The sequence below is a fragment of the Schistocerca cancellata genome, chromosome 4 (genome assembly GCF_023864275.1).
Source record: "Schistocerca cancellata isolate TAMUIC-IGC-003103 chromosome 4, iqSchCanc2.1, whole genome shotgun sequence".
NCBI lineage: Eukaryota > Metazoa > Arthropoda > Insecta > Orthoptera > Acrididae > Schistocerca > Schistocerca cancellata.
This window is the reverse complement of record NC_064629.1, coordinates 805,954,760-806,098,938: the sequence shown is the minus strand read 5'-3', so window position 1 is coordinate 806,098,938 and position 144,179 is coordinate 805,954,760. Positions and strand designations below refer to the sequence as shown.

The following is a 144,179-nucleotide window of genomic DNA, read 5'->3' as shown; positions in this document are numbered from 1 at the left end:
ACTGCTTGCTCAATATACAGATTGAATAACATCGGGGAGAGGCTACAACCCTGTCTTACTCCTTTCCCAACCACTGCTTCCCTTTCATGCCCCTCGACTCTTATAACTGCCATCTGGTTTCTGTACAAACTGTAAATAGCCTTTCGCTCCCTGTATTTTACCCCTGCCACCTTCAGAATTTGAAAGAGAGTATTCCAGTCAACACTGTCAAAAGCTTTCTCTAAGTCTACAAATGCTAGAAACGTAGGTTTGCCTTTTCTTAATCTTTCTTCTAAGATAAGTCGTAAGGTCAGTATTGCCTCACGTGTTCCAACATTTCTACGGAATCCAAACTGATCTTCCCCGAGGTCGGCTTCTACTAGTTTTTCCATTCGTCTGTAAAGAATTCGCGTTAGTATTTTGCAGCTGTGACTTATTAAACTGATAGTTCGGTAATTTTCACATCTGTCAACACCTGCTTTCTTTGGGATTGGAATTATTATATTCTTCTTGAAGTCTGAGGGTATTTCGCCTGTCTCATACATCTTGCTCACCAGATGGTAGAGTTTTGTCATGACTGGCTCTCCCGAGGCCATCAGTAGTTCAAATGGAATGTTGTCTACTCCCGGGGCCTTGTTTCGACTCAGGTCTTTCAGTGCTCTGTCAAACTCTTCACGCAGTATCTTATCTCCCATTTCGTCTTCATCTACATCCTCTTCCATTTCCATAATATTGTCCTCAAGTACATCGCCCTTGTATAAACCCTCTATATACTCCTTCCACCTTTCTGCCTTCCCTTCTTTGCTTAGAACTGGGTTGCCATCTGAGCTCTTGATATTCATACAAGTGGTTCTCTTCTCTCCAAATGTCTCTTTAATTTTCCTGTAGGCAGTATCTATCTTACCCCTAGTGAGACAAGCCTCTACATCCTTACATTTGTCCTCTAGCCATCCCTGCTTAGCCATTTTGCACTTCCTGTCGATATCATTTTTGAGACGTCTGTATTCCTTTTTGCCTGCTTCATTTACTGCATTTTTGTATTTTCTCCTTTCATCAATTAAATTCAATATTTCTTCTGTTACCCAAGGATTTCTATTAGCCCTCGTCTTTTTACCTACTTGATCCTCTGCTGCATTCACTACTTCATCCCTCAGAGCTACCCATTCTTCTTCTACTGTATTTCTTTCCCCCATTCCTGTCAATTGTTCCCTTATGCTCTCCCTGAAACTCTGTACAACCTCTGGTTCTTTCAGTTTATCCAGGTCCCATCTCCTTAAATTCCCACCTTTTTGCAGTTTCTTCAGTTTCAATCTGCAGTTCATAACCAATAGATTGTGGTCAGAATCCACATCTGCCCCAGGAAATGTCTTACAATTTAAAACCTGGTTCCTAAATCTCTGTCTTACCATTATATAATCTATCTGATACCTACTAGTATCTCCAGGATTCTTCCAGGTATACATCCTTCTTTTATGATTCTTGAACCAAGTGTTGGCTATGATTAAGTTATGCTCTGTGCAAAATTCTACAAGGCGGCTTCCTCTTTCATTCCTTCCCCCCAATCCATATTCACCTACTATGTTTCCTTCTCTCCCTTTTCCTACTGACGAATTCCAGTCACCCATGACTATTAAATTTTCGTCTCCTTTCACTACCTGAATAATTTCTTTTATCTCGTCATACATTTCATCTATTTCTTCATCATCTGCAGAGCTAGTTGGCATATAAACTTGTACTACTGTAGTAGGCATGGGCTTTGTGTCTATCTTGGCCACAATAATGCGTTCACTATGCTGTTTGTAGTAGCTAACCCGCACTCCTATTTTTTTATTCATTATTAAACCTACTCCTGCATTACCCCTATTTGATTTTGTATTTATAACCCTGTAATCACCTGACCAAAAGTCTTGTTCCTCCTGCCACCGAACTTCACTAATTCCCACTATATCTAACTTTAACCTATCCATTTCCCTTTTTAAATTTTCTAACCTACCTGCCCGATTAAGGGATCTGACATTCCACGCTCCGATCCGTAGGACGCCAGTTTTCTTTCTCCTGATAACGACGTCCTCCTGAGTAGTCCCCGCCCGGAGATCCGAATGGGGGACTATTTTACCTCCGGAATATTTTACCCAAGAGGACGCCATCATCATTTAATCATACAGTAGAGCTGCATGTCCTCGGGAAAAATTACGGCTGTAGTTTCCCCTTGCTTTCAGCCGTTCGCAGTACCAGCACAGCAAGGCCGTTTTGGTTAATGTTACAAGGCCAGATCAGTCAATCATCCAGACTGTTGCCCCTGCAACTACTGAAAAGGCTGCTGCCCCTCTTCAGGAACCACATGTTTGTCTGGCCTCTCAACAGATACCCCTCCGTTGTGGTTGCACCTACGGTACGGCCATCTGTATCGCTGAGGCACGCAAGCCTCCCCACCAGCGGCAAGGTCCATGGTTCATGGGGGGATCTTTAGTGTAACACTGTGAAATACTGTATTCCTGCGTCTCCTCCTGGGTGAAGTGTGGCATTCGGCCCTGTCCGACACACGTTATGCGACATTTTGCAGCGAGCATTAACTAATAAACGTTTCTTCGCAGATCTGAGTTAATTCCCTGTACTCTCATACCTACTAAAGGTCGCCAGACTCGCTTTGACCAGCGAGGTAGCGTTTAAACTGTTCATGATTCAGAACCAACAATTATTTTTCTTCGGATACCTAACTGTATTCAGAAATATTCCAAGATCCGACCTCTGAACTAGGAAAAGTACACCAGCAGCAGTCAATATACAGCTTCCAGCTGGTTCCTAACAAACTACGCTGATAATCTCGCCAAAGACGACGAGGGATAACAGTTCAAAGTCACAAAAAAACACCACACTAATTTCCTTGGACACAAATGTAATTTACAGCCTTCAAACAGACATCATCACGTCCGTCTCGTTCCCTAAAAACCAGCTCCTGGTAGCTAATGACTCACTGCTCCGACACGAAACCCCTTCCAAACAAAAGCGGGAACACACACTAAACCTTAAAACTTGCCTAGACAAAGGGAAAATGACTAAACAGAAATCCTGACCTACGCGTTGTAACTCGCTTTCGAATTTTTGTCAGCTTTCCGTATGGTACGAGTAACTTTACTGACTACCGAGAATCGCTGTTACGAGGGAATTTCAGAAAATAAGCCACACACTATTACGACCGTCCAAGTAACCTTTATCGAACGCTGCACTACACTTCAAAGTAACACAGACACATGACGCTATTCTTCAACATAGTTGGAAAGTCCCCGTAAACAAATGTTCTACCAATCGTTCAATTTTTCGACGATAGAAATCCTTTCCCTTGTCACGGAGCCATAAGAGAACCGATGTCTGAACGTCGTCATCGTTGGAAAATCTCTTTGCCCCTGATCAGTTTCTTGATTCTCTGGCCATTGTCGTCTGTGGTCGATGCCGATAGGCTTTCTTTCCGATCAGCATCACCGACGACTGTGCGACCTCGGTCAAACTGGTTGAAGTTTCTCATAATGTGAAATGAGGAGGAGCGATATGTATGTACTTTAAAGAAGTTTTCTATAGCCAAGATAGCATTCAAATGTGTTTTTTATTTACGTGTTCGACATGTAAGACTGTCATCTTCAGATCTTCAAAAAATTTTGGTTGTACATCATGTTCCATCGTGCGTTTATTACTCATGCCACGTTGATATTTTAGTGGACAGTATATTGAACATTCCACACAGCTGTGTCAAAAACAAAATAACAAACAGGTTTGTCACAAGTAAAAAAATACACAGCTGAAATGCTCCTTGTGGAACTTCGCATGTCTACATATGCAGCACTCCTTGATGCTTGTCAGTTGCCAAATCCACAATATACAGTAAAAGTGAACATTTATGCCATTTTTTACATTTGAGAAGCATCTAAGCTGTGCTACATATGTAGACATTCTAAGTTCCACAAGAAGGATTTATATTAATTGTGAGAAACTTGTTTGTAATTTTTTATTTTTGACAAACCTGTTTGGAAAGTGCAACATACTCTCCATTAAAATGTTAACATGACGTGAGTAATGAACGCAAATGGCACATGACGTACAACCGAGGAAGTTTTTAAAGATCTGAAGATGACAGTCTTACCCATCGAAACCAGTCAATAAAAAACAGTTTTGAAGGCGATCCTGGCTATAAAAAATTTCTTTGTGAAATTGTTGACACCATATCACTACGGCTGAACGCAACGCTTTGAAAATTTCTTTTATGGGGTGTACAATGCGTCTGTCCACAAAACAATAAATACGCATTTCCGGTGATTGGTTCCCTATCTCCATGCAATCGGTTGTGGATCTCCTATCAGCTGCTTCAGTTTGACCCAAAAGGTTTGAGGCACACTGTATGCCCACTTCCGTTTCCCGAGCGTCTCTTTCTTTCAGTTTTGTATGGCCTATGGCCTATACCCACCTGAAATATCCTAGCAAGAGTGTCTCTTAATTTGTCTACTTCTTCTACTCAGCCTACTTGATAAGTAATTGGTCGTACTAGCATCTCGTATGCGATTTCCTTACAGATTCTCTGCAATTCCCAAGAATTGCTCCCTCATATCTAAGTCATCCATTCGTTTCCCCTGTTAAAGATTTCATTTATTCATCCTATTTCATATCACTTCTCAGTATTGTCGTTAAATATTTAAACGATGTGACGTGTTCCTGACCTACACGATTAATCTTGTAATTGGATGCTATTTGGATCTTTCGCTTCTTTATGGGTATTGTCCACGTCTTTCTCCTTACGATGCTTCAACACCGATACTCTCTTGTAGACGACAGCATCCTTAGGGACTTATCAGATAATGCTGTTGCCCGTCTGACAAAAAGTTTGTGTATATTGAGAACATTAATGGTGCCGTGCCACTTCCATGGCGATTTTTACTTCAAGTAAATAATGGGGCCGGCCGGGGTGGCCGAGCAGTTCTAGGCGCTACATCCGGAACCGCGCGACCGTTACGGCCGCAGGTTCGAATCCTGCCTCGAGCATGGGTGTGTGTGATGTTCTTAGGTTAGTTAGGTTTAAGTAGTTCTAAGTTCTAGGGGACTGATTACCTTAGAAGTTAAGTCCCAAAGTGCTCAGAGCCATTTGAACCATATTAAATGATGGGGCGATTCCATAGGCAGACGACGGAGGAGTCCTTTTTCATCTTGCTCCAAATGAGCAAGTGCTCTGTCTCCAATGACCTCAGTGCTGATGGGCTTTAAACTCTAGTCCTATTATCTCTCTTAAAATTATAAAAATTTTAATATAACTACGATCTATGTGCTCTGAGCTTCAACATGTTTCAATCTGTTAACCATTACCTAACTTCTCATTAAGTTTATAAATGTAATTAACGTAACTGATCATCTAGTATACGTAGATGAAGGTGTGTTGACCCACTGAAATAAGAAGAATTTGTTGGAAGCCCTTTGTACTCTGTAGAATTTATTATTCCATCTTGACTTGTGACAGCTATGAATAGCAACTAAGAAGGTTCACCCAAACAAGGGATTGTGAGTGATCCTGTTACAGAAAATTCCACGAAAACACAGCTTCTTTTTTTTCATCAGGAACGAGAATAAAGGAAATTTCGATTGCGTTGATTAATATTGCATGGAGCAGGCAAAGAGAACCACTATGTCGTACCTAACCGGCTACAAGAGACATCAGGCGACTAAAGCTGCTGATTCTCCTGTTACTGTTTAATATAGCACATGATTTTCACAGGGACGGTACTGTGCACAAGTACATCGTCACATAAGAAAAACCTTCACTTCTTCCCGAAATACTAAATGTCTTTTTCCAAAGCTGTTTCACAGACGAAGACTGCACTGTAGTTCCTTATCTAGATTGTCGCACAGATGACAAAATGCCGGCCGAAGTGGCCGTGCGGTTAAAGGCGCTGCAGTCTGGAACCGCAAGACCGCTACGGTCGCAGGTTCGAATCCTGCCTCGGGCATGGATGTTTGTGATGTCCTTAGATTAGTTAGGTTTAACTAGTTCTAAGTTCTAGGGGACTAATGACCTCAGCAGTTGAGTCCCATAGTGCTCAGAGCCATTTGAACCATTTTTTTGACAAAATGGTAGATATCGAAATAGACGACAAAGGGATAGAGAAACAATTAAAATCGCTCGAAAGAGGAAAGACCGCTGGACCTGATGGGATACCAGTTCGATTTTACAGAGAATACGCGAAGGAACTTGCCCCCCTTCTTGCAGCGGTGTACCGTAGGTCTCTAGAAGAGCGTAGCGTTCCAAAGGATTGGAAAAGGGCACAGGTCATCCTCGTTTTCAGGAAGGGATGTCGAACAGATGTGCAGAACTATAGACCTATATCTCTAACATCGATCAGTTGTAGAGTTTTGGAACACGTATTATGTTCGAGTATAATGACTTTTCTGGAGACTAGAAAACTACTCTGTAGGAATCAGCATGGGTTTCGAAAAAGACGGTCGTGCGAAACCCAGCTCGCGCTATTCGTCCACAAGACTCAGAGGGCCATAGACACGGGCTCACAGGTAGATGCCGTGTTTCTTGACTTCCGCAAGTCGCTCGATACAGTTCCCCACAGTCGTTTAATGAACAAAGTAAGAGCGTATGGACTATCAGACCAATTGTGTGATTGGATTGAAGAGTTCCTAGATAACAGAACGCAGCATGTCATTCTCAATGGAGAGAAGTCTTCCGAAGTAAGAGTGATTTCAGGTGTGCCGCAGGGGAGTGTCATAGGACCGTTGCTATTCACAATATACATAAATGACCTTGTGGATGACCTCGGAAGTTCACTGAGGCTTTTTTCAGATGATGCTGTGGTGTATCGAGAGGTTGTAACAATGGAAAATTGTACTGAAATGCAGGAGGATCTGCAGCGAATTGACACATGGTGCAGGGAATGGCAACTGAATCTCAAAGTAGGCAAGTGTAATGTGCTGCGAATACATAGAAAGATAGATCCTTTATCATTTAGCTACAATATAGCAGGTCAGCAACTAGAAGCTGTTAATTCCATAAATTATCTGGGAGTAGGCATTAGGAGTGATTTAAAATGGAATGATCATATAAAGTTGATCGTCGGTAAAACAGATGCCAGACTGAGATTCATTGGAAGAATCCTAAGGAAATGCAATCCGAAAACAAAGGAAGTAGGTTACAGTACGCTTTTTCGCCCACTGCTTGAATACTGCTCAGCAGTGTGGGATCCATATCAGATAGGGTTGATAGAAGAGATAGAGAAGATCCAACGGAGAGCAGCGCGCTTCGTTACAGGATAATTTAGTAATCGCGAAAGCGTTACGGAGATGATAGACAAACTCCAGTGGAAGACTCTGCAGGAGAGACGCTCAGTAGCTCGGTACGGGCTTTTGTTAAAGTTTCGAGAACATACCTTCACCGCAGAGTCAAGCAGTATATTGCTCCCTCCTACGTATATCTCGCGAAGAGACCATGAGGATAAAATCAGAGAGATTAGAGCCCACACAGAAGCATACCGACAATCCTTCTTTCCACGAACAATACGAGACTGGAATAGAAGGGAGAACCGATAGAGGTACTCAGGGTACCCTCCGCCACACACCGTCAGGTGGCTTGCGGAGTATGGATGTAGATGTAGATGCAGATGTAGATGTATATATTTCCCACTGCAAAGACGTATACTTGAACTGCAAATTCACTTGTTTCAGGCTGAGAGGAACGCGAACGGAACATGGGAAATCCCAGAGACCAACAGGAGGCTATATTCAATGACTAAATTTAACGAAGCTCTCCTGGTTCATCTCCAAGAACTTTATAACTTCACGTAAGTACACGCATGTAAAATTTAGTTGACGGTAAAATTTTTATTTTATTAACTACTTATGTTAATACCATGGCCGCCCATACGATAGTTAGTAGGAGGAGCGTAGACCTAGACCTGAGTGTATGGAGGATTTTTTAATATTTTGGATGACGTTTGGTGACTTGTAGGTAGCCATAAGAAAGTTCCAGTACCGAAACGTTTAAAAATCTGCGTAATACCGACTGCGACTTCTCTGATACGTGCATTAGCCACTAACACAGCAGGTTCTTGTCACGGATCTTCCATAGGAAGTCGCTGGAGCAAAGATGTCGTACTAGTATTGGAAGGAAGATTACGATTTAACGTCCGATCGACAACGAGGTCATTAGAGATGGAGCACGTTGCAAGGATAGAGAAGGAAATCGCCCATGTCCTTTCACCATCCTAGCATTTGCCTGGACGCAGATTTGAACCGCCGTCCTCCCGAATGCGAGTCCAATATGCTAACCACTGCGCACCTCGCTCGGTCTCTAATAGTGAAGACCTCACACGTGATTTCTTTCTGGAGCAATACACTTGCATAAAATGTGCCGTGCCAAACGCATAAGTTAATTCAGAAAGATTACGTTTCCCATCCCAATATCTGACATATTGAAATTTCACAAGTACATTGGAGGTATCTATGCTCTGAACTGACATGATATTGTAATTTTTAGTCAAATTTCTGTTCATGTAACATCATCATCATCACTATCATCATCATCATCAACAACAACAACAACAACAACAACTACTACTACTACTACTACTTCTACTACTACTACTGTTTTTCTCATTTTTCTATGTCTCCTGGGTAACCAACTTTTCCAGAGTTCTCCACATGTTATGATCTTCAGTTCTACAAATTCAAGTCCGTCCTGCTGATTCCTTATGTCGGCTACCCATCTTCCATTAGGTCGTTCTCTAAATCATTTAGCATCAAGAGTAATCTAGGGGCCGGCCAGGGTGGCCGAGCGGTTCTAGGCGCTACAGTCTGACCCCGCGCGACCGCTACGGTCGCAGGTTAGAATCCTGCCTCGGGTATGGATGTGTGTGGTGTTCAAATGGTTCAAATGGCTCTGAGCACAATGAGACTTAACGTCTGTGGTCATCAGTCCCCTAGAACTTAGAACTACTTAAACCTAACTAAGCTAAGGACATCACACACATTCATGCCCGAGGCAGGATTCGAACCTGCGACTGTAGCAGTCACGCGGTTCCAGACTGAAGCGCCTAGAACCGCACGGCCACACTGGCCGGCTGTGTGTGATGTTCTTAGGTTAGTTAGGTTTAAGTAGTTCACAGTTCGAGGGGAATGATGACCTCAGAAGTTAAGTCCCATAGTGCTCAGAGCAAATTTTGAAGCAATCTAGGAAAGAATTTAATCAGTCCATCATACATCAGTCCGTGATGCCATAGACATAACTCATATCCATTTCAGTTTTGTATCAGTCACGTTGATCTATCAAATTCTGATTTTTCTTCCCTTTTCATTCATTGTCTTCCCCATTCCTAAGGCGTTTTTTATTTTCGTTGCTCTATGTGTCTTTGCCTCTGTTTTATGTTTTGTGCATTTAAGTTCCATGTCCTTTACCCGTTGCAATGTAGCGGAAATCGGAGACCATCAGTGACCGATTGACATGGCTCACAGCTTAACAGCAGTAACATTCAGTCGCACTGATAAAGGTTTACCCGATTCACATCAGCTGAACACAGGACGCTTCCAGTTAACAAAATGGATTCTATCTCTCTGTTTTCATGATTAAAAAAGTGAAGCGTCTCCAAGCCTGTATCTTAACAATAAGGATCACAACAACTTCTGTTATCAATTTTATCAAACACAGATATGGTTCGAATGGCTCTAAGCACTATGGGACTTAACATCTGAGGTCATCAGTCCCCTAGAATTAAAACTAGGTAAACCTAACTAACCTAATGACATCACACACATCCATGCCCGAGGCAGGATTCGAACCTGCAGCCGGAGCAGCAGCGCAGTTCCGGACTGAAGCGTCAGAACCACTCGGCCACAGCCACCGGCAAACACAGATATGTTACGGTTCCACAGGATAGGGAAGTGGGATGATCGCACGCATTGAATCTGCACCCGTTAAGGAGCCCCGATCTGAGAGGTACTCTGTCTCGGATGTGATCTCTCAGATTTTGCCTGCTTGAGTAATGGTGTGCTTCCGGCTGTTCTGCCCTGATGTTGTATCCATTTTATAAACAATATTTCGACGACCGACCAAGCCGTCTTCTGCAGGTGCTGCGAGGTTTGAAATTATGAGAATTCGATGCATAGAGTCCAACCAGACTATTATTTCTAAGACAGCATAGTTAAAGAGTATATCGCAATAAGGATATCAGAAAACCTAATAAACTGAGACGGCGGTTTCATTTTAATTTATTCAATTTATTAAAATCTCGTCGGCCATCACATCCACCAGAGTCCGAAAACGCTGAGAGAACTTGCGTTTCACGGAATATCAGTACGAGCTCTGAAAAACAAAGGATGTAGTGGGCGTCGGGAATCGAAATCGGGTATAAATAGCGGCGGGAGACCAACAATAGTTCCGCCTGGCTGGAGCCCAGGCAGTGAGCACATATAACAGCAAAATTGCAGCACCTGTAGAAGACGGCTGGGCCTTTCGTCGATGTACTATGCAGAAAATGGAAACAACAACTCACCAGAACACCCACAATCACACTATTAATTAGATCTTTGCTGCCTTCCACTTCTCTATTCAACAAATAGCTCAGCTGTCACCAATCATTAATGTAAGCTGAACTGGTTCAGTATCGAGGTTCATGTAACTGAAGAGAAATTTCTTTAATCATAGCTGTATGGTTGGTTGATTTACTGCATTAGATCCTAATACTTTGTTGTTTAAAGATGCTTTTGCCGCACTTAGGCAAATTATAACTCTCAGTCCAAAGAAATATTGTGTAACATTACGAGTCAAGATAGCTGTAACGGAAATTGAATAGCGTAAAGTTATCATTAAAAACGCACGCCGCGCGATTTAATTGAATAGCGTAAAGTTATCATTAAAAACGCACGCCGCGCGATTTGTGACGATTTGGTTGGTCATAATAGTAGTAACATGCTTTTGAATACAATTAAAATATAACGGCGATACCTGTTTAGTGTTATTGGAAACAATATGTAGTAAATTAATGAGTAAGGTAACCGATCCTATAAGAAGAGGTAAAATTGGGCATATTAAGGTGTTTTGCTTTATGTCGACTAAGCCGATTATACGGCGTCTTTTTTTTCCGTTTACTCTTAGAAAAAAAAAAAAGTAACGAAGTGCTAATTGTGCGTTGTGAAAAATATAGGGGCGAATTTTAAATAGCTGCAGTGTATAATCAGACTAACAAATGGACATTCAGTTACGCGAAATAGCGGACAGCGAAGTGTGGTCATTAAATTGAGTACACCTACAGGGCGGTCAATTCCGGGATAAGTCTATTCGCATCTCACGAGGGACGCGGTATTGAGACCGGTTTTTTTTTTATTATATCACGAAGAGAGGGCTTCAATTTATAAAAACGAGAAAAGATGTATCATTATCATTGACTGTTGGTGTTAAGCAACCAAAACTGTTCATCAAAGGGTTTCGGTGAATGAGTGGTGAATGCGAAATGAAACTGTGAACGAAGTTATGTTAAATAAAGCAGAAGAGACAAGACAGTTTGGTCGTATCTGTTATTATTCCATCAACCGTAACATTTCTTCTCGTTGTACGAAGCCTTTATAGACGATCGTTATGACAATTTGCTTTGAAGGGATCTCGTTACGAGTTAAGTTTTGGGGACCTGGTCAACAAGGGATAGTTCGTAGATCTTAACTACTGCAGCTATTCTGCAATCAGGTGCTACCGTGACCGTTGTGTGTTGTCAATGGCTTAAGGTCATCATATCTCATGCTCTAAGATCGACGCGCCTTTCCTCTTGGTATAACGGTGTCTCACGGTAACAACGACAACGCCGACGGCGAAGGAAGATACGGTAGAATTGGTCATACGTTAAGGCAGTCAGTAGCACAAAACATAGTGTCCAAACACTCGTGAATGACACATGAGCTGAAACTGAGCACAGCAAAGCGAAAGCAGAAATTCTGAACTCTGTTTTGAAATGTTCCTTTACAAAGTAAAATTCAAGAGCACTGCCCCAGTATAATTCTCGCACCAGTGCAAAGATGGCTGACATAGCTATGAGTGTCAGTGGCGCAGAGAAACAGCTGAAATCACTAAAATTGTGAATGTTATGGACAGAACGAAAAGGAAAAAGTCTGCATAAGTGCGAGTAGGACTCGCCCACAACGTGTCTATAGAAACGTCTATAGACAGTCCTTCTACCCAGGCAGTCTAGAATCTCGACGATTTTTTCCTGTTATCGATATCGATACTGGCAAGGTATCAAAATATGTGCATAAATAGCGGTATCTTTTGATTGTGCCAACGTAGAGTTTTACGTGATTTAAACCCCAAGGGACCGTGAACTTCAGTCTTTCTTTCTTTCTTTCTTTCACTGGTGCGCTGACGCAAGGTCGGCATTGTTAGGAACGGATTTGGCAAGGTTAGTGGAAAGGGGTGGCCGGATGCCCTTCCTGCCGCCACCTCGTACTCCCTGGGACAGAATTAGTGTACCTCTGGATGTCTGCGTCGAGTGTAATTAATGGAATAGTGCGAGCATGTTCAGATGTCTGCGAGTTGTGTACCTGAGGCGGAACGTGGGGACCAGCCCGGTATTCACCAAGTGGGATGTGGAAAACCGCCTAAAAACCACATCCAGGCTGGCCGGCACACCGAGCGACGACGGTAATCCGCCGGGTGGATTCGATTCGGTGCCGGTGCGCCTACCCGAGTCCAGGAAGCAGCGCATTAGCGCTCTGGACCGTGAACTTCAGTATGTGACATAAATTCCAACTATATACGTATACCCGTTCCTGAGAAAAAAGTGGTGTTAACAGACATACAGAGAGACAGACAGATAACAAATGACAAAACAAATATTTTTTTTCTTTTAATAAAATTAAAAATTAACCATTTTCGGATATTTTTCATGTACTTGTGCTGTAAAACCTTGCTTTCTGCCAAACTTAATTATTCTAGGCGAACAAGAAGTATGCTATAGGTTTTGATGAACGAGTCTGCGCGCATCAAATTACGTGACATAAATGGCCATATTTTTTATTGCATTGGCGAAAAAGCTTAAATTTATAACACTGCCAGCGGATAATAGATTATAGTATACTACATTAATTTCAACTTGATACGTCTGCCCAATTCTGAGAAAAAGGGTTCTTAGCAATCGGACTGACAGACAGACAGACGGGCAACAAAGTGGTCCTATGAAGGTTTCGTTTGTACCGATTGAAGTACGGAATTCTACATATGAAATAAAACTGGAGATAACGTCCTGTCGACGACAAGATCATTAGGAATGCAGCATTCTCAGACGGGAAACGGCTGGGGAAGGAAATAGGCAGTACCCTTTGAAGGGAAACCTTGGAAACGTACACTACTGGCCATTAAAATTGCTACACCACGAAGATGACGTGCTACAGACGCGAAATTTAACCGACATGAAGTAGATGCTGTGAGATGCAAATGATTAGCTTTTCAGGGCATTCACACAAGGTTGGCGCCGGTGGTGACACCTACAACGTGCTGACATGAGGAAGGTTTCCAACCGATTTCTCATACACAAACAGCAGTACACCGGCGTTGCCTGATGAAACGTTGTTGTGATGTCTCGTGTAAGGAGGAGAAATACGTACCGTCACGTTTCCGACTTTGATAAAGGTCGGATTGTAGCCTATCGCGATTGTGATTTATCGTATCGCGACATTTCTGCTCGCGTTGGTCGATATCCAATGACTGTTAGCAGAATATGGAATCGGTGGGTTCAGGAGGGTAATACGGAACGCCGTGCTGGATCCCAACGGCCTCGTATCACTAGCAGTCGAGGTGACAGGCATCTTATCCGCATGGCTATAACGGATCGTGCAGCCACGTCTCGATCCCTGAGTCAACAGATGGGGACGCTTGCAAGACAACAACCACCTGCACGAACAGTTCGATAACGTTTGCAGCAGCATGGACTATCAGCTCGGAGACCGAGGCTGCGGTTACCCTTGACGCTGCATTACAGTCAGGAGCGCCTGCGATGGTGTACTCAACAACGAACCTGGGTGCACGAATGGCAAAACGTCATTTTTTCGGATCAATCCAGATTCTGTTTACAGCATCATGATGGTCGCATCCGTGTTTGGCGACATCGCGGTGAACGCACATTGGAAGCGTGTATTCGTCATCGCCATACTGGCGTATCACCCGGCGTGATAGTATGGGGTGCCATTGGTTACACGTCTCGGTCACCTGTTGTTCACATTGACGGCACTTTGAACAGTGGACGTTACATTTCAGATGTGTTACGACCCGTGGCTCCGCCCTTCATTCGATCCTTGCGAAACCCTACATTTCAGCAGGATAATGCACGAGTGAATGTTGCAGGTCCTGTACAGGCCTTTCTTGATAAAGAAAATGTTCGACTGCTGCCCTGGCCAGCACATTCTCCAGATCTCTCACCAATTGAAAACGTCTGGTCAATGGTGGTCAAGCAACTGGCTCGTCACAATACGCCAGTCACTACTGTTGATGAAGTGTGGTATTGTGTTGAAGCTGAATGGGCAGCTGCTCCTGTACACGCCATCCAAGCTCTGTTTGACTCAATGTCCAGTCGTATCAAGGCCGTTATTACGGCCAGAAGTGGTTGTTCTGGGTACTGGGTTCTCAGGATCTAAGCACCCAAATTGCGTGAAAATGTAATCAGATGTCAGTTCTAGTATAATATATTTGTCCAATGAATACCCGTTTATCATCTGCATTTCTTCTTGCTGTAGCAATTTTAATGGCCAGTAGTGTAAATCTGGATGACCAGACGGAGACTGGAGCCTCCATGATCTCGAATACGAGTCCAGTGTCTGCAGTATCTTACTAATTATTGACACAATGAAAGCTACGGGAGGGGGTTGGACAAAAATATGAAAACACAACACGTTACCATTCCTAATACAGAGTAGGAAAATCGTTGCCATTCAAAACAGTTTACTCATCTCGGAATGAATAAATACAGATCCTGTATAGTTTACAAGGACATCTTATACCACTCTTCCTGTAAAACAGTGGCAATTTCAGCTGACGAGGTGGATAGTGATCATGCACCCTTCTCTCTAAAGTAGATCACAAAGGCTCAGTAGTACTATGAACCACGTGACTGTGGTGACCAGTGGAGATGCGAAACTCCATCCTCGTGCTCAGAGAACCACTCCTGGACGATGCGAGCTGTGTCAACAGTAGCTCTGTCGTCCCGCCAACCCGCTCGTAAATCCGTCCAACTGTGTGTGAGCAAAGGGCAACTGCTTGGTGGACCCATCTGCCTGCACTGATGGAATGTGGGCTGGTAGGCAACGGTCGAGGCTTGCAGGTAGAGGTTCGCCAGTCAGACCAACGCACCAAGGCGATGGACCTGACCACGAACCCATCGCCCACACACAGGCGAATGGGTCAGGGCAGACCCACTTGGCGGACGAGTTGGCTGGCAGATTCGCCTATGTTTGGGGGCCCTTACTCAGGACATTTCTACAAAGCTCACTGTCTGGAGAATTGGTCCCAGACCTGATTGTGGCGAGTAGTGTGGGGTCAGGTGGAAGGCTTGAACCAAACAATCAAAGATTCTGTGGTGAGCTAGGCTGTGACTCCCTAGACTTGACTCATAGGGCTGAGCACTGAAGGGTCCCCTAAATGGCTCAGGGGTGCAGTACACATCAGACACTGTTACCTAGGTGGCTGAGATTTTGGGCGTGAATCGAGATGTATATAGAAAAGACGGGCTAATGGGATATGGCGGTGGTGTATTCGTCACAGTAGACAAGACACTCATATCCACTGAGACAGGAATCGCAACACTATGCGGTATTGTTTGGGCAAGGATTAGTATTGGAAGTGGAGATGAATTTATAATTGGATCCTTTTATCGACCACCAGTCTCACTACCAGATGGATTCCAAAAGTTTAGAGAAAACTTTACCTCGTTAGTATACATGTTTCCCAATCATACTCTCCTTATTTGAGAAGACTTTAATCGCCGAAAAATCATTTAGTATAATTACGGTTTTACAAATGGAGGATGTGATTAGACATCCTCCGAACAATACCAAATGATTTTTCTGAAAATTGTTTCGAACAGATAGCTGGGAACCCCACTCATGATGGAAATATCTTAGCTCTAATCGCTACGATCAGACTTGACCTCTTAAAACGTGTACACATTAAAACTAATATGAATGACCGTGACCCAGTAGAAGCAACAATGAGTAATCACTGTACAAAGTGCTATTGAAACAAGTAGGAAGATTTATTTATTCAGTTGCTACCCCAAAGATCAACGTAAAAAAATTGGCTCTGGGCGGTATGACGTGAAGGGAAGACCTGGCCGGATACGAGCGCGTCTAAACACACCACTTCTGGGATACGACGAGGCGAGCCCATCGCGGATCGAATCCACCTCAAAGATTAATGGCGAAGCCTGATGAGCCGACCAGTCTAGATGTGAGTCTTAGGTCATTTTCCACATCCAACTAAGGGAATACTGGGTTGGTACCCAAGGCTGGCCTCAGATACATGCTATGTAAACATTTGGATAACGTTTTCACACTCTAACAAGAGACTTACTATAGATGCAGGCAGATGGAGCAATGTTGAAGTTTCGAGAACATACCTTCACCGAGGAGTCAAGCAGTATATTGCTCCCTCCTACGTATATCTCGCGAAGAGACCATGAGGATAAAATCAGAGAGATTAGAGCCCACGCAGAGGCATACCGACAATCCTTCTTTCCACGAACAATACGAGACTGGAATATAGAGGTACTCAAGGTACCCTCCGCCACACACCGTCAGGTGGCTTGCGGAGTATGGATGTAGATGTAGATGTAGATGTAGATGGGGTACACTGATTCCGTCCTCGGGTGGGGGAGTGGTGTCGTCAGCAAGGGCATCCGGCCACCCGCTACCATTAACAATGCCACAACGCACATAACAATGCCGACTCCGAAGGGAAAAGGTAAGAGAAGAAGAAGAATAAAGTCCAGGAACTATGATTCAATTTTAAAAGAATAATTGACTGAGCCCATGCTCTAGCATGTACCTAGTAGAACAGCCCGTGATGGGACTGATCCTCCCCCCACTGTACACTGTCCAATCACATTTGTGTGGCCACCTGTCAAAAGCCTGACTAACCACCTTTTACTGAGTGGCCTGCTGCAAGAACGTGCTGGAATGGAGTTAAAAAATGTGTGTGAAATCGTATGTGACTTAACTGCTACGGTCATCAGTCCCTCAACTTACACACTACTTAATCTAAATTATCCTAAGGACAAACACACAAACCCATGCCCGAGGGAGGACTCGAACCTCCGCCGGGACCAGCCGTACGGGCCATGACTGCAGCGCCTAAGACCGCTCGGCTAATACCGCGCTGCTAGAATAGAGTCAATGAGGGTTCTAGAAAGTACCCATAGTGACATGGGACCATGCTGACTCCAGTGCCATGGCCAGCTGTAATAAGTTTCTCAGTCGATCCGGGGTGCGAATAGCTTGATCGAGGCAGTCCCACTGATTCTCGACTGTGTTTAAATCCTTGGAGTTTGGTGGCAGGGAACTATGGTAGGGTGTTGTGTGCTGTCCTTAGGTTAGTTAGGTTTAAGTAGTTCTAAGTTCTAGGGGACTGATGACCATAGATGTTAAGTCCCATAGTGCTCAGAGCCATTTGAACCATTTTTTTAAACTATGGTAAACTCATTCTGGTGCCCTTTAAACCATACACGTACGCTGTGAGGTGAATGGCACATTGTATTGTCCTGCTTGTAGATGTCTTCGTGCGAAGGAAAAACAAGCTGCATGTAGGGGTGGACACTGTCAACAAGGACAGATGCATAAATGTGTTGATCCCTTACGCCAACCAGCACCCAGGGAATGCCACGAAAACATTCCCCAGTCCATAACGCTCCCTCGATTTTTACAAGGTGTTTGCTATCATACTTTTCATCCGTCCGCTGGAGCATAAAACGAGATTCATCTGAAAAGACCACCTATCACCATCCAGTGGATATCCATTTGCGGTATTCGCGTGAAAATTCGAGCCTTCGTCGCCGGAGAATAGCAGTCAGCTTCTACGTCTACATCATACTTTGGTGTATGAATCAGGGGGCTGCTGCAGAGACCCATGCGTAGCAACAGTCGCTGAACGATGGTTGAGGAGGCGCAGTTGGTAGCACTATGGTTCATGTGGGTGGGTTGTTCAACAGCTGCACGTCTATTCGCTCGCACACATCTCCACAGCCACCATTCACCCCTGTCATATATGGCCCGTTGGAGAAGAAATAAAAACTTTGAGGTTCGCCGATGACATTGTAATTCTGTCAGAGACAGCAAAGGACTTGGAAGAGCAGTTGAACGGAATGGACAGTGTCTTGAAAGGAGGATATAAGATGAACATCAACAAAAGCAAAACGAGGATAATGGAATGTAGTCAAATTCAGTCGGGTGATGCTGAGGGAATTAGATTAGGAAATGAGACACTTAAAGTAGTAAAGGAGTTTTGCTATTTAGGGAGTAAAATAACCGATGATGGTCGAAGTAGAGAGGATATAAAATGTAGACTGGCAAGGCAAGGAAAGCGTTTCTCAAGAAGAGAAATTTGTTAACATCGAATATAGATTTAGGTGTCAGGAAGTCGTTTCTGAAAGTATTTGTATGGAGTGTAGCCATGTATGGAAGTGAGACATGGACGATAACTAGTTTGGACAAGAAGAGAATAGAAGCTTTCGAAATGTGGTGCTACAGAAGAATGCTGAAGATAAGGTGGGTAGATCACGTAACTAATGAGGAGGTATTGAATAGGATTGGGGAGAAGAGGAGTTTGTGGCACAACTTGACTAGAAGAAGGGATCGGTTGGTAGGACATGTTCTGAGGCATCGAGGGATCACAAATTTAGCATTGGAGGGCAGCGTGGAGGGTAAAAATCGTAGAGGGAGACTAAGAGATGAATACACTAAGCAGATTCAGAAGGATGTAGGTTGCAGTAGGTACTGGGAGATGAAGAAGCTTGCACAGGATAGGGTAGCATGGAGAGCTGCATCAAACCAGTCTCAGGACTGAAGACCACAACAACAACAACAATGTACGACAGTTGCCTCGGCACCAGGTTTGGATAGCGCCATTTTGCCATGCACGGTACCCTTTAACCATGGTGGCAAGCGAGCAGTTTACAAAGTTAGCAGTATCGGAAATGTTTCCACCCTTGGCCCGAAAACCAGTGACTATGCCCATTTGGACGTCAGGGTAAATAGCTCCATTGTGCATTACGACAACGAATGCACTGTTTCCCGCGCCCCCTGACACCCTTTATATACCTTCCACTGCTAGTGCAGCCACCTGCCGTCCGTGAGTGGTTGTTGCTCGTCGACGTTGAACATAGGCGGTGGACACATTAATGTGACTGGACCCTGTATCCGTTCCCTGTGAAGAAACTTCTAAAGGAACAGCGATAGTTACATAATAGGAGTTAATCAAGCATAGAACTGTCCGTGTGTTGAGCTGTTCTGAGCGCCGCTTGGAAAGCCACAGGTACACAGAGAGGCGGAGATAATGCTGTCGTCTATCAGTCGACGGACACGCAACACAACACCGGCTTTCCTGGAGAGCAACCCGTCTCACTAACAACGGCCAGCCAGTCACCTCGTTATGCAGTGCTCATTCCGTTAAGTTCAAAAATGGTTCAAATGGCTCTGAGCACTATGGAACTTAACTTCTAAGGTCATCAGTCCCCTAGAACTTAGATCTACATAAACCTAACTAACCTTACGACATCACACACATCCATGCCCGAGGCAGGATTCGAACCTGCGGCCGTAGCGGTCGCGCGGTTCCAGACTGTAGCGCCTAGAACCGCTCGGCCACTTCGGCCGGCCATTCCGTTAAGTGATTAGATACAATAGTTAATAGGCCCCTCTATATGTTCAATTATTTGTATTTGTGATTTCTGCATAGCAGTAAATGTAAATTGCGTTTCACCCTTTCCTTGCTGTATTCATTCGAATTCACTATGTTTTTGGGGCTGAATCAGGAACCATTTCATTTCGTATCCATTCAACTTTACATCATTTTTTTAGCGTCCAGCATGGCATGTCATTTTTACATTTCTGTTTTATTACAGTAAAGTCTATTATAGTATACCTTCTTCTTTCCCTCTATGTTTCAAAACAGTTTCTTCATAGTGCTGACGTTACTTCTCTTCTACAACAAGATATTTCATATATTTCTGCTTTTCCAACGGTTGGTGAGCCTCCTAAGCCAACTATAGATATTGAAACCAATCTGCATTAGTAACGGTTTGAGCTCCGAAATAAAAACCTGCGAGCAATACCCCTTCGTCACCACAATACACAGCTTTGCACGTTATAGCCACTGAACACAACGGAAACACAATCACATTGAAAGAAAATCTTAGAGCATTTCTGATTATATTTGCTAAATAAGGGTTGCCTAATCATGGGAGAAGTTATAGCAAGTAGGCTTCGCAAATGGAAGGCATTACACAAGGCACTAAACTTTGTCAGATTTAAAAACCACAATAGATCTTACTTCAATGTTACTCTTAGAAAACAAAAACACAGAAAATTAACATGAAAAAACTGAAACTAATACTGTGGAAGTTTGACATTATTAGGAATACCGAAAGAAGAACAAGTCATAGTTTCACACATTAATGGTATCTGATATCCAGTGTTGAGGAGAAAGTGCAAGCAAGTCTTCAACCGTGTTATGATGGCGGTTGTAACGAATAGCTACTGGAAATGACAAAATAGCGCTTCATTTTCAAAAATAAGCGATTTGATGCATCTGAGTAGTGCACGCTGCAGCGAAAATTAACTTTAGTAAGTATAAAACCTTAGGGTGTATGGGTCATAAATCGAAGCAATGGCCTCATACCGACTAAGGTTGCGAAATGGTTTTAAATGTGTAAATACTTGCAAGTCAAGTGGCTCTTGAACCAGTCGCGAGAACGGTGCTTGCAAGTGTGTGCGTTGCTCGGTCAGCACGAACCACCTGCTGTCGGGTTTTCTGCGAAGGACGGATGGGCACTTGGGCGCAGTGGAGACGGCTCGCTAGCGTGTATGTGCTTGCGATTCTTGTGGCTCGAGGAATACTCAGGCCCGACACGATCCGTCAGTTTTTCCACCGAGTGGTTCATAAGCTGCTCCAGTACTGTTTAAAACGCACCTTTAAAGTTGTTCGTGCAGATGGCGGTTCAAATCCCAATCTCGCCATCCAGACTTAATTTTCCTGTGGTTTCCGTAAATTGCTTAAGGGGCTCCGGAGCGCCCTATACTTGCAATGTTAAAATAACGCTTATAAATTACATCTTTCCTCACAAAGTATTTGAGGTAGGAAGTTGAACTTTTTACAGATTATTTATTGGAATATGGGCTACAACTTAACACAGGGATTTTACAAAATTTTAGTTCAGTTATTAAAGATGATTTTTTTCAATTGTAATGAAAATTCACAACATTTTTTTGCAATTTTTTATTTATATATTCAAAAATATACAGTTTTTTTGGTTCAGTTATTAAAGATGATTTTTTTTTCAATTGTAATGAAAATTCACAACATTTTTTTGCAATTTTTATTTATATATTCAAAAATATACAGTTTTTTTGGAAAAAGGCTGTGTTAAATTATGCAGAAGGTACTGTGTAACATTTACTGAAAGTTTGAAACAAATATGTTTGGAAGATCCTTAGAAAACACGTAATTAGTATGAGAAAATAAAAGTTTTGGGAATCGAGCGACAAAGATTGGATTAACTTTTTAGTGCATTCCAGGTCCATGGGATGGATTATCTTCATCCTCTGCAAACTCCTCCAGCTTCCTCTTGTTCCTCCTCCTGTTTACTCTTGCTCGTATTTCTAAACTCTTTACAGCCCTGTCTGCAGCCCGAAGGCGTTCCTTGTCTAAAGCAAGCATCGCTCGTACCATGTTAGAATGTTATTATTTACAGTAATAACACATACCTTTGGCTTTCCAACATTTCTCCTTTTCTTAAAATCCTTCAGAGGATTTCTAATAACTTTACTTTTACTCATTATTATACTTCAACAAAACATGACTCAAGAAACAGAATTAATTACGAATATTTTCTAGATAACGACAGAGTAAATAAACATGAAACAATCGACAATCACACCAGCGATATATATTGAACCGTCACAGGTTAGCCACAACACATACTTAATCTCACATCACTAAAATGTACCTGATGAACACGGACGTTAATAATAACACCATTTGACAGCAGTTTAACAGCGCCACAGTGGGCCACGCCCATGTAGAACACATTTAAAAAAAAATTTAAAAATAGTTGTAGTCTTCGGAATTGAATAAATTATATATCTATTAAAAGGTAATAGTCTGCAGATTCAGAAAACGCAAAAAAGTAAAAATTGAACTTTTCATGATTTTGAGCCTTTCCGGAGCCCCTTAAAGAAAATCGCTGGATGGCTTACTATTAGAATCACACTGCTATTTTTCTCCCCTGGCCGTCCCCCAATGCGAACTTGTGCTCTATCACTAATGACCTTGTCACCGATGTGATATTAAATCTTAATCCTCCTCCTTCCTTACGACCTTCCTTCTCCTATGAAGTATCTTCCACAGATCGAGACGAAACGTCGGAATTTTTACGAGAGTTGATGTGACCTCTGTATAAAAGGGTAGGTTATTTTAATAAGTGTTAAGTCTGGATTCCAGTGTATCCGTATCTAAGGATATTTTCAATTGATGTGATGAGGAAGAGTAGACTACATTGCAGAATTTCCTACTCTAGATAGTAATCTAGATGAACATCAACAAAAGCAAAACGAGGATAATGGACTGTAGTCGAATTAAGTCGGGTGACGGTGACGGAATTAGATTAGGAAATGACACACTTAAAGTAGTAAAGGTGTTTTGCTATTTGGGGAGCAAAATAACTGATGATGTTCGAAGTAGAGAGGATATAAAATGTAGACTGGCAATGGCAAGGAAAGCGTTTCTGAAGAAGAGAAATTTGTTAACATCGAGTATAGATTTAAGTGTCAGGAAGTCGTTTCTGAAAGTATTTGTGTGGAGTGTAGCCATGTATGGAAGTGAAACGTGGACGATAAATAGTTTAGACAAGAAGAGAATAGAAGCTTTCGAAATGTGGTGCTACAGAAGAATGCTGAAGATTACATGGGTAGATCACATAACTAATGAGGAGGTATTGAATAGAATTGGGGAGAATAGGAGTTTGTGGCACAACTTGACTAGAAGAAGGGATCGGTTGGTAGGACATGTTCTGAGACATCGAGGGATCACCAATTTAGTATTGGAGGGCAGCGTGGAGGGTAAAAATCGTAGAGGGAGACCAAGAGATGAATACACTAAGCAGATTCAGAAGGATGTAGGCTGCAGTAGGTACTGGGAGATGAAGAAGCTTGCACAGGATAGAGTAGCATAGAGAGCTGCATCAAACCAGTCTCAGGACTGAAGACACAGCAACACAGATAGTAATCTCGAATGGTCAGCAGTAATAGAGCTTCGAACATCGGTGATACTAGCCAGCAACGCTAACAACTAGACCAGGAGGTGTTTGGGTCACTCAGTCGAAGAGCGACGCCTGGTATGTCGTTTGAATATGCTTTCAAGATTTACGGTAGCGGCTTTTGAATGAGGAATCCAGGGATGCGCTGCTGACTGCTATATACCAATTAACCACAACTCATATATAGTGTTATCGAAACAGTCTGAAAAGCTTGTAAGGGTGTTACAGAGCAAGTTGAGCTGAGAAATAACTATTATGAAAAAATTTGATAATCTGCGCCGTTTCCTGGTTGACTAGAATTGAAGAGATCCCTTATAATTTAGCTACAATATAGCGGTTCAGCAACTGGAAGCAGTTAATTCCATAAATTATCTGGGAGTACGCATTAGGAGTGATTTAAAATGGAGTGATCACACACAGTTTTAATCTGCCAGGAAGTTTCATATCAGCGCACACTCCGCTGCAGAGTGAAAATCTTATTCTGGAAACATCCCGCAGGCTGTGGCTAAGCCATGTCTCCGCTATATCCTTTCTTTCAGGAGTGCTTGTTCTGCAAGGTTCGCTGGTGAGCTTCTGTAAAGTTTGGAAGGTAGGAGACGAGATACTGGCAGAAGTGAAGCTGTGAGTACCGGGCGTGAGTCGTACTTCGGTAGCTCAGATGGTAGAGCACTTGCCCGCGAAAGGCAAAGGTCCCGAGTTCGAGTCTCGGTCGGGCACACAGTTTTAATCTGCCAGGAAGTTTCATATCAGCGCACACTCCGCTGCAGAGTGAAAATCTCATTCTGTAGTAAAGCTGTTTACGGGCAGGAATACTAGGGTTTAATGTCCTTTGGAGTACGAGATCATTAGAGAGTAACGACGCAAGTTCTCAATTTGTCTTGAGTAATATAGGGACACCATGGGAAACAATCTGGATGGCTATAGTCGTGAATGCGAATCCAGTGTCTAAGGCCGATATTTCACTATCAGAGTTTCTTTGACAAAGAAATTTGATCAAATTTTGTTTGACAAAGATCTCTGACGTGGCACAAAAGAGGGTATTACGCTGTTATCAACTATGTCGTCAACGTTCCCTCAGAAAGGCCCACGAAGACATTACTACGCTTTACAGTTGCGTGTACTGCAGCTGCATTGTCGATAATTTGGAAGAGCAGCAGGAAAAAGCAAATGGAAACGTACTTGGGTGAAGCCGTGAGTTTAATGTCGAGATGAAAAAGGCTTACAAAAAAACAGTAACGGGAGCTCCAATTCGAGAACGTAAAGTCGTATGAAAATTACATGTGAATGGACGAAAATACACTTCAGTATAAGCTCAGGAAAATTGTTCCTTATATTACGGAGCAGAACACTCACCTCAGAAATGCTACATCCACAAAAGGTAGACTTACCGTACAGCTACGATATCTTATAACAGGAGAAAGCAATTCTAGTTTAGCCGGCCGAAGTGGCCGTGCGGTTAAAGGCGCTGCAGTCTGGAACCGCAAGACCGCTACGGTCGCAGGTTCGAATCCTGCCTCGGGCATCGATGTTTGTGATGTCCTTAGGTTAGTTAGGTTTAACTAGTTCTAAGTTCTAGGGGACTAATGACCCCAGCAGTTGAGTCCCATAGTGCTCAGAGCCATTTGAACCAATTCTAGTTTACAGTATAGCACTCGAATACTGCAGTGTACATTGACGAAAATAGCAGAAATGTGTTAAGCTATTTATAAAGCACTGAAGAAGGAATATCTGAAGGCGAATACGTGCTTTAGTACGTACTATAGCCACGAAGAAATATTTTTATTTCTACCAAAGTTGCAGATTTTCTCCCTTATATCCTCGGTGGTACATCCTGGCCGTACTTCACGGCTAATGACCTCCTAGATATTTTTATAGCTCTCGCTTCTTCTTATTATATTTTTGTATTCAGGATGCCACAAGTTACACAGTGCTTCATCTGCCTCGTACAATTCTATAAGTTTCGTCGTAGATATGACTCACCATATAAATTTCTAAGCCATGTTGGTAAACATAAGATGTCAGACAGCTGCAGTATTATTAACACTTAAAGCTGTTCCATTTCTTCATGCAGTAAACAGAAGACGAAAGCTTTCTTTGATTATATCTAAGGCGAGGCATTACATTTTATCAAAGAAAATGTGACCAAACCTAACTTTGACAAAATTCCTTAATACACTATCAAATTTTATTTGATAAAGCAACTTTGTAGAAGGAAAGTTTATAGTGTTACCGCTCTTACCAATGCACCACCTTGCTTCGTAATGTACGGTTCAGCACAACTGCTTTACTAGCTATTCAGTGCCTTCATCCGACATGTAAATTCACTTTTTTTCCTTTATTGTTATTTTAATACCTGAACAATCAGGTAGGCTGTCAGCGGCATGCTACGCCGCTCTTCAGCCATAGTGGTGACAATAACAGAACACAGAACGGAGAATCAGAATGAACATAGTGATGGACAAAAAAATAGTGGTCACAGATACACAAAAAACATGGAGCCGTTCACACTCGACGATAACGACACTGAAAACACGTTGACACGGCGCACATAACACTGATGAATCCGACGGCACAAGTGAACGTAGAAGCGTGACGGCGGACACTAAAAACACAAAACGACGTCACACACACGAGACACTGATGGCGATGATCTCCGGCGCGCGAAAGTCCACGTAGCGTGTGCGAGTCCGGGGACCTGCAAAGAAGGAAAGAAGGGAGAGGGGGGCGGTGAAGAGGGTGGAGAGGGGAGAACAAAGATACCAACGGTTGAGGAGATGGGAGGAGGAGTAGAGGGACAGGGGAGGGGAGGACCGGAGTATGAGTAGGGAGGAGGGAGGGAGGGTGCCCAAAGGAACAGACACAGGAAGAGAGAGGGAGGACCAAAGTTGGTAGGAGGGGTATATGGAGGGGAGGAGGACATCATCAGGGAGGGGGAGCTGGCGGAAGCCACCTTGGGAGAGGGTAAGAAGGGTGGAGAGATGGAGACCGGGTGGGACGTGGGAATACAGGCGCGGCAGAGGGCGGAGGCGGGAGAGGATGGGCGAGACAAGCGGGTGAGGACGATCGAGTTTGCAGGAGGTGTACAGGATCCGTATCCTTTCAAGGAAAAGGAGGAGGTGGGGGAATGGAATGAGATCGTACAGGATCTGCGTGGGGGAGGGGAGACGGATGCGATAGGCGAGGCGGAGAGCATGGCGTTCAAGGATTTGGAGGGATTTATAAAAGGTAGGGGGGGGGGCGGAGATCCAGGGCGGATGGGCATAACAAAGGATAGGGCGGATGAGGGATTTATAGGTGTGGAGTATGGTGGAGGGGTCCAGACCCCACGTACGGCCGGAAAGGAGCTTGAAGAGACAGAGTCGGGAGTGTGCCTTGGTTTGGATTGTCCAGAGATGGGGGGGTCCATGAGAGTCGACGGTCGAGGGTGACGCCAAGGTACTTAAGGGTGGGGGTGAGGGCGATATGTAAATTCACATACCCAGCCATTTATGAGGAGACGTTCGAACTGCAGTGCAATTTGGTAACTTTCACGTTAACAAACGATTGCAAGAGTGAAAGAAGCGATAACAGACAGAAAAATTCCAAAGACCTGCTGGGGAGTGAACGCTGGGCACTTGTTTATACAGGGTGGTCCATTCATCGTGACCGGGCCAAATATCTCACGAAATAAGCGTCATACGAAAAAACTACAAAGAACGAAACTTGTCTAGCTTGAAGGGGGAAACCAGATGGCGCTGTGGTTGGCCCGCTAGATGGCGCTGCCATACGTCAAACGGATCTCAACTGCGGTTTTTTTAAAATAGGAACCCCCATTTTATTACATATTCGTGTAGTACGTAAAGAAATATGAATGTTTTAGTTGGACCACTTTTTTCGCTTTGTGATAGATGGAGCTGTATTAGTCACAAACATATGGCTCACAGTTTTAGACGAAAAGTTGGTAACAGGTAGGTTTTTTAAATTAAAATACAGAACGTAGCTACGTTTGACATATTATTTTCGTTGTTCCAAAGTGATACATGTACCTTTGTGAACGTATCATTTCTGAGAACGCATGCTGTTACAGCGTGATTACTTGTAAATACCACATTAATGCAATAAATGCTGAAAATGATGTTCGTCAACCTCAGTGCATTTGGCAATACGTGTAACGACATTCCTCTCAACAGCGAGTAGTTCGCCTTCCGTAATGTTCCCACATGCATTGACAATGCGCTGACGCATGTTGTCAGGCGTTGTCGGTGGATCACGATAGCAAATATCCTTCAAATCCGGGGACGTCAGATCCGGTGAACGTGCGGGCCATGGTATGGTGCTTCGACGACCAATCCACCTGTCATGAAATATGCTATTCAACACCGTTTCAACCGCACGCAAGCTATGTGCCATGTTGGAAGTACATCGCCATTATGTCATGCGATGAAACATCTTGTAGTAACATTGGTAGATCGTTACGTAGGAAATCAGCATACATTGCACCATTTACATTGCCATCTATGAAATGGGGGCCATTTATCCTTCCTCCCATAATGCCGCACCATCATTAACCCGCCAAGGTTGCTGATGTTCCACTTGTCGCAGTCATCGTGGATTTTCCGTTGCCCAATAGTGCATATTATGCCGGTTTACGTTACAGCTCTTGGTGAATGACGCTTCGTAGCTAAATAGAACGCGTGCAAAAAATCTGTCATCGTCCCGTAATTTCTCTTGTGCCCAGTGGCAGAACTGCACACGACGTTCAAAGCCGTCGCCATGCAATTCCTGGTGCATAGATATATGGTACGGGTGCAATCGATGTTGATGTAGCATTCTCAACACCGACGTTTTTGTGATTCCCAATTCTCGAACAATTTGTCTGCTACTGATGTGCGGATTAGCCGCGACAGCAGCTAAAACACCTACTTGGCCATCATCATTTGTTGCAGGTCGTGGTTGACGTTTCACATGTGGCTGAACACTTCCTGTTTCCTTAAATAACGTAACTATCCGGCGAACGGTCCTGACACTTGGATGATGTCGTCCAGGATACCGAGCAGCATACATAGCACACGCCCGTTGGGCATTTTGATCACAATAGCCATCATCAACACGATATCGACCTTTTCCACAATTGGTAAACGATCCATTTTAACACGGGTAATGTATCACGAAGCAAATACCGTCCGCACTGGCGGAATGTTACGTGATACCACGTACTTATACGTTTGTGACTATTACAGCGCCATCTATCACAAAGCGAAAAAAGTTGTGCAACTAAAACATTCATATTTCTTTACGTACTACACTGTAATGGTACTTGAATTACGTAACCATTACGGCACCTCATCTCAACCTCTCGATACCAGGGATATTCTACTGTGTTTCTGTAAAATAGTTAACATATTTCTGTGACAACATTCAGATTTGATTTCATTAATGTAGAGGTACTTCGATACATCGATATGTATATATTGCAATGATGTTATTCTTATGTGTATTCTTTCTTTTCTCACTATGATTTTTGACGTACTTGTAGCTCTGATTTTTGGGCGCGTAAGCGGTTATTAGAAAGTCAAGCTATGGTCGTCATGTTAAAAAGACGCAAATTGTAGTCAGTTTTTGTAATGTGAACTTTAACAGTGAGGAAGATATTTTCAAGTATATTTTATATTGTGAAGTGATGTTTTGGAACGAGTCACGTGATATTGCAACAAAAGTAATAAAAAAGAAGTGTAACTTAAATTCGGAGTGATGATTACTTTTTTACATCACCATTGTCCTAACTTGCAAAAGTTTAATCTTCAAGAATGGTTTATGAAACACATCTATAAAACTTTAGAATATCGCAGAATAACACCTAGGCCTCTTTACATCCGAGCTTGGAATCATCACTACCTAGATTTTCCACGATTGAGCCATGAGTTTACAACGAGACCAGCGTGGGAAACACAAAAAGATGAGTGCCTAGTTTACCCATTATTTCAAGAAATGACTTTATTAACTGTGCTCTAATCACACCTGCCACATAATATAACTTCGTTGTTGCCCGAAAATGCAATATTTAGCAGCGTGAGGAACTCTACAATCATAATTAATTTTTGACCTTTGTTGTGGTAGGGTTGTTAGAACACGAATATGTAATAAAAAATGGGGGTTCATATTTAAAAAACGCAGTTGATATCCGTTTGACCTATGGCAGCGCCATCTAACGGGCCAACCATTGCGCCATCTGGTTTACCCGTTCAAGCTAGACGAGTTTCGTTCTTTGTAGTTTTTTTGTTTGACGTTTATTTCGTGAGATATTTGGTCCGGTCACTATCAATGGACCACCCTGTACAGGGTGTTACAAAAAGGTACGGCCAAACTTTCAGGAAACATTCCTCACACACAAATAAAGAAAAGATGTTAGGTGGACATGTGTCCGGAAACGCTTAATTTCCATGTTAGAGCTCATTTTAGTTTCGTCAGTATGTACTGTACTTCCTCGATTTACCGCCAGTTGGCCCAATTGAAGGAAGGTAATGTTGACTTCGGTGCTTGTGTTGACATGCGACTCATTGCTCTACAGTACTAGGATCAAGCACATCAGTACGTAGCATCAACAGGTTAGTGTTCATCACGAACGTGGTTTTGCAGTCAGTGCAATGTTTACAAATGCGGAGTTGGCAGATGCCCATTTGATGTATGCATTAGCACGGGGCAATAGCCGTGGCGCGGTACGTTTGTATCGAGACAGATTTCCAGAACGAAGGTGTCCCGACAGGAAGACGTTCGAAGCAATTGATCGGCGTCTTAAGGAGCACGGAACATTCCAGCCTATGACTCGCGACTGGGGAAGACCTAGAATGACGAGGACACCTGCAATGCACGAGGCAATCCTTCGTGCAGTTGACGATAACCCTAATGTCAGCGTCACAGAAGTTGCTGCTGTAGAAGGTAACGTTGACCACGTCACTGTATGGGGAGTGCTACGGGAGAACCAGTTGTTTCCGTACCGTGTACAGCGTGTGCAGGCACTATCAGCAGCTGATTGGCCTCCACGGGTACACTTCTGCGAATGGTTCATCCGACAATGTGTCAATCCTCATTTCAGTGCAAATGTTCTCATTACGGATGGGGCTTCATTCCAACGTGACCAAATTGTAAATTTTCACAATCAACATGTGTGGCCCGACGAGAATCCGCACGCAATTGTGGAATCACGTCATCAACACAGATTTTCTGTGAACATTTGGGCAGGCATTGATGGTGATGTCTCGATTGGGCCCCATGTTCTTCCACCTACGCTCAATGGAGCACGTTATCACGATTTCATACGGGATGCTCTACCTGTGCTGCTAGAACATGTGCCTTTAAAAGTACGACACAACATGTGGTTCATGCACGATGGAGCTCCTGCACATTTCAGTCCAAGTGTTCGTACGCTTCTTAACAACAGAATCGGTGACCGATGGATTGGTAGAGGCGGACCAATTCCATGGCCTCCACGCTCTCCTGACCTCAACCCTCTTGACTTTCATTTAGGCCGGGGCCACACGAGCGGATTCTTTCCGCAACGGTCGACGGCCTGCGGCTAGACGCAGAGTCCTGCAGCCATGCGGCTAGCTGCGGAATGTTCGTGCGGAGAGCCAAATATCTAGTCATCTATTTTGTCTCGAAAAAAATTGTTTCATGTAAGCGAAGGAAAGCTACATCCGTCCATGAAGTTAGTTTCTCATTACAACTTATACTTTTCGTGTAAAAAATTAAAAACCACTGTTTTGGAATTCGTCTGTGTTCGGCGCTACGCAATCTCTCTCACTCGATTGTGAGGAAACTATTCGACGAAAAAAATTTATTTTTACGCATGTTATAGCCTGATATCACAGCTTGATAATGAACTGGTTTTCTTTTCGCTGCTGCCCCTGGTTATCGTGATACTTCATAATTAAGTAAAATTTAGCGCATATTTTGAAAAGTTTGCAGTAAAAAATGTCGTCGCTGGCTACTTTGCGTTTGGTGCATTTGAGGTCGTATAATGCTGCGTACGAATTGTAGCTAAGATGTCGAAATTGTTTTCAACACTGGAAGGAGAGCCATATCTCTTTCCAGTCTCGAGTAATCGAGTGACATATATTAGCGCTTGGGCGCAGCTGCCTACGGCGCGCCACGGTCGAGGCTATTCTCGCTCACAATGCAGAGTTGTGTCATGTTTATTTTACGCATGTCGTCCATGAAGGCATTTACAGTCACACTTTATGTTAACGTTGCATCTTTAAGAGATTCATCATTTTAAAAGTAAAAAAAGACATTTGCAGATTCAGGTGCAGAGTTAGCTATTTGCTGTATGTGTCATTTTTTCTTGTCTACACTGTTTCATTCACGAAACATTAAATAACTATTATCAACACAATTTTTAAGAAAGTAAGTAAAGTCGACCTGGTAACTGTTTACCTTGCGATTAAATGACAATAGAGACGAGAAAAAAATACACTTTTCGTTCTAGTACAGCGCGAAATGTTCTTAGAATGAAGATAGTTCGCTTCGTAGCCGCGAGGAGGCCAATCAAATAGACTGAATTGTTCTCTCCTCTTTTTTTTAGCTGGTAGTCGCGATGTATACTCGACACTGTGCAGTAGTGGCATACGTAGGGTTAAAAATACTGAAAAAGAGAAAAATACACCGAAAGTACTGGGTGCATCCAGTAGTTAGTAGTCGGTAGTTGCTAGGAGCGTTTTACGTTGTATTTAACGAGCTACGAGAGGATGAAACGAAATTTTTCAACTATTTCCGAATGTCTTTCTCAAGCTTCGATGAATTACATCACACGCTTAGAAACGCTTTACAGAAGCAAGACACGAACATGAGACTCGCTATACCTTCAATGGAAATGCTGGCTATAACTTTAAGGTAAGTGAATTCTAATGTGTAAGTATCCTGTCTCAGCCAAAAATTATCTCAGCTAAAATTAAAGAAACCCAGTAATGTCTATCACTAGTTTTAACAACTCTTTCATTTCAATTAAAAAAAAAAGATAATGATTAGGTCAATAAACAAACAAGTTTAATTCTCTTTTCTTTATTGATATTGAATGAAATGTTACATGTAAATCTGTCTTTTGAGGATAAGAAACATCAATTAACAGTAAATGAAATTAACAGAATGAACATGCAAAAAGGGAAAGTAAGTCCTTTTAATTCACTTTTCTGCGAAAACCCTCTACTCAAGAGTCAGAATCAATATAAACTCTGGTGAAATAGAAGGCGGTTGTTCTCTAGACGTCAGAATTCTTTCAGCTCGATACTGTTGAGACTGCATCTGCACTAATTGCGGAGCTGCACGCTGGTTGTACATATTTCCTTGTGTATGTAATGTTTGGAAATGTCCTGGGCTTACTGCATGCGTTGGTGCATGTTGCATAGGTTGCTGACACGCTGCATAACAGCCATGAAATGGTCGCGATTTTGCGTTTCGGATGCTCTGAAGTAGGCGTAAAACTTCCATACGGAATTCTAGTTTATGATCTAAATAAAACTTACGCAGCGTGGGCAACAAGGAATCAAAAAAGATTTGTCTTCGTCCTCAGCGGACGGAGAATGAATTGGAGGACTATCCATAAATTTGGATAATTTAGCTTCAAGATCTGTTTTCACGCTTCTCACTTTCGTTTTCTTTTGTGGAACTGATGAGCCTATTGAAATCTGCTCAGGTGTTGAGGCGTCAACTGATGTTACTGGATTACCGGTGTCGTCTTCTGCCAGGGAAAATTCCAAAGGATGTTCCAAATGCTGAATTTCGTCTTCCTGTAGACTTGAAACTGAATCTCTTGTTTCTAAAACAGGTGCCTAGAACCCCAGCTGGTAAGCGTACACGTATTTTAATGTTCTTACTGCTTCTGAGCCAGATTTGTTCACCTTCCTTACATATTTCCGATAATAGTCCCTAATGTTACGCCACTTTTGTTGTGCCTTCTGGCCTACAAAGGAGAAAAAAGAAGCGTAAATTTAACGTAACTTTAAAATCTTTAACATCATTAAATAATGACTAAATATTGAACGTAATTTTTATACATTTATATCTTTGGTTTTAGGTATTTGGCTACTGGTTGTCACTTAGTTGATCTGCACTATACATACAGAATAGGCAAGTCAACAGCCAGTGACATAGTGAGGAAAGTGTGCTGTACGATTTGGGGCTGCCTGCGTGATAAGTGTCTGCCTCAGCCGACAGAGGAGGAGTGGAAGAATATTGCCAATGGATTCCAAATCCGTGCAAATTTCCCAAATTGCATAGGGGCAATCGATGGTAAACACATTCGATTGGTCAAACCAAAGACGAGCGGTTCACTGTTTTATAATTATAAGGACTTCTTTTCCATTCTTCTTTTAGCAGTGGCAGACTCAGATTATAAATTAGTTTTTCTTGACATTGGCTCGTTTGGAAAAGATTCAGACAGCACAATTTTTGAAAAATCTACCGTGTGGAAACGTCTGAACCGAAATACATTGTGTATACCAGAGCCCTCTGGCTTACCAAATGCCACTGGGATAGTTACACCGTATGTGTTTGTTGGTGACGAAGCATTTGGACTCTCAGAACACGTACTACGACCGTATAGTGGTAAAATGTTGACGCGCGAGAAGAGAATTTTCAACTACCGTTTGTCACGGGCTCATAGGTACGTTGAATGTTCCTTCAGCATATTGTCGAACAAATGGCGCGTGTTCCAGCGAGCCATGAATGTGAAATTGGATTTGGCTGTTGACATAACAAAAGCATGTTGTGTTCTGTATAATTATGTGCGCGAGAGAGATGGGCACCAAATTGAAGACACATTTATTGTGAATGGATTTGAGACTGCAACAAACTTGGATGAAAGAAGAAGAAGTGTGTCAGCAATAAGAAACAGAGATGTTATGGCAAATTATTTTGTAAGTGAGGCTGGTAAAGGGCCTTGGCAGGGCAGCAAAATCTGAGGTGTTACATAGAGCAGAAAATGAACTTTTTTATGCATTTTCCTTAATAATTACAGTTTTATTAATTTTATTGTTCTAGCTTGTTATTATCGGTAATTACACCTGTAAATTCACCTGAGACTTAATAAAACTAACTAATTAGCTATTGTTGACTCTTTCATATACTATCCAGAAACTCGTTTGAGAACAGTGCTTACTGAACCTGGTTTGTTTAGTGTTCTATTTTTAGTGATTTATCACTCTATCCAACATTGTAATTGCCCAAGGCGATCATGTGGCTTAATTCATGCGATGCAAAAGAATCGATACCGTTATTGCCAATTCTTACATATTATTGTCCAAATATGCTGTTCTTTTCTATTGTTATATTTGTGCATTGTTGTTACATGATCAATGTGTAACATGTCAACAATAATAGAAATGCAGGACTTTCTCAACACTTAATCATTGTTCAGCAATCTCTAAACAAAAATACTTAACGAATTCGCTAACTATGTTGCAATTCAGAATGATCTTTTAACCAATTCTATTATTCTAATAGTGGACGAAAAACTTACGAACGGATTTTTTCTCTGTGCCTGAATGATCTGCGAAATCATCGAATAATGCACAGCAGATTTCATGCCACGCTGCAACCTTCTTATCTCTGTCCTTGTATTCCTCGGTCCTTACATCCCAAATACAAGGCCTTATTTCCACTTCCATTATCAGAATCTCCATATCTATTTTCTCAATGTCTAGTGGGCACATCGTGGAAGTCACTTGGTAGCCACACGGAACGGAGCACGCAACTACCTGCTGCAAATGGCCACTTACTCCGCTCCCAGCACTGACTGCTGTCAGCTGGCCCTTCTCCGCACACCTGTCGCACCGCCCGTGTGAAATGCCCAATTGATTCTCATGACCCATAGCGCTGCGTGTGCCGCAGCGGGTTTTCCGCCTCGCTATGGGCGATGCGGCTGGCAAGCGGCAAAATTCCGCAGCCGCAGACGTTCCGCCCCGTGTGGACTGCTGCATCTGCCCCATGCGCCATAGCGGTGCGGTCATTTACCGCGCGTCTGACGTTCCGCAGCTATTCCGCTCGTGTGGCCCCGGCCTTATGGGGGCATTTGAAAGCTCTTGTCTACGCAAGCCCGGTACCAAATGTAGAGACTCTTCGTGCTCGCATTGTGGACGGCTGTGATACAATACGCCATTCTCCAGGGCTGCATCAGCGCATCAGGGATTCCATGCGACGGAGGGTGGATGCATGTATCCTCGCTAACGGAGGACATTTTGAACGTTTCCTGTAACAGAATGTTTGAAGTCACGCTGGTACGTTCTGTTGCTGTGTGTTTCCATTCCATGATTAATGTGATTTGAAGAGAAGTAATAAAATGAGCTCTAACATGGAAAGTTAGCGTTTCCGGACACATGTCTTTCTTTCTTTGTGTGCGAGGAATGTTTCCTGAAAGTTTGGCCGTACCCTGTATATTCTACCACTTACTCGTAATTTCGATGCTGAAATAGACATTAGTAAGTACGCTCCTTGTGTTGCTCGCAGAATGCGCATGGTGCCCGTGGACAAATGGGGCAAACGAGATGCGCAGGGCCGCTACGACGGTCTGTTGGGCATGCTGCAGCGAGGAGAGGTGCACCTGGCCGTTTCCTCGCTCGTGCCTCAGCCACAACACTTGGACGCCGCCACCTTCATCGGCCCTGCCTGGAGTGTCAGGTACCACACCCGCTGTACAGGTAACGCCAGTGGCGTAGCGTGAGGGGAGGCTTTGAGGCTTAGTCTCCCCTGTATTCGTGCTTAAGAAAGATGCAATATTAATTCATAACATAAATATAAACAACGTTCTAATAGGAGCTCTAAATGTGCGAAGACATCGTTTTGTAGCCCGCGCCGCATCCTGAGTATTAGAGTTGTGGCGATTCGTGAATGAGTCGTTCATTTGAACGACTCTAAATAAAGAATCGTAAGAATCGAATCGTGATACTGACGAATCGTCGTTCAAAAGAATCGTAAGAACGATTGTGTGTTTCCGAGTCGTGACGATTCCAAGTTCCAACGATTCATCGATTCTTGGTACGCTATACTTCGAAGGCAACTTCCGAATCATGCCGAGTCGTGCCGAATGATTACGGCCGCCAGATGGCAGTCAAGTGGAGGACGCGTGTCAACAAAGGAAGCTCGAAACGAACAAACGAAGTTCGTGGGCCGTAATATTACGCGTGAAAACCAAGCTGACACTTAGCAGTGTCGTCTTCTCATGTAAATAGTTGTGCCAGTGGCAAGTTCTCAGACAAATTAAAAGCAAAATACCTATGCTTCGTATTTAGAGGAAATGAAAGTTAAGCTAAATTTGCCTTGTGGAAGGGCTGTCAGCTGCGTTATGAATTGCAAGAGTGATGTGGACTTGGAAAGACATCTTAGCACAGAAAAACGTAGGATGATATGAGCCAAATCACGTCTGCCTCACTGCTAGATTTTGTTACTATAAAACAGACGTCCGTAGTTAGATACGTTCAAGCCATACAACCAAACTGGCATACCACGTAATTTTGCACCACCTTTCGCACAAATCGACTCCTCTTTCCTGGCATACTTAAATAAAACAATAGATGAAATCAAATCAAACGTGACATATAAATCTAGAATCACACTTGTAACGTCATTTGCATGTTTACTCATAAATAAACTATTTATGGCATATATTATCATGACACAGTTCGATTCTAACCCCATTGACAATTTCAGACATGCCCTGCCATCTGTGAGTAAGATGTAGAACTTTTTGCATTCTGTAAGAATCGTGCCATCGTAGACTAGAATGAATCGTGAACGAATCGTAGGAATCGATTCGCAACGTGAGATTGAATCGTAGGAATCGAATTGGGAAAACGAATCGTGTTGCCCAACTCTACTGAGTATTGGTGTATTTACCTGCTTGAGACGCGACTGCTCTCAGTCTCTGCCTCCCTTCCCTTAGCTGGCTGTGTGCGCCTGCGCTTTAGTGGCATTCTTGGCTCCCCTCCTCTTCCTCCCTTCTACGAAGGCTTGTTCGCTGCATTTGCTAGCAGGTATCGAGGCTAGTCTCTGCAACTCCTATGCTGGCTTTCAACACGGAAGTGAACCGTTGCGCAAATTGTGCTCATAATCGTTCTTTGTGTGATTTTAGTGCATATTTTCGTTGTGTCGCCAATATCAGTTAGTCAGCAACTGAACACCTTATACAATTTTTATTAAAAACGCCTAATTATACATTAACGTACGGGAAAAGAGTGCGAATTCAAGGAAAAACGACCTGCTCCTATACTCAGTGTAGCTTTAAGTGAAGTCAAACAAAAACGCACTTTTCAGACAACCTGGCTGACTTCGAATGCAGTTAATAACGGATTATATTGTTATATATTTCCTCTGTTGGTGGTGAAAAGCAATGGTGCAAAGAGGACATTTGTACAATAAACAACTTTGACAGGAAAGCACAAAAGCATCAGATATCAAAACGTCAGCTGCAAAACAAAGAATCATTTCTGTTATTGGGCAAAAGTTGAATGGAGCACGCCCTTTCTGAAGCCGCTCGTTTGACCACAAGAATACACAACGAATAAGTTGCATCCAACAGGAGAGTATTGGCGCGTCTTATTCAGGCAATTGTATTTCTTTGTAAACAAGAACTAGCCTTTCGCGGCCATCGAGAAGACGAATCCTCCAGCAACAAAGGTAACTATCTGGAATTGTTGGATTTACTAGCTCAAGGAGAGCAGTTAATCAGAGACCATCTGTCATCTTCTTCAACCTTTAAAGGAACTTCTCCAGATATACGGAATGATGTAATAGAAATGATAACCCTGGCAGTTAATGAGAAAATAAAAGCTGAAATTCAGAAGCGTAATTTCATTTCGATTCAGGCCGATGAAACATTAGACGTGTCATGCAAGAATCAAATGAGTATAATATTCTGATGCTGTGTTGCAGACAAAATTGAGGAAAGATTCGTTGGATTTTACGATGTTTCTGGAGATAAAACTGCTGCAGGTTTGTCAAACACTATTCATGCAGTATTAAAAGAATGGAATGTGGAAGGAAAAGTGGTTAGCCAAACATAACAGTGTCGTCGTAACTGCCGTCTGCTTCACATCTCCTATGCAGCAAGCTACGTAAATTTAAGTATTAACTGTGTTTTTCTTACTTGTCACTTCTTTTTCCGTGTGTTTTTGCTTTCAGGAAGCTTTAATTTTCGAGTACTAGTAATAGGGTTCCATAGATTTCGTGTTTGTTTTGAATACATTACCATCAATGGTAATTTAACTGGTCCCTGATACCTCGAAGAGTTCCTAAAAACGATTGTAAGGCTCGACAGACATCAGGTCGGTGATAACTTCATCCTAGTCGGCGACAATGCATGATTGCCCCTAACTCTAGCAGTGTCTCGGGATCTTCAAAGATGCAACATCAATCGAATGCATTGGCCAGCACGGCCTCAGACGTGGATGCAATTAGGCATACATGGTGCCTGTTAAAGGTGGCCATTGCACAGCGTGCAAATTCGCCTGACTACTTTCAGGACCTCACTGAAGTTGCCATTGAAGAGTGGGGCCTCATAACCCAAGACAAATTTCATCGTCTCATCCAGAGCATGCCTGCAGAGTGGAAGAATTTATTTGTGTGCGAGGAAGACATATACACTACTAAAAACTGATAACCATCATCATGAGATAAAAATTTTCACTGTTTTTGTTTTTCAAGTTGTACACTTAAGAGACAGCCAACTTTGTTTGGTAATGATTTTTGTAACTAACCAAAATAATTATGGTTTTCAGATAGAATTATATTTATTTTGTTAATAATGTACTGTACGAACCTCAATTGCTGCGCTATAACAAGTCACTGTAGTCACCTTTGGTGAGGTGTGTACTAACATTCAGTTGCAACATCCCAGCAGTTTGAAACTATAGAAATAATAGCTACATCATCTGCATGAGAGGTTCCTCGAAATTCTGAATCTGCTGCGTGCTCTTCTGTAACCTCTTCTCAGCAGTTCACTACAAGACAAGCCAGAACTTCATCTACCTGGAGCTATGCCGCCTCCATGAAGTCATTCCCTTACATCTACACTGAGGAGCCAAAGAAACTGGTACACTTGCCTAATATCGTGTAGGACCCTCGCGAGGACGCAGATGTGCCGCAACAAGACTTAGTATGGACTCGACTAATGTCTGAAGTAGTGCTGGAGGGAGTTGACACCATGAATCCAGCAGGGCTGCCCATGAATCCGAAAGAGTATGAGCGGATGGAGATCGCTTTTGAAAAGCACGTTGTGAGGCATCCGAAATAAGCTCAATAATGTTCATGTCTGGGAAGTTTGGTGGTCAGTGGAAGTGTTTAAACACTCTGGAGCAATTTTGGGCTTGTGGACTGTCGCATTGTCCTTCTAGAATTGCCCAAGTCCCTCGGAATGCACACTGGATATGAATGGATGAAGGTGATCAGACAGGATGCTTACGTGCGTGTCACCTGTCAGAGTAGTATCTAGAGTATCAAGAGTCTCAAATCACTCCAACAACACACTCCCCACACCATTTCAGAGCCTCCACCAGCTTGAAGTGTCCCCTCCTGACATGCAGGTCCATGGATCGGTGAGGTTGTCTCCATACTCCTCCACGTCAAATCGCTCTATAGAATCTGAAACGAGACTCGTCCGACCAGGCAACATGTTTCCAGTCATCAACAGTCCAATGTCGCTGTTGGCGGGCTCAGGCGAGGCGTAAAGCTTGGTGTCATGCAGTCGTCAAGGATACACGAGTGGGCCTTCGGCTCCGAAAGCCCACATCGATGATGTTTCGTCGAATAGTTCGCACGCTGATATTTATTGATGGCCCAGCATTGAAATCTGCAGCAATTTGCGGAAGGGTTGTATTTCTGTCACGCTGAACGTTTCTCTTTAGTCGTCGTTGGCCTAGTTCTTGCAGGATCTCTTTCCGGCCGCAGTGATATCGCAGAAGTTTTACCAGATTCCTGATTTTCACGGTACACTTGCGAAATGGTCGTACTGGAAAATTCCGACTTCATCGCTGCCTCGGAGATGCTGTGTCCCGTCGCTCGTGCGCCGACTATAACACCATGTTCAAACTCACTTAAATCTTGATAACCTAAGATTGTAGCAGCAGCAACCGATCTAACAACTGAGCCAGATACTTGTTGTCTTATATAGGCATTGGCTACCGCAGCACCGTGCTCTGCCTGTTTACATATCTCTGTATTTGAATACCCATGTTTATACCAGTGTCTTTGGCGCTTCAGTGTAAAAGAAATACGTATGTCAGTATGATCGCTCTACCTATAAAAACAATCAAAAAATGAGTAAAAAATACGCATATTACATTCGGGGTCAAGTAGCCTCTGCAATGCGCCACTCGCACCAACTAGTTTCCCCAGCCGCACAATTTTGGTGTTGTGGGTGGTCATCCGTCGAACACTTGTGGAAATACGTTGCCCAGATTGCCTTCTTCATCTGTTCCACCGAATTAGAATGCTGTCGGATTGTTCAAATGGTTCAAATGGCTCTGAGCACTATGGGACTTAACTTCTGAGGTCATCAGTCCCCTAGAACTTAGAACTACTTAAACCTAACTAACCTAAGGACATCACACACATCCATGGCCGAGGCAGGATTCGAACCTGCGACCGTAGCGGTCGCACGGTTCCAGACTGTAACTGTCGGATTGCCAACCCGTAGTACGTCGTAAGCTCCTTGATCACCTGGTCACTTGATCCTTGGGAAAGCACATAGAATAATTTTTCGCGGCTACAAAGTCGAAATTCCCGGAAAAAAATGGTGTGTGAAAAAGGCCGATTTCAGGCATGTGCCCTTTTTTGTTCAACCGCGAATAACAAACATTTCCGTTCCGTATTCGGAAAATCCGTTTGAGGGGTGGATTCTAAACACTTTTATGGATTCAAAAATGCAATTAAAAAAATCGATTTTTAACCAAAAGATAGTAAACCTCCCCATAACATTATCATGAACTTTGGACTGAGTGCCTTGTGCACTTGCAACAACAGAAGTACAAGGAGACTCAAAATCAACTTCAGTTGTGCCCGCGATAGTCTGAGATTCCACAACAAACAGAACTGTTTGCTGATAGGGCTCTGTCAATTTGAGAATAGTGGCATACATATGCGCGTCTGACATGTTTTGCATGATTGCATCACGTAACATGACATCACTATAACTGAGTCCACAAGAACACTTGAAGTTGCAATGTCTTGTAAGCCCTCTAAGTTCGACAATCCACTAATTTAAAGTTTCTGTAGCTGGTTCTTGAGGTGGAAAAATTTTAACCTTGCTGCAGCGGCATAGTGTTCATTGAGCAGACAAAGAAGTTGGTCGCAATTAACGGTTTCTGGACGACAATCGGGCCACTGTTTTAAACACAGACGGTACACTTCAGATTCAACCGTGGAAAGAAAAAGGCATTGCGCGCCATACCAATGTTGTATGCGGCGAAATAGGCCTCCATATACGCCTGACGCCCGCCACTCGCTGTCTAGTGGCTGGCGCTGCTGCCTCTGGACCAGGGTGTCCCGGGTTCGATTTACGGCCGGGTTGGGCATTTTCTCTGCCCGGGGCGGGATATTTGTGTTGTCCTCATCTTCACCATCGTCGTCATTCGTGACGGTGGCTAGGTTGGACTGCGTAAAAGATTGGAGTGTGAAAAAATTGGGACTTTGTACGGGCGCCGATGACCGCGCAGTTGAGCGCCCCACAAACCAAACTTCATTATCATCATCTACGCGTGATATTCTGACCAATCCTCTTCGTTACAACTGAACGATCGAAACTTGGGGACCGAGCGAGGTGGCGCAGTGGTTAAACACTGGACTCGCATTCGGGAGGACGACGGTTCAATCCCGCGTCCGGCCATTCTGCTTTTGGTTTTCCGTGATTTCCCTAAATCGCTTCAGGCAAATGCCGGGATGGTTCCTTTCGAAGGGCACGGCCGACTTCCTTCCCCGTCCTTCCCTAATCCGATGAGACCGATGACCTCGCTGTCTGGTCTCCTTCCCCAACACAACCCCCGAAACTTGGGTGCAGCTACCGGCGACGGTGTTACTTGCTGCGTTAGTAACTGCCTCGTTCAATCTGCTGCCCCTGAAACTGAACAACATCGTTTAGAGACATTTCCTGTGGTTGCTGGAACATGGATAAACACTTAATGTGACACACAGAAAAATCGAAAGACACAAGGCAAACCCAGGGTGGACACTGCACGGGACCAATCATGCGGACACATCATGCCCGACTTTTTACTGAGGCGAGTAAAGTCTATATAACGATGATACTCGTCGTTATTTGAGTTCTTGGCTTTACTCCTGGAGGGCCAAGATAAAACTAAAATATAAAAAATATCAGATAACTTTAGTACAACTTGAACAAGATGAAATACTTAGCTTTGGAACAATTCAGGTCCACAGAAATATCATCAGTATGAATGTCCACAGGAATATCATGAGAATGTATTACTGTAATTGAACAATAGTGTATCACAAGATACTTGTGTCTTCTCATAGAGTACAATTAACAGCCCGCATCTCGTGGTCGTGCGGTAGCGTTCTCGCTTCCCACGCCCGGGTTCCCGGGTTCGATTCCCAGCGGGGTCAGGGATTTTCTCTGCCTCGTGATGCCTGGGTGTTGTGTGCTGTCCTTAGGTTAGTTAGGTTTAAATAGTTCTAGGGGACTGATGACCATAGATGTTAAGTCCCATAGTGCTCAGAGCCATTTGAACCATTTTTTACAATTGAGAAAAAATGGTTCAAATGGCTTTGAGCACTATGGGACTTAACTGCTGAGGTCATCAGTCCCCTAGAACTTAGAAATACTTAAAACTAACTAACCTAAGGACATCACATACAGCCATGCCCGAGGTAGGATTCGAACCTGCGACTGTAGCGGTCGCGCGGTTCCAGACTGTAGCGCCGAGAACCGCTAGGCCACATCGGCCGGCAGTACAATTGACAATAAACATTTATGCAGAGTTCTATCTAACACAGTTATGACATTGCTGGCGAGATACAGATGAACAACCTTGCCTTGGCATCTCGTTCTTTGAATGACACCACGTGTATCTGATGGCTTTGTTACTCAGGAGACACCCAGTCACTAAAACCACGATTGAAGACTGAGTTCAGCCGACTGGACTGACCTAATCTACTGCTACTGGTTCTCTACTGACAACTGATCCGCTCCTCCACAGCTGAGTGGTCATCGTGACAGAATGCCATGTGAGTTGTCTTCATCATTGTTTCGTCCATGTCGACACTCTAGTCGCTGAAGTGGCGTCAACTGAAAAGACTTGCAACAGCCGACCGGTCTACCTGATGGGAGGTCCTAGCCAAACGCACATTTCGTTTCGTACTGCTAAGTCAGTATACATGTGGTGTCTGTTCTTTCGGAGATGTCGACAAGAACAGACGCAGCCACTATGAATCAAGACACAATGGAATTAAATACATTACCTGCACTTAGGCATCGATTTAGATCAATGGGGAAAGATAAAGATTTGTGCCAGACTGGTATTCAAACCAGAGTCTGCTGCTTACTAGGCAGATGCACTAACCACTGTGCCACCTGGACATGGTGGTCATCGCAACTGCATGGACTCCTCTAGCATGTCTCCCGCCAGACCCAATTTCTCAATTTATCCACAAACTAATCATGTAGAGCTTGTTGCACATTACCTTCATCACTCGCGGCATTTCGCCGATTCCGTAAGAGTTCGACTTCGGTGTCCTTATGCAGTGAAGGGATCATTGGCTACCCTTGCCTGATATGTATACACTGAAGAGCCAAAGAGACTGGTACACCTTCCTAATATCGTGTAGAACCCCCGCGAGCACGCAAAAGTGCCGAAACACGACGTGACATGGACTCGACTTATGTCTGAAGTAGTGCTGGAGGGAACTGACACCATGAATCCTGCATGGCTGTCCATAAATCCGAAAGAGAATGAGGGGTGTAGATCTCTTCTGAACAGCACGTTGCAAGGCATCCCAGATATGCTCAATAATGTTCATGTCTGAGGAGTTTGGTAGCCAACGAAAGTGTTTCAACTCAGGGGAATGTTCCTGGAGCCAGTCTGTAGCAATTCTGGACGTGCGAGGTCTCGAATTTTCCTGCTGGAATTGCCCAAGTCCGTCGGAATGCACAGTGGACATGGAGGGATGAAGTTGATCAGACAATATGCATACATACATGTCACCTGTCAGAGTCGTATCTAGACATATCACGAGTCCCATATCACTCCAACTGCACATGCCCCACACCATCACAGAGCCTCCACCAGCTTGAACAGTCCCCTGTTGACATGCAGGATCCGTCCCATTCCCGTCACGTCCATCCGCTCGATACAATTTGAAACGAGACTTGTCCGACCAGACAACATGTTTCCAGTCATCAACAGTCCAACGTCGGTGTTGATGAGACCAGCCGAGGCGTAAAGCTTTGTGTCATGTAGTCATCAACCGTACACAAGTGGGCCTTCGGCTCCCAAAGTCAATATCGATGATGTTCCGTTGGATGGTTCGCACGATGACACTTGTTGATGGCCCAGCATTGAAATCTGCAGCAGTTTGGGGAAAGGTTGCACTTTTCTCATGCTGAACGTTTCTCTTCAGTCGTCGTTGGTCTTGTTCTTGCAGGATCTTTTTCCAGCCGCAGAGATTTCGGAGATTAGATGTTTTACGGGATTCCTGACATTCACGGTAGACTCGTGAAATGGTCGTATGGGAAAATCCCCACTTCATCGCTGCCTCGTAGATGCTGTGACTTATCGTTCTTGCGCCGGCTCTAACACCAAGTTCAAACTGACTTTACTAATGATAACCTGCCATTGTAGCAGCAGTAAAATATGTAACAACTGCGTCAGACACTTGTTATCTTATATAGGCATTGTCGACCGTACCGCCGTATTTGTAAACGCATGGCTGTACGAGTTTCGATGGCGCTTCAGTGTATACAAGGTGGTCCGTAGATAGTGACCGAGCCAAATATCTCACGAAATAAGCATCACACGAAAAAACTACAAAGAACGAAACTCGTCTAGCTTGAAGGGGGAAACCAGATGGCGCTCTAGTTGGCCCGCTAGATGGCGCTGCCATAGGTCAAACGGATATCAACTGCGTTTTTTAAAAAAAAGGAACCCCCATTTTTTATTTCATATTCGTGTAGTATGTAAAGAAATATGAATGTTTTAATTGGACCACTTTTTTCTCTTTGCGATAGATGGCGCTGTAATAGTCACGAACGTATAAGTACGTGGTATCACGTAACTTTCCGCCAGTGCGGACGGTATTTGCTTCGTGATACATTACCCGTGTTAAAATGGACCATTTACCAATGGCGGAAAAGGTCGATATTGTGTTGATGTATGGCTATTGTGATCAAAATGCCCAACGGGCGTGTGATATGTATGCTGCTCGGTATTCTGGACGACACCATCCAAGTGTCCGGACCGTTCGCCGGATAGTTACTTTATTTAAAGAAACAGGAAGTGTTCAGCCACATGTGAAACGTCATCCACGACCTGCAACAAATAATGATGTCGAAGTAGGTGTTTTAGCTGCTGTCGCGGCTAATCCGCACATCAGTAGCAGACAAATTGCACGAGAATCGGGAATCTCAAAAACGTCGGTGTTCAGAATGCTACATCAACATCGATTGCACCCGTACCATATTTATGTGCACCAGGAATTTCATGGCGACGACTTTGAACGTCGTGTACAGTTCTGCCACTGGGTACAAGAGAAATTACGGGACGATGACAGATTTTTTGCACCCGTTCTATTTAGCGACGAAGCGTCATTCACCAACAACGGTAACGTAAACCGGCATAATATGCACTATTGGGCAACGGAAAATCCACGATGGCAGCGACAAGTGGAACATCAGCGACCTTGGCGGGTTAATGTATGATGCGGCATTATGGGAGGAAGGATAACTGGCCACCATTTTATCGATGGCAATCTAAATGGTGCAATGTATGCTGATTTCCTAAGTAATGTTCCACCGATGTTACTACAAGATGTTGCACTGAATGACATAATGGCGATGTACTTCCAACATGATGTATGTCCGGCACATAGCTCGCGTGCGGTTGAAGCGGTATAGAACAGCATATTTCATGACAGGTGGCTTGGTCGTCGAAGCACCATACCATGGCCCGCACGTTCAGCGGATCTGACGTCCCCGGATTTCTTTCTGTGGGGAAAGTTGAAGGATATTTGCTATCGTGATCCACCCACAACGTCTGACAACATGCGTCACCGCATTGTCAATGCATGTGCGAACATTACGGAAGGCGAACTACTCGCTGTTGAGAGGAGTGTCGTTACACGCATTGCCAAATGGATTGAGGTTGACGGACATCATTTTGAGCATTTATTGCATTAATGTGGTGTTTACAGGTAATCACGCTGTAACAGCATGCGTTCTCAGAAATGATAAGTTCACAAAGGTACATGTATCACATTGGAACAACCGAAATAAAATGTTCAAACGTAGCTACGTTCTGTATTTTAATTTTAAAAACCTACCTGTTACCAACTGTTCGTCTAAAATTGTGAGCCATATGTTTGTGACTATTACAGCTTCATCTATCACAAAGCGAAAAAAGTAGTCCAACTATAGCATTCATATTTCTTTACGTACTACACGAATATGTAATAAAAATGGGGTTTACTATTAAATAAACGCAGTTGATATTCGTTTGATCTATGGCGATCCGCGCGGGATTAGCCGAGCGGTCTGAGGCGCTGCAGTCGTCGATGCGGCTGGTCCCGGCGGAGGTTCGAGTCCTCCCTCGGGCATGGGTGTGTGTGTTTGTCCTTAAGATAATTTAGGTTAAGTAGTGTGTAAGCTTAGGGAGTGATGACCTTAGCAGTTAAGTCCCATAAGATTTCACACACATTTGTAGCGGGCCAACCATAGCGCCATCTGGTTTCCTCCTTCAAGCTAGAGAAGTTCCCTTCTTTGCAGTTTTTTTTTCGTTTGACGCTTATTTCGTGAGATATTTGGCCCGGTGACGAACAATGGACCACCCTGTATATGTGTGGATAAGCTGAGAAATTGGGTCTGACAGAAGGCGTGCTAGGGTAGTTAGTGCAGTTGTAATGCCCACAGTGAGATCCGTGTTGGAACCGCAGTACGATACAAATTCTCAACTTTCCACACTGATGTAAACCAATGCCTAGTGGCAGATGATGTCTTTAATTCCTTTGTTCCTTTGTGTCTTCAGAACTCATTGCTTTCCACCTCATTTTATACTGGCGACTCCTCCTCTTGTGGCATCTAGTGGTAAATTTCCCATTATGTAGGGGCCAAAAAATGATTGAAATGGGTCTAAGCACTATAGGACTTAACACCTGAGGTCATCAGTCCCCTAGACTTAGAACTACTTAAACCTAACTAACCTAAGGACAACACACACATCCATGCCCGAGGTAGGATTCGAACCTGCGACCGAAGTAGCAGCCCGGTTCCGGACCGAAGCGCCTAGAACCGCTCGGCCACAGCTGCCAGCCATTGTGTAGGGGTGTCCGTCTGCTTAGCTGAGTGGTAACGAGTCTGCCGGCGGCCGCTGTGGCCGAGCGGCTATAGGCACTTCAGTCCGGAACCACGCTGCTGCTACGGTTGCTGGTTCAAGTCCTGCCTCGGGCATGGATGTTTGCTATGTCCCTAGGTTAGTTAGGATTAAGTAGTTGTAAGTCTAGAGGACTGATGACCTCAGATGTCAAGTGCCATAGCGCCCATAGTGCTTAGAGCCATTTGAACCATTTGAAAGAGTCAGCCTATGATGCAGCAGGACTGGTTGAGTTGGAGATTTTCTCCCCTCATGGATTGGGTGATGAGTTGTTCCCATCACATTTCATCATCACCAGCACACAAGTTTTCCAATGTGGAGTCACCCGAAATAAGATTTGCAACCCAGCTTCCGATCATTCCCGAAGGGGGCCTCCTGGCCATCAATGCCAGACGTTCATTTTTTTACATAGGAGTGTCCGGATACTTTTGATCAGATAGTGCAGGGGTGGTTCCTGTGCTATGTGTGAGTCGGCGATATATGGCAAGTCTCTCCTCTACTATCGTTTCGAGGGTCTTCAATAGGCTGAATATTGCTTTGGAAAGTCCGCCTCCGTAGCGTAGCGGTAGCGTTACCGCTTACGACGCAGGGGGCCCGGATTCGATTCCCGGCAGGGTACTGGGTGTTGCGTGTCCATCATCATCAATGACTCTCAAGTCGCCGATGTGGCGTCACCTAAAAAGGACTTGCAATGCGGCGGCCGAACTCCCCCGAATGGGGCCTCCCGGACAACAGCGCACGGCCTATCAGAACGGCTTTAGAAAGCATCGCTCCTGCGAAACGCAACTCGTCCTTTTTTCACATGATATCTTGCGAACCATGGATGAAGGGTATCAGACGGATGCCATATTCCTTGACTTCCGGAAAGCGATTGACTCGGTGCTCCACTGCAGACTCCTAACTAAGGTACGAGCATGTGGGATTGGTTCCCGAATATGTGAGTGGCTCGAAGACTTCTTAAGAAATAGAACCCAGTACGTTGTCCTCGATGGTGAGTGTTCATCGGAAGTGAGGGTATCATCTGGAGTGCCCCAGGGAAGTGTGGTAGGTCCGCTGTTGTTTTCTATCTACATAAATGATCTTTTGGATAGGGTGGGTAGCAATGTGCGGCTGTTTGCTGATAGAGCTGTGGTGTACGGGAAGGTTGTCGTCGTTGAGTGACTGTAGGAGGATAGAAGATGACTTGGGCAGGATTTGTGACTGGTGTAAAGAATGGCAGCTAACTCTAAATATAGATAAATGTAAATTATTGCAGATGAATAGGAAAAAGAATCCCGTAATGTTTGAATACTCCATTAGTAGTGTAGCGCTTGACACAGTCACGTCGATTAAATATTTGAGCGTAACATTTCAGAGGGATATGATGTGGGACAAGCATGTAATGGCAGTTGTGGGGAAGGCGGATAGTCGTCTTCCGTTCATTGGTAGAATTTTGGGAAGATCTGGTTCATCTGTAAAGGAGACCGCTTATAAAACACTAATACGACCTATTCTTGAGTACTGCTCGATCGTTTGGGATCCCAAAGGTCGGACTGAGGGAGGACATAGAAGCAATTCAGAGGTGGGCCGCTAGATTTGTTACTGGTAGGTTTGATCATCACGCGAGTGTTACGGAAATGCTTCAGGAACTCGGGTGGGAGTCTGTGGAGGAAAGGAGGCGCTCTTTTCGTGAATCACTACTGAGGAAATTTAGAGAACCAGCATTTGAGGCTGACTGCAGTACAATTTTACTGCCGCCAACTTATATTTCGCGGAAAGACCACAAAGATAAGATAAGAGAGTTCGTACAGAGGCATATAGGCAGTCATTTTTTCCCTCGTTCTGTTTTGGAGTGGAACAGGGAGAGAAGATGCTAGTTGTGGTACGAGGTACCCTCCGCCACGCACCGAAGTTGGATTGCGGAGTATGTATGTAGATGTAGATCATTTCCATTCTGCTTTGGAAAAAAAGCGAAGCTAAGGGTGAGGTGTGGGGCAGGACGCTGGCGATGGTGCGGCAGCCGTCGCGCGCGGGCGACGTGGACGCGCTGGTGCAGCCGCTGACGTCGCCGGCGTGGCTGTGCTGCGGGCTGCTGCTGGCGGCGCTCGTGGCCGGGCTGCGCGCCACCACCTGGGCGCACCGCCGCTTCGTCCAGCCCGTCTGCCCGCCGCAGCGCCAGCCTCTCGAGGACTCATGGAGCGACTCCCTGCTGCTCGTCGTTGGGGCCATCAGCGAGCAAGGTCATACCATACAAATTTTAAAAAGGACAATTTTTTTGTCTAAAAGTAAGAAATACAGTAGATTAGAAAAACATGTGGCAACGACTTTGGTGCAGTGGTAACACTGGTTCCCGAAATTAATCGCTGACGGGCACGGCTAGCATTTGGATGGTGACCGCTTGGATATGCGGAGAGCTGCTGACAATAGGGGTGCACTCAACCTGTAACGGTACCACCGACCACCTTAAGCGGCTGTCGATGCTAACATTATACACTACTGGCCATTAAAATTGCTACACCAACAAGAAATGCAGATGATGAACGGGTATTCATTGGACAAATATATTATACTAGAACTGACATGTGATTACATTTTCACGCAATTTGGGTGCATAGATCCTGAGAAATCAGTACCTAGAACAACCACCTCTGGCCGTAATAACAGCCTTGATATGTCTGGGTATTGAGTCAAACAGAGCTTGGATGGCGTGTACAGAAACAGCTGCCCATGCAGCTTCAACACGATACCACAGTTCATCAAGAGTTGTGACTGGCGTGTAGTGACGAGCTAGTTGCTCGCCCACCATTGACCAGACGTTTTCAGTTGGTGAGAGATCTGGAGAATGTGCTGGCCAGGGCAGCAGTCGAACATTTTCTGTATCCAGAAAGGCCCGTACAGGATCTGCAACATGCGGTCGTGCATTATCCTGCTGAAATGTAGGGTTTCGCAGGAATCGAATGGAGGGTAGAGCCACGGGTCGTAACACATCTGAAATGTAACGTCCACTGTTCAAAGTGCCGTCAATGCGAACAACAGGTGACCGAGACGTGTAACCAGTGGCACCCCATACCATCACGCCGGGTGATACGCCAGTATGGCGATGACGAATACACGCTTCCAATGTGCGTTCACTGCGATGTAGCCAAACACGGATGCGACCATCATGATGCTGTAAACAGAACCTGGATTCATCCCAAAACATGACGTTTTGCCATTCGTGCACCCAGGTTGGTCGTTGAATACACCATCGCAGGCGCTCCTGACTGTGATTCAGCGTCAAGGGTAACCGCAGCCACGGTCTCCGAGCTGATAGTCCATGGTGCTGCAAACGTTATCGAACTGTTCGTGCAGATGGTTGTTGTCTTGCAAACGTCCCCATCTGTTGACCCAGGGATCGAGACGTGGCTGCACGATCCATTACAGCCATGCGGATAAGATACCTATCGTCTCGACTGCTAGTAATACGAGGCCTTTGGGATCCAGCACGGCGTTCCGTATTACCCTCCTGAACCCACCGATTCCATATTCTGCTAACAGTCACTGGATATCGACCAACGCGAGCAGCAATGTCCCGATACGATAAACCGCAATCGCGATAAGCTTCAATCCGACCTTTATTAAAGTCGGAAACGTGATGGTACGCATTTCTCCTCCATACACGAGGCATCACAACAACGTTTCACCAGGCAACGCCGGTGAACTGCTGTTTGTGTATGAGAAATCGGTTGGAAACTTTCCTCATGTGAGCACGTTGTAGGTGTCTCCACCGGCGCCAACCTTGTGTAAATGCTCTGAAAAGCTAATCATTTGCATATAACAGCATCTTCTTCCTGTCGGTTAAATTTCGCGTCTGTAGCACGTCATCTTTGTGGTGTAGCAATTTTAATGGCCTTGTTCGCACTGACGGCACTTTGAACAGTTGACGTTAAATTTCAGATGTGTTATGACCCGTGGCTCTACACTTCATTCGATCCCTGCGAAACCCTACATATCTGCAGGATAATGCACGACCGCATGTTGCAGGTCCTGTACGGGCCTTTCTGGATACAGGAAATGTTTGACTGTTGCCCTGGCCGGCACATTCTCCAGATCTCTCACCAATTGAAAACGTCTGGTCAATGCTGGCCGAGCAACTGGCTCGTCGCAATACGCCAGTCACTACTCTTGATGAACTGTGGTATCGTGTTGAAGCTGCATGGGCAGCTGTACCTGTACACGCCATCCAAGCTCTGTTTGACTCAATGCCCAGGCGTATCAAGGCCGTTATTATGTCCAGAGGTGGTTGTTCTGGGTACTGATTTCTCAGGATCTATGCACCCAAATTGCGTGAAAATGTATTCACATGTCAGTTCTAGTATAATATATTTGTCCAATGAATACCCGTTTATCATCTGCATTTCTTCTTGGTGTAGCAATTTTAATGGCTAGTAGTGTATCTGTTCATATAACAGCACAGTAACCTATCATGTCAGATAAATGTGCTACTATCTAGTAAGTCAGTTAAGTAAATGGCCAATAAGATAGTAAACAGCAACATTTGCCTCTCAACAACAAGTATCTGAAATGAACTAGGTGCAACAGTTTATAGAACCAGTTACCGACACACATGAAACTATTAGTATTACTGAAGAGGGAAAAGCTTCAAATCATTCCGAATTTAAATCAGGGGGTCTGCTAATGATCATAATCTATAACTTGATTGGTCAGTACAGGGTCTCTATGTCTATGCATTAACCAGGTTGCATTAGAATAACACAGTAAATAGTTCTTTCTTAAACTCGGTTTGAAGCAACTAAGCAGAATTAAAATCTAACTACACTGGCTCTGAAGGAGCCTTTGCTTTGCTTCATTAACTAACTAGCCCAATACATGAGGGTCATTAAACTTTCATGGTTTGAAGAACCATGCTCATTAACAAAGCTACACCAGTATGTATGAGAAATGGTAAGTATTCTTATCATTAATTTTTAGTTACGTAAAGCATGTTGTTGTTGTTGTGGTCTTCAGTCTTGAGACTGGTTTGATTCAGCTCCCCATGCTACTCTATCCTGTGCAAGCTTCTTCATCTCCCACTACCTACTGCAACCTACATCCTTCTGAATCTGTTTAGTGTATTCATCTCTTGGTCTCCCTCTACGATTTTTACCCTCCACGCTGCCCTCCAATACTACATTGGTGATCCCTTGATGCCTCAGAACATGCCCTACCAACCGGTCCCTTCTTCTAGTCAAGTTGTGCCACAAACTCCTCTTCTCCCCAATCCTGTTCAATACTTCCTCATTAGTTATGTGATCTATCCATCTAATCTTCAGCATTCTTCTGTAGCACCACATTTTGAAAGCTTCTATTCTCTTCTTGTCCAAACTACTTATCGTCCATGTTTCACTTCCATACATGGCTACACTCCATACAAATACTTTCAGAAACGACTTCCTGACACTTAAATCTATACTCGACGTAAACAAATTTCTCTTCTTCAGAAACGCTTTCCTTGCCATTGCCAGTATACATTTTATATCCTCTCTACTTCGACCATCATCAGTTATTTTGCTCCCCAAATAGCGAAACTCATCTATTACTTTAAGTGTCTCATTTCCTAATCTAATTCCCTCACCGTCACCCGACTTAATTCGACTACATTCCATTATACTGGTTTTGCTTTTGTTGATGTTCACCTTATATCCTCCTTTCTAGACACTGTCCATTCCGTTTAACTGCTCTTCCAAGTCCTTTGCTGTCTCTAACAGAATTACAATGTGATCGGCGAACCTCAAAGTTTTTATTTCTTCTCCATGGATTTTAATACCTACTCTGAATTTTTCTTTTGTTTCCTTCACTGCTTGCTCAATATACAAAGGTTACAACCCTGTCTCACTCCCTTGCCAACCACTGCTTCCCTTTCATGTCCCTCGACTCTTATAACTGCCATCTGGTTTCTGTACGTAAAGCATAACGAACTGTAACTCTTTTAAAAAATAAATGTGCTTTCGCAAGCAGTCTTATGACCTACTCAAAAAGATAATTGGCTGTGCAAATGACAACGCAAGATTAAATTCAAGTTCAACTACTTTCTCATAAAAAATTAAGACACTCGGAATTAAATTCACTAGAATAGGATTCCAGTACAGGTTTGTGACTTGGGATAATCACGGGTGCAAGATAGAGTTCTTAGTAACACCTCGATTATTATTAAAATCAACCAAAATTCACAAATACCTGGTCCATTTGCAGAGTGCCAAATATAAACAATTTAGTGGAAGACTGGTGGCACTCGTGGCGCAATTTGCAGTGGCTGTTAACCTGGCGGCGATGCAGTCATAGCATCACTGTTGGCCTTGCCCTGTTACATATCTTCTTGGCGTCGGAACTACTTTTATAGGACCAAAAACTATGCCATGATAATGGTATCACCAGGTGCAGCAGCCGAGGCCCATAAATACTGCCCTTATCCTCTTCTGGCCTCAAAAAACCAGGAATATGTGCCACAATAATCCGCTACTGCTAACGAGGTGTTAACGACAGCATTGCTCAGCCCAGAACCCTTACCCGTCACAAAGGACGAATTGCCACTTGCGCGCCAACCACACCTGTTCCATTCCGTCAGGCTACTTCCGTAGCTGCGGGGCTTCCCCACATCTTTTACACTTAACCCTACGTTCCCTAACTATGGATCAAGTCATTTATAGTACATTATATAACAATCATTTCATTAGTTATCTAAATCCACAAGCCTAATTTAAAGAAAATCGTTCAAAAGTTTAACAAACTAAAACATGTATATAGAGTCAAAGAATTTCCATGACAGATACAACATTTTATATAAGCAACACTATAAAATGACACAGAAATATCGATAGAGATACAAAATATTGTGTTGGCAGAAGAGACAACACCGTGTTGCTAGAGGAGGCCGAAATGCACGCGTTTAAGCTCACGCAGACTGGCGTGAGGTCTGGAACAATGTAAAGTAGTTGAGTCTAGTAAGAAAAGAACGTAGTTGCTGGAATACTTAACTTTAATCCATAATTGGTGTACATCGCTCTTGACTGTACAGGTTTTACAATCTCAATATTAACTGGTAATGGCGCCTTGCTAGGTCGTAGCAAATGACGTAGCTGAATGCTATGCTAACTATCGTCTCGGCAAATGAGAGCGTAGTTGTCAGTGTAGCATCGCTAGCAAAGTCGGCTGTACAACTGGGGCGAGTGCTAGAAAGTCTCTCTAGACCTGCCGTGTGGCGGCGCTCGGTCTGCAATCACTGACAGTGGCGACACGCGGGTCCGTCGTATACTAGCGGACCGCGGCCGATTTAAAGGCTACCACCTAGCAAGTGTGGTGTCTGGCGGTGACACCACACAAAATAGGCCGAAAATAGATGTTACAAGGCCTTGTGAAGCGAACTGAAGAGCTACGTGACTGAGAAGTAGGGGCTCCGGTCACGAAAGCTGATAACAGCCGGGAGAGCGATATGCTGACCACATGCTCTCCCTTGTAAGATAGACACGTGTCTGCAGAGGATGACACGGTGGTCGGTCTGTACCGTTGGGCCTTTCGAAGCCTGTTGAGATGGAGAGAGGGGAGAGAAACATGTGACTTGCCCCTGAATGATCCTCGAAATCATGTACATCAGATGACTCCAGTCAAATGTTTCTCTAATCTCTTTTATATCTTACTTTCGGACAAGCCATCACACCATTTCTTTACAAAATATTTTATACTTCCAAGTTTTGTTCAGGAAGCATGAGATATAATATACATTCCTGGAAATTGAAATAAGAACACCGTGAATTCATTGTCCCAGGAAGGGGAAACTTTATTGACACATTCCTGGGGTCAGATACATCACATGATCACACTGACAGAACCACAGGCACATAGACACAGGCAACAGAGCATGCACAATGTCGGCACTAGTACAGTGTATATCCACCTTTCGCAGCAATGCACGCTGCTATTCTCCCATGGAGACGATCGTAGAGATGCTGGATGTAGTCCTATGGAACGGCTTGCCATGCCATTTCCACCTGGCGCCTCAGTTGGACCAGCGTTCGTGCTGGACGTGCAGACCGCGTGAGACGACGCTTCATCCAGTCCCAAACATGCTCAATGGGGGACATATCCGGAGATCTTGCTGGCCAGAGTAGTTGACTTACACCTTCTAGAGCACGTAGGATGGCACGGGATACATGCGGACGTGAATTGTCCTGTTGGAACAGCAAGTTCCCTTGCCGGTCTAGGAATGGTACAACGATGGGTTCGATGACGGTTTGGATGTACCGTGCACTATTCAGTGTCCCCTCGACGATCACCAGTGGTGTACGGCCAGTGTAGGAGATCGCTCCCCACACCATGATGCCGGGTGTTGGCCCTGTGTGCCTCTGTCGTATGCAGTCCTGATTGTGGCGCTCTCCTGCACGGCGCCAAACACGCATACGACCATCATTGGCACCAAGGCAGAAGCGACTCTCATCGCTGAAGACGACACGTCTCCATTCGTCCCTCTATTCACGCCTGTCGCGACACCACTGGAGGCGGGCTGCACGTTGTTGGGGCGTGAGCGGAAGACGGCCTAACGGTGTGCGGGACCGTAGCCCAGCTTCATGGAGACGGTTGCGAATGGTCCTCGCCGATACCCCAGGAGCAACAGTGTCCCTAATTTGTTGGGAAATGGCGGTGCGGTCCCCTACGGCACTGCGTAGGATCCTACGGTCTTGGCGTGCATCCGTGCGTCGCTGCGGTCCGGTCCCAGGTCGACGGGCACGTGCACCTTCCGCCGACCACTGGCGACAACATCGATGTACTGTGGAGACCTCACGCCCCACGTGTTGAGCAATTCGGCGGTACGTCCACCCGGCCTCCCGCATGCCCACTATACGCCCTCGCTCAAAGTCCGTCAACTGCACATACGGTTCACGTCCACGCTATCGCGGCATGCTACCAGTGTTAAAGACTGCGATGGAGCTCCGTATGCCACGGCAAACTGGCTGACACTGACGGCGGCGGTGCACAAATGCTGCGCAGCTAGCGCCATTCGACGGCCAACACCGCGGTTCCTGGTGTGTCCGCTGTGCCGTGCGTGTAATCATTGCTTGTACAGCCCTCTCGCAGTGTCCGGAGCAAGTATGGTGGGTATGACACACCGGTGTCAATGTGTTCTTTTTTCCATTTCCAGGAGTGTATTCAAATATCGATTGGTACTCTATTATTATTAAGAGTATGTAGATCAAGAGACAGCAGAGAAATTTCAACTTATGCCACACTTTTATAGCGGTCTAAGGCGCTGCAGTCGTGGACTCTGCGGTTGGTCCCGGCGGAGGTTCGAGTCCTCCCTCGGGAATGGGTGTGTGTTTTTGGCCTTAGGATAATTTAGGTTAAGTAGTGTGTAAGCTTAGGGACTGATGACCTTAGCAGTTAAGTCCCATAAGATCTCACACACATTTTTTTGAACACTTTTATATTTATTGTATTTTTTCAACGCGAAAAAAAGAATTACACAGTTTCTACACCAATGTACCTTTTTATGCGCAAAAACGTTATAAGTTAACATTTTGACACTTCATTTAGATCAGGCTTTCGTGAAATAATCTCATTTTCCCTCAAATAACTTCTTTTTTTCTTTTGTCTTTGTCCCACATCGACGCAGCGTCAGTATGGTTACTATGGATTTAGTATGGTTAATTTAAGCAACGTCCAAATGCCCTTCCTGTCGCCATGCCATTACCCCCTTCCCCCCCCCCCCCCCGCCCATCCTCCCACTCCCAGAAGGGAATATGTGTACCCCAAGTGTCGGCGTGCAGTGTTATTATCAATGTGAAAGAGTGTGGACGGTTTCTAAATGTTCGCCAATCGTGTAACATGAGCGGGACTTGGATACCAGCCCAGTATGCACCTATTCGGATGTGGGAAAACCACCTAAAAAGCACATCCAGACTGGCCAGGACACTGACCCTCGAAGTTAATCCGCCTGACGGATTCGATCTGGGAGCAGCGCACCTCCCCATTCCAGAAGCGTTGTGGTAGAGACTGACGGCGTCATGGTCAGAGGACGCAACGGGCCAGACTTCAGCAGCCTGAATATCGCCGGAGACATAAATATTATCGAGGTGACTGGAAGAATGACTAGCGAAATGCGTAAGCCCCGGACGATCGCCATGAACATGCTCCCAAGGTTCAGGTTCAGATGCCGTTGTTACACTCCTGGAAATTGAAATAAGAACACCGTGAATTCATTGTCCCAGGAAGGGGAAACTTTATTGACACATTCCTGGGGTCAGATACATCACATGATCACACTGACAGAACCACAGGCACATAGACACAGGCAACAGAGCATGCACAATGTCGGCACTAGTACAGTGTATATCCACCTTTCGCAGCAATGCAGACTGCTATTCTCCCATGGAGACGATCGTAGAGATGCTGGATGTAGTCCTGTGGAACGGCTTGCCATGCCATTTCCACCTGGCGCCTCAGTTGGACCAGCGTTCGTGCTGGACGTGCAGACCGCGTGAGACGACGCTTCATCCAGTCCCAAACATGCTCAATGGGGGACAGATCCGGAGATCTTGCTGGCCAGGGTAGTTGACTTACACCTTCTAGAGCACGTTGGGTGGCACGGGATACATGCGGACGTGCATTGTCCTGTTGGAACAGCAAGTTCCCTTGCCGGTCTATGAATGTTAGAACGATGGGTTCGATGACGGTTTGGATGTACCGTGCACTATTCCGTGTCCCCTCGACGATCACCAGTGGTGTACGGCCAGTGTAGGAGATCGCTCCCCACACCATGATGCCGGGTGTTGGCCCTGTGTGCCTCGGTCGTATGCAGTCCTGATTGTGGCGCTCACCTGCACGGCGCCAAACACGCATACGACCATCATTGGCACCAAGGCAGAAGCGACTCTCATCGCTGAAGACGACACGTCTCCATTCGTCCCTCCATTCACGCCTGTCGCGACACCACTGGAGGCGGGCTGCACGATGTTGGGGCGTGAGCGGAAGACGGCCTAACGGTGTGCAGGACCGTAGCCCAGCTTCATGGAGACGGTTGCGAATGGTCCTCGCCGATACCCCAGGAGCAACAGTGTCCCTAATTTGCTGGGAAGTGGCGGTGCGGTCCCCTACGGCACTGCGTAGGATCCTACGGTCTTGGCGTGCATCCGTGCGTCGCTGCGGTCCGGTCCCAGGTCGACGGGCACGTGCACCTTCCGCCGACCACTGGCGACAACATCGATGTACTGTGGAGACCTCACGCCCCACGTGTTGAGCAATTCGGCGGTACGTCCACCCGGCCTCCCGCATGCCCACTATACGCCCTCGCTCAAAGTCCGTCAGCTGCACATACGGTTCACGTCCACGCTGTCGCGGCATGCTACCAGTGTTAAAGACTGCGATGGAGCTCCGTATGCCACGGCAAACTGGCTGACACTGACGGCGGCGGTGCACAAATGCTGCGCAGCTAGCGCCATTCGACGGCCAACACCGCGGTTCCTGGTGTGTCCGCTGTGCCGTGCGTGTGATCATTGCTTGTACAGCCCTCTCGCAGTGTCCGGAGCAAGTATGGTGGGTCTGACACACCGGTGTCAATGTGTTCTTTTTTCCATTTCCAGGAGTGTATTTGGGCGTCTAGGTGAAGTTAAAGTCTCATGATCAAGGCAGACCGCCAGCTCAGGAAAAGGGGCGTGACTACCTCAGAGAAGAAAGTCGCGGTGACCCGAAACAGGTGGCACATAGACGTTGATCGTCCTGACGCCACAGAACGTGAGAGCCATATTTCTGAGGATACTGCCACGTAAGAGTATAGCCACCCAACTATAAGTAGGGGAAGGATGGGAGACGTGTGCTGTAAAGCGATGGTGAGTACATAAAGTTGCAACATTCACCTCCTGAAGGAGGGCAACATCGATGTCAGGAGCATGCAGCATTTCATGGAGTAATGCTTGTTTACGGCGCGCGCGAATTTTATTGACATTGACCGTGTCTATACGATAATTTTGAAAAGCTGCCATTGCTAGGAGGGCACGCTATGGAAATACGGAGGAAGTGCGAGGAGCTCCTCGCTAGGCCCTCTTGGAAGAGCACATGCCGGCCGGGGTGGCCGAGCGGTTCTAGGCGCTACAGTCTGGAACCCCGCGACCGCTACGGTCGCAGGTTCGAATCCTGCCTCGGGCATGGATATGTGTGATGTCCATAGGTTAGTTAGGTTCGAGTAGTAGGGGACTGATGACCTCAGAAGTTAAGTCCCATAGTGCTCAGAGCCATTTGAATCATTTCTGAAGAGCACATCATTGTGATGGGTAGAGAGTTGATTCCACCAAGGGGGTTCCATCGGCCTGTACAGCTCCAGAACATCCATCCTCAGCATAGATGTCGCCCAGCCCGGAGACAGACGTCTGATGGGGTCGGTTCACTGGAACACTTTCAGAGGAGTGCCCACAGGTAGCATCAGACGCAGAAAGGGAGGCAACTGGATCAGACGCAGGTTGGGGAAGATCGGTGTCTGTCGGTGTATGCTGATCGGAGATGGAAGGGAGAGACATCGCGTCGGCTGGTACCAGGGCGTCGGAGGATAGCGCATCATCAGTAGAAGGGTCGTCATACTGTGCACACATACGATGGAGGCACTCATCAGAAGGAATACGGCGCTGTCTCTTCCGTTTCCTCGGCAACCGTTGCTTCCTAACAAGCTGTTCCGTGTCGGATGGTGGACGACTGTCGTCCGACATGCGGCCAGACCGCAGCAAGGCAGAGGTCTATACAGCTCCATGGTCAATAAACATAGGATCAGGAGAGACGTCCTGTGGCTGCTGACGGCCATCGTAGTTGGTATTTCCGCCGACGGTAGTGTAGGAGAGACAGGCAAAACGCCCATCGCGTCGTCAAGAGGAGTCGACGCCGGTGCCGACTGATTCAAAGTGGATGGAGCGGGAAGCCCCCCCCCCCCCCCCACAGACACGTAAGACAGTGGTAACACAGTGAGCACCGCAGGGAGAGTTACGTCTCCGATCGGCGTTTGAACCATTCCGAACGGACATGGCCTTCCTGGCCACAAGGAGAGCAATTGCGCGGATGGCCATCGTACATGATGACAGCTTTTCAGCCGACAATAACCAAATAAGAAGGCACGTGTTTCCTCAGTTCAGTTTTGAATCTGATGGACACCACCGAGGACACAGTAGGATTGTAACATATTTTAGGATTCAGCAACGTGACTAACTGACAACTATGCCGTATGGTTTAAAGGCGGCCACCACAACGTCGGACGGCACCTCAAACGGGAGTTCGAAAACTCTCAACGGTCGGAAGCCAAAACCAACATGATCAACCATGACAGCTCCTACATGGCTGTCAGAGTATCGAAACTTGAGATCGTTAGCATGGCGCCCCACAACGTCGGCGCACAGCTCTTCATTTGCCACTTTGATATACACGGTGGTACTAATGATCTAAAAATGAATACCGAGAACATCTTGCGGTGGGAGACGCATGTCGTCCTGTATAATCGGTTCGCTTTTGGTTGTTCATGGTCAAAGGGGCCGGCCGCGGTGGTCGTGCGGTTCTGGCGCTGCAGTCCGGAACCGCGGGACTGCTACGGTCGCAGGTTCGAACCCTGCCTCGGGCATGGGTGTGTGTGATGTCCTTAGGTTAGTTAGGTTTAAGTAGTTCTAAGTTCTAGGGGATTTATGACCTAAGATGTTGAGTCCCATAGTGCTCAGAGCCATTTGAACCATTTGGTCAAAGGGAAACGTTAATTTAATCGTGAGTGGGCGATAGGAAAACTCCTTGATGGTCGATGAATACGGACACGAACATAAACCGCTACGCGGAAGTAAGCAAGCGAGCGCTCGCTCGCAGGCAGCATAAACGGGGAGAAGGAAAAAAATGGTTCAAATGGCTCTGAGCACTATGAGACTCAACTTCTGAGGTCATCAGTCCCCTAGAACTTAGAACTACTTAAACCTAACTAACCTAAGGACATAACACACATCCATGCCCGAAGCAGGATTCGAACCTGCGACCGTAGCGGTCGCGCGGTTCCAGACTGAAGCGCCTAGAACCGCTCGGCCACACTTGCCGGCGGGGAGACGCAAATACGATTTACGCGCCTCACCACTGGCGAAGGCAGGCTGCTATGCGGGCGGGTTATTTCCCTCAAATCAGTGATTAAGTTTTTCTTAATTACCATAATTAGTTTCTAGCAATCAAACCATTTTTTCCAAACTTATCCATCATGCTGGTTAATTTGATACACCATTTGTCCATTTCTCTCTCTTATTTGGCTATGAATATTAGGATAAAAATGCACCGAGCGATGTGGCGCAGTAGTTAGCACGCTGGACTCGCATTCGGGAGGACGACAGTTAAATCCCGCTTCCGGCCATCCTTATTTAGGTTTTCCGTGACTTCCCTAAACCGCTTCAGGCAAATCCCGGGATGGTTTCTTTGAACGGGAGCGGCCGACTTCCTTCCCATCCTTCCCTAACCCGATGGGACCGATGACCTCGCTGTTTGGTCCCCTCACCCAAGTCAACCAACCAACAAAAATGCATTGTGTAATTTTTAGAGTTTCTTTTTTTCGCTCCGCTTAAACATTTGACCAATAACTATACCACTCACGGTGCTGCTGTAGTGTTCCCATACTGAACAGGAAACAGCCAGCATTTGTAAGGGAGCGCTGTGTTTCCTTTAGTAAACGACGTCAAATATCTGATGAAAGCGCTGCATAACAATGATTCAAAAGAGATGAAAATGACGTTCGTAAGAGTTCTGTATCCACATTAGAAACAAGTGTGAGAATAAATTGCCTACTTCAAGTTATATTGGAGATTACAATTATTCGAGTCCAAGCTAGCTGAAGGGAAAATACGATCGTGAAGCGCTGTTGGTTATTGTATTGCTGGCTGTAATAGCCGATCGTTATGTAGCGAAATATGGGTAGCATGGCTAACTTTGCGAGTTTGTGGGATGGCTAATTTTGCGATTTTGTGGGGAAATGGTGTGCATTCTACTGACTGCAATTGCTATCATTTATCCTTTATCTAACGAGGTAGGATTCGTTATCTTCAGTTAACTACCATATGTCCTCGAGTTGATAGTGATGTAGTATAGTGAAATACTCACAAGCAGTTACGTTTGGGCTACTGAAGTTTGTAACATGTACCATACGATCACACTCATCGTAAAGTGAGTGAGAGGACCATTCATCATCATCAGCCATTTGACACCTATTGGGTGGACAAAATAAAGCTTACCCAGGATGCTCCTCAAGATGTGTGATTCAACTTACATTATCTGCATCCGAGAAAGATAATGTTGGGTTATATATCTTAAAGTGCACGAAATACTTTCTCAACCAGTTTTGTTTTGCCACCCTGCACTATTGTGCAAAGGCGCCTTGTAGACGTCTCCACGCGTTATAATTATCAGATGTACTCATCCATGTCACATACACGTTTTTCTATCTCACAGATATAATAGATATTACAGACATGAATTGGAAATGTCCGACTAAACAGACACCAACTGTGATGAAGCACCTTGGACATATGTGTGAATAACTGGGGTGAAAGGAATGGAAATTAAACGGGATGCGAAAGAGATAGGAAGGAAATGCCACACAGGGAATTGCAGCAATGCGACGACGAGGGTTGAAAATCTGTCCGGACATAGTCTCGGACCCCGATGCTCTGCCTCGCATGGTTGCCTTAACCGCGTCGGTCATCCGAACATGTTCTTCATCAGACTCAAATTCCCAACATCCTGCTCGCCGCGTCGCAACGACCCCCGCCCATTATCCCCCTCCCCCCCCCTCCCCACACAAACACACACACACACACACACACACACTCACAGATCACAGATTTTGATTCCCGTGGGAGTTAGGACGTTGGTTGTGCCCGACAAAACAGGCACCAATTGCGATGAAGGAGCTGGGACATATACACGAGTAACTGGGATGAAAAGAATGGAAAGGAAACTGGATGTGAAAGAGACAGGAAATAACGTCTTCCAGCCACGCGGAGCATTGCGGAAATGTGACGACGAGCCTTAAAAATTTGTGCCGAATCGGTACTAAAACCCGGATTCTCTTCTTCTTTAGAACAGTTGTGTTAACCGTCTAGGCCAATCTCTGGAAATCCAGGAAAGATCTTCCTTCGTCGATGTACGAACCATCTGCCATACATACGCATGTCAGATATGTGATACATGTCATATTCACCTTCATTTAATTTTCATTAAAGTCATAATTATGTTTTCCGCTTTAGTCTGTTCTCCGATTAATTTGTTTGCCTTTCTGTCTCTCTTGGTACCTCCCAGATGTTTTCGAGATGTTGCGGTCATGAATCCTGGTGGTGGTGCTAGTTCTCCCCCGTAAATTCACCTTGCAATGCAACACATTTTTCCCAACGATGATTGACTTGGTGGAGATCTTGGTTGTAGGACTCCGAGTTTTGGCTGTTCAAGAACGTTCCACCTGGAAACCCACCTCATCATCATTCTGCAAATACCTGTAAGGTAATGGTTCGTTTATCCGAGGAAAGAGGAAAAAGTCACTGGTGACATGTCAGGGGAATATGTAACTTTTTTAACTTTGTGTTCTGCCTTACAGCAGGTCTTGTCATGGGGGAAGCATCGTCACAGAAGTCCACCGCATGAGCGTCGAGGGCAGTGATTCCAGTGGTGATTTCCCGTTGCCTTCCACTGATGACGATGAAATGATAATGAGGGCAACATAACACTCAGTCCCTGAACGAAGAAAATTTCCGACCTCGCCGGGAATCGAACCCGGGCCCCTTGGCGGACAGACCGCCGCGCTGACCTCTCAGCTATCGGGGCGGACGGAGTATCTGGGGTGAGGCAAAATTTGAAACTCCTGAAGAAGTAATATGTTTGCAAAACGAGTTGAAATGTTCCTGCAGCGTAAAAACACTCTCTTGGATAGGTCCCCGCTATGCTTCATCTTGGCAGCCCCCCTTATCCTTCTCAGGAGGTATCAATAGAATGCTCATGTGACGGTTTGCCCCTTACGAGCATACTCTGTTAGCGCTACACCACGGGTGTCGCAAAAGACACTCGGCATCAGCTTCGCCGATGATGGATAGGTCTTCGCCTTTTTCGGCGGTGATGAATCCCCATATTTCTACTACTTCCTCTGCTGTTTTCTTTCGGGATCACAGTGACACACCCGACGCTCGTCCTTGGTGAGCATGCTGCTAAAGTACTCAGCAAATTTTTCATTCTTGATTTTTTCTCTCTTCTGTTTGGTATGTTTGTTATACATATTATTTATTTATTTATTTAGCGTATGGCATTACATATGAACAGCGACTAGCTATGGTGGATTACATAGTTTTACAAAAATATATTAATTTCATAATTTATTATTTTAAAAAATATGTCTATAAATTAATATCTAATTTGTCAATACATTCAAGAGCTGCCTCTGTCACTTCAAAGAAATCTTCCAAGTTCCCGTGGTAGGCCCTTCTGCTACAGCTTGTTACAGTGTGATAGATCATCTGATGTTCATTTCCACAGTCACACTGAGAAGATGAAGCCCTTCCCCATCGGTAGAGGTTTTCAGCACAGATGCCGTGGCCTGTGCGGATGCGACTAATTGTTTTCCAGGCACGTCGCGTTAGTTCCATACCTGCTAGTCTTGTGTCAGGTCTTTGGAGGGTCTGATGTTCCTCATGGGCAATAGTGTTCCACATTTCTGTCCACTTTTTTTGATACTGAAAGTAGCTGCCTGTAGCGATTCTGCCAGTTGGACAGATGGCTGCCTAGATTTTAATCGGTTCATTCGGAGTGTATGAACGTCAGAGTGCATTGGAAGCTCGGGGGTTTTAAGTAATTTTTGGTATTCCTTGAGGAGGGCATTCTGTCTTCGGAGGTCTGGTGGCGCACTGTTGCTTAGAGGTGGTAACCAGTATAGAGGAGTAGATGTGATGCAGCCTGTGTTATACGTAATTTTGGTATTAGTACAACAGATTTTCGAGCCAACTTTCAAACCTGCTCTATTAAACTGTAGCACTCGTTGTCGAAATTTATCTGTGCTGTAACGACCAACAGAATATCATCAACAGTATGAAGGTAATTCCTAATGTTTGAATCTAGAGTATGTTCAAGTCTTCTGCTACAAATACATGTGCTAGATGTAGGTCGATAGGTCTGTGGATCAGTTTTACTATATCTTTTTATAGATGGATATGCTCTGTGTTCTTTTCCAGTCACGGAGAACATATCTCTGCTATAAGGATCTGAAAGTTAGTACGAGGAGGACAGCGTTGAGCGACAGTCCAGGTAAAATTCATTTCAGATAATCGTTTTAAAATTATTTTTGGGAATACACTTTAAGGACGCCGTTTGAGAATGAAGTAAGGCAATTAATTTTCTTTCTTATAACTCGACAGCAAGCTGTTAATCGGACAGATAAGAAGCGTCTCGTTCATTGATAAAATCTTCGTGGTTTGTGAACTCTTGAAGACGGTTGAAAAAGAATAGCAACAATAAGTTGCGTAACATTATTTTGAAAGACTGTCTAATGAAGACGTCTGGAATAAAATATGAGGTTTATGTCGTAACTAGCTGAAGTGCTCGGCATTGCTCGGGATGTTTAATAACTGTCACACAAGTACCTCGTTGATACTCATAGCCGCATGGGAAACTGCAATAACTTCAAATCGAACGGCGTATTGAAATCAATGGGTATGAACGGAATTTCAGGAATGAATACGTTTTCCCCAGCGGCGTACCCCTCGACGATGGTGGCCTCTATTACGTTCAGCAGTAGGTTCTTCACGGCCAACCTTGTTCCGTTGAATATGTAAAAACGGCAATTAATTAATAAATAAGAATTTAGAACCATGTTTCTCTCAAATTCCCGAGCTTTCGCTTGTCCGGCGATCTAGTGCCGTCTGATGGTACTGTCTCCAGGACGGGTATTCTCACAGACATTTATTCTCGCGATAAGGTATTAGAGTCAGTTTACCACTATACATTTCGTTTGTTAGGCATTTAATTTTTTATTAATTTTCCTCACTGTTTCATCTGGATGTAGAAATTTGAAGTAAATCGGCCAAGAACTTTGAAGTCAATCGGTCGAGTTGTCTAGCAACAACGTTTGAGCGTATGTCCGCCCAAATGTTCATTAGGGGATATTGTAGAAATTTGAAGAAAAACGGCCAAGAACTTTTATATTTTTGTTAACAACCTTTCCCCTTTATAAGCTGTATTACATACAAATATTTTCAAGCCAGGTTATGTAGACTGATCATCCTCTTCGTTGATTGGTTGATTTTGGGGAGGGGACCAAACAGCGAGGTCATCGGGCCCATGGGACAAGGGAAGCATGGGGAACGTAGTCCGCTGTGCCCTTTCAAAGGAATCGTCCCGGCATTTGCCTGAAGCCAGGGAATCATGGAAAACCTAAATCAGAATGCCCGGACGCGGATTTGAAACGTCGTCCTCCCGAATGCGAGTCCACTGTACTAACCACTGCGCCACCTCTCTCGTCATCCTCTTCTCTTGAAGGTAAAGTGTGCAAAATTTCATCAAGATCGGAATAAAACTGTAGATTTATATGAATTACAAACAAACAAATGGACTCTCCTGTTCATATAATATGGATAGATATAGTACTAGATATGTAAAACCTGCATCGAGATGAACACTTGGTTACCGTCTTTTATCCACTTAAAACAACAAAATAGAAACTCAGTATGAATCATTATCGAAGATATATAACATGTTTTGTTCATAGATTTGTGACTGTAGACACTGCTTTGTTTCAGTGCTTCATTCTACAGTTGGAAAAGTAATTTATGTAATGGCACCACGAAAATCCTGCTCATAAACATAGGTAAAATAAAATCACAGGCAAATTGTTCTAGGGTGTGCGAAAGTAGCGTTTCTTCGATAACTAGTATCGGATTAACTGTGTGAAATGACAGAGAGACTATGATCCAATGAGACGTTGACACCTACAATACGCTCACGAACAATTGAGATAGAAATGGTTGTTGTGCTGAAGAGAGAGCAAAACTGTCGTTTCGAGGAATGGAATAGTTTGGCGCGTCACGTGACTGGGATGCCATTGGACCTTGCACTTGCCTACACAAGATGGCAGGACACGAGATAACAGTGCATTTGATTGCTGTCATATCGTTGGTCCCTAAGGGATGGGACGTTACATTTACAAGACTGCTGAGGCTTTGGGTGTTTCACGTTGTTTCAAGGGAGTATTGCCATTTATCAGAGCGAAGTAGGGATCTACAAGCATCTATGTTGATGTCCGTAATTTAATTTCTCGTGAGTGTCATTTTCTCGTAAAGGTCATGAGTATGGCTGTAGTTTGTGTGTGATAGTCCACAGTGGCAGCTATGATTTCTAATGCTGTAGCTCGAGACATCAGAGGAACGGGAGATAAAGTCATAAACGTCATCGCTTTGCGAAGGACGAAGTAACGAAGATTTGAGTTTAATGTCCTGTCGACGACGAGGTCATTAGAGATAAAACACAAGCTCGGATTGAGGAAAGACAGGGAAAAAAATCGGAAGTGTCCTTTGCAGCCATCCCGACATTTTCCTTACGCTGTTTAGGGAGACCAAAGATTCCCTAAATCTGAATGGCTGGCCAGGAATTTGTATCGCTATCCTCCTGAATGCGAAACCATTCTTCATGAAATTGTTTATGAAAAACTGAAGTTTCCAAAACTATGTGCTCGTTGGTCACCACAAACTCTAACAAAGCAATACAAGAAACAGGACCTGGGCTGTGCACTTTACTTTTTACACGTTATAGCATAGACCGTGTTGATGCTCTAAGCAAGAAGTGACCAAGAATGAAACCTGAGTGGTATACGTGACCCCTCGATCGACAGAATAATCAGTGGAACGGAGACACACAATGTCACCAGTAAAGACTAAAGCCAAGCAAATCAACATCTCGAAAAGTCATGTGCACAGTCTTTTAGGATCATTAAAGCGTTCTGCTAATGAATTTTGTATTGCGAGATGAAGCAATAAATGCAAATGTTTACAGTGAGGCGCTTATGAGCCGCGTCGCGCAATACAGAATAAACACCACAGAAAGCTCACAAACGATACTGTTTTCATTTATGAGAATGCGCGATATCACTCTGCCAACAACACAGGATAACTCTTATAGAAGTTTGGCTGGAGCCTGTTTGATCACCCTTCTTGTTACTTGTTACTTCCATCTCTTTTTCATCTGAGAACGTTCCTTAGAGGTTAAATGTTCAACAACGACGAAGAGTTCAAAGAACATGTTACCTCATGATTGGAAACACAGGCGGCAACGTTTTACGTGAACGGCAGACAAAAAATTGTGCCACACTATGACAAGTGCCTACAAAATGGTGGGATCTGTATACAAGGATATTTTAAAGTGTCCACTTAATACTGCTTCTTTCAACTTTTTTGAGTAGGTTTTCGTGGGATAACTGACGTCTATCTTCACGTGTCTGTTGTCAGTTCAGGTTGTCAGCATTTCCATAACGCTCTCCTGAGAGTGAAAGAAACCAGCAGCCATTCGTGCTGCCCTTATTTCTATATGTTCAGTATTCACTATTATCCTTACTTTGTACAGGCAATATTCTATACTACTGCAAAGCACTGTGCAGTGCCTTGCTAAGAGTGTAAGTACACCTGGAAGTCTTCCGCTGTAAAAACAGGAGTGCATGCGTTAAAATGATAAGTTCGTTTACGTTACTCACAATTACCGACAACATTCCGTTTCAATTAGATACTGCTTTGAATACACTGTGGAATTACACACATCCCTAGCTCAAATTCACCGACAATCCCTCGCGTAGTCAGTACTCCCACGAAACTAACTCGTGTTAGAAAGAAAGTAAAATAACTGATGCAGAGTGTTAAAGACCAATGTGCTAACGTCAGTTTGATGCAGCATCCTAGAGCACATCTTGTTAGAACACTATGATACTTCTCGGTGAAATTTCCACTTGGTATAATGAACAGCAGCCTCCTGTAAATGCCGGCCGGATTGGCCGAGCGGTTCTAGGCGCTACAGTCTGGAACCGCGCGACCGCTACGCTCGCAGGTTCGAGTCCTGCCTCGGGCATGGATGTGTGTGATGTCCTTAGGTTAGTTAGGTTTAAGTAGTTCTAAGTTCTAGGGGACTGATGACCTGAGAAGTTAAGTCCCATAGTGCTCAGAGCCATTTGAACCATTTTTTGAACCTCCTGTAAATGTTATCCATTGTAGGCAAATGGAAGAATCTGATAGTAACCGATTAGAAAATTATTGGTCAACATCTGAAGCCTGTCACATCGCTTACGTATTTACTGCAATTCCAAGAAGCTGTTAGAAATGGAAACATTATCAATACCTCACTGAGTTTATACCAGGTCGTGTAATAGGGCTACAAGAAGCTGGATGTTCCTTCTGCGATATTGCAGAAAGAGTTGGTACAGTTGTAGCCACTGCATATGATTGGTGGCAGCGGTGGTCACGAGAACCAGACTTTGGACGGCCACGTGGTACTACCGAGAGGGAGGAACACGTTGTTCGGCGTATGGCTGTGACGTATCGTACTGCAGCTGCAGCAACAATGCGAGCAGCAGTTGACACCACAGTGGCCCCACAAACTGTTACAAATCGATTACTTCAAGGACAGCTCCAAGCCAGGTGCCTTCTAGCGTGTATTCCACTGATACCAAACTACCGCCATTTGCGACTTCAGTGGTTATTTATTATTTATCGTATGGCATGCCAGTAGCATATAAACAAAAATTGTCATTACATTGCTAAGGAATGTACAGGGTGGTCCATTGATCGTGACCGGGCCAAATATCTCACGAAATGAGCGTCAAACGAAAAAAGTACAAAGAACGAAACTTATCTAGCTTATAAAGAGGCCAGTTGACGACCTGCAACCAACCTGTGTAAGTGCGTATGACAGCAGGACCACTCTCGCGCTTATCCCACGCACCCTGACTGTGAATTTGTACGTCAGTCTGATGATTCTACCCGTTGTGCTGCCATTAATGAACAGCATTCCAAGAAGTATTTTCCAACAGGATAACGCTCGCCCACACACCAGTGATGTAACTCAACATGCTCTGCTGGGTATCGACATGTTGCCTTGGCTTGTTCGATCACTAGATCTGTCTTCAGTCGAGAACATATGGGCATCAGCGGACGATAACACCAGCGTCATACACAAACAGCATTAAGACTGTCTAAGTGCTATAGACATGACACGAACTTACATCAGGCACCTGTACAGCACAATGCATGCAATTTGCATGCTCGCCTTCACCATTCTGGCTGCTACACTGGCTTTTAATGTACCAGCATTTCACATTTGCATTGCTTATCTCGCGCTTACATTAACCTGTGATCTTGCAATGTTAATCACTTAAATACGTTACTTAAACAAACGTGTTCCCTGAAGTACATTGGAAAAGAAGTCCCATGCTTCTTGGCAGAGCGTAGGGAAATGATGCGGGAGACCCGCACCGCCGTACTAGGCAAGGACCTAAGGGAGGTGGTTTGCCGTTGCCTTCCTCCGACCGTAATGGGGATGAATGATGATGAAGACGACACAACACCCAGTCATCTCGGGGCAGGTGAAAATCCCTTACCTCTCCGGGAATCGAACCTGGGACCCCGTCCTCGGGAAGCGAGAAAGCTTCCGCGAGACCACGAGCTGCGGACCGAAAGTACATTACTCTACATTAATTATTTTTTGATGTTGCAATTTCTTCCGTCATTGCAGATTTATGGCACAGTCTGACTAAAAGAAGGGATCAGCTGGTTTATTCATTTACCGGGTGATCAAAAAGTCAGTATATATTTGAAAACTTAATAAACCACGGAATAATATAGATAGAGAGGCAAAAATTGACACACATGCTTGGAATGACGTGGGGTTTTATTAGAACCAAGAAAGAAAAAAAAAACACCCCATATTGCTAGACCCGTGAAAGATCTCTTGCGCGCGTCGTTTGGTGATGATCGTGTGCTCAGCCGCCACTTTCGTCATGCTTGGCTGCCAGGTCCCCAGACCTCAGTCCGTGCGATTATTGGCTTTGGGGTTACTTGAACTCACAAGTGTATCATGATCGACTGACATCTCTAGGGATGCTGAAAGACAACATCCGACGCCAATGCCTCGCCATAACTCCGGACATGCTTTACAGTGCCGTTCACAACATTATTCCTCGACTACTGCTGTTGTTGAGGAATGATGGTGGACATACTGAGCATTTCCTGTAAAGAACATCATCTTTGCTTTGTCTTACTTTGTTATGCTAATTATTGCCATTCTGACCAGATGAAGCGCCATCCGTCGGACATCTTTTTAACGTTTGTATTTTTTTGGTTCTAATAAAACCCCATGTCATTCCAAGCATGTGTGTCAATTTGTACCTCTCTATTTACATTATTCCGTGATTTATTCAGTTTTCAAATTTATACTGACATTTTGATCACCTGGTATTTATATGTGTCTAGAACATAACATATTAAATATAATTTATCATACATAGCATATCATACATATATATTAAAAGTATTACAGAGAATATGTGCATATTTATATTCCATGTGCTGCCCAGAATTCCGCTGCACAGACTCCCTTATATTTGGCGATAATCAGAATGTCCATGGACACAGGTTTCGACAGTTTCCTGCAGTTGAGAAGGTGCTGATGGTCTTGGGGTTCACCACACTCACATAGTTCATCCCCTGAGATGTATCCCCATTTCTTCATCTTCTCCTTGCACCGAGATACTCCAGTTCTCAGTCTACTGAGTACCTTCCATGTCGAGTATGGGAGATGATGACCTGTAGCAAGTCCTTCCTTGGAGTTGTCCCAATATTTCTCTCATGATGAGCTACGCAAGAGTTGTATCCTATGGTCTGCAGGTGATGTCTGGATTGGTTGCGTTGTCTGGAGAAAACGCTTTCTCGACTTGAGTCTTGGTGTTTGATGTTCGCATCCAAACAGGGGGTGTCTCTGATCCGTCTCTTGCTTCTTTCTTTCCACTTCAGCTGGTGTTCTCCTTCGGATGTCTGGAGGTGCTACGCCCATGAGGTGGTACATTTTGTCAACAGGGGTTTGCCGCAAGCAGCCCGTTACAATTAGTCCTGTTTCATACAGGGCAATATTTACCTGTATGGCATGGCTGGAGTTCTGCCATACAGGTGCTGCATATTCAGCAGCGGAGAAGCGCAAAGCGAGGGCAGATGTGCGGAGGACCTGTGTGTGTGCTCCCCAGTTGTTGCCGGTCAGTTTCCTAATAATGTTGGTCCTCGCACTGACTTTCATTTTTGTATCTGCACAGTGGTCCTTGAAGGTGAGGGACTAGTCCAACTTCACGCCGAGGTACTTTGGGGTGTCACAGTGGGTCAGCTGTTGACATCTGCAGGTTATTCTCAGTTTCCCCCATGCCTCTCTGTTCCGTAAGTGGAATGCACACACTTGTGTTTTGGAGGGCTTTGGCTTCAGGTAGTTGCTATCGTAGTACACTACTGGCCATTAAAATTGCTACACCAAGAAGAAATGCAGATGATAAACGGGTATTCATTGGACAAATATATATTACTAGAAGTGACATGTGATTACATTTTCTCGCAATTTGGGTACATAGATCCTGAGAAATCAGTACCCAGAACAACCACTTCTGGCCGTAATAACGGCATTGATACGCCTCGGCATTGAGTCAAACAGAGCTTGGATGGCCTGTTCAGGTACAGCTGCCCATGCAGCTTTAACACGATACCACAGTTCATCAAGAGTAGTGACTGGCGTATTGTGACGAGCCAGTTGCTCGGCCACCATTGACCAGACGTTTTCAATTGGTGAGAGATCTGGAGAATGTGCTGGCCAGGGCAGCAGTCGAACATTTTCTGTATCCAGAAAGGCCCGTACAGGATCTGCAACATGCGGTCGTGCATTATTCTGCTGAAATGTAGGGTTTCGCAGGGATCGAATGAAGGTTAGAGCCACGGGTCGTAACACATCTGAAATGTAACGCCCACTGTTCAAAGTGCCGTCAATGCGAACAAGAGGTGACCGAGACATGTAACCAGTGGCACCCCATACCATCACGCCAGGTGATACGCCAGTATGGCGATGACCAATACACGCTACCAATGTGCGTTCACCGCGATGTCGCCAAACACGGATGCGACCATCATGATGCTGTAAGCAGAATATGGATTGATCCGAAAAAACGACGTTTTGCCATTCGTGCACCCAGGTTCGTCGTTGCATACACCATCACAGGCTCTCCTGTCTGTTATGCAGCGTCAAGGGTAACCGCAACCACGGTCTCCGAGCTGATAGTCCATGCTGCTGCAAACATCGTCTAACTGTTCGTGCAGATGGTTGTTTTCTTGCAAACATCCCCATCTGTTGACTCAGGGGTCGAGACGTGGCTGCACGATCCATTACAGCCATGCGGATAAGATGCCTGTCATGTCGACTGCTAGTGATACGAGGGCGTTGGGATCCAGCACGGTGTTCCGTATTACCCTCCTGAACCTACCGATTCCATATTGTGGTTACTGTCATTGGATCTCAACTAACGCGAGCAGCAATGTCGCGATACGATAAACCGCAATCGCCATATGTTACAATCCGACCTTTATCAAAGTCGGAGACGTGATGGTACCCATTTCTCCTTCTTACACGAGACATCACAACAACGTTTCACCAGGCAACGCCGGTCAACTGCTGCTTGTGTATGAGAAATGGGTTGGAAACTTTGCTGATGTCAGCACGTTGTAGGTGTCACCACCGGCGCCAACCTTGTGTGAATGCTCTGAAAAGCTAATCACTTGCATATCACAGCATCTTCTTCCTGTCGGTTAAATTTCGCGTCTGTACCACGCCATCTTCGTGGTGCAGCAATTTCAATAGCCGGTAGTGTAGTTAGATAATGCCTCAAGACTTATTGTGAGTTTTTTTCCACCTCCTCGGAAGTTCTACCTTGCGCGGCAAGTGCTGGTAGTACACATCCTGAGGCATCTATGAATTCTCAATTTGGCAATGGGAGGAAGTGGAGGGGGAGGGGGGAGGGAGGGCGGAGTGAAAAACTGTAGAGCGAAACCTAGGATCGAATACAGTATGACGATTGAAATGGGTGCAGGTTGTAGTAGTTATGCTGAGTTGAAATGCCTTGCACAGGATAGGCTAGCGTGGAGAGTTGCAGGGAACCAGTATTAAGACTGAGCTACACATCCCGTAACGTGCGGCAGGGACGGCGAACGACTCGTCGCAGCCGTCGTGGCGGCTGGTGGTGCTGCTCACGTTCATGCTATCGCTGCTGATGAACACGTACTACTCGGCCAGCATGACGGTGACGCTGCTGCTGCCGCCGCCCGTCATCTACCGCTCGCTGGCCGACATGGTGCGCGGGGACGTGCGCCTCGCCCTGCACAACACGCCGGACATGCTGCAGCTGCTGCAGGTATCTTATCTCCTAGCGTCGGCCCTAGCCGCGTTAACCAACTGCCGAAACAAGTTCCTAGGCAGTTGGAACAGCGATCAACCTAGGCTCCCCGCGAGACCGCTACGGTCGCAGGTTCGAATCCTGCCTCGGGCATGGATGTGTGTGATGTCCTTAGGTTAGTTAGGTTTACCTAGTTCTAAGTTCTAGGGGACTAATGACCTCAGAAGTTGAGTCCCCTAGTGCTCAGAGCCATTTGCACCATTTGAACCTAGGCTCCTGTCAAAAAAGTGAAGTACCTTCCTGTGTTGTTACCTGCTCTCCACGCACATCTTGGGTAGAAATATGGGGAAACATTCACGGTTTGATTTCATTAATAAACTTCAGTGACATCTGGTCTGATGCAGACGCGGAAATACCGGAATGAAAATTTAAACTGAAATCGATACTGAGTTCAATTTGTAATTTCTGAAAACAGACAAACAATAGTGCCTTCTTCTTTCTTTGTGACGAACCTATATGGTTCAAATGGCTCTGAGCACTATGTGACCCAACTTCTGAGGTCATCATTCCCCTAGAACTTAGAACTACTTAAACCTATCTAACCTAAGGACATCACACACACCCATGCCCGAGGCAGGATTCGAACCTGCAACCGTAGCGGTCGCGGGGTTCCAGACTGTAGCGCCTAGAACCGCTCGGCCACTCCGGCCGGCTACACGGTAAACATCGTGTCCCCTGTTATACGGGACTACCAAGAAAGAAAGAAGGAAGGAACATACAGCAGATGGATTAGGGTTTAATGTCACTTCTACAATGATGTCAATAGAGACGGAGCACAAGCTCGCGTTGTGTTGGGAAGGGGAAGGTAATCGACCGCCCTTTCAAAGGAACCATCCTTGTATTTGCCTTTGCCAGTTTAGGGAAATCACGGAAAACCAAAATCTGGATGACCGGCAAGGATTTGAACCAGCGTCCTCCCGAATGCGAGACCAATGTGCTAACCACTGCGCTAACCACTGAGCCATCTCGCTCGACGACAAGTACTACTATTTCTTTCAACAATATCGATGCAGCAACGTAATGTCCATAAGAACACTATGCGAATGGCACTGGCAACAGACTGAAAAATACCGCGTTTCAATTTAATCTTCACTTTTTTTTCTTAATGTACGTGGCGGATACACCGTTTCCCAAAAGATCACCGAAGTTAAGCACCTTCGGGTGTGACCACTACTTCGACGGATGAACGTCCGGATGCGCCGTGTGCTGTTGACAATTTTCCCCTTGAAACTTCCTGGCAGATTAAAACTGTGTGCCGGACCGAGACTCGAACTCGGGACCTTTGCCTTTCGCGGGCAAGTACTCTGTCGACTGAACTACCCGAGCCCGACTCACGCCCCGTCCTCACAGCTTTAATTCCGCCAGTAACTCGTCTCCTACCTTCCAAACTTCACAGAAGCTCTCCTGCGAACCTTGCAGAACTAGCACTCCTGAAAGAAAGGATACTGCGGAGACATGGCTTAGCCACAGCTTGGGGGATGTTTCTAGAATGAAATTTTCCCCTTGTCTTTCCGACAGAATGGCAGGAAGAGTGGTAATTTGAAGTCCTGACTCATCAGTCTTCGTGCCAATGTCCAGGATTAATTTCGCAATGTCTCGTGAAGTGAGGGCATACGACACTTTTGACGGTGATTCGCCCGCTGGATGGGGACATTAAGCTTGGTGGGGTCCCTTGGTGCTCTTGTAAAGTAGTAGGCTATGTGCCGGCACCAGGTTTCACCCTCACAATTCTCTCATTATCTCCAACACGAACAGGGCACTACACTACACACAAACCATTGGTCGCCTACACTTGACAGGGACACTTCCCCATGCAGCTCTCACACTTCGAGAAGAAAAGTTCCCTGCGGGCGCGGAGGACAGAAAAAGCTTTTCCAATTAGGCAGCTGAACCTGCCCTTCGGGGTCTCCCAGACATTCATGCCACACAATGTTACTACACTGAAGTGACGAAAGTCATTGGATAGCGATATGCACATGCACAGATGGCGGTAGTATCGCGTATACAAAATATAATAGGGTACGGATTAGCGGAGCTGTCATTTTTACTAGGGTGATTCAAATGAAAACGTTTCCGACGTCATTATGGCCACACAGCAGGAATTAACAGACTTTGAACGCGGAATGGTAGTAGGAGCTAGACGCTTGGAACATTCTACATATTTCGGAAATCGTAAGCAAATTCAATAATCCGAGATCCACAGTGTCACGAATTTCAGGCATTACCTCTCACCACGGACAATGCAGTGGCCCATGGAGTTCACTTAACAACCGAGAGCAGCGTCATTTGCCTACAGTTGTCAGTGCTAACAGACAAGCAATGCTATGTGAAATAACCTCAGAAATCAATGCGAGACGTACGACGAACGTATCCGTTAGGAAAGTGCGGCGAAATCTGGCGCTAATGGCGTATGGCAGCAGACGACTGACGCGAGTGCCTTTGCTACCAGCACGACATCGTCTGTGACGCCTCTCCTGGGCTGGACCCTAGACGACTGGAAAACTGTGGTCTGGGCAGATAACTCCCGATTACAATTAGTAAGAGCTGATGGTAGCGTTCGAGTGTTTTGCAGACCACACGAAGCCATGGACCCAGGTTATCAACAAGACACTCTGCAGGCTGGTGCTGGCTCCATAATGGTGTTGGCTGTGTTTAAATGAAATGGCCTGGGTCGTCTGGTTATGTTCGGCTACCTGGAGACCATTTACAGTCATTCGTGGACTTCAGGTTCCATAACAACAATGGAAGTTTTATAGATAACATTGCGCCATGTCACCAGGCCACAGTTGTTCGTGATTGGTCTGAAGAACACTCTGGATAATTCGAGCGAATGATTTGGCCACCCAGATTACCTGACATGAATCCTATCGAACATCGAGAGGTCAGTTCGGGCGCAACATCCTGCACCGGCAATACCTCCGCAATATCCTGTAGAACAAAGTGGCAATTATATCAAAACGTTGGAAACAGTCAAAATCTAAATGCAGCAGCCCATTACAAACAGTATTGTAAGGTGCTTAAAAAAGTTATTAGGAAGGCAAAAAGTATGTGGTATGCAGATAGAATAGCTAAGTCTCAGGATAAAATTAAAACCATATGGTCAGTCGTAAAGGAAGTGGCTGGTCTGAAGAGACAGGTCGAGGATACAGAATCAGTAATTAGTGGGAATGTCCGTGTTACTGATAAGTCGCATATATGTACAGTATTTAATAATCACTTTCTGAATATAGCAGGTGAACTAAATAGAAACCTAGTCCCAACAGGGAATCATATAGCGCTCGTGGAAAAAAGTGTTCCGAGACTGTTACCTGAAATGCTTCTCTATGATACTGACAAGAGGGAGATTGAGTTAATAATTAAATCACTAAAGACCAAGAACTCTCATGGATATGACGGGATATCTAGCAGAATACTGAAGTATTGTTCTATGTATGTTAGCCCAGTACTTAACCATATCTGTAACTTTTCCTTTAGGAGTGGTCGGTTTCCTGACCGATTAAAGTAGTCGGTAGTGAAGCCACTTTATAAAAAGAGACGGGGATGATGTTGACAATTATAGACCTATTTCTATGCCATCGGTGTTTGCTAAAGTTATCTAGAACGTTGTATATACAAGGTTACTGGAGCATTTAAATTCACATAACTTGCTGTCAAATGTACAGTTTGGTTTTAGAAATGGTTTAACAACTGAAACTGCTATATTCTCTTTTCTCTGCGAGGTTTTGGACGGATTAAATAAAAGGTTGCGAGCGCTAAGTGTTTTCTTTGATTTAACGAAGGCTTTTGACTGTGTTGACCACAAAATATTACTGCAGAAGTTGGACCATTATGGAGTAAGGGGAGTAGCTTACAATTGGTTCGCCTCTTACTTTAAGAACAGAAAGCAGAAGGTAATTCTCCGCAATATTGAGAGTGGTAGTGATGTTCAGTCCTAATGGGGCACTGTTAAGTGGGGCATTCCCCAAGGGTCGGTGCTGGGGCTACTGCTGTTTCTTATTTATATAAATGATATGCCTTCTAGTATTATACGTGATTCAAAAATATTTCTGTTTGCTGATGACACCAGCTTGGTAGTGAAGGATCTTGTGTGTAATATTGAAACATTATCAAATAATGTAGTTCATGAAATAAGTTCGTGGCTTGTGGAAAATAATTTGATGCTAAATCACATTAAGACTCAGTTTTTACAGTTTCTAACTCACAATTCAACAAGAACCGATATTTTGATCAAGCAGAATGGGCATATTATAAGCGAGACGGAACAGTTCAAGTTCCTAGGCGTTCGGATAGATAGTAAGCTGTTGTGGAAAGCCCATGTTCAGGATCTTGTTCAGAATCTAAATGCTGCTTTATTTACCATTAGAACAGTATCTGAAATAAGTGACATTTCAACACGAAAAGTAGTCTACTTCGCATATTTTCATCGCTTATGTAATATGGTATTATTTTTTTTTTTGGGTAATTCTTCTGATTCAAAAAGGGTATTTTTGGCTCAAAAACGGGCTGTTCGAGCTATATGTGGTGTAAGTTCGAGAACCTCTCGTCGACCCCTATTCAATAGTCTGGGAATTCTGACATTGCCCTCACAGTATATATTTTCTTCAATGTCGTTTGTTGTTAGCAATATTAGCTTATTCCCAAGAGTTAGCAGCTTTCACTCAGTTAATACGAGGCAGAAATCCAATCTGCATGTGGAATGCACTTCCTTGACTCTTGTGCAGAAAGGAGTGCACTATTCTGCTGCATCCATTTTCAAGAAGCTACCACAAGAACTCAAAAATCTTAGCAGTAGCCCAAACTCTTTTAAGTCTAAACTGAAGAGTTTTTTCATGGCTCACTACTTCTATTCTGTCGAGGAGCTCCTGGAAGAGCTGAAAAATTAAGCAAACTCCAGTGTTACATTGTTGATTTTCTTTATTTAAACTTACGAATTGTCGCCTGAATACGTTTCTTGTATTTCATTTTATCTGTTTCTATTATCGTGTTATAATTTCATGTATTGACTCGTTCCATGACCATGGAGACTTCTCCTTAATTTGGTCCCACGGGACAATAAATAAATAAATTATGGACGGCTATAGCGGCAGCATAGCTCAATATTTCTGCAAGGGACTTCGAACGACTTGTAGAGTCCATGCCACGTCGAACTGCTGCACTACGATGGGAAAAGGAGGTCCGACACGATATTAGTTGGTGTCCCATGACTTTTGTCAACTCAATGTACATACACTACCCTCCATAAGTTTGGAAACAACTAGTAATTATAGACAATGGAAAGGAAATGCAGTATAAAAATGCATTTTGTTGTTTTCCAAATGTTTATTAAGCTCAAATAATACACAGGAAGATGCAACAATTAAATTTCCATTCCTCAAAATAGCCACGCTTTGCTTTCATCACTGCCTTGCACACTCTCGGCATGCGCTGCGTCAGTTTTTCCAAGGTTTCAGTTGCAATTAATCTCCGTTCTTGCTGCAGGACCTCCCACAATTGTCACCCACTCATGATTTTCCGTTTTCGGATCCTCCTGCCCAATTCATCCCATAGCAGCTCGATTGGGTTACAGTCAGGGGATTGGGGCGGCCATTCCATGTTTTTCAGTATTTTACGAACCTTTAGAGACTTCACATATTTCTGTCACAAGTGAGACGTATGTTTCGGGTCGTTGTCTTGCAGCAAGACAAACCCTTTCCTAATCAGACGCAAACCAGATGTCTTAGCATGTCGCTGGAGAATGACATGATAATCCTTTTGGTTCATTTCGCCATTATTTTCACCAAATCTCCGACTTTATTCCCTCCAAAGGATCCCCATACCATCACAGAACCCCCTCCATGCTTTACAGTTGGAATTACGCACGAAGGCTTCAAGCTTTCATGGGGTAAACGGCGTACAAATTGACGGCGTTTACTTCCAAATATTTCGAACTTGGATTCAACAGTGAATAAGACTCTTTCCCAATCCCCCGCTGTCCAATGTTGGTGTGTCTTAGCCCACTGAACCCTTTTCTTCTTGTTAACAGGCTGCAACAGTGGTTTCCTTGTTGCTACATGACCTCGGAGGTTGTTGTCTGCCAGGCGTCGTCTCACTGTTGACTCACTCACCGGTGTATCCCTCGTTGCGTTTAGTTCAGCAGTCACTTCACGGACAGTTTTTAATCTGTTACGTTTCCTGGTCAGGTCACTACCAAATACTTTTCCTGGCGTTCTGATATTTTCCTGGGTGCTCCTGAGCGAGGACGATCTGCATAGGAGCCTGTTTCTCGATGCCGGTGTATGGTTTTGACAACTCCACTGATGGAAATCATCAGTTTCTTTGCTATTTGTCGGACACTAATGCCTTCTTCGTGCAAAGTGATTATCATTTCCCGTTATTCATGAGGAATGTGGCACTTTTGGGCCATTTTCAATTACTTTCGCGGCATGTTATACCTTCATGCAAACGCAACTACAAGTGAATAGAAATGTAACAACGTACCTCTACATAGTCATGCGGTCTACTCGCGCCACTGGCGTGTTTAGTAGAACTGCTTGGACAGGTAACGTCGGTTTACATAAAACGGAGCAATACTAGTATGTTCCAATATGTATTTATATGTACAATAATTAAGTGTACAATACTGTACGTGTCATTATTAACCGTAATTTGAGCTTGCTATTCCGTATTCTAACTAATAACTCACATAGATCACTTCCATCTTGCTCCGTTGTAATACGCAGCATGGCGTTTCCAAACTTATGGAGGGCAGTGTATGTCAGATGATATTTTAGGTTTTGACGTGCACTAAAAGACAATTATTTCTACCTGATTATGGCCATAAGACTGAAACTACAATAGTGGATTGTTCAAATAAAGAATTTTTTTACCGTCAAAGGCGACCATGATGTATTTTACAAAATTTTTCATGACTGTAAATACCTGTCCACATGTTCTACGATCACAAAAAATAAATGCATCAATCTCATTTTGTAGATGAGCAGGGCGTATCTGACTGGCTTGTGGAAGACCTGGATCGTTCCCTTAGATTTACCCAATAATTCGAGTGGTGATATGAGGAACCTAAGTTGACTGACTAAAAATATGGACATGTCCATAGAAAACTTTCCAGAACACAAGGGGTGAGATCTCCATTTTGTGGGACACTTCAGTGAGAGGCTTCATGAAACAAACTTTGCTGTTGGTCCTGATGTAAGGCGTTGGAACTACAGCTCACAGATCACTGAAGACTCTGCTTCTGCGTGCAGTAACAGCAAAAGGGAGGCATTGCTGGAACGTCGAAGGTCCACTCCTGTCCCTGAGAGCAAACACACATCTGCAGTAGCTACCTTCACGCTCACTGGTCGGACATTCTATATGCTGACCCCTGTGCGCTATCAACAGTCCGATCATCACCTGGTAATAACATGCTCTTAAGCACTTCTGTTACAGTCCACCCGACAAAGCACTATTTTCCTCAAATTCATAACAACTACAATCTAGGGAAACTAATCTGGCATATTTTCAGTATTAGTAGGAACATGTTACTGCATTTTATTTTAATCTAACAGCTGAAAGACGTGGACTGTTTCGTAATTTTATTTATAAGTGAATATCTTTACCAAGGCTGGGAATCGAACCGTGGTGTGCTGCTTACTAGGCAGGTGCGTTAGCCACTAAGCCACTTTGGCACAGCAGTTCACACAACTCATGGATTATCCTGGTATGCGGGCCCTCCTCGATCCAAATTCCCTCTGCCGCCCCCTTACATACAGACAGAATTGCCGAGGCTACCCTTGTTCTGGAATAGCACATAAGCATCGAACATAAATAGGGAATCCAGCCTGAAACCCAGGTGCAGGTTCTTATACAAATGGAATGACACTGTTTCAGATACTTTACTGGTCTCGTACGGATATGATTTTATTTAAACAGAGTGAAGCAGCGAGTGAAATTTTGTACCAAGGCCAGGAATTGATCCCGTGTCCCCTGCTTACTAGGCAGGTGCGTTAGCCTCTAAGCCACGTTGGCACAATAGTTCACACAACTATACGAATTATCCTGGCACACCTCCCTCCTCAGCCAAAATTCTCACTGTCGCCCAAACCTACTTCAGACTGAAACCTAGATGCAAGTACTTATACAAATGAAATGACACAATTTCAGAGACTTTACTGGTCTCATACAGATTCGACATTAGGCTGTTGTCCCCAGCGGGGTGCTGGGACAGGGGCGGCTGGCGGCGGTCAGCCACCTTGTTTATGCAAGTTGCCTTGACAGCCTGATAAGGTGAGGACAAGCTAGGTGGCCCTCTGTGGCGTTGACGGAAGTACGTCGGATCCACATCTAATGCAAGGCCCTTAGAGACTGATTAGAATGTCAGGCAAAAAAATGGTTCAAATGGCTCTGACCACTATGCGACGTAACTTCTGAGGTCATCAGTCGCCTAGAACGTAGAACTAATTAAACCTAACTAACCTAAGGACATCACACACATCCATGGCCGAGGTAGGATTCGAACCTGTGACCGCAGCTGTCGCTCGGCTCCAGACTATAGCGCTTAGAACCGCACGGCCACTCCGGCCGGAGTGTCAGGTAATGACACCCACTGGGCATTTGGCTCCTGCCATGTACTCATCTGAGCAACTGCTGCTTTGTGCTACACCATAAAGGTACACAGTCAACCACTCATAGCAGGATGCTGCGTTGCTGGGTGCAGTGCAAGCCCTATTGTTGTGCAAAGTTGCAGTGGCACGTAAAGTGCCCTCCGCCACACACCGTTGGGTGGCTTGCGGAGAATAAATGTAGATGTATATGTAGATGTAGTATGTTGGTGGCTGACCAGTAAATCACTTGGCTGGTTTGCAAGTGACCGCCTGAAGCTTGCTGATGTTTGGTTTGGTGCTCAATTGCACAGTCATCAGCGCTCATACAAAGTCCCAGTTTTTACACACTCCAGTTTTTTTACACAGTCCAATCCAGCCACCGTCAAAAATGATGATGATGAAATGATGAGGAGTCAGGGATTTTCTCTGCCTCGTGATGACTGGGTGTTATGTGATGTCCTTAGGTTAGTTAGGTTTAAGTAGTTCTAAGTTCTAGGGGACTGATGACCATAGATGTTAAGTCCCATAGTGCTCAGAGCCATTTGAACCATTTTGAAGCATTTGAAATGATGAGGACAACACAAATACCTGGTCCCCGGGCAGAGAAAATCCCCAACCCGCCCAGGAATCGAACCTGGGACCCTGTGATCCAATTAGGCCACAATAGTATGAATTGTTGCGGCACCAGCTCCAGGTCGCACTTTCCAACCAGTTAAGGTGCATGCAGGAAAGTCGGCTGTGAAACCTGATGCTTCATGGTAAAATAATGCTAACATAGCATTCTTCAATGCAGCAGTCTGCTGTAGCAATGGGCTGGGGTTCTACATGACATGGCACAATTCTACGCTTCCACAGACACCTACATGATTGGGAGCAGGCTCCTTTCACAACGTGGGCGGCCAGAGAGACTGAATGTTCCCTGTTCAACCATTAACGGCATTTGTTCTTGTAGATCACACTCCCACCAGAAACTTCAACCTCTCCAAGCAGTGTCATAATCTACGTGAAGCCACTGGCCTGCAAGCCACTAGCTAGACCTGATGGTGACAGGTCATGAGCTGGTGCTGCCGAGTGGCGGCCACTCCCAGGATGTCACTGTGTGACAGTCTGAGAGACTCCAAGGATCCTGGGTTCAGCACAGAGTATCTGCACACATATGGCTGGCTACTTGGAACTACCTGCAGTCCAGCATAAACTCATAGGCTGCCAGGCTGACACCATCCTTGCGTCAGCAACGCCATTTCACCAACAAACTACAATCCCATTGTGATAACATCTCAAAAAAATGGTTCAAATGGCTCTGAGCACTATGGGACTTAACATCTATGGTCATCAGTCCCCTAGAACTTAGAACTACTTAAACCTAACTAACCTAAGGACAGCACACAACACCCAGCCATCACGAGGCAGAGAAAATCCCTGACCCCGCCGGGAATCGAACCCGGGAACCCGGGCGTGGGAAGCGAGAACGCTACCGCACGACCACGAGAGATAACATCTCGCTGCCACGTGTGCATGTGAACTGCCCCAAGAACGTGTGTGTTGGCATTTTATGCTGAGGTACTCTGCTGCTGCTTCAATGACGACACACCGCCTGGACATAGACATTGACATTTTCTATGGTAGCAATGCTGAATAAAAACATGTTGATATTGAATGGGCTCTCTTGGCTGCCAACATTAAGATTTTGGTGTCAGAAAAGCCAGTACCAATGACTGAAATTGCAGACCAATGATCTGCAGCATTACTTCAACACGGCCGGCCGCTGTGGCCGAGCAGTTCTAAGCGCTTCAGTCCGGAACCGCGCGACTGCTACGGTCGGAGGTTCGATTCCTGCCTCGGGCATGGACGTGTGTGATATCCTTAGGTTAGTTAGGTTTAAGTAGTTCTGAGTTCTAGGGGACTGATGACCTCAGATGTGTCAGGTCCCATAGTGCTCAGACCCATTTGAACCATTTTTGAACTTCAACACGATGAGCGGAAATGAACTATTTTTTATGTGATGAGGTTGTACGTGCAACGTCTAATCGCCTGGCTTGGCGGGCTGGATGGAAACCTCAAGTGTTGAAAGAGGAATCAGTTTGGCGTCTTGGGACATATTTTTCGGCTTCCAGTGACAGTAACAGGAACTACAGCTCTGAAGTTCTCCTGTATTTACCCAATAACTCTTTCGAAATATTGCCAGCGACAAACCTAGACAGCCTGAATAAAATCCTATATACCGCAAAAATTTTCTCGACAAGCTAATAGCCACACAGTGTGGGTGTATTAGCATGGAACATATTTTCCAGCTCATACAACAACATCACAGCTGGTGCCAGTGCCAGGCCATGATAATGGGAATCCTGTCCTCAGTAACTGTCTTAATCCTGGTCCTTGTTTGTGTAGTGTGTCTCCACGTCGCCAGAGAGGCATCCACCCAATCAAACTTGAGTCCTCCTGCCTCGGGCATGGACGTGTGTGATGTCCTTAGGTTAGTTAGGTTTAAGTAGTTCTAAGTTCTAGGGGACTGATGACCACAGATGTTAAGTCCCATAGGGCTCAGAGCCATTTGAACCAAACTTCAGTCCATTACCTACCTAGTCAGCCAGTCGACCAAACGTTCAGTGTGAATTTAACAGTCACCATACACCATGTAATGGAATACGCAAGGAAGAAGATAGACCACATAAAAAGAGTAAATATCGATGCGAGAGAGAACGAATCACGCGTCTAAGGGGAAAATCTAGACACGATAGCATTACATTATTGAAATTTGGGGACCGAATTCTTCTAAGAGAGAGGAAATGTTGCAGCATCAACTGCCTGCGTGATCCTGCCACTGAGTGCTAAAATAATGCCGCGGTAGTATTCTACAGTGCAGCATTCTTCCATATCAGTAGACTGGGTTTGGACATGCCTTGCACAACGCTCACTTCCACGCTTAGGGGCGGGGCTGCAGTTCCTTGTCGCAACATAGCTGTCCAGGATGACCATAAATGTTCCCTGCTCAGCCATTAACTGCACTTGTTCTCGGACTTCCGACTCCTGCTGATGCCGTGACTGTCACCACGTCAGCCGACTATCTAGTGTGAGGTCGAACTACTCCAACCTCACGAGGTAGCGTTATCAGTTAGACGAAACTGCTGGTCTGTAAGCTGCCAGCCAGACATGATGGTTCCAGGTGTCGGGTTGGATGGTTGGTTGGTTGATTTGGCGGAGGGGACCAAACAGCAAGGTCATCGGTCTCATCGGATTAGGGAAGGATGGGGAGGAAATCGGCCGAACCCTTTTAAAGAAACCATCCCGGCATTTGCCTGAAGCGATTTAGAAAAATCACGGAAAACCTAAATCAGGATGGATGGATGCGGGTTTGATCTGTCATCCTCCAGAATGCGAGTCCAGTGTACTAATCACTGCGCCACCTGGGTGTCGAGTCAGTGCTGTTGAGTGGAGGTCACTTTCAAGGTATCATCGTCTGGCACTCCGAGCAACTTCAAGGGTTCTGTGTTCAGTGCAAGACGTCTGCACACCTAACTGACTGCTCGGAGCTACCTGCAGTCCAGCATAAACTCTGAGGCTGCCAGTCTGAAGCAACACAGCCTGATTGCAAGCTTACGCGCACTTTGATGACGTCACGCACAGATGGCCGAATCTGTATCGGATCTGCGCTGTGACCCGTACTGCAGCTACGCGACTTTCTTTTAAGCATCTTAGAGCAGATTCTACCTCATTGTTTCCATTCTTTTTCCTCCGAAATGACGTTGTCATTAAATTAGAAAAGTTTATACCACTACGCAAATAACTGAATAAAACTGCTTCTTTCTCACTCGACCAGGGATTTACTTTTCCTTGAAATAAAAAATTAGTGGTATGCAACAAGAAACAGACGTTTCCCATTTGAAATCAAGTAATAAGGCTCCTGCAGAATACAAGAAATTATTTTCCGGTTTTTTAGCAAATTTTGTTCTCCACCTATATGCCTACTTCAAAATGTGCTGTCAGCACACGACACCCATATCATTCGACGGAATGGAGCACCTACTGAGACAATGTTCATTAAATCAAAAAACACGATAAAGTTCTTTTACGTCCCCGATTTCCCAGGCTAGTAGGAACCATAATCACTAAACATTTGTGTCTCTTCTATATCCTTTACAAAATACTGTCAGAAAGTCCGATTAATTTGATGATAAGACATTTATTTTGAAATAATTCTGCTTCCTGTATTGATTGATTTGTAAAACACTGAAATCATTAAAATAAGTTTCTGATTTAAGTTCCAAATTATTTCATAAATAGCTATACTTGTATAATTCATCGAAATTATTCTGAAGATATTCGAGCAACTGGCTAAAATAATTCTTAAGCTCTTTGAAAGAAAAATCCTGGAAACTCTAAATGGTGGTGGGAATGATAAGGAATACTCAACATTTGAGTCACAGAGTGAATGAAAATTTGCTCTTAAGCTCGAAAAAGGAGCAAGACAATGTGAATCAGTAAGCCATCATAAAAAATCAGACAAATACATAGCAGATACAGCAGTGCAGCACAAGATACTCAGATACTTGTCTCACTGTAGAAACAAAGCTGTTTCTTTTTATCAGAACACTATTAAGACAAAATATTTTGTTTCTTGAATGCTAGAAACACAAATGTGGTTAAAAATCATGGAAAAAGTTTAGTTTGTCACCACCATATAATCAATCTGGATCAAGAAATAACTACATAATGTCTTGTAATTCATCCAAAACTCATACAGATACTAGAATGGGATTACTTAATATTGGTTCACCACAAAAAACCAGTGATGTCACACTCAGCCATGAGCACACGCTGTATAGATTGACAGGTAAGTTATTCATAAAAGTCATACAAATTTCATAGTGAGGCACATTGATAACTGAAAGAATTTGTGCACATAATACAACGCAAACTTAACTGCCTTAAAACTACGCTTACCTATTAACTGAGATAAACTTGAAATTTTATGTTGACTTACATATTAATCCGCTGAATTCACACTTTCATTCGTGGCTCTCTAAAGTCGTGCTGCTTCCAGACGTATTCGCATTACATCAAGCGACTTTTAAAAAGCTAGTTGCGATGACAGGGAAGACGGACAACCAAAAAATACCGATAAATGCATCGTTCTTTTATCCTCGGTTATCTGATATTGCCAGAGTATCTTGTTGTCTAAACCATACTTCCCAATTGTAAATGTTTGTGACAAATTTGTAACAGCATAAGACCAGTTAGTATATAAATATCCTTTGTCAAAATAGTTACGTTAATGATGACCATTCTACAGCCAGTTTTGTATTACTTTTGTGGGAAACAGTGTGGAATTAAGAGACAAATGATCTTGGTGCATACATATAACTACTTCTAAAAGCAATTGACAAATGTAGTGCAGCGAGAACTGTCATGTCCTGCCCACTCGTCTCTTATAGGGTGCCTAAAAGGATGCTGCTTTCTCGGATAGCTATAGAACAATTCAAGCAAATAACGTTAACGGTTTTTATTACAATAAAGTAGATTGACAACACTTAACTTTGGTTTACAATGTCATGTCGCAAGCTATTGGCGACATGCAAATAATTAATGTCTTTTGCTATATAGAATGTCCATCCAGTAATGGATATGGATTGTGGTGCGGTCCTAGTCAGTGAACTATTGGCTGACGTCATCTCACAGCCTTCTCTGCTCTTGCGGTCTTCATCTTCATATCGGCACATGTCGTTACGCCAGAACAAGAACTAATAACACTTTATAAATTTGTCCTCATTTACTTACCCTTGAACGATGTGTAAGCACAAACTACTTTCTGGGTGTTGCAATGATCCTCCGATTTCTCAGATCCTCACATGTGGGATATCAGAGCGTGTGCATTTTCAGTCCTTGTTGGGATTTATAATTTCCCTGGTTATACTGAATCCAGTATTTGTATCCCACATTTTGATCAAGAACTGCACGTGTATTTTGTATGAATTATAACACCTGCAAGTGGTAAATACTTTCAACACAGCACGCTCGCAAACTGAAAGTTCGTATTACATATATCTAACAATTAGTGAGTTGAGGTTCCAATGTGGCCTCTGTGCGCAGGCCTTGTGTATCTAGAAGGCTGTGGCTGACACCATCCACGTGTCAGCAGGGCAGCTTCACCGGCCACCGCCATCCCGTTATGGCAACAACACACTACCCCAGGGTACATACGCGCTGGCGAACCGCTGGATTCACCTCTGGAACACTTCTTCGTGATGTCACTGTGACTGATAGAGCTCCTATATAACACTCTGGATCGTCGGCCATGTTTTCCCCATCTCTGAGGATTCAGTGGTGTTTACCTTGTGCGTGGTTACCTATGCACGAAACTTGTTACAGTATTTCTTATAAAATATTTGATATAGCATGTATGAAGTGAACCAGAGAGTAATTAATGCTTATAAAGTTGTTTAGAATGCCCTCTTAATATAACAGAAAAATTGAAATGTAATATTACACGGCTATAGAAACGTAGGCTCGGAACTTGTGTAATACTTTGTAAATATCAAATGTAATGAATTAAGAACTCGGTACCATTGTCTTCAAATATGGGTGCTATACAGTAACAACTTGTGGCTATTTATTGGTTTTTCTTGTATATAGCTACTTGCAAAAGAGGTGTTTATTTTTTATTCTAAAGGAGGTACTTTAAGAAATGCCGCACTTTTTATTTTACAGAGGTGGGGGAAAGTATAGTTTCATCTTACAAGGAACGAATTTTTATTAATAATTTCATCTATCATTTAACCAGTATTCATTTTATGTACTTCATGATAGGTTTGTTGCCTGTTGACTTACGGTAAAAACTATATTCCTTGAAGGTTATGTTGCTTGTGCAGGTTTGGTCACAATGATCAATCTGCTATAAAAATATGTGAATTATCATTAGTTCTATCATGCCTATATAAGAGATAGGGTTAAGTATAAGTCAGTTTATGTATGTATGTTTATGATAAGTCATGAAAAATACCCCTCTCCACTTTTCCAATTGCGAAAATATCTCAGGAATCGAAAAATTCTGAAACGAACTGCTTCAGTACAGTCTTCGACTAGGAAGAAACGCAGTTGCATACAATTGGTTTCATGTTTATAACTACTTTTATTAACTTATATTTACAATACACAACTGAGCACTAGGTGGTTCCCAGTTGTCCGTCCGGCAGTCTACATTCATCTTTTGCTTCATTCAGGGTCACTAGGAAATATAAACATGCGAAAACCAGTTTTTCAATAGTTACTGCAGTTCACAGCTGAGCAGCCACCCATACAGGGTTAATACAAATGATTGAAGCGATTTCACAGCTCTACAATAACTTTATTATTTGAGATATTTTCAAAATGCTTTGCACACACATACTGAAACTCAAAAAAATTTTTTAGGCATTCACAAATGTTCGATATGTGCCCCTTTAGTGATTCGGCAGACATCAAGCCGATAATCAAGTTCCTCCCACACTCGGCGCAGCATGTCCCAATCAATGAGTTCGAAAGCATCGTTGATGCGAGCTCGCAGTTCTGGCACGTTTCTTGGTAGAGGAGGTTTAAACACTGAATCTTTCACATAATCCCACAGAAAGAAATCGCATGGGGTTAAGTCGGGAGAGCGTGGAGGCCATGACATGAATTGCTGATCATGATCTCCACCACGACCGATCCATCGGTTTTCCAATCTCCTGTTTAAGAAATGCCGAAAATCATGATGAAAGTGCGGTGGAGCACCATCCTGTTGAAAGATGAAGTCGGCGCTGTCGGTCTCCAGTTGTGGCATGAGCCAATTTTCCGCGGGCTACGCGTGAAACTTGCCCGCACGCGTTCAACCGTTTCTTCGCTCACTGCAGGCCGACCCTTTGATTTCCCCTTACAGAGGCATCCAGAAGCTTTAAACTGCGCATACCATCGCCGAATGGAGTTAGCAGTTGGTGTATCTTTGTTGAACTTCATCCTGAAGTGTCGTTGCACTGTTATGACTGACTGATGTGAGTGCATTTCAAGCACGGCATACGCTTTCTCGGCTCCTGTCGCATTTTGTCTCACTGCGCTCTCGAGCGCTCTGACGGCAGAAACCTGAAGTGCGGCTTCAGCCGAACAAAACTTTATGAGTTTTTCTACGTATCTGTAGTGTGTCGTGACCATATGTCAATGAATGGAGTTACAGTGAATTTATGAAATCGCTTCAATCATTTGTAATAGCCCTGTATTTACGACGAATTCTTCAATCCATCTAATTAGACATATTCATTTGCATCGTGACTCGTATGTAAACAAATACGTATATCCTATAATTTGGGGAAAACATGGCGAGCAGTGGAGCTCAGGTTGCAGGAATCATAGTGTGGGGTGCATGCGCAGTTTCGACCGTCGAGGACGTCTATCGACTTTGGTGGTCGTATCGAGTTTGAGCGTGGTGGGCCTCCTGTAGAACGGTCCGGTCATCCACCTTGTGTTTACGGAGAGGGATTACCACGGTGGGCCCACAGTCTCACCGTTTCACTTGGGAGTCGGCAGCATCTTAGTGTTGGTACGTGCCGCCACCTAGGGAACGTTTCTGTAATAGAAGTTTACCGATATGAAATAAAATGACTGGTTGCTATTTTCAATATCTAATTATGTATAAGCACGAAAGTAACGTGTGGATAACAAAGTTATGTTCTTTTCAGAAATCATCTACAAATACCCAGTCATTATGTGTGCCTCATTAATACTGAAAAATTGGAATGGGTTTATTGTCCACATACCATCTTCCCTCATCTTACTAGTTTTAACCTGTTTATTGACTTCGTTTTAATTGACCAGTTTATTCATTTGATGACCATATAAGTAACGTAATTATGTATAGTTACATACACAAAATTATACGTTATTTGCACACCAGACTAATATATGTAGCGCTACCATAACTCTTCTGAAGCCATTAAAAATTGTAAATAGAGAGTGTCGTTGTGACTGCGTTAACGATTCTTGCCAGTGAATTAGAGTAGCGACTAATACCTTCAAGTGGTGCATTCACGGAAATTTTGCAAACTATTCTTGTTTTTTCTTTCTTTAAAAGCGAGAACCTGCAACTTCATACTCGTTATTTACCGGGTGATCAAAAAGTCAGTATAAATTTGAAAACTGAATAAATCACGGAATAGTGTAGATAGAGAGGTACAAATTGACACAAATGCTTGGAATGACATGGGGTTTTATTAGAACCAAAAAAATACAAAAGTTCAAAAAATGTCCGACAGGTGGCGCTTCATCTGATCAGAATAGCAATAATTAGCATATCAGAGTAAAACAAAGCAAAGATGATGTTCTTTATAGGAAATGCTCAATATGTCCACCATCATTCCTCAGCAATAGCTGTAGTCGAGGAATAATGTTGTGAACAGCACTGTAAAGCATATCCGGAGTTATGGTGATGCATTGGCGTCGGATGTTGTCGTTCAGCATCCCTAGAGATGTCGGTCGATCACGATACACGTCCGACTTCAGGTAACCCCAAAGCCAATAATCGCACGGACTGAGGTCTGGGGACCTGGGAGGCCAAGCATGACGAAAGTGGCAGCTGAGCACATGATCATCACCAAACGACGCGTGCAAGACATCTTTCACGCGTCTAGCAATACTTTTTTTTGTTCTAATAAAAACCCATGTCATTCCAAGCATGTGTGTCAATTTTAACCTCTCTATCTACATTATTCTGTGGTTTATTAAGTTTTCAAATTTATACTGACTTATTGATCACCCGGTACATACCATGATTATGTATTACGAAAAGTGTTGTTGTTGTTGATGTTTCTTCAGTACAGAGACTGGTTTGATGCAGCTCTCCATGCTACAATATCCTGTGCGAGCTTCTTCATCTCCAAGTAACTGTTGCAGCCTACATCCTTCTGAATCTGCTTTGTGTATTCATCTCTTGGTCTCCCACTACGATTTTTTCCCCCACATTGCCCTCCAGTACTAAACTGGTGATCCCTTGATGCCTCATAATGTGCCCTACCAACCGATCCCTTCTTCTAGTTAAGTTGTGCCACAAATTCCTCTTCTCCCCAATTATATTCAGTACCCCCTCGTTAGGTACCTGATCTAACTATCTAACCTTCAGCATTCTTCTGTAACACCACATTTCGAAAGCTTCTTTTCTCTTCTTGTCTAAACAATTTATTGTCCCTGTTTCATTTCCATATATGGCTACACTCCATACAAATACTTTCAGAAAAGGCTTCCTGACACTTAAATCTATACTCGATGTTAACAAATTTCACTTTTTTATAAACGCTTTCCTTGCCATTGCCAGTCTGCATTTTATATCCGCTCTACTTTGACCATCATCAGTTATTTTGCTCCCCAAATAGCAAAACTCATCTACTACTTTAAGTGTGTCATTTCCTAATCTAATTCCCTCAGCATCACCTGATTCAATTCGACCACATTTAATCATCCTCGTTTTTCTTTTGTTGATGTTCATCTTATATCCTCCTTACAAGACACTGTCCATTCTGTTCAACTGCTCTTCCAGGTCCCTTGCTGTCTCTGACAGAATTACAATGTCATCGGCAAACCTCAAGGTTTTTATTTCTTCTCCATGGATTTTAATTGCCACTTCCAATTTTTCTTTTGTTCCCTATACTGCTTGCTCAATATACAGATTGAATAACATCGGTGATAGGCTACAACCCTGTCTCACTCCCTTCCCAACCACTGCTTCCCTTTCATGCCCCTCGACTCTTATAACTGCCATCTTGTTTCTGTACAAATAGTAATCAGCCTTTCGCTCCCTGTATTGGACCTCTGCCACCTTCAGAATTTGAATGAGGGTATTCCAGTTAACATTGTCAAAAGCCTTCTCTAAGTTTACAAATGCTAAAAATGTAGGTTTAACCTTCCTTAATCTATTTTCTACGATAAGTCGTAGGGCCAGCATTGCCTCACGTGTTCCTAGATATCTACGGAAACCAAACTGATCTTCCCCGAGGTCGGCTACTACCAATTTTTCCATTCGCCTGTAAAGAAATAGTGCTATTATTTTGCAGCCGTGATTTATTAAACTGATAGTTCGGTTATTTTCACACCTGTCAACACCTGTTTTATTTGGGAGTGGAATTATTATATTCTTCTTTAAGTCTGAGGGTATTTCGCCTGTCTCATACATCTTGCTCACCAGGTGGTAGAGTTTTGTCAGGGCTGGCTCTCACATTGCTATCAGTAGTTCTAATGGAATGTTACTTACTCCCGGGGCCTTGTTTCGGCTTAGGACTTTCAGTGCTATGTCAAATTCTTCACACAGTATCTTATCTCCCATTTCATCTTCATCTACGTCCTCTTCCATTTCCATAATATCAACCTCAAGTACATCGCCCTCTATAGACATAGATCCTCTATGTACTCCTTCCACCTTTCTGCTTCCCCTTCTTTGCTTTGAACTGGCTTTCCATCTGAGCTCTTAATATTCATACAAGTGGTTCTCTTCTCTACAAAGGTCTCTTTAATTTTCCTGTAGGCATTACCTATCTTACCCCTAGTGATATATGCCTCTATATCCTTACATTTGTCCTCTAGCCATCCCTGCTTAGCCATTTTGCACTTCCTGTCTATCTCATTTTTGAGACGTTTGTATTCCTTGTTGCCTGCTTCATTCACTGCATTTTTATATTTTTTCCTTTCGTCAATTAAATTCAATATCTCTTCTGTTACCCAAGGATTTCTGCTAGCCCTTGTCGTTTTAGCTATTTGATTCTCTGCTGCCTTCACTAATTCATCCCTCAAAGCATCTCATTCTTCTTCTACTGTATTTCTTTCCCCCATTCTCGTCAATCGTTCACTAATGCTCTCTCTGTAACTCTACATCCTCTCTGTCTTTCAGTTTATCGAGGTCCCATCTCCTTAAATTCCCACCTTTTTGCAGCTTCTTCAGTTTTAATCTACAGTTCGTAACCAATAGATTGTGGTCAGAGTCCACATCTGCCCATGGAAATGTCATACAGTCTAAAACTTGGTTCCTAAGTCTCTGCCTTACCATTATATAATCTATCTGAAACCTTCCAGTGTCTCCAGGCCTAGTTACGTTTTGTGTAAAATTCTACCAGGCGGCTTCCTCTTTCATTCCTTAACCCCATTCCATATTCACCTACTAACTTTCCCTTTCTTCCTTTTCCTACTACCGATTTCCAGTCCACCAGGACTATTAAATTTTCTTCTCCCTTCATATCTGAATAATTTCTTTTATATCGTCATACATTTCACCAATCTCTCCGTCATCTGCGGAGCTAGGTGTCGTATAAGCTTTTACTACTGTGGTAGGCCTGGGCTCCGTGTGTATCTTGGCCACAATAATGCGTTCACTATGCTGTTCGTAGTAGCTTACCGGCGCTCCTATTTTTTTATTCATTATTAAACCTAGTGCTGCATTACCCCTATTTGATTTTCTATTTATAACCCTATATTTACCTGACCATAAGTCTTGTTCCTCCTGCCGCCGAACTTCACTAATTCCCACTATATCTAACTTTTAACTTATGCATTTCTCTCTTTAAATTTTCTGACCTACCTACCCGATTAAGGGATCTGACATTCCACACTCCGATCCGTAGAACGCTATTTTGTTTCTCCTGATAACGACGTCCTCTTGAGTATTCCCCGCCCGGAGATCCGAATGGGGGCTATTTTACCCCCGGACTATTTTACCCAAGAGGACGCCATCATCATTTAACCACACAGTGGAGCTGCATGTCCTCGGGGAAAATTACGGCTGTAGTTTCCCCTTGCGTTCAGCCGTTGGCAGTACCGGCACAGCAAGGCCGTTTTGGTTAATGTTACAAGGCCAGATCAGTCAATCATCCCGACTGTTGCCCCTGAAGCTACTGAAAAGGCTGCTGCCCCTTTTCAGGAACCATATGTTTGTCTGGCCTCTCAGCAGATACCACTCCGTCGTGGTTGCACCTACTATATAGCTATCTGTATCGCTGATGCACGCAAGCTTGCCCACCAACGGCAAGGTCCAAGCTTAACAGTAAGCTTCTCCATTGTCAAAAGAGTTGTGATTGTGTGAAATATGTTCTAATTTGTGCGAAAAAGTACAGTTCACTGCGAGGAAAATTAACTTCTTCTCTTGCACTTTTGAAAGTAACTTAAGCAAAGAGAGAAAACAGTTGCAGGTACATTCCTGTACCAGAACCAGACTACGTTACATCTGGATATGCATAAGATATTCTTATTTGGAAAAGATATTGGGAGGCACCCACATGCCTTGCTCATACTGTGGCATCAAGCAGTCAGGCTTGCAAGATGAGTGGTCTGCCAAGCGAGTGGATTCATTCTTATTTATCGAGTAACATGAACTCTCGTACTCACAATTAAGTTACAAATTATCCTCCTGTAGGAATATTACGCAACGGAAACGCACATCTGACTATCAGTAATTTACAGAACTCTGACTGTTCACTACGCACTGGCAATACCACATTTTCTTTCTTATTTAACGGCTTTGATCAACACGTGGCCATCGCACTGAATATGAATGGCGCACACATTATAAATTCTGGATATCATGATCTAATGAATTCTCTTACTACTTTGGTTTTGATGAAAGTCTGTGTGTGTGTGAATGCAGCTTGCTTTTAATTTGGTCAGTAATGTTTTGTCTGTACAGAATTGTATCTGTCACCTTTATCGCTCTCTCACCCTCACATACAATTCTGTACAATAAAGTCAAGGGCTTAGGTTTTCTTATCAGGCTTATCCATGCAAAGACAGACAAAAAAATTATACTAATGTGAGGATTCTGAGTAACATCTAGGATTCCATTCGCTCTCTCTCTCTCTCTCTCTGTCCTTTATCTGTGTACAGTTAAAATATAAGTTACATGAAATCAGCCTAGTAGAATCTCTGGTGGAGCCCTTCGTCTTAATATTCAGCGGCTGGCTTGCTAGAAAAGATCTTTACATACGTTATTATTATTAAGCGCTGCATTCAGTTGGGAAAATCAATCGTGTGAACACTTCGTTCAGTTTACGACAGATCTAAAATTTCAGATGTGGACGAAGCCTTTTTGGACGATTTCAAAAAAAAAAAACTCAGAGATTGCAGGCTCTCTTCGTCACAGCTGAAACTTCCCAATTAAGTAGAGGGCCCAGACAATCATCAATGATTCAGACAGAGAACGCATTCGTCATTCACTCTAGAATAAAATGGTCACAAACCTTATTTCTGAGGAAAATTGTATATTGAATCCATTTCCGTACATGTTCCGTTTCCGTGGATTTTAAGTCTCATGCAATTTTACTTTTACAAGTCCTTCTTTCTCTTTATCTACCACGCTAGCGGCACAAACTTTCCTGTCTCGTTTTAGCGCGAAGAAGAGTAAATAAATCTCCTTTAGCAATCCGAAAATCTTCCAACCGATACTTTCCGAAGCGGTTCCTTTCTCTCCCTCTCTCTATAATGACCATGGAGCATACATCTCTGTACCTCTGTTGTTCCAAAGAATAAACGTACTAGAAAAATACCTTGGCGTCGACGAGCTGTCGGCGCATATATTACTAGAAAATCTGCTCAGATACTTTTCAAACGTAAATAAATGTGGATGATTTGATTGACCATTATTAATTATTGCGTGGTAGAGGGTAATTTTCCGTGGGGAGATTACAATGCCCCTCGCAGCGAGCGAAGTTTGTGAGGTCAATTTTTATTCACCGAACACACTTCGCGAGCTATCTACACTCCTGGAAATGGAAAAAAGAACACATTGACACCGGTGTGTCAGACCCACCATACTTGCTCCGGACACTGCGAGAGGGCTGTACAAGCAATGATCACACGCACGGCACAGCGGACACACCAGGAACCGCGGTGTTGGCCGTCGAATGGCGCTAGCTGCGCAGCATTTGTGCACCGTCGCCGTCAGTGTCAGCCAGTTTGCCGTGGCATACGGAGCTCCATCGCAGTCTTTAACACTGGTAGCATGCCGCGACAGCGTGGACGTGAACCGTATGTGCAGTTGACGGACTTTGAGCGAAGGCGTATAGTGGGCATGCGGGAGGCCGGGTGGACGTACCGCCGAATTGCTCAACACGTGGGGCGTGAGGTCTCCACAGTACATCGATGTTGTCGCCAGTGGTCGGCGGAAGGTGCACGTGCCCGTCGACCTGGGACCGGACCGCAGCGACGCACGGATGCACGCCAAGACCGTAGGATCCTACGCAGTGCCGTAGGGGACCGCACCGCCACTTCCCAGCAAATTAGGGACACTGTTGCTCCTGGGGTATCGGCGAGGACCATTCGCAACCGTCTCCATGAAGCTGGGCTACGGTCCCGCACACCGTTAGGCCGTCTTTCGCTCACGCCCCAACATCGTGCAGCCCGCCTCCAGTGGTGTCGCGACAGGCGTGAATGGAGGGACGAATGGAGACGTGTCGTCTTCAGCGATGAGAGTCGCTTCTGCCTTGGTGCCAATGATGGTCGTATGCGTGTTTGGCGCCGTGCAGGTGAGCGCCACAATCAGGACTGCATACGACCGAGGCACACAGGGCCAACACCCGGCATCATGGTGTGGGGAGCGATCTCCTACACTGGCCGTACACCACTGGTGATCGTCGAGGGGACACTGAATAGTGCACGGTACATCCAAACCGTCATCGAACCCATCGTTCTACCATTCCTAGACCGGCAAGGGAACTTGCTGTTCCAACAGGACAATGCACGTCCGCATGTATCCCGTGCCACCCAACGTGCTCTAGAAGGTTTAAGTCAACTACCCAGGCCAGCAAGATCTCCGGATCTGTCCCCCATTGAGCATGTTTGGGACTGGATGAAGCGTCGTCTCACGCGGTCTGCACGTCCAGCACGAACGCTGGTCCAACTGAGGCGCCAGGTGGAAATGGCATGGCAAGCCGTTCCACAGGACTACATCCAGCATCTCTACGATCGTCTCCATGGGAGAATAGCAGCCTGCATTGCTGCGAAAGGTGGATATACACTGTACTAGTGCCGACATTGTGCATGCTCTCTTGCCTGTGTCTATGTGCCTGTAGTTCTGTCAGTGTGATCATGTGATGTATCTGACCCCAGGAATGTGTCAATAAAGTTTCCCCTTCCTGGGACAATGAATTCACGGTGTTCTTATTTCAATTTCCAGGAGTGTATTAGCGTGGATAACCCGGAAGTGATGATTGTCAGTCCTCCGACTGAAAAAGAATATTATGTTTGAACTAGACGAAGAAAAGAAATGTTGAAGACAGAAGAAATGAAAAGACCGGTACCGCGGCTGTATTACTTTTACGTGCATCTAGGTGTTATGTTTGCTGTGCACAACCAAGGAAGATGATCTTTCATGAACTTATGTCAGGGTCTACCCATTCGGGAACTTTCCTAAGCAGGGAAACCTTGGAAAACCTCTTAAGCTTAGACCCCCAGCCTACGGTACATAGAAGATAGGAAAGCCTATAGAAGAACAAAAATAATTTTGAAATTTATCTCTAAAGAAAAGATAGGGCTTAATTTGTATCACGATTTGGAGAAGAGTAGTTTGTGCCTCTAGCAAAAAAAAAAAAAAAAAAAAAAAAAAGTTTTACAATAAATAACGTGAATTTGCGTATTACAATCTTGCTCCTAGGACAATATCTTGCGGTGCTAAACTCCCCCGGGTCTTGCATGTCCCCGACGTCCACATTTGTAGTCGGTCTTCTATGCGGCCCCCTCTGTCGTTGATCTTCTACGCGGCCCACAATGGGAAGAGTAGAAGGGACAGGGATACTCGAATACACATGCAACATTCATTCCAAAAGAATTAGCAATGGCCAAAAGGGAAACTCTTCCTGTAAGAGAACTGATTAGGTTGCACCGTCCAAGATTCTCCTTTTTGAAAGCAAAATCCTTGTGGCTTCATGGATCCTTTTTGTTACGACGTACTTCAAGGAATTCAACTCTTAATTAATGATGTTGCCAAAAGCATCATCCGATTTACTCTAGTTTGAATACTCCTTTTGACTTTGCCTCCCCACTTATACTTATAAGTCCAAAAGTTTTAACAGATTTTCTATGACTGATTTGTTCTTCGTAATTTAAAGGATTCATGTAACTGACTATAGATTTTGGATTCAAATCATCGAATAATGGAAAGTGTAGTTCATTTTATTCCAAGACATCATCCATATTTCCTTGATAAGTCATATAATTTAGCTATACTCAAAAAAAAACTTTTTATTCTAAATACATATATTTCTGCGCTTGAGTGCTGAAATGTAGAAGTTATTAGCATTGAGGAATGCGGATTCACTTCTTTCATTTACTCTCTGATTCATACGGCGTTCATCCATGCTCATATATGGAAATGGATTTTTCACACAAAATTCCCAAACGAACACGAACCATTAAATTACTACTGAATCTATGAATACTACTTTCTTTAGTCATTCATTAATAAATTAAAACTCTTAACTTCGAATTATACCACCTATTCCTTTTAAAGTTCAACATGAATCAGTTTATCCTCGCGTTTGGTGCGAGTCTCTTACAAAGGATATCTGTATCGTCTATATCGATTTTAATTATCGCGCCGACGTCAACTGTTTTGCGCGGGAAATAATCTTTGCGGCGTTAACCGTCACTCACGATTCACTACCACAACACATCCCTTCACATATTTATACATTTAAGCGTTCACATGAGATTATATATGAATCTTCACTCGAACCTCTTTAGATTATTCAGCGTCATTTGCGGCGAAATATTTCATTCTTCTTGAAGGTCAGTCAGATCCTTTATACATCTTGATAACATTAGCAATGCTAAAGTTCTATGTTCACCCAAACCACAGGTGAAGCCTATCTCCACTATCTTTTTTACAACACTCAATAGTACTAATTAGTCACTATTTCTATACTCTATGTCACTGACTAGCTATTTCAATTTAAAGGCTTTTAACACTACACACACACAGTTTATTGTTATATTTTTTACGAGCGTTCATCTCTGTCACTCGGAACACCATTCCTCCCTATCTTCTAATCTTCGTTAAATATTGGACATCCTGGAACCGTTGTATCAGTTCGTCTATGTTTTCCGGATGTGTCCTCACTGGAATTATATTTTTATTTATTTCCCTGGCGTCGAGTACCAGTCTCACAGTTCCATTTGCTTTTGGCACAACCAACAATGGGGAGCAGTATGGGCTTGTAGAGGGTTCGATCAAACCCCATTTCAACATGCGATCTATTTCCTTTTGAACTTGAGCCTTTAACCTCCAGGGAACAGGATAGAAAGTTCTACAATACGTTTCGTGCGGCTTAACGTAGAGATGGCATATGTATCCTTTAATCACTCCTGGCCTTTCATCAAACACGTTTTCATACGCTGATAATAATTCTTTGAGCTGCTTCTTCTGATCTTCAGTGATGCAGTCGGATTCATTTAACTTCTCATACACTAATTGACCGAAATCTCCTTTGACTTTGAACTCATTATTCACGTGCTGTTTAGAATTTTGTGCAGTCCTGATTACTTGCACACTGATCCCACTATTATATTTTCTGGTAAGGCTTTCTTTTTTCAACAAGTCCAACTCAATTTCTTGTTTATTTACATTTAACCAAATTTTTCCTGTTTTAAAATCTATTCTGCATCCGTATTGACGTAGGCTGTCGACTCCGATAATGCAGTCTACCACCAAATTTTTCACAACAAGGAATGTGCTTAATATTGCTACCTTTCCTACTTCTACACTAAGTAGTGACTGCACTTTTACATTCGCCGATCGAGCCCCAACGGTGCCTATTATTTTGCAATTTTGAACTGGAAAAATTGGTACTCGTCTTATATTTCTGATCTTGTTGAATAGAGCCTCCGAAATAACATTTGTGGTTGCAGCTGTGTCTAAAACCGCCACTATAGGTACAGTTTCCAAAATGACTTGCACTTCGGCTACTGCCACCTGTTCCTTATTCTCATCTTGGGGTTCTAAGTCCTCGGTCAATTCATCTGCCAGTAATCGTTCATCATTATACGTTAGCATGGGTACACATATCCTGTTGCCCCTCAACCTATTGTTGACCGCTCCTCCGGGGCACGAGTGGGTCCTTACAAGTTTGTTGGATTTTGATTCCCCTGGTGGTTGACCTCATCCGTCACTTCGGTAATTACCGGTTGATTCGCGGATGTCCGTCCCCACTGATGTTGGTTATTTGAGTTTATTCCCCCCGGTTGGTTCCACTTTCTATTACTGTTATTGTTCCAAGCTTGTGGTCTGAAATTCCTTTCGTTCCCCCATACGGGATTGTATCGTTTCCCATTCCTGTTGTTCCTTGGATAGCCCCTCGCAAGACTATTGCCGGTATTATTATTGAGATTTTGAGGGGTTTCTCCACTATTTATCGATCTCTGGGCGTTCCCTTGCCTACCATTTGGCGGAGGTTCTATCTCCCTATATTGGAATCTGTTGTTACGGGCTTTCTGGTTGTTCTCTTCTATAATGTCTATATGATCTAACGTCGTGAGGAACGACTCCAGGTCTTTATCGTTGCCGTAAATTAATTGATTCCGGATGCTAGTTGGTAATCTTGCCTTAAGTATGTTTATTATGTCTGGCAAAGGCATAGGTCTGTCCCAATATCTAGTTTTATTTATATATTTTTCAAAATACTTCCTAAGGCTTCCTTTCGAAAAAGAGAAAGGCTCTGGGTAGAGCACCTCCTGCCTTAGGCGTTCCTGTACTCCTTCTGACCAGAACTTTGCTAAAAACGCTTTCTCAAAATCGTCATAGGTCGAGCAAACAGAAGTCATGTCTGAGGCCCAGATCGCCCCCGAACCTTGTATATACCCAGTAACGAAACTGATCTTCTGCCACTCCGACCAATTTCTGGGTAGAACTCCTCTAAAACTTCGAATAAAAACAATCGGATGGACCCCCCTTTTGTCAGTGTTAAAAATCTGATATTGCCGATGCTTTATCATTTTTTCTTCGGCATGGCAAAGGCTTTCGTAATCTCCGTCAGATAAAACTTCACGCGAACAACTAGCTCGTGGCAATTTAATATTTGAGTTACCCACACAAGTCGGTATTGTGTGCGAATGTGCAGTAACTGGCTCTATAGTCGCTGGCAACTTCTGCTGCTGGCCTGTATTCATTTGTTCTGAGCCTTGTTGTGAAACGCGTATCGACTCTGCTATCGTTTGTTTCCAATGCTCGAGATCAGCACCTAACTGCTGTCGCACTTCCTCTAGTCCTTTCGCAAACAAATTCTCTTCCTGTTTGCCGCACAGACTCTGGAATGCTTCTTTAACATTTTGTTCAACGTTTTCACACATTAGCCTTTTGTTTTCTAATGTGATTTCGGATAATTTACCCGTTAATACATTAATCTGGTGGTCTATAACGTCTTGACCTTCTGTCAGATGTTCCACACTTTCCTTTAGGTTCGTCTGCGTACGTGCCAATTCAGGAAGTTGCGCAATTGCACATGACATGGCATCTTGCTTTTGTACTAATTGCGGAACCATTTCCACCTGTTCGCGTACGGTATCTATCTTAATAGCCACATACTCCTTCATTTCTACACGTACGCGTTGAGTAGATTCCTCACATTGAGCTTTAACCAATTCGATTTGTGCAGTTAATTTTCGTTCCGTCTCTTCGGCCTGATCTTTAAGTTCCTTTGTCTTTGCTTCTATCCGTTGTTCTAATTCGGAAAAACTGTCATGTAACTGCTGCTTAATCTCAGCTTTCAGCTTTTCCTGCCCTTCCGTAACTGAGGCTAACTTCGCATTCAAATCATTTTGCCCTTCATTCACTGCGGCGAACTTCGCGTTAATGTCGGTTTTCATATTTTCCTGCCCTTCAGTAACTGAGGCTAATTTTGTATTCATATTATTCACGGTCTCCGTTAACATCTGCATCTGCCTCATGATAATGACCAATGGGTCTAATCCATGCTGCGTACTGGCTGTTACATCTCCAGCCGTGTCTACCGGGCGTTCTATTGCGCTATCTGTAGCGATCGGTTCTACAACACTTCTTACTACATCATTATCATCAGTGCTCACAGCTGAAGGCTGTTGCGTGTTGCTCTGCTCTACTTGACTCATCTTAAACATTGTCCTAGTTAAAACCATATAAATGTTCTACAGTCAAGATGTATATATATCTCCCTTCACAAGAATACTTCTGTGGCTACTTTGTTATAGTACTTATACAGGTAAATGCAACTAGGGCAGGTCAGTCAAACTATTTCTGTTATGAACACAATTAGTAAATGTTCAAATCTACGTCTACTTTCTCAATACTAGCAAGTTTCATAAAAAAGTATAGATCTGGCCCTTTTTCTGCATCCAGCGTGCTGCTTTTATTTGTAGATCAAATAATACGACTGCGAGTATTTCTTCTCTTTTCCACGTTAAGTTGTCTCGTCGTAGTTCACATGAAACAAAGAACAAAATTATTTTAACAACGTCCAAAAACGTGTCCTGTCACGGATTGGCCATTCTAATGAATTCTCTTACTATTTTGGTTTTGATGAAAGTCTGTGTGTGTGTGAATGCAGCTTGCTTTTAATTTGGTCAGTAATGTTTTGTCTGTACAGAATTGTATCTGTCACCTTTATCGCTCTCTCACCCTCACACACAATTCTGTACAATAAAGTCAAGGGCTTAGGTTTTCTTATCAGGCTTATCCATGCAAAGACAGACAAAAAAATTATACTAATGTGAGGATTCTGAGTAACTTCTAGGATTCCATTCGCTCTCTCTCTCTCTCTCTGTCCTTTATCTGTGTACAGTTAAAATATAAGTTACATGAAATCAGCCTAGTAGAATCTCTGGTGGAGCCCTTCGTCTTAATATTCAGCGGCTGGCTTGCTAGAAAAGATCTTTACATACGTTATTATTATTAAGCGCTGCATTCAGTTGGGAAAATCAATCGTGTGAACACTTCGTTCAGTTTACGACAGATCTAAAATTTCAGATGTGGACGAAGCCTTTTTGGACGATTTCAAAAAAAAAAAAACTCAGAGATTGCAGGCTCTCTTCGTCACAGCTGAAACTTCCCAATTAAGTAGAGGGCCCAGACAATCATCAATGATTCAGACAGAGAACGCATTCGTCATTCACTCTAGAATAAAATGGTCACAAACCTTATTTCTGAGGAAAATTGTATATTGAATCCATTTCCGTACATGTTCCGTTTCCGTGGATTTTAAGTCTCATGCAATTTTACTTTTACAAGTCCTTCTTTCTCTTTATCTACCACGCTAGCGGCACAAACTTTCCTGTCTCGTTTTAGCGCGAAGAAGAGTAAATAAATCTCCTTTAGCAATCCGAAAATCTTCCAACCGATACTTTCCGAAGCTGTTCCTTTCTCTCCCTCTCTCTATAATGACCATGGAGCATACATCTCTGTACCTCTGTTGTTCCAAAGAATAAACGTACTAGAAAAATACCTTGGCGTCGACGAGCTGTCGGCGCATATATTACTAGAAAATCTGCTCAGATACTTTTCAAACGTAAATAAATGTGGAAGATTTGATTGACAATTATTAATTATTGCGTGGTAGAGGGTAATTTTCCGTGGGGAGATTACAATGACAACATACAATTCGAAGGAAGAGGACACCAATCTTTTTCTTTTCACTATCTTATTTATTCCGATAAATTCTATAACCTAAACAGACAAATTCTATAACCTACAACAATAACACATGAGAAATTCCGCCCAGTGGGCATGTCTTTACATTGGTGATTCTCTATCTTATGGTCTCGTAATTATTTAACGCTACAGTGCACTTTCTGGATAGGATGGTGGATCTTTTGCTATATCTCACACTTCGACTCTCACAACCATCATCACGAAACTTTTCTCCAGACCGAGCGGTACAAAAGGAACATGCATAACCCACTACCTCTGAAACTACCTTGCCACTCTCTCATGCAAACCACACATACTTAAATTACATGACATACACCACACTGCAACATGGAATAAAACACAAGGAATAGTCACAACATTATCACTTTCAGCTTTCCCACTTCAATTAGTATTCATCCCAGTTTGCACGACACTGTCCCACTTCGTAACTTTTCTTTCCTACTACGAACTCTGGAGGATATATGCACGTCTTCCTGTGCAATGCAAGCCAAGTGGCGTTGCTGGATAGATGGCTGACTCACCTTGCTTCTCTCTCAGAGTATTATAGTTTGAATCAAGCGTCACACGGAAACATAACACGCAAAGTAATATTAAGAACATTTTCATCATACACGCGAGTCCTCAACTGATACCATGGACAAGTACTTCTCTTTATCCTTTGTCTCATACACAGATTGAGACCCACACAGTACTCACCACGTGGAAGTACTCGTCTCTAATTTCAAGTCCTGCACACGCCATTTCTTAAATATTTCCAACTTATAGTACATACGCTAGTAATTCAGCTTAACTTAAGCACTCGGAAGTATTTCAACTTATTGCTACACGTGGTTTCATTGTGACCGTTGGTCACTTCAGAAGATTACTACGATCCCCATAATATTACCTGCCTGACATTTAATTCTCCCCACAAAAGTTCCTGAAATAGAGAAATTATTATTCCAAACTACTCTTAAGTATTTCACATGCGTACCATGTCTCCACTCTTTTGTCTTTACGAAGCACACCTAAGACAGGTCTTACCAACACTAGATCCCGCGGCAGAGTGCTGAAACATGGCCGTTCTTCAGGTCCTCTCGCACCTCTGCCGAAGTGGGGGAGCACCTTGCTACCGTATTGGTCAGCCACATTTCAGGCGCTCAAAGCTCCGGTAAATTTCATCCCTTTGGTTCTACCAAAGGTGACCAAAGGGTCGTCTCAAAGATGATCATATATCCACATTCACTATCTGCGGTTAGCAGACGACCATACATTCATTCATTTCACAGATCTCACCAAACTGGATGTAGGGATTTATTTTGTGGGAGTGCACATGTGATCAATTAAATAAATAAATTGTCATTCTTTCCCACACTGGTATCCGGCTTTGCTGTATTAATTGAAATTGAGTTATTATTAGAAAAAATATGTTGTACTGACAAGAATAATGAAGTATGTTGTACCTATTTTCAATGTCGGGCGGTACTGTACCCTTTCACCACCGGCTACCCATGCAGAAAAAAATGGCACGGTACTATCCTTGCAATGTGAGGGTAGTTTTTTTTTTAAGAAAACTGTATTCGAACAAACATAGCAAGTCATCATAATAACCAGGAGGAGACCTTAGCCCTGGTGACCTCTAATAGATGACCAAATGCTGTTACTTCACCAAATTATTAACCCAGTTGTTGCATTATTGTACTCTCCACAATCCGGAGTAACGTACACATACAAATTTACAGCAATCCACATGACAAATAAAACATTACATCATACAAATAAAAAATAATGTTGAGAATGTAGCAGAACACGAACCAATGCAACAGTTAGATTCCTTTCGTAAATCAACACTGTAACCACTTCGCTACTGTAGAACGTTGTACGCTCTACCATTAACTGTTCTTATGTTTTCCCTTATATTTAATTACAACAAATCGTATCAAAAGCGACTTCTTTTCGAGAAATCCTCAATATTTGAAGCAGCCTATATTTACAGGACATACGTAGTAGTTTAAAACTCATTCCTGCGAGAGAGCGCTTTTATATGTACATAACATCAAATGTTACAGAACGTACTATCCTTAAACTAATACGGCCCCAGAATCTTTTTAAAAAGCGGGAGGGTAAGGAGGGGGGGGGGGGGGGGGAAGTGTAACAAGACACGAGCCAATGCAGCAGTTAGTCATTTCGTAAACCAGAGCTCGCACGGGAAGATATAGGTGTTCGTTTTCTACGCGCGCTGTTCGAGAGTGGAACGATCTAGAATTATTGTGAAGGTGGTTCGATGAACACTCTGTCAAACACTTAAGTGTGATTTGCGGAGTATCCATGTAGATATAGATGTAGATGAACCACGGGCCCGCGCGTGCTGCCGCCGTGTTACGCTGAGATAGCACATCGCTGCCTCGGTAATCGTACCCGCTGCGCGGACGCAGACATCGATCTCTCGTCCGGTAGTCGCGCTGATTGAATAATATCAATATAAAATGAGCTTCGCCGACTCTGCACTCGCGGTGGTACTCATTCTGCGCAATTGTAATGTTGTCCTTGGTAGAATAATTAAACGCATTGGCGCAGTAACCCGATATGTCCATATTTGGCCCAAAATGAGACTTCACACTCATTCCATAGTTTGAAAATAGCTCTATTGTGTAGTGGAAGAACGAGGCCTTCCATGGAACCAATTAAGAATAATGTAGGAAATCGGCTTGAAGAAGTCAGATGTTTTGCGAAAAAACCAGACATGTCCAGGGCTTGCCTGGTCATTGCATCAAACAGTTGTCACGTTCTGGCATGTGAAATACATCCAACAAGTTCGCTGTGGTTGATGTTACACAAGATCTGTTTTTAGATTTCTTGTTCCACCAAAAAAGCTGTTTCGTCTAACATTAAGAGTCCTGAGAAGTTAACTGTTTCACAGAACAATTTCTCTGAGTACTCCACAACACACAAGCATGTTGTTCACAGAAGTGAATCGTTAGTACAACTTATCTATCATGATATCGTCTTTCAGAAAGCGTGATCTACATTGATTTCATCTGAGGGGAAAAAGTTTATGAAGGGGCTCCAACAATGAAACCTGAGAAATATAAAGATGTCATTAAACTCACCAAGAATTGTGTGCCAGTCTCAGACACTGAATTTTATAGTAAGATGATCTGTTACAGTTACAGACTGCTACAGATGCTCCATACAGTTCATCAGAAGGAGAAGAACAATGAACTTCTTATTAACCTTCCACACCTATGATTTTTATTTGAATATTACTTCTTTTACTTCTCAGACTCCTAATCATATTTTGAAACTGTAAACGGCTAATAGTTTTGAGTCTTTAGTTACTTGTTTACTTTTTACGTCATTTTCAACAAATAAAATTGTTTGATGTAAGGACGAGACAACTCCAATGTTTTAAAACTTAGTAAAGATCATAATAAATCTTGCAATAGTTTGGTTATGTAATAAGCTATTACGGTGTTTTGGTGACCTAAATGAAAGTTTGGAAAAGACGAGACCGATTATTAGAGTTTTCAAATTTCTGGACAGTCTTTTTGCGTTTTACTCGAAAGTATGTAAACGTAAGTTATCTTGTTTTTGCAGCAATGCCTTCAATTGAACCCACTACACAACTGACGTCTCGGACAAATCGACCTTGCAAATAATACCTCAAAATCCACGATTAGATGACTCAAAGTAGAGGTTGTCTTACAGTACCTGGCTATGACGACGACAGATAGTTGTTTTCTCTGTAAATCTGTCTTTCACAGATGGTTGTGGGACCTCGGCTGTTCAGTATAAAATGTCGAATCAAAACACCTGCAGCTGCCTAAATTTCCAGATGTTGTTTTGTTTCAGCAACCAGTTTCAGCTCTTGCCTGCAAGATCGAAGGGATCGCTGTGTGAAAAGCCTAAAGATATCAGTCACTCACTGATAACCGCGCAGTGGAGCGCCCTACAAACCAAACCAGATACCAGTCACTGAATGCTGGCCCCTATTTTGACCGGACTAGAGGTGGAGTACTTCCTACATGTCTGTCAGGGGGCCTGAAGATGGTGTAATGTAGTGCTGAAACTGGTTGATCAAATACATCTACATATACATCTACGTGAGGAGAAAACTGGTGATTGAAATTTCATGAGAAGATCCCGTCGCAACGAAAAACGCCTTTGTTTTAATGATTGCCACTCCAATTCACGTATCATGTCTGTGACACTATCTCCCCTATTTCGCGATAATAAAAAACGAGCTGCTCTTCTTTGTACTTTTTCGATGTCATCCGTCAGTCCCACCTCATGTGGATCCCACACCGCACAGCAGTACTCCAGAATGGGGCGGACAAGCGTAGTGTAAGCAGTCTCTTTGGTAGACCTATTGCACCTTCTAAGTGTTCTGCCAATGAATCGCAGTCTTTGGTTTGCTCTACCCACAATATTATCTATGTGATCGATCCAATTTAGGATATTTGTAATTGTAATCCCTAAGTATTTAGTTGAGTTTACAGCCCTCATATTTGCGTGACTTATCGCGTAATCGAAATTTAGCTGATTTCTTTTAGTAGTCATGTAAACAACTTCGAACTTTTCTTTATTCAGGGTCAATTGCCACTTTTCGCACCATACAGATATCTAAATCATTTTGCAAGTCGTTTCGATCATCTGATGACTTTATAAGACGGTATAGGACGGCATCATCTGCAAACAATCTAAGACGGCTACTCAGATTGTCTCCTATGTCGTTAATATAGATCAGGAACAATAGAGGGCCTATAACACTTCCTTGGGGAACGCCGGATATTACTTCTGTTTTACTCGATGACTTTCCGTTTATTACTACGAACTGTGACCTTTCAAACAGGAAATCACGAACCCAGTCGCACAACTGAGGCGATACTCCGTAGGCACGCAGTTTGGTTAGAAGGCGCTTGTGAGGAACGGTGTCGAAAGCCTTCTGGAAATCTAAAAATATGGAATCAATTTGACTTCCCCTGTCATGAGTATAAAGAGGTAGTTGTGTTTCACAAGAACGATATTTTCTGAATCCGTGCTGACTATATGTCAATAAATCGTTTTCTTCGAGGTACTTCATAATGTTCGAATATAGTATATCTTCTAAAACCCTACTGCAAATCGACGTTAGTGATATAGGCCTGTAATTCAGCGGATTACTCCTACTTCCCTTTTTGGGTATTGGTGTGACTTGAGCAATTTTCCAGTCTTTAGGTATGTATCTTACTGTGAGCGAGTGGTTGCATATAGTTGCTAAATATGGAGCTATTGTATCAGCATACTCTGAGAGGAACCTGACTGGTATACACTCTGGACCGGAGATCTTGCCTTTATTAAGTGTTTTAAGCTGCTTTGTTACACCAAGGATATCTACTTCTATGTTTCTCATCTTGGCAGTTGTTTTTGGTTGGAATTCAGGAATATTTACTTCGTCTTCTTTGGTGAAGGAGTTTCGGAAAACCGTGTTTAATAACACTGCTTCAGTGGCACTGTCATCAGTGACTTCACCGTTGTTATCTCGCAGTGAAGGTATTGATTGCGTCTTGGCACTGGTGTGCTATATGTATGACCAGAATCTCTTTGGGTTTTCTGCCAGATTTCGAGCCAGAATTTCGTTGTAGAAATTATTAAAAGCATCTCGCATTGAAGTACGCGCCATATTTCGAACTTCTGTAAAACTTTGCCAATCTTCGGGTTTTCGCGTTCTTTTAAATTTGGCATGCTTTTTTCGTTGCCTCTGCAACAACGATCTGGCCCGTTTTGTGTACCATGGGGGATCAGTACCATCACTTATTAATTTACGTGATATATATCTCTCAGTTGCTGTTGATACTATCTCTTTGAAAACATTCCACAACTTGAAACTTCCTGGCAGATTGAAACTGTATGCCCGACCGAAACTCGAACTCGGGAGCTGTGCCTTTCGCGGGCAAGTGCTCTACCATCTGAGCTACCGAAGCACGACTCACGCCCGGTCCTCACAGCTTTACTTCTGCCAGTATCTCGTCTCCTACCTTCCAAACTTTACAGATGCTCTCCTGCGAACCTTGCTCAGATGGTAGAGCACTTGCCCACGAAAGGCAAAGGTCCCGAGTTCGAGACTCGGTCGGGCACACAGTTTTAATCTGCCAGGAAGTTTCATATCAGCGCACACTCCGCTGCAGAGTGAAAATCTCATTCTGGATTCCACAACTTTTCTACACTTACATGATCAGATAGGAACGAGTGAAGACTGTCTCTTAAAAAGGCGTCAAGAGCATTTTTATCAGCTTTTTTAAATATAAATACTTTGCGTTTCTTTTTGATGATTGTAGGTGTTACAGTATTCAGCCTAGCCGCAACTGCTTTGTGGTCGCTAATCCCTGCATTCGTCACAACACTCACCATTTGTCCAGGATTTTTTGTTGCTAAAAGGTCAAGTATGCTTTCGCAACCATTTACGCTTCGAGTGGGTTCAAAATAATGTGGTGTCACCGCCAGACACCACACTTGCTAGGTGGTAGCCTTTAAATCGGCCGCGGTCCGCTAGTATACGTCGGACTCGCGTGTCGCCACTATCAGTGATTGCAGACCGAGCGCCGCCACACGGCAGGTCTAGAGACACGTCCTAGCACTCGCCCCAGTTGTACAGCCGACTTTGCTAGCGAAGCTACATTGACAAATACGCTCTCAATTGCCGAGACGATGGTTAGCATAGCCTTCAGCTACGTCTTTTGCTACGACCTAGCAAGGCGCCATAGCATTTGATAATTAATATTGTGAAGCCTGTACAGTAACGAGAGATGTTCACCAATTGTGGATTAAAGTTAAGTATTCTACCAGTTACTCTTGTTTTGCTAGTCTTACTTCTCTGACCTGTTCCAGACCTCACGGCAGCCTGCGTGAGCTTAATCGCGTGCCTTTCGGCTTCCTCCAAACTCCGTGAATTGGCTCCTGCCAATTCACAACAAATAATTTTCTGAGAATCTGGAGATTTAGATGGCTGAAGGTGTTTCGATTGGACGTCTGATAGTTGCTCTCTGTCTGGATTAGTCAGACACCTCGATCGGTGTGGGGTGCAGAGTGTGCAGGAGGCCGCGTGTTTGGCAGGACCCGCTGCTGCAGCAGCTTCGGCGCGCAGACCGGCTGTCGCTGTCGCCGCTGCAGGACGCGATGGACCGCGCGCGCGCAGACTCTTCCCGCGTGGCGGCGGCGGCGAACGCGGCCGTGCTGTACGCGGCGCTCAGCCCCAGCGACCGCTGCGCCCTCTCCGAGGTGCCGCTCTTCCCGCCGCACCACTCGCTGCTGCCGCTCGCCAAGGGCTCGCCGCTCAAGGAGCTGCTCTCCGTGGGGTGCGTACCGAAGCCTGTCACGCAGTAGTCTATCTCCTCCCGTAACAGGGGACGTTCGTGAAAGCGACCGAACATGCCAATTTTGACTTCACTTTTTATTTACACTACTGGCCATTAAAATTGCTACACCACGAAGATGACGTGCTACAGACGCGAAATTTAACCGACACAAAGAAGATGCTGTGATATGCAAATGATTAGCTTTTCAGAGCATTCACACAAGATTGGTGCCGGTGGCGACACCTACAACGTGCTGACATGAGGAAAGTTTCCAACCGATTTCTCATACACAAACAGCAGTCGACCGGCGTTGCCTGGTGAAACGTTGTTGTGATGCTTCGTGTAAGGAGGAGAAATGCGTGCTATCACGTTTCCGACTTTGATAAAGGTCGGATTGTAGCCTATCGCGATTGCGGTTTATCGTATCGCGACATTGCTGCACGAGTTGGTCGAGATCCAATGACTGATAGCACAATATGGAATCGGTGGGTTCAGGAGAGTAATACGCAACGCCCTGCTGGATCCCAACGGCCTCGTATCACTAGCAGACGAGATGAAAGGCATCTTATCCGCATGGCTGTAAAGGATCGTGCAGCCACATATCGATCCCTGAGTCAACAGATGGGGACGTTTGCAAGACAACAACCATCTGCACGAACAGTTCGACGACGTTTGCAGCACCATGCACTATCAGCTCGGAGACCATGGCTGCGGTTACCCTTGACGCTGCATCACAGACAGGAGCGCCTGCGATGGTGTACGCAACGACGAACCTGGGTGCACGAGTGGCAAAACGTCATTTTTTCGGATGAATCCAGGTTCTGTTTACAGCATCATGATGGTCGCATCCTTGTTTGGCGACATCGTAGTGAACGCACATTGGAAGCGTGTATTCGTCATCGCCATACTGGCGTATCACCCGGCGTCATGGTATGGGGTCCCATTGGTTACACGTCTCGGTTACCTCTTGTTCGCACTGACGGCACTTTGAACAGTGGACCTTAAATTTAAGATGTGTTACGACCCGTGGCTCTACCCTTCATTCTATCCCTGCGAAACCCTACATTTCAGCAGGATAATGCACGACCGCGTGTTGCAGGTCCTCTACGGACCTTTATGGATACAGAAAATATTCGACTGCTGCCCTGGCACATTCTCCAGATCTCTCGCCAATTGAAAACGTCTGGTCAATGGTGACCGAGCAAGTGGCTCGTCACAATACGCCAGTCACTACTCTTGATCAACTGTAGTATCGTGCAGAAGCTGCATGGGCAGCTGTACCTGTACACGCCAATCAAGCTCTGTTTGACTGAATGCCCAGGCGTATCAAGGCCGTTATTACGGCCAGAAGTGTTTTTTCTGGGTTCTGATTTCTCATGTTCTATGCACCCAAATTGCGTGAAAATAGTATAATATATTTTTCCAATGAATACCCGTTTATCATCTGCATTTCTTCTTAGTGTAGCAATTTTAATGGCCAGTAGTGTATTTATTAGTGGAACTTGTGGACAATAAGTTCGAAAAGTTTCAATGATGAAATCGCTTCCGAAATGCTTAAAAAATAATTAAATGTCTGAAGCGACCTTCCTACCACGTCCGATTTTTGAAGCAACATTTCAGTACTACACTGAAGAGCCAAGGAAACTGGTACACCTGCGTATTATGGTGTACTACACCTGCAAGCATGCAGATCTGCGGCAACACGACGTGGCATGGACTCGACAAATGTCTGAAGTAGTGCTGGAGGGACTTGACACCATGAATCCTGCAGGGCTGTCCATAAATCCGTAAGAGTACGAGGGGGTGGAGATCTCTTCTGAACAGCACGTTGCAAGGCATTCCTGATATGCTCAATAGTGTTCATGTCTGGGCGCTTCAGTCCGAAACTGCGCGACTGCTACGGTCGCAGGTTCGAATCCTGCCTCGGGCATGGATGTGTGTGATGTCCTTAGGTTAGTTAGGTTTAAGTAGTTCTAAGTTCTAGGGGACTGATGACCACAGATGTTAAGTCCCATAGTGCTCAGAGCCATTTGAACCATTTTTGAATGTTCATGTCTGTGCAGTTTGGTGGCCAGCGGAAGCGTTTAAACTCAGAAGAGTGTTCCTGTAGCCACTCTGTAGCAATTCTGGACATGTGGGGTGTAGCGTTGTCCTGCTGGTATTGCCCAAGTCCGTCGGAATGCACAATGGACACGAATGGATACAGGTGAACAGACAGCATGATTATGTACTTGTCACCTGTCAGAGTCGTATCTAGACGTATCAGGGGTCCCATATCACTCGAACTGCACACGCCCCACACAATTACAGAGCCTCCACCAACTTGAACAGTCCCCTGCTGACATGCAGGGGCCATGGATTCATGAGGTTGTCTCTATACCCGTACACGTCCATCCGCTCGATACAATTTTGAAACGAGACTCGTCAGACCCGGCAACATATTTCCAGTCATCAACAGTCCAATGTCGTTGTTGAAGAGCCCAGGCGAGGTTTAAAACTTTGTGTCGTGCAGTCATCAAGGGTACACGACAGAGCCATTGGCTCCGAAAGCCCATGTCGATGATGTTTCATCGAATGGTTCGCACGCTGACACTTATTGATGGCCCACCATTGAAATATGCAGCAATCTGCTGAAGGATTGCACTTCTGTCACGTTGAACGGTTCCCTTCTGTCGCCTTTGGTCTCGTTCTTGCAGGATCCTTTTTCGGCTGCAGCGATGTCGGAGAGTTGATGTTTTACCGGATTCCTAATATTTACGATACACTCATGAAATGGTCGCACGGGAAAATCCCCACTTCATCGCTACCTCGGCGATGCTGTGACACATCGCCCGTACGCCAACTATAACACCTCGTTCAAACACACTTAAATCTTGATAAATGCCATTGTAGCAGTAGTAAGCGATCTAACAACTGCACCAGACACTTGTTATCTTATATTGGCGCTGCCGACTGCAGCGTCGTATTCTGCCTGTTCACATATCTGTGTATTTGAATACGCATGCCTATACCAGTTTCTTTGGCGCTTCAGTGTAGCTCGGTTATCGATTCTGTGGATTATAACGGGTTCACACTTGCAAGTAATATGGCGCCACAGCTCGTGGCGTTCTGTAGTGGAATCACAGCATGCCAGAAATTCTACGTAGCTACACAGCTTTCAATATGGCGTCAACTAAAATCCTATTGGCGGGTATGAATGTTATAGTGCCAGTTGTGGCATTAGAGCTGTGGCAATAGTTAAATACAACGAAGCCGAAACCTAAATCTCGGATCTGAAAATAGATTTCGCAAAGGGATAAATCGTGGGTCACAAACATTTATATATAAAGAACTCGGAGACGAAAATGCTGTCTGCAGTGGCAATAACCAACAACTGGCATATCAGTATCCTCTACACACTCTCCACCTGTCCAAAATTTTAGAATGTTATGTATTCGTTTCTAATAACTAATTTTTAGTTTAACAGTTGCCACAACACACTAGGGAGCTACTTCCTCCATAAAATCCGCAGTTTACACAGTGATTGATCTCACAAATTACTAAGTTCATACGATTCACTTTTTTTGTTACATATATTAAGTTTATTTATTTATTCATCCAAAAATCTTTTAAGATTGTAGGATATGTTATTGGTTTGCAAATAGTGCCTACACACACACACACACACACACACACACACACACACACACACACACACACACACGCACACACACACACACACACACTGCTGCAGAAAAAATAGGTTGCTGTTGTACTTCCACAAGCTGAGAAAGTGCACCTGCCTGTTTTCACTTTTTTCGGTAATAAAATGAAAACACACTGAAATCGAACACGATAACTGCAACAGAATACTCGTATTTCGAAATACTGCCACCAGTTAGCAGAGGTGGAAGGAAAGTGGCGCAACGAAGTACAACCAAGTAGTGGCATGTCAAATGTTGCGTCTCTTAAGCTGCGACACTAAAAAGTGGGAGTTCACACATGCAACTGCAGTATGTCGTTAGCTGTGGCGATAGTTTTGTTGCGTGTGTGAACCCGGCTTTACTTTCGAGCAATCTTGCATGGGATGCATATAGAAGGCTGTAATATATACGCTTTGGTTTTTTTTGGATTCTCTTCTGTACGTTAGAAACAATACCCGGAATCCCAACGAGTCTCTAAATTCATTCGTATGCAAACGATGCCGTAAAACCACATTTTCAAAAAAATGTTCAAATGTGTGTGAAATCTTATGGGACTTAACTGCTAAGGTCGTCAGTCCCTAAGCTTACACACTACTTAACCTAAATTATCCTAAGGATAAACACACACACCCATGCCCAAGGGAGGACTCGAACCTCCGCCGGGATCACCCGCTCAGTCCGTGACTGCAGCGCCTGAGACCGCTCGGCTAATCCCGCGCGGCAAACCACATTTTCATTTGCTACAATTGTAAGAAATGCAACATATGATGCAGTTCTTGTATTTAATGATGGGAACGTAGGGAAGATCAAGGTATTAAAGAGAATGGGCTTTAAGACAGGAAATTTCACTCTAGTTATCTTTAGAAAAATAGATTTACAGCGCCTCTCTGCAGATGAAAAACCAGTTGAAAATCTGGTAAAGGAAAATATAGTTAACAACAAACCGGAACACAAGCATTCAAGAGGAAGAGCACCCTGAGTACAAATCTGAGGCCTTCTGAAGAGGTGACATAAGAAAAAACGTTAGGTTGAACTTTAAATTGCATTTCCTGAAAATTATGTTGAGTACCTTTTTCTCTGAATCTATGGGATGAATCAGACGTCATTGGGTTATCCCCCGCTACACCTATGTCATTAAGACGACCTGCAATAGCTCATTAACTCGAACGGCGACAGCCGGTGCCTCGACAGTAAGGCCGGTATTACACTATCAAATTTCTTTGTCAAAGATTTGATCAAAGATGTGATCAAATATTCCGTCAAATATATTTGACAAAGATCTTTGACGTAGCGCTAGAAGGGGTATTACACTGTCATCAAATTTTTCGACAAAGTTCAAGATGGCTGACAACAACTTGTTATTAACCGCAGCAGTTGCACGTACCGCAATTTCATTGTGTGCACATGCGGGAAAGATGTGGGGGGAAAAAAAGGAACCATACATACGAGTTTGACAGTGTTAAATTCCTGGGATTACAACTTGATAATAAGTTCAGTTGGGAGGAGCACACCACAGAACTGCAGAAACGCCTTAACAAATCTGTATTTGCAATTCGAGTGTTAACAGACATAGGCAACATAAAAATGAAAAAGCTTACATACTTTGCCTACTTTCATTCCATAATGTCATATGGTATAATATTTTGGGGTAACTCTTCAAGTCAAACAAAAGTTTTCAGAGTCCAAAAGCGTGTAATACGTATTATTTGTGGAGTAAATACACTGACATCCTGCAGAATCCTCTTCAAAGAACTGGGCATACTAACTACTGCCTCTCAGTCTATTTACTCCTTAATGAAATTTGTCCTAAATAATATATCTCTTTTTCCAACAAACACTCAGTTCATACATACAATACCAGGAACAATAATGATTTGCACAAGGACTTAAAAGCACTTACTTCAGTTCAAAAAGGGGTCCACTACTCAGGACCACTCATCTTCAATAGTTTGCCAGCAAACATAAAAAATTTAGTTACAAATAAATAAAGATCAGTTTAAAAGGAGCTTGAAAGACCTACTAGTGGCCAACTCCTACTCCATTGACGAAATTTTTAATAGAAACAAATGATGTATTGTATTTATTCATACTTATCGTATTGTTATTTCAGCTTAAAAAAATTGACATGTTCCACATCCACGAGGATCTCCTCAGCACGGATCTATGGAACGAAAAACTAATATAATCTGGGTGAAGCCGTGGGTTTTACGGCGACACGATAAAAGCATTCAACAAAACTTGTTATGTGAGCTTACAGTGGAAGACGTCAAGTCGTACATCAATTACTTAAGAATGGATGAGCATATATTTCTGTATGTGCTCAGTGAAGTGTATCCCCATATCACAAAGCACAATATTAACTTAAGAACTGCTACATCTTCAGAAGACAGGCTCACTGTAACACTCCGATTCCTTGCTACAGGAGAGGGTTATGTTAGGTTAGGTTAGGTTTAGTCAGGTCAGGTCTCCAATCTTCTTAATGTATTTTTGTATTCAGGGTGCCTAACTTTGTAAAGCGCCTCATCAGCTTCATACATCTCTAATAATTTTGTAGATGTCGGCACACACCAGTTGTATTTACCACCAATGTTTATAATAACACTACAGACGACAGAACGCTGCAGCGATGCTAGCGCCCCATGTGGTAACATGGCACATTGCAGTGAACAGAAGACAAACGATTTCTTTGATCAAACCTACAGCGAGGCCCTAGATATGATCAAATATTGGACGACATTTGACAAAGTTCCTATTACACTATCAAATATCTTTGACAAAGATTTTTGACAAAGAAATTTGATAGTGTAATACCGGCCTAAACCTTCACGCTTCCCAGTGGCAGGTGCATCGAGTACGCAACAGTGGCGTTAGCCGTAATTTCTGCCAATCTTAACGAATGGGTATTTTGGCCAACAAGTAACCGTCTCTGTCATATTTCCGAGCACAGTTGAACTTATAAATTCCTGTGTTTAAACTGATTTAGCCTGGTGCTGAAGGTAAATTGACTGCTTGTTTTTACATATCAGCATTTCTATAGATCTCTAGTATTAATGTAGTACAGGTGCATAACTGAAGACGTATTTCTAAATTTTCATAAATGACACGCCGTCGTGGATGTCGATATAAGCCAGACAACTTCTGATATATCTGTTGGAAGTTCACCTTTGTCAGAAATAGCAAGAAAATTTCAACAGTCATAAAGAAAGCATATAAACATTACTTTGGAGTAGAGGAAGGACACCAAGGTAAAGAATGGGCACCACATTTCTGTTGTGCTACATGTTACTGCAAACTACACTACTGGCCATTAAAATTGTTACACCAGAAAGATGATGTGCTACAGACGCGAAATTTAACCGGCAGGAAGAAGATGCTGTGATATGCAAATTATTAGCTTTTCAGAGCATTCACACAAGGTTGGCGCCGGTGGCGACACCTACAACGTGCTGACATGAGGAAAGTTTCCAACCCGATTTCTCATACACAAACAGCAGTTGACCGGCGTTGCCTGGTGAAACGTTGTTGTGATGCTTCGTGTAAGGAGGAGAAGTGTTTACCATCAAGATTCCGACTTTGATAAAGGTCGGATTGTAGCCTATCGCGATTGCGGTTCATCGTATCGCGACATTACTGCTCGCGTTGATCGAGAGCCAATGACTGTTAGCAGAATATGGAATCGGTGGGTTCAGGAGGGTGATACGGAACGCCGTGCTGGATCCCAACGGCCTCGTATCACTAGCAGTCGAGATGACAGGCATCTTATCCGCATGGCTGTAAAGGATAGTGCTGCCACGTCTCGATCCCTGAGTCAACAGATGGGGACATTTGCAAGACAACAACCATCTGCACGAACAGTTCGTCGACGTTTGCAGCAGCATGCACTATCAGCTCGGAGACTATGGCTGCGGTTACCCTTGACGCTGCATCACAGACAGGAGCGTCTGCGTTGGTGTACTCAGCGACGAACCTGGGTGCACGAATGGCAAAACGTCATTTTTTCGGATGAATCCAGGTTCTGTTTACAGCATCATGATGGTCGCATCCTTGTTTGGCGACATCGTAGTGAACGCACATTGGAAGCGTGTATTCGTCATCGCCATACTAGCGTATCACCCGGCGTGATGGTATGGGGTGCATTTGGTTACACGTCTCGGTCACCTCTTGTTCGCATTGACGTCACTTTGAACAGTGGACGTTACATTTCAAATGTGTTACGACCTGTGGCTCTAACCTTCTTTCGATCCCTGCGAAACCCTACATTTCAGCAGGATAATGCACGACCGCATGTTGCAGATCCTGTACGGGCCTTTCTGGATACAGAAAATGTGGTATCGTGTTGAAGCTGCATGGGCAGCTGTACATGTACACGCTATCCAAGCTCTGTTTGACTCAATTCCCAGGCGTATCTAGGCCGTTATTACAGCCAGAGGTGGTTGTTCTGGATACTGTTTTCTCACTATCTATGCACTCAAATTGCGTGCAAATGTAATCACATGTCAGTTCTAGTAAAATATATATTTGTCCAGTGAATACCCATTTATCATCTGCATTTCTTCTTGGTGTAGCAATTTTAATGGCCAGCAGTGTAATTCAGTGGTGGAAAGGTAAAGAGAATGTGGCGTTGTTCGCTGTGCCGATGGTGTTACTGATTTTTGTTTCTGTCTAACAAAAATGCAGGGTTTTACAAACAAAAAATCGAAGAGGCACATTGTTTACCCATGTCTGCCTTCAGCGAGAGTGCCAGTGCAGCATTCTGACAGCCTTCCAGTACCTTCAACAGCCCCAGGTCAAATTTGGAGTGACAGTGAAGTAAGTAGCACTGAAGAAATCACAGATGATGATCCTTTATATCACTGCACAAGTGAGTCATCACTACCTTTGTTAACACAAGCGGGTTGAAATGATTTAGTACGTGATCTAGGACTAAGCGAACAAAAGTCGCAGCTGCTTGGTTCAGTATTACAAGAGTATAATCTGCTCCACCAAAGTACTATAGTCAGAGTGTTCAGGCGCAGAGATCATGACCTTTATTTCCTATTTTGCAACTCACGGAGCACTGGCATTTTGCAGTGACGTTGCTGGCCTAATGAAAATGTTGAAGTTCACCTATATTTCAAAGGAGTGGAGACTTTAGATGCGTCGAAAACAAGTCGCTCCATAACGGAAATAAAATACCTTCTGTTCCAGTAGCTTACGGTAGCTTGACCAAAGAGGATTACGAATTCGTACAAAGGATGCTAAATTCATTACAATACAATGAATACAAGCGGAAAATATGTGCAGATTTCAAAGTAATTGCTATGGTACTGGGAATGGAACAAGGCTACGCGAAGTATGCCTGTTTTCTTTGCGAGTGGGATAGTCGAGGCAGACATTCTCACTACGTGAAAAAGAAATGGCCTATGGGGAGATGTAAAGTGGGCGAAAAGAATGTCCAACGTGAAAGTCTGGTAGCTACTGAAGATATATTACTTCCACCGCTTCACATCAATCTTGGCCTAATAAAAGAATTCGTAAAGGCCATGGATCCAACAGGCAGTCGGTTTGCATATCTAGCTACCAGATTCCCTCGTCTTTCAGCTGCAAAAATAAAGGAAGGTGTATTTGTGGGCCCACAAATCAAGGTTCTGCAGAAAGATGCAAATTTCGAAGCACGTTTAACTGACAAAGAAAAGACAGCATGGGACTGTTTCAAGATGGTGTTTGAAAACTTCTTCAGAAGAAGACGAGCTACCAACTACAAAGCAATGGTGAATGACATGATCAAAGCATATCAAGACCTTGGGTGCAATGTGTCTTTGAAGGTACATATGATGGACTCTCATCTGAACTACTTCACAGAGAGTCGTAGTGAAGTATCGGATGAACATGGCGAAAGATTCAATAAGCACATTTGTACCATATAAAGGCATTATGAAGGGAAGTGGGTACCTTCTATGTTAGCAGATTATTGCTGGAATATCATTCGAGAGAAGAAAGGTTCACATTGCAAGAGAAAAAAAGTGATGTGCATTACAATACAGTGGCTCATTATTGTCAATTTTCTGTAATTTCTCATATCAAATAAATGCTACAAAGTGTATACACAAAGATTACTGTGTTATATGTTAGATATCACACTTCATTAGTGTCATGAACTTGTAACATCATAAAAAACGTGAATTTGTTTATCGAATTTCACCTCATGTTTGCTGCACTGCATCAAAAACGATTACTCATAAATTATCCCTGACAGAAAAAAATTAAAAACTTTTTTTTGAATTCAGCACTCGAAGTACAACTGTGTTCACAGTGTATTTTTTCAGAAATAGAAAAAAACGTTTTTTTGTAGACCAGTGAATTACTTGGTTCAGCGCCATACCCTTTCACAGGGAGGCCGGCCGCGGTGGTCTAGCGGTTCTGGCGCTGCAGTCCGGAACCGCGGTACTGCTACGGTCGCAGGTTCGAATCCTGCCTCGGGCATGGGTGTGTGTGATGTCCTTAGGTTAGTTAGGTTTAAGTAGTTCTAAATTCTAGGGGACTTATGACCTAAGATGTTGAGTCCCATAGTTCTCAGAGCCATTTGATTTTGAACTTTCACAGGGCACCTGCGAGAAGTGTGGATTTTGTTACTCGATAAGGGTACTTCTAGGAGACTCGAGGGTCCAAAATACACTTGTTTATCGCGTTAAAACTAACTGCCACATTGAACGCTATCTCTAAGCATTAAGAAAAGCAAAGAATTCGACTGTTGGCTCAGCAGAAGTCGTATCTGAATCCGTGGGGTGAGACCTAACAGACGTAGCAATCACTAGCAGCATCGTAAAGTGTAAATATTTCAACAACACTCCACGTGAGAAAAAAGACTTATTAGGAGCTTACCCAAGGCTGGCATCGAACGACTTGGACTGGGCGTCTGAAAGATCTGACTGAGGATTCCCCCCTCCCCGAATACGAAAATTCGAAGTTTTTAAAAGACTGTGGCAGTGCGCGGTTCCTCCATATCCATATCCTGCCCGACAGTCCACCGGTACTTTACAGACGTCGGCCAGTCTGACGTGCTGCTCCATACATGTCTGGTACCTCTGGCGAACCACGATCGGGTTCTTCCTCCTCTTTTACTCCAGAAATCGGATTGTCCTTGACGTTCACACTAACAAACTCCCTGTTTGGCATCAACAGCGTTCATCTGAAAGCTCAACGTCACTACCCTTCCTAACAGGGCTAGCGATAACACTCTTTTACGTCACTTTGCCCCATCTTACGGGTGAAGAATTCTCTCTCGCGAATGGGGACCACTGTTCCAGTAGTTTTACTTATTTCCCATCTCAGTCTAATCTGTGTGAATCCACTGACAGTATAGTTCTCAGGAGCTTGCTGCATATGCTAAGACTTGCCTGTTTGCGACCACTGTTGACTGTGACACCTTACAACAGCACCTAGATAGTGCAGGGAGTTACCAGTTAATTCTCTGACCTGAAACTTCTACCCTTGGACAGCTGCCCGGAGCGTCTGAAATTCCACGCACCTTCCATTACTGCCGGCCGGTGTGGCCGAGCGGTTCTAGGCGCTTCAGTCTGGAACCGCACGACAGCTACGGTCGCAGGTTCGAATCCTGCCTCGGGCATGGGTGTGTGTGATGTCCTTAGGTTAGTTAGGTTTAAGTAGTTCTAAGCCTAGGGGATGTTAAGTCCCATAGTGCTCAGAGCCATTTGAACCATTTTGAACCTTCCATTACTGTTTACTTCTTGTAACCTAAGCGCTACCACTTGCACATTTTGCCTCTGGTTTCCTGTCTTGGCGCGCCATTACCGGCTAGTAACAGCGTCATACTTAACAATGCACAAATCAATAAGTCATCAATACGTGACTCGGGGTAGCTTCTTTATCGAACAGTTCCGGGTGTTCTTCCCCACCATTCCACGGCAGAGCTCGTTTTATAAGGTCTCTAATGGTTTCAACGTCAATGGGGCTTTAAACATGAACTACACCTCATTGTAATGCACTGTGACTAATAAAGTGTTGAAATTTAAAATAAAATAACCCTAGTAGGTAACCTGTATCATTAGAATTAGCTCAGATAGGTAATTCACTACAGAATGAACCTTAGTATGAACTTTCTATTCTCACAGTGTATTACTTGATCCCCAAAACTGAGGGAACTCAGCTGTAACGAATCTTTGTCTGCTGCTAATAATTCGGCTGTAAATTATTCTGCCATCTTTGGAGCAGGCCTGAAAGAGTGATACTTTCCTTTACTGTTATTTCATTCTCTTGTCCTAGAGGGGCTGACAGCCCTTCAGCCAAAGAGTTTAAAGATGCAGAGATGGAATAAAAACACTTAGAGGGGTGAGTTATATAAAGATGTTTTAAGATAGATAAAATGATTTTTTCGTTGATAATTTGCAAATAACAATTAGGAAAACGTTGTATGATATTTAAAAACAGTGTGTTGCGAGAAAGTTAAAACAAACACTGCACTGTGTTAAACTGCACTTCCATTTGATGGGGAGGACTTGCTTTTAGGAGCAACGGGGAGAGGAAAGGAGGATTGATCCTTTGGGATAGGTGAAGTGTTTAAAGAGCTACTTGGTTCAGGTGGGCTGGGTTGGACAGATGGGTATAATGTAGGAAGACGATTGGCAGAAAACATGGGATTCAGGATGCAGATAGCTAGAATGGGGATTATGTCAGGGTCGACAGGAGGAAAGGAAAGGATGGTATGTGGAGGGAAAGGGAGACATGAAATCGGAAAGGAATAGATGGTAGAGGGCCAAATATCATAGGAGAGATTTCGTCGTCAGGGAGTGGGAGTCTGTTAAAATTGCTTTGGGAGAAATTGTGCAAAGTGTTTAATTGTAAAGCAGCACACCTAGATTTGTGATCAGGGGGAAATAATGGCATTGTTGGAGTCGAGTACACAAGAAGTATAGGATGTACAGAGGCGTCCAATGTGGGCGAAGAGTCTGGGAAGAAAGATGAGTTGATAAATAGATCTTCGAGGGGAGGGGAGGCGGATTCAGACAGCAATGCAAGGAGCGTGTCGTTCAAGGACTTGGACAAACTGATAGAATATTGATGAGGCATAGGACGTGCATAGGATAGGATAGGTGGGAACAAACGTTTGTAGATGTGGAGAATGGTGGAGAGATGAAGATATTTTGCTGCGCAGTAGTTTTGGTCTGTAATGGGCTTTGTGTTCGATGGTTACTTGGTGGGGTTTCCATGTTAGTCTACAAAATGGGTTTCGTCTGAGATATTTCAGTGAGTTTGTTAACTGGATAAGACGGTCATAAATGGCAACGTAGAAGTCATGGAGGCGGAAATTGTGGGTGGTTCGTCTTATAATTATTACACTATTGGCCATTAAAATTGCTACACCAAGAAGAAATGCAGATGATAAACGGGTATTCATTGGACAAATATATTATACTAGAACTGACATGTGATTACATTTTCACACAATTTGGGGGCATAGATCCTGAGAAATCAGTACCCAGAACAACCACCTCTGGCCGTAATAACGGCCTTGATACGCCTGGGCATTGAGTCAAACACAGCTTGGATGGCGTGTACATGTACAGCTGCTCATGCAGCTTCAACACGATACCACAGTTCATTAAGAGTAGTGACTGGCGTATTGTGACGAGCCAGTTGCTCGGCCACCATTTACCAGACGTTTTCAATTGGTGAGAGATCTGGAGAATGTGCTGGCCAGGGCAGCAGTCGAACATTTTCTGTATTCAGAAAGGCCCGTACAGGACCTGCAACATGAGGACGTGCATTATCCTGCCGGAATCTAGGTTTTCGCAGGGATCGAATGAAGGGTAGAACCACGGGTCGTAACAAATCGGAAATGTAACGTCCACTGTCAAAGTGCCGTCAATGCGAACAAGAGGTGACCGAGACGTGTAACCGATGGCACCCCATACCATCACGCCGGGTGATACGCCAGTATGGCGATGACGAATACACGATTCCAATGCGCGTCCACCGCGATGTCGCCAAACACGGTTGCGACCCTCATGATGCTGTAAACAGAACCTGGATTCATCCGAAAAATTGACGTTTTGCCATTCGTGCACCTAGGTTCGTCGTTGAATACACCATCGCAGGTGCTCCTGTCTGTGATGCAACGTCAAGGGTAATCGCAGCCATGGTCTCCGAGCTGATAGTCCATGCTTCTGCCGTTGGGATCCAGCACGGCGTTCCGTATTACCCTTCTGAAACCACCGATTCCATATTCTGCTAACAGTCATTGGATCTCGACCAACGCGAGCAGCAATGTCGCGATACGATAAACCGCAATCGCGACAGGCTACAATCCGACCTTTATCAATGTCGGAAACGTGATGGTACGCATTTCTCCTCCTTACACGAGGCATCACAACCGCGTTTCACCGGTCAACGCCGGTCAACTGCTGTTTGTGTATGAGAAATCGGTTGGTAACTTTCCTCATGTCAGCACGTTATAGGTATCGCCACTGGCGCCAACCTTGTGTGAATGCTCTGAGAAGCTAATCATTTGCATATCACAGCATCTTCTTCCTGTCGGTTAAATTTCGCGTCTGTAGCACGTCATCTTCGTGGTGTAGCGATTTTAATGGCCAGTGTGTACCTGTGGTTTCGAGGGATTAATCTTCAGGAGTCACTGGTTACACCAGATGTGAACTGGTTGACATGGGTCTGGAGGGAGCGGTGGAATTTCTGGAGGGCATGGTGACGGTAAGAGACTGCCGTTCAACTGGCAAATTATTATGGGGGCAATACCACACGGGCGCCAGAGATATAAGGTATTGAAAGCTACTGAGACAGTTTGACGAATGATTTATTAATTAAAACAATGGTTTTAATCTTGACAAAATGTGGAATCCAGCACTGGTAATAGTTAACTCTCATTGACAACGGTACTTTCCATTTTGTCATACTGCCACGAAGATAATAGCAACAGTACTACATTATAGCTCTCCACATCCGATTCTCTAATCGGTCAAGGAGGAGATAACTGTTTAACGTCCCGTCGACAACGACGTCATTAGAGACGGAGCACAATCTCGGATCAGGGAAGGATGCGGAAGGAAATCGGCCGTGCCCTTTCTAAGGAACCATCCCGGCATTTGCCTGAAGCGATTTAGGGAAACCACGGGAAACCTAAATCAGGATGGCCGGACGCGGGATTGAACTGTCGTCCTCCCGAATGCGAGTCCAGTGTGCTAACCACTGCACCACCTCGTTCGATGTCTATTCGGTCAATCGTACACGTCCATTCAGTAGCATATTACGATAAGGACGGTACAAGATTTAACTGGTAATAATTAATGACGTATCACAAAATGTACTGTTTATTTTTAGAATTGTTCCTTTTCCAAAAATCAGTTCAAATTAGACTTTTTATTTATTAAAGTCCCGTATGCCACAACTCATAATAAATTCTTCACATTGAAACCTCAGATCTACATCTACATCTACATCTACTCCGCAAGCCACCGTATGGTGCGTGGCGAAGGGTATCCTGTACCATACCAGTTATTTCCTTTCCTGTTCCACTCGCAAACAGAGCGAGGGAAAAACGATTACCTATATGCAGTAACATAAATGAAACAATGAAACTGAACATAATCCAGAGAGGTGTGCAATTTCATTACGGATATATTGACATGCAAACGCTTAAACGCGTCTGCGTATCGAGAAACCTGCCGACCAATTGAAAGTGATTCAAATACACTGAAGAGCCAAAGAAACTGATACAGGCATGTTTGTTCACATGCAGAGATATGTAAACAGGCAGAATACGGTGCTGCGGTCGTCAAGGCCTATATAAGATAATAACTGTCTGGCGCAGTTGTTGCTACAATGGCAGGTTAGCAAAATTTAAATGAGTTTCAACATCGTGTTATAGACGGCACATGAGCAATGGGACACAGCGTGTACGAGCTAGCGATGAAGTGGATGATTTTCCAGTACGACCATTAAACGAGTGTAGTGTATCAGGAATCCGGTAAAACATCGAATCTCCGATATCGCTGCGGCCGGAAAAAGGTCCTGCAAGAACATGACCAACGGCGACTGAAGACAGTCATTCAACGTGAGAGAAGTGAAACCCTTCCGCCAGTTCCTGCAGATTTCAGTGCTGGGCCATCAACAAGTGTCAGCGTGCGAACCATTCAATGAAACATCATCAATATGGGCTTTCGGAGCCGAAGGCCCACTCGTGTACCCTTGATGACTGCACGACACAAAGCTTTACGCCTCGCCTGGATCCATCAACACCGACATTGACCAGTTGATGACTGGCGTGTTGCGTGTGCAGTTGGTGTGATATGGGACCCCTGAAACGTCTAGCTACCACTCTGACAGATGACAAATACGTAAGCACCCTATCTGATCACGTGCATCGATTCATGTCCATTGTGCATTCCGACGGACTTGGTCAATTCCAGCAGGACAATGCGACACGCTACACGTCCAGAATTGCTACAGAGTGGCTCCAGGAACACTCTTCTGAGTTTAAACACTTCCGCTGGCCATCAAATTCCCCAGAAATGAACATTATTGAGCTTATCTTGGATGTCTTGCAACCTGCTGTTCAGAAGAGATCTGCATCTCTTCGTACTCTTACGGTTTTATGGACAGCCCTGCAGGATTCATAGTGTCAGCTCTCTCCAGCACTAATTCAGACATTAGACGAGTTTGTGCCTGTGTAAGCTTGTGGCTCTTACTGTCACGGGATTAGAAAGTTATCGACAGTTTTGTAGGTAATCACTGTTGTGAATTGGCAGGAGCCAATTCACGGAGTTTGGAGGAAGCCGAAAGGCACGCGATTAAGCTCACGCAGGCTGGCGTGAGGTCTGGAACAGGTGAGAGAAATAAGACTAGCAAAACAAGAGTAACTGGTAGAATACTTAACTTTAATCCACAATTGGTGAACATCTCTCGTTACTGTACAGGCTTCACAATATTAATTATCAAATGCTATGGCGCCTTGCTAGGTCGTAGCAAATGACGTAGCTGAAGCCTATGCTAACTATCGTCTCGGCAAATGAGAGCGTAATTGTCAATGTAGCTTCGCTAGCAAGTCGGCTGTACAACTGGGGCGAGTGCTAGTACGTCTCACTAGACCTGCCGTGTGGCGGCGCTCGGTCTGCCATCACTGACAGTGGCGACACGCGGGTCCGTCGTATACTAGCGGACCGCGGCCGATTTAAAAGCTACCACCTAGCAAGTGTGGTGTCTGGCGGTGACACCACAATCACCCCTACAGTTTGCCAAGTGGTGGCACCATATCCCTGAGGAAAGCTCAGATACTAGTGAATCTCGCACATGGGGCGGCGTAAAGCTTTGTGTCATGCAGTCATCAAGGGTACGCGAGTGGGCCTTCGGCTCCGAAAGCCCGTATCGATTATATTTCGTTGAATGGTTCCCACGCTGATACTTGTTGATGTCCCAGCACTGAAATCTGCAGCAATTTGCGGTAGGATTGTACTTCTGTCACGTTGGATTCTCTTCAGTCGTCGTTGGTCCCATTCTTGCAGGATCTTTTGCCGGCAGCAGCGATTTCGAAGATTTGATGTTTTACCGGATTCCTGATATTCACGGCACACTCATGAAATGGTCGTACGGGATAATCCCCACTTCATCGCTAGCTCGGACATGCTGTGTCCGATCGCACGTGCGACTATAACACCATGTTCAGACTCATTTAAATCTTGATAACCTGACATTGTAGCAGCAGTAACCGATCTAACAACTGCGCCAGACACTTGTCGTCTTATACAGGCGTTGCCGATCGCAGCGCCGTATTCTGTCTGTTTACATATCTCTGTATCAGGATACGCATGCCTATACCAGTTACTTTTGGGCTTCAGTATATAAAGAGCTGTGTAACCTACAGAACATTTTAGTTGTACATAGTTATCATCCTGTCTGTTACTTAAAAATAAACAGTATTTATAGTATAACTGACATTGTTAATTTTTAATTCTGATTTTATTCGATACTTGATGATTTTTAACTTGAAACAGAGGAATATTGTAGTGAAAATGAAAAAAACAGTACAGATTTATCATATAACGCTAGAAAACGCAATTTACTCCATAAAAAGGTAAAATTAAAAAACCCGAAACAAAACATATCAAACACCACTTTAATACTTCGTCGAGCTTCTATGAAACATGTTTTTGTTGTTCATAAACAACTTCCGCAGTTCAACAATAACAACAAACTCTTGCCTTTGAACATAATGAAGAATGTTCTCAATACCAGCACTGCACAACTGCTCTATGGTCACTAAATAAGAAGCAACAATCTAATAAACCAATGAATTTATTTGGCGCTTTACAGATATAACCAATCCTCACATTGTCTGAAAACCAGAAATACATAGGAAATAACAGAAATGTAGATACACAAAGAATATATAATGGTATGAAACTACAAATGTCGTCTAAACTAAACAGCTAAAATACACATCACGAATATCTTGGTGGCCAGATATATAAATACAGTATGTAACAAACAAAGCTGCCACGTCAGTCTAACTGACTAGCTAAAATGCGATAACAGGAAGACAATTTAAGCCACCAGCAGGTGGTGACGAATCCAAAAGTAAGTGCCATGTAGCGATAAATGCAGAATTTTTTTCATAAGAATTGTAGTACACAAAATTCAGCTTTCGCAAAATGAGATAAGCAGAAAAAAATGCCGGAATAGTTACCGAAATTCAGTCCTTTATAAAAAAAAAAAAACTACGTGAATAAAACAAGTTAAGAAAAACAATTTAATAAGTTGCAATAAAACAGAAATAATAAAAGCAACAGTAAGAAGGGCAAGTATTCAAACCTGCGCTTGATTAGACGATGGAGATCGTGCAAGTAAAACTCGTTAAAAAAATAAGTAATGTAATAGTAAAAGAACATAGGAATGCAAAGGAAAATGGAAGACGTAATATAATTTTCGAAAGCATTAGGCTTAGCGATAACAACAACCTATTTGATACATGAGCGTCAGTTATAAAAATAGATAAGGATGCAGGGGACTTGAAGCTTAAGAAATACATATAACAAAGTGATAAGTATGGGAAATAGCTGCATCGAGGTAGAGATATGAAGGATGAGCTAATACGTGGGGAAATGCTTGGAGTTCCAAGACCAGTATTTCACTGAATATTCCCGACCGTTTTGCCTCCATGCCGCTGTTTCCCCCTCTCTGCGTCTATCTCCTCCTCCTCACTCCCTCCAATTCCAGCTGCTTCTCCCCTGGTTGTCCATCTCCTCCTCCCCCTGTTCCTCCTCATCTCCTCCTCTTTCCTGTCTCTGTGCATCTCCTCCTCTGCCCTCTCTCTGTTCATTTCCCCCTCCATTCTCTCTGTCTATTTGCTCCTCCCCCTACCTGCGTCCACCTCCTCCTTCCACCTCTCTCTCTCTGTCCACGTCTTCTCCCATCTCTCTCCCCATTAACACACTCACCCAAGAAGGAGACTTTTGGTTCTTACCCCAAAAGTATTTCTTTCCTGATCATAACTAATATGTGCACTAAATTTGGCTGAAATTGTTCCAGCCGTTTAGGATGAGCTTTTTAACCATGACTTTGCTCATATACACACGTGTCAAACGTATTTCACATATATTTAACATATTTCATATATATTTCACCTGTATCTGTAGCGAATTTCGCCCTGCAGTTCATTCTTTATGATGTCGTATCTCCTCAACTACACTGGCGTCGAAAATTAAAGCAACAAACTGTTATTTCCCCATCCTGTGTCTAATTCACAATATGAGCTTACAAACTGTCAAGAGATGTCGTTACAATCGTGCTCTGCACTAAAGATGGCATTACAGTCAATGGTCAATCACGCCGACAATGACGTCAGGGCACTTAGCAAGCCGCGCGGGATTAGCCGAGCGGTCTTAGGCACTGCAGTCATGGACTGAGCGGCTGGTCCCGGCGGAGGTTCGAGTCCTCCCTCGGGCATGGGTGTGTGTGTTTGTCCTTAGGATAATTTAGGTTAAGTAGTGTGTAAGCTTAGGGACTGATGACCTTAGCAGTTAAGTCCCGTAAGATTTCACACACACACACGCACTTATCAAGCAGAAGCAGAGTAGTGTTTGCAGGGTAGTCCCACATCCACAATCGCTGTGTACACAGTCACAGACGGTGACGCCTGCAGACATTCTGCCGTGGAGGGCCATATGAAGAATGGAAGCGGGAGAGTCGCTAACTGATGTGGCCCGATTGCTTAATGTGAATCGTTGTGTTGTTTCTCGGACGAGGCGACAGCTTACAGAGACCGAAACTGTATCCCGGAGTCCAGGACAGGTCCGACCACGTGTGACATCAGAAAGTGTGGACCGTTATTTGGCTGTAAGGGCACGAGTGTACCGCCTTAGTACAGCACTGCAACTGGCATCTGACCTCGCATCATCCCCTGGACGTGTTGTATCGAAGCAAACGGTGTAAAAAAGGTTTCGGCAGAGTGGTCTTTATTGTTGGAGACCTGCTGTCTGTTTACCTCTGGCGTGTCTTCACAGAAAAGAGCGTCTAGAGTGGAGTGGTCAACAAGCCACCGAACGGTCGAAAAGTGGGCAATGTTCTTTTCACAGATGAGTGCCGATTTGGTCTCGAGAGTGATTGTTGACGTACTCGTAGCTGGAGGGCACGTGGAATATGATTTCGTGACCCAAGCATTGTTGGAACGAGACCGATATCGAGGAGGATCCCTGATGATGTGGACAGGGATTATGTTGACCATTGAAACACCTCTTCATGAAATTGTACGGGTGACTCTGCAAGATGTAACTGCTGTAACTGCTGTCAGGTACCGTGAGCAGGTCTTCGGAGCTCATACGGGTTTGTTGCGATGTGCTGTTGGCCCAGACTTCGTATGGATGGACAATAATGCTTGACCTCATAGAGCACAGGTGGTTGATTTTTTTATTTTTATTTTTTTTTTCAACGGAAGATACTGCACGCTCTCCCGATTTGAGCTCCATAGACCATATCTGGGATGCACTAGAGAGACGAGTTGCATCAGGTCAGCATTCACCAACCACTGTCCAAGACTTGTGAACGGCTCTGCAGGAAGAATGGGCGTTATAGCCTCAACATGAGGCCGATGACATCATTCGCAGTGTGTCCTGTCGTTGTCAGACCTGTATTGGTGCCAGAGGGGGTCACACACCATACTGAACACATTTACCAGTTGTCAAAATGTGTGTATGCAAATCCGTTGGAAGAAACGAAGAACATATTTGTCTACCGTTATGCATGTTGCAGTTGATTACATTCTGTATTATTTACATTGTTTCTACTCTACTATCCCCTGTTTGTATTGTTTTGTGACAAAACAAACGCAACCTTGCATAATATCCGTTTGTTGCTTTAATTTTGGACACCAGTGTAGCGTATATACTGTAAATGATATAATTTTCCAGGATCATCCAGTGCTCTATGTGAGTACTGACTTTGAAATGTGTTGTGAATATGGTTAGCAGTGAAGAAGTACTAAATTAAAACGTCATCGTGATGCCGCAGATTTTCAGGCAGCACAATGTCTGACGTCATATCTCCCGAACTATGTGTTGTACGAAAAGTGTTGTGAATAGAATCAATGACAACGAAATGATACATTTAAGCGTCTTGCGCGATGCCGCTGTTTTTTACGCATCTCAATGTTTATGATGCCGTATTTCCTGAACTATTGTCAGACACTGATATAATATAGCTGGTACTTTCACTGATATGCGTGAATATTGTCTACAAAACGTCTCATGAATGCAGTTAGTAGTAAAGAAGTAATAAATTAAAACGTCATGCAGGTTTTACCGCATGAACAGCAAAAATGTGAGAAAATGTGAACAGTGAGACAGTTCTTTACTTAAGCCATTTTGTGGGGTTGTCAATGTGAAGAAGTTTCGTAAAGGGTTGAAATTATGTGTACAGTTTGTTGCAAACCACAAAGTGCTCTCATTATCAAATACTGGATGACTTAAGTATGGGTATTCACGTGCCGTGAGCTACACTGCTTTTCCACCCCATCCTCCTACCCACGCCTTTGGTAGGTACAGGGTGTTTCAAAAATGACCGGTATATTTGAAACGGCAATAAAAACTAAACGAGCAGCGATAGAAATACACCGTTTGTTGCAATATGCTTGGGACAACAGTACATTTTCAGGCGGACAAACTTTCGAAATTACAGTAGTTACAATTTTCAACAACAGATGGCGCTGCAAGTGATGTGAAAGATATAGAAGACAACGCAGTCTGTGGGTGCGCCATTCTGTACGTCGTCTTTCTACTGTAAGCGTGTGCTGTTCACAACGTGCAACTGTGCAGTAGACAACATGGTTTATTCCTTAGAACAGAGGATTTTTCTGGTGTTGGAATTCCACCGCCTAGAACACAGTGTTGTTGCAACAAGACGAAGTTTTCAACGGAGGTTTAATGTAACCAAAGGACCGAAAAGCGATACAATAAAGGATCTGTTTGAAAAATTTCAACGGACTGGGAACGTGATGGATGAACGTGCTGGAAAGGTAGGGCGACCGCGTACGGCAACCACAGAGGGCAACGCGCAGCTAGTGCAGCAGGTGATCCAACAGCCGCCTCGGGTTTTCGCTCGCCGTGTTGCAGCTGCGGTCCAAATGACGCCAACGTCCACGTATCGTCTCATGCGCCAGAGTTTACACCTCTATCCATACAAAATTCAAACGCGGCAACCCCTCAGCGCCGCTACCATTGCTGCACGAGAGACATTCGCTAACGATATAGTGCACAGGATTGATGACGGCGATATGCATGTGGGCAGCATTTGGTTTACTGACGCCCGCATCTCGTGGTCGTGCGGTAGCTTTCTCGCTTCCCACGCCCGGGTTCCCGGGTTCGGTTCTCGGCAGGGTCAGGGATTTTCTCTGCCTCGTGATGGCTGGGTGTTGTGTGCTGTCCTTAGGTTAGTTAGGTTTAAGTAGTTCTAAGTTCTAGGGGATGATGACCATAGATGTTAAGTCCCATAGTGCTCAGAGCCATTTTTTTGGTTTACTGACGAAGCTTCGTCAATAAACAGAACTGGCGCATATGGGGAACCGAAAAGCCCCATGTTGCAATCCCATCGTCCCTGCATCCTCAAAAAGTACTGGTCTGGGCCGCCATTTCTTCCAAAGGAATCATTGGCCCATTTTTCAGATCCGAAACGATTACTGCATCACGCTATCTGGACATTCTTCATGAATTTTTGGCGGTACAAACTGCCTTAGACGACACTGCGAACACCTCGTGGTTTATGCAAGATGGTGCCCGGCCACATCGCACGGCCGACGTCTTTAATTTCCTGAATGAATATTTCGATGATCGTGTGATTGCTTTGGGCTATCCGAAACATACAGGAGGCGGCGTGGATTGGCCTCCCTATTCGCCAGACATGAACCCCTGTGACTTCTTTCTGTGGGGACACTTGAAAGACCAGGTGTACCGCCAGAATCCAGAAACAATTGAACAGCTGAAGCAGTACATCACATCTGCATGTGAAGCCATTCCGCCAGACACGTTGTCAAAGGTTTCGGGTAATTTCATTCAGAGACTACGCCATATTATTGCTACGCATGGTGGATATGTGGAAAATATCGTACTATAGAGTTTCCCAGACCGCAGCGCCATCTTTTGTTGAAAATTGTAACTACTGTAATTTCGAAAGTTTGTCTGCCTGAAAATGTACTGTTGTCCCAAGCATATTGCAACAAACGGTGTATTTCTATCGCTGCTCGTTTAGTTTTTATTGCTGTTTCAAATATACCGGTCATTTTTGAAACACCCTGTATGTAGTTCTTAACCCTGCAGCGATTCTTTCCAGACTGTAAGTGATACGTGCACCAAGCTTGGCTGAAGTAGTCCAGTGGCTTAGGAGAAGATGTGAGACATACATACATACATCTACATGTACATCGATATTCATAATGTGTGTAGATTCGAAAGTATTTCTTCATGAATGTGTTGCAGGTTATGTCAGTGAATCCCTGACGTTCCACTCTTTTTAGATTTATTTCATGATAATTCATGTCTCTTGATTGCTAATGCTTCTGACCAAAAAATATAATAAAAATTTTGTAAATTTAGCAGAAAAATAATTAAAAACAAACATCAATATTATGGCTGGCATTCTCGCCACTAGAGGCGCTAGTGTCAATCCAATTGTGAGACGATAGTAAAGCCTAGTTTACACGACGACACTAGGTTGCAGGCAACTGCCCTACCAGCCACTGTGCATGCGCGCCGCGCGTTTGTGCAACTCGTTGGTGAAACTAAACACTTTCGGCATGTTCCAACTTTGGCGACACTAGTTGCATGAGTTTTGAGGTTATGTGTGTTCTGAGAGTGCAGACAAACTGAAATATGAAGTGGGAAACGGAGAATAAAGTTCGCTTTTTGGATATCTATGCTTTGCATGGGATTTCACTGATACTGATTATAAAAATAAGCAACACATTGCTGCCGCTGAGACTGTCAAGTGCGATCACAACATAGATGGTTTCACAATATCTGAGCTGCATGGCAAAATTTATTTAGTTAGGAGCACATATACAACTGAATTAAGAAAAATACAAGCAAGCGTAATTCTAGCTGTGGTAATGCTCTCGTCTACAAGCCTAAAATCCCATCGTTCGAGTTGGCCAACTCTTTGTTAAGGAATATTGTTGACAGGAGGGAAGGCTACACAAATTCAAGAAGCTGCATTCTTTATTCAATATTCCTCTATTTAAAACGTCGCTGCAGTGCTCCCCATACACATATGTTAGAATTTTGAAATATTGCCACTGTAAAGATCTCTCTTCAAGAGAGTTGTTTGCAAACCATTCTCTTCTTAATGCGGCCTGCTTCGAGTAATTATTGTTGCTAATGTTAAAAATTATTACTGTTAATGTTAATAATTATTGGTGTTAATGAAATAGCGTCATCACCAACTAAAACCGTATCTTATAGCATGCCGAGTGTTCTCGATTGTAATGCACACCATATGATATGTAATTTCTGTTCTGGCGACAGTGCTTCATGCATTATAATACCTTTATTCCTTATCACATAATTAACTCTATTGAGAAGAAATGTGGACAGTTCTGATGACATTCTAAGATAATTAAAAGAACTTCTTGGATCTTCTGTTATAAATTATTTCAGCAAGGATTCTGTGCAACTGAGCTGACGTCTTTTCTTCATCCAGTTATGTATCGAAAACGTTTCTTATTTTTTTCTTGTGCAGCGATTCCTCGCAACAAGCTTTAACTCCATCAGAACTCGTGCGACGTGCAACTGCCAAAACTTTCGTTTCAGACCCGACTCAGGGACCCACAAAACGATGAAACTGAAGTGTATACTGGTGTCGCCGTGTCTACAGTCATATATGAAACCACTTGCGTGCAACTCATTCCACGCTACGAGTGGCGCAACTCAGTGTCGTCGTGTAAACTAGGCTTTAGGCCATGTCCTACGTGAGCGATAGAAGCGAGCGACTTCTGGATACACGACACTCCAGCGACAAGCAGCAACATTGGGCGAAAGCCTTGGGTGTCCTGCATGCGAGCGACCATGTCGTGCTACAAGATGGCTGCTTATAGGCAACCAGCTGATTCTATAAAACGGCGTCCTTAACCTGTAGAATACTGTAGCTAGAGAGTAAGGCTACAGAATTAGGTTCACTTAAGAAAATAAAGCGAAAAGGAATGCTGTGCATGAAATTTACAAAGGGAGGAATCTCCATGGAGAATTTCAGAAGTATCGTCAACTACGAAGATCTCCAGACAAGTTCTTCGAATACACGTGAATGAGCAGAGGAGCATTCGCCTATCTCATCAATAAATTAAATACGAATGTTTTTTTACATGATCAAGAACTTTTAACAGCCAATAAATGCAGAAGAATGACTATTACATGACTAACTACGCCAAATACAAACACAACTATACAGATTGACACTATGGATCAACAGCTAGCTGTGGTGTTGGGATAGCGTATACAGCTTAGAGTTACGTTTGAGCAGAAGGTCTTGGGTTCGATTCCCAGCTGTTCTTATATTTTTACTGAGTTACGATTCTGTATACTAAGTCTTATGTATACTGTTTACACTGCTCTGCTAAGTATATTTTAAGGTCTTGCCAAAGAACTTGATTTTCACACCTATCCCAGTATATCACACACATTAAAAATTACAATGAACGCTGAAATTTAACAGATATTTGATGTTGCGAACGTAATTCACCAGCAGTCGAGTGTTAAAGCCAAGCGTTTCAATTACTCTAAATAGTCTGTAAAAGTAAAGCTTACAAAATTTTTGAAAAGAAAGTCAAACGTTTTGTGTAATGATTTGTCTAAACGTATGAAATAAAAAATATAAGGGACATGTTTGGTGCACCTCATTTTCATTTCATGATTTCGAGCATCATTCAAAGGCACGTAGAGCGTTTCTCTGATCTACTTATTTCTTTTACCCAAATCATTTCATGAAATATTTGATTGATTGCTTTCATTTTTTAATTTCAAGTTTTATTCAGATCTTACTGACTCCTCGTTTGCCTTCCTAACGTACTTGATTCGAAGGAAGCCTTCTTGACATTTAAATACCGCACCAATGTATATTTTTATGTGCAAAATAGCTAGGTCTTGAACAGATGACATTTTTGACACTTCATTTACAGAAGCTTTTCGTGAAATATTTCAATTTTTCCTCAGCTTATTAATCAAGTTTTCGTTCATTACCCTGATTACTTTCAAGCAAAATTCGTCGTTTCGAAATCCTGAACCTTTTATGAGATACGGCGATTTTTACGACCACTTGATTCCCGAAGCGTAGGAAAGGTTCGGACGCGCCTGAGCAACCCGTCTGTGGATATAACAACCAATATCTCAAGAATGAAAAGAGGTATCATTCTGGTCTCAATTTTAAATACAATTTAGATATACTAGTTCCATTTCATATGCAATAGTGTATGGCCTTAAATGAACTATACGGAATGTCTACACAATATGATTTTACCTCTGCAAATTCTTAAAAATTTCGTGCAGCCATGTACTCAATTTCGTGCAGCAAAGTAACTATGACGAATAATGAAAATAAATCCTGACCTTTATCATTTAAGGATATCAAGCTACAGGTTGCAGAAGAATCAAATTTTTACACCGCATAATTTTCTTAAAATCGGATGTTAAGTAATTCATAGCTGCCATCCCTTCCGCTCCACTGCTTTGCTAAGGAAACACGTGGCTGTCGCTCTGTGTCATGCGTGCTGCAGCGACAAGATTCAAACACGTTTGAATTCAAACGTCGCCAGTTGCAGCGGGAGACAGGCAGCGACACAGATGTCGCTCCCGTAGGACATCTCCGTAACTACACCTGCGGTTGTGTTTTGTCGCCTGAAGCTGTCGCGCGCTGTCGCTCGCTTCTGTCGCTCGCGTAGGACATGGCCTTAGGTTCGCACCGGTGGGTGTCGCGACTGTGTATATTAGACTACGGTGTAGGTGTGTGTGCGCACGCGTGGCTGGCTGTGAGATGAGTCAGTACTGTGTGTTGGCAGGCTGCGGCGCTGCTGGGAGCGTGGCGTGTCGCGGCGACTGGAGGGCGTGTATCTGCCGCGCGCGCCCGAGTGCGTGGCGGTGGCGCGGCCCGGCGGCGTGCGCCTCACCGGCGTCTTGCCGGCTATCGCGCTGCTGTTACTCGGCACCGCTCTCGCCGTCCTGCTGCTCGTCGCAGAGATGCGCGTGCTGCGCGCCTGCTACTCACTTCAGTACGCTCTAAATCCCCTGTCACAGTTTCCTCTCAATCGACTACTCGCGCCAAGTGACACTACTGCAGCCACGGGGTTGAAATTCATATAGGGACTTCCAGTAATCCGACCTTAGGTGGTTCGCTGTCAGGCCACTTGGAGCGCTCCAAGTTAATCAGTCCGTCATCTCACTTTCTTATTCATTGGCTTCTAATCTTCTGGTACCATTAACTGATCCTCCCTTCTCTGTTCCACTCGCGAATGGCGCGTGGGAAGCCTGTCGGTAAGCCCCTGTGTCAGCTCTAATATCTGGAATTTTCTCGTCGTTCACCTTTCGCGAGGTGTATGTGGGAAGAAGTAACATGTTGTCCGACTCTTTCCAGAAAATCTTGTCTCAAAATCTCTATAGCCCACCTATCCATGATGCACAACGCCTCTCATGTAACGTATGTCACTAGAGTTTGTTGAGAATCTTTGTAATGCTCTGGCACCGACTATACGAACTCGTGATGAAACACTTCACTCTTCTCTGGATCTTCTCTCTCTCTCTCTTTTATCTTTCCTACCTGATAAGAAGCCACATCATTTGTGGATGAGTTACATTTCCTTAATATTCTTCCTATAATCTTGGTCTGGCATCTGCTTTTCCTACTATTTGTTTTACGTGGTTATTCCACTTAAGGTCGCTCTGGATAATTGCACTACTGGCCATTAAAATTGCTACACCACGAAGATGACATGCTACAGACCCGAAATTTAACCGACAGGAAGAAGATGCTGTGATATGCAAACTATTAGCTTTTCAGAGCATTCACACAAGGTTGGCGCCAGTGGCGACACCTACAACGTGCTGACACAAGGAAAGTTTCCTACCGATTTCTCATACACAAGCAGCAGTTGACCGGCATTGCCTGGTGAAACGTTGTTGTGATGGCTCGTGTAAGGAGGAGAAATGCGTACCATCACGTTTCCAACTTTGATAAAGGTCGGCTTGTAGCCTATCGCGATTGCGGTTTATCGTATCGCGACATTGCTGGTCGCATTGGTCGAGATCCAATGACTGTTAGCAGAATGTGGAATCGGTGGGTTCAGGAGGGTAATACGTAACGCCATGCTGGATCCCAATGGTCTCGTATAACTAGCAGTCGAGATGACAGGCATCTTATTTACATGGCTGTAACGGATCGTGCAGCCACGTCTCGATACCTGAGGCAACCGATGGGGATGCTTGCAAGACGACAACCATGTGCACGAACAGTTCGACGACGTTTGCAGCAGCATGGACTATCAGCTCGGAGACCATGGCTCTGGTTACCCTTCACGCTGCATTACAGACAGGAATGCCTGCGATGGTGTACTCAACGACGAACCTGGGTGCACGAATGGCAAAACGTCATTTGTTCGGATGAATCCAGGTTCTGTTTACAGCATCATGATGGTCGCATCCGTGTTTCGCGACATCGCGATGAACGCACATTGGAAGCGTGTATTCGTCATCGCCATACTGGCGTATCACCCGGCGTCATGGTATGGGGTGCCATCGGCTACACGTCTCGGTCACTTCCTGTTCGCATTGACGGCACTTTGACAGTGGACGTTACATTTCCGATTTGTTACGACCCGTGGTTCTACCCTTCATTCGATCCCTGTGAAACCCTAGATTCCGGCAGGATAATGCACGTCCTCATGTTGCAGGTCCTGTACGGGCCTTTCTGAATACAGAAAATGTTCGACTTCAGCCCTGACCAGCACATTCTCCAGATCCCTCACCAATTGGAAACATCTGGTCAATTGTGGCCGAGCAACTGGCTGGTCACAATACGCCAGTCACTACTCTTAATGATCTGTGGTATCGTGCTGAAGCTGCATGGGCAGCTGTACCTGTACACGCCATCCAAGCTGTGTTTGACTCAATGCCCAGGTCTATCAAGGCCGTTATTACGACCAGAATGGTTGTTCTGGGTACTGATTTCTCAGGATCTATGCACCCAAATTGCGTGAAAATATAATCACATGTCAGTTCTAGTATAATATACACTCCTGGAAATTGAAATAAGAACACCGTGAATTCATTGTCCCAGGAAGGGGAAACTTTATTGACACACTCCTGGGGTCAGATACATCACATGATCACACTGACAGAACCACAGGCACATAGACACAGGCAACAGAGCATGCACAATGTCGGCACTAGTACAGTGTATATCCACCTTTCGTAGCAATGCAGGCTGCTATTCTCCCATGGAGACGATGCTAGAGATGCTGGATGTAGTCCTGTGGAACGGCTTGCCATGCCATTTCCACCTGGCGCCTCAGTTGGACCAGCGTTCGTGCTGGACGTCCCAAACATGCTCAATGGGGGACAGATCCGGAGATCTTGCTGGCCAGGGTAGTTGACTTACACCTTCTAGAGCACGTTGGGTGGCACGGGATACATGCGGACGTGCATTGTCCTGTTGGAACAGCAAGTTCCCTTGCCGGTCTAGGAATGGTAGAACGATGGGTTCGATGACGGTTTGGATGTACCGTGCACTATTCAGTGTCCCCTCGACGATCACCAGTGGTGTACGGCCAGTGTAGGAGATTGCTCCCCACACCATGATGCCGGGTGTTGGCCCTGTGTGCCTCGTTCGTATGCAGTCCTGATTGTGGCGCTCACCTGCACGGCGCCAAA

The 144,179-nt window shown here is 44.0% G+C and overlaps 1 protein-coding gene across 1 annotated transcript; it reads left to right on the top strand.

Moving 5' to 3' along the window:
• Nucleotides 1–32,334: 32,334 nt before the first annotated feature.
• On the top strand, nucleotides 32,335–141,617 carry LOC126184441 (glutamate receptor ionotropic, kainate glr-3-like). Its single transcript, XM_049926831.1, has 6 exons — nucleotides 32,335–32,381; nucleotides 35,991–36,161; nucleotides 50,024–50,292; nucleotides 75,304–75,515; nucleotides 113,856–114,097; nucleotides 141,317–141,617. Exons 1-6 carry the CDS (start codon nucleotides 32,335–32,337, stop codon nucleotides 141,615–141,617), a joined length of 1,242 nt encoding a protein of 413 aa, XP_049782788.1.
• Nucleotides 141,618–144,179: the final 2,562 nt, after the last annotated feature.

Coding starts and splice junctions, on each gene's coding strand:
- LOC126184441 (XM_049926831.1), top strand. CDS start 32,335: ATGAGACTCGCTATACCTTCAATGGAAATGCTGGCTATAACTTTAAG. Junction 36,162..50,023: donor GGCCCTGCCTGGAGTGTCAG/GTACCACACCCG, acceptor TTGGAAAAAAAG/CGAAGCTAAGGGTGAGGTGT. Junction 75,516..113,855: donor ACATGCTGCAGCTGCTGCAG/GTATCTTATCTC, acceptor CGTGTTTGGCAG/GACCCGCTGCTGCAGCAGCT.